This window comes from Rhyacophila brunnea, unplaced genomic scaffold, assembly GCF_057557595.1.
Source record: "Rhyacophila brunnea isolate RB1 unplaced genomic scaffold, BYU_Rbru_1.0 scaffold_7, whole genome shotgun sequence".
Classification (NCBI taxonomy): domain Eukaryota; kingdom Metazoa; phylum Arthropoda; class Insecta; order Trichoptera; family Rhyacophilidae; genus Rhyacophila; species Rhyacophila brunnea.
The window spans coordinates 34,792,337-34,935,113 of record NW_028233339.1 but is presented as its reverse complement, the minus strand read 5'-3'; the positions used below and the strand labels follow the sequence as shown (position 1 = coordinate 34,935,113).

The 142,777-nt window shown below is 32.5% G+C and overlaps 1 protein-coding gene across 1 annotated transcript; it reads left to right on the top strand.

Annotated features, from left to right (window-relative positions):
- Positions 1-54,584: 54,584 nt before the first annotated feature.
- On the top strand, positions 54,585-120,032 carry LOC147064780 (uncharacterized). The gene is made up of 8 exons (XM_085958068.1): positions 54,585-54,714; positions 64,679-64,810; positions 100,562-101,296; positions 109,012-109,199; positions 110,006-110,262; positions 111,029-111,154; positions 112,693-112,817; positions 119,912-120,032. The coding sequence occupies exons 1-8, from the start codon at positions 54,621-54,623 to the stop codon at positions 119,932-119,934; spliced, it is 1,680 nt and encodes a 559-aa protein (XP_085814194.1). The 5' UTR covers positions 54,585-54,620; the 3' UTR covers positions 119,935-120,032.
- Positions 120,033-142,777: the final 22,745 nt, after the last annotated feature.

Here is a 142,777-nt window from a genome sequence, read left to right as displayed (position 1 = left end):
CGACGAAAAAATTCATCCGGATTGCGTTGCATGAGCGACAACAGGGCTTTAGAGGCCACCACCCTATTGCGTTTATTGTCGACTGTGAGCAAACGCGGCACCCATCTTGCAGAAATATTTTTCATGCCCAATTTGTCATGTAAAATAGAAATGACGCTACCTTTTGAGATCCCTGTAACCTCAATTATCTCACTCAACTTTAATCTTCGGTCACTTAACACCATATCGTGGATTTTATTGATCATTTCTGGTGTAGTCACCTCTACAGGACGTCCTGAGCGTGGTTCATCCTTTGTTGATGTACGACCACGTTTAAATTCATTTAACCAGTTATAAATAGTTGCAAGTGAAGGAGCAGATATGCCGTGAACTAAATCCAACTCATTTTTTATTTCCTTTGCTGTTAACCCTTTTATATTAAAATGTTTAATAACAGCTCTAAACTCAATTTTCTCTATTTTCCATTTTTCCATTTTCCACAAGCAAATTTTTTTTTAAATGTACGAGAAACACACAACAACCCGACCAATCTGATTGAAACTTCGCAGCATACTGAATCGGTAGTGCCGCTGCATGAAAACAAACCGCTTACAGTACTAGTCGCGCCACCTGTCGGCTTTTCTAAGGACTTATTGACCCACCCTCGTATTTTACACTTTTCGCTAAATCAAAATTTTTATAGTATTGTACTATAACAATTATAGTACGGTAGGCAACACTGATCCCACATGACCATTATAATACATTTTGCATTATATCATTATTATTATTTTTCAAGAAAGTATTGCATTAATTTTGTAATATTAAAATGTTTCGATACTTGCAAGTACCATCAATACTTTCATTCGATACGATTTTGATACTTTTTCTTTCGATATGACGGCTCTAGATAGAATATACGTCTACGATGCTTTCGGAGAGATTTTGATTATGTTTTTATAATTAATTAGGTATTTCCTATTCAGTTGGGTTAAATGCTGATAATTTTATAATTATGATAATGTTTTTTACGGATTGTCGTGTTAGAACCCGGTTACTAGCTCCGTGTTGCATGTTTTCATTCGTTGGATTAGGATTAGATGTATTATTGTAGTTAGACATACAAAAATGTGACTATTTTCTTGGTCGTTCTCTCATGGCTGAGGACAGTGACCACCTTGAAATTCACTGATCTTTCTCAAGCGACAAAGACTTTCCATTCCTCTTGGTCCTCTGATTCTCTCAGAGCAGAATGAAGGTGCCCCAGAAAGCTCCTTCACTTAGTCGTTCCAGCACGCTGTGCTTTTCTTCTGCTGCATCGCCTTCCCTGGAAGCTAAAGAAATATTTCCAAAAAACTACAGAATGCGTCTCTGACATATTGCCGAGAGCTGTTCTTTTATCTGTAGTCTCTGGATAATTGATTGGTTCGTCCTGTGCTCTGGTCAATAAATACGAAGTATTCGGCGCCAATACCATATTTCGAAGTTATCAATTGCCTTCCACTCTCTTGCACTCGGGGCCCATGACTAGACACCGTACAAAAATATGGAGAACACAGCACCAATGTTCGCACAAACATCATTTTCGTGGTAATTGAAATTACCCGATCCTTCCATGTGTATAAATAGTGGTAAGACTTGTCATCGCATTTTCTCAAACTCTGTGGGTCTTCTTATTTCTGCTTCATATCCGCCTTTTCCACTCATTTCCATAAACTCGTCCACCGATTCTAGGTTTTGGAGTATTTATTATGTACTTGCTGCTAGTGAAAGGTTAGCACGATCGATAACCATTAACTTGATCTTATTCCTATTGATAAGGAGGCCGTCTTTAAGACTTTCTTCCTCTACCCGGTGAAGTACTTTGTGAGTTCTCTTTCATCGGTAGCGGTTAGCGTAGGTAGTATTATCTGCGAATATCAACTTTTTTATTTTCTGGTCACCAATTATTCTTATTCCGCCTTGCCAGTGATCTAGTAGAGCTCTCCGCATTACATTATGCTCTCCATCTTTATATTATATATATTCAATAACTAAGGAGATGATAATAGGTAAACTACTTACAAAACGGAAACCTTACAAGCTAAAACCTAAAAAGTTAATCTAATTAAAATTATTTGTCCCAGCACGAAAATAATGATAGGAAATTATGATTAGTTTTAGATATAAGTACACCAAGAGTTTGATGCTAACCCACGGTCACGCAATTGTGGATTGTGCACAACTTAAGGTGACGCATCAGTGAAACGCCAAATAATTTTTAACTGTAGGCGCGACGAAATTTTGGACTCGATCGCATTCACTGAGAGAATGTCGAGTCAGGAACACGTCACTTTGCTGCGTGATGGCGACGGGCCAATTAATTCTAAAATCGTGTAAAGATGACTAAAAACGTTACCCATTTACTTTAAAAAGAAAACATGTCAATGAATATATTGTTATTGTTACTAATAGAACAATAAACAGAACATAAAATGGACGTATGTTGGATTTATATGACAAATAATATTTCGTTTGACAGGCGTCATTTGCACCCGCGACCCGCAATCCGCGCATCGCCTAGCAACGATCTTTTTAGACCGTGCCTCAACTAATGCACGGCCTTTACAGGCACCCACACAAGGGAGGAGGGGAGTTTTTGTGTCCGGACTAAAACTATTACTAAATATTTCAAAATTATGAGTCTATTTTTGTTATTTAGCAATCGAAATCAGTTGTTTCAACATCATAATATTATATACAATTGCTTACAAAGACATCTCGGGTAGGCAGGCCATGTGTTGCAAAGGGGCGGCATATGAAGGAATGCATGCAAATATTTCACCTTTCTAGAGCAGTGGGGGTTTTCAGTGAAACATAATAATATGCGGTCAATTTATTAGAAAGTATCGACATCTTACTTAGTTTAAAAAAATAATCGAACCATAAAAAATTCTGACATCATAACTATTGTTGTATTGCAAGACCCACTATAATACGTATTGGATTTGTGTCTCCAAACCAAGTCACTGACCTCCACGTACCTAAAACCACCACTGTTTTAGAGTAGGTTTCATTGAAATGCCCTAATTACCGGTACCTAGATCACTAGATGCTGTGTGTTTCATGTTTTTAAAAAGTAGTAATTCATTGTCTGTTTCAGATAGTCATCACTTAATAAAATAGTTTAGTAGGTAAGTAGGTAGGTACCTTACGAATTTTCAGACAACTTGAAACTAAAATGAAAGGGCAGTCTAAGTCCGATTAAGGGCGGTGATTGACTGTTTAAAATTGACACTTGTAAACCATACATAATGCAATTTTTTTTCATATTACCTACTTTTCCGATTTCAGATAAAACAATTTGAATTACTTATAGTAAGTAAGTAAGATGCAGAGCAAAAATTATTGTACTTATATTATATAAATCGTCCACACGATATACCTAGTGGGCGGTCCAAAATTTATAATATAAAATAATTACAAGATAAAAAGAACTTTTTATATTTAACGTTTTTAAATTTTCTGTTGAATCATATAAACTTGACAATTCTATGTATTAATAATTTAGGGCAAATAAGGCAATTGTCAACAAATCATTTTTTTGCTATTTCGCAACAAACAAACAGAACACTGAAATGTCATTTTGATTTCCATAGTAACGCACGTATATATTAATAATTTAATTGCTATGACTACCCCCATAGCAACCAATAAAAGTGGATTGGATTACGGATTTCTTCCGAAATAACTTTTCATACAAAACACAATTAACTGAAAATTAATTCAATTCTACTTAAAGATAGCTAAAAGTATTAAAAAAATGCATTGGCATCGTGTTTTGATATGTTCTAAAAGTTTCAAATGTCTAGCTAGTCGGGAAGTTAGCTAAAAATCAATTGCAAGATTTGTACCGGACAAAATAACCACCGGACAAATAAGAATACGACCTTAGAAAAACGTTGTAATAATAATAATAAAATAATAACCAAATGTCGTCAATAGTTCCATCTGTCGATATTTGTGATTTGAAAGATTTTTTAAACAGTAGATATACGAGTAGGTATGATTAAAAGAAATTAAACCTAGTAGTCATGACTTTAATTTCTAGACATAAATTATTTAGGTACGTATATAGGTATGTCTATTATAATTCTATATTATTATAATAATTATTTATATTAGATTGAATTTATCTACATAAAAAAATATATTTACACAGGGAAAAATAATGATATCGAAATAGAAGCTAAAATAATATGTCATATATCAATTGTATTGCAAACCATTCTATTTATAATACCTAGTGAACCGAGTAACATTAGTTTTGTCAGAAATATTTATTTATTTTATAGCCCCAACGAACCATGCATCGATAATAAATTAATATAACATGCATTACATACAGAGAATGCAGTTGAGTTTGTAAAATAATAGTAAAAATTAAGCCCTGGTTCAACTGTCAAAGCAAGGCCCGCCCCGAGGGAGTCAGCCACCCCTACGCGAAATCACAAAAAGCCGCCTTCAAGACAGTTTCATTTTAGTATATCTAATCTTCTAATCTTATGATACTGGATGTTGGGTAGAAAAAATGGTGTACGTCCACCAACGGCAGGCACATATATATGTTTTTTTTCCAAATATCAAATGGCGAATGGAGTTGGTGGTTTCGTTAGCAAACTCTATGAGCTTGGTCTCGTTACCCGGCGAACATGTCCATGTGGTGGAGAAATACAGGATGCAAGCCGCATCATCTGGGAATGCCCTAAAATGCATACTACCAACGCGATGATCTATTCACTTAAATTGTTCAGCAGTTTTGTATTAGCTTTTGTTACTTACTACAATTTTTAATTTTGTCTGTATATTGTGTTCCTCTCCATGGGTAGGTACTCTTAACTTAGAGTAATGTAAATTTAATCAAAGCACATTTCAGTAGATGGCATCAGTCTAAGACATTCACAGTAAAAAAAAATGATGCTTCACATTGAACATAGGGTCCCGTGATACGCAGTGTTTATTTTTAGTGTGTGTTCTTTTGTCGATTGTTGAATCTGGTTATTGCATTTATCTCTATTTTACACATTTCATACATTTCGGACATTTTTATCTTGAATGATAAAGAAAAATATATAATGTAGATAAGATAATAACAAAGACAAATTAATATTTAAAACCAAATGTTGCTTATTCATTCACGATGACACGGAAAGTATTGTTACGTAACAATAGGTACCTACTACCTTCGTATTTAGATCCAACAAACATAAAATTCACCACTGGGGTGGAAGAACATGTGAGTAATTCTGGTCGGCGGACGACTCATTAAAGGCCGATTGATTGGATAATTTCCGGGGGTTCCGCAGGCCATCAATGCGCCCCTGTTAACTACAATTCTTTAAATTCAATACGTATTATTGGATCATTACTGTACCAAACTTACAAGCAGTTTAGTTCCGTGATAAAATAATAATATAATATGATCGAGGAAGTATTAATTTATTAATACACCTAGGTCCTAGCTAGACAATAAATCGTCAACAGGCTACCCGCGAACCTAGCGTGGTTCGAATGTGCATTTTTTGCGGTCAATAAATGGTTGAACATAGGTATGGTATATTGTTTCAATAATAGTTAGGTACATTTTATAAAATCAAACGAATGAAGAAAATCTAAATAATTAAATTATGTGTTGCAAATTTAAATTTATTTTTCAATTTAAAGTAAAACCTAATAAATACGTTTTTGTTGGTATTCAGGGAAAGTTTCAATCGGAATTTTCAATAAAATTTAAAGATTTTCATTAGAGAACAGCAAACTATGAATATTTTGAACATGTATAGGTACATCAATGGAGGACTGATTTTTGATTTTTTTAAGAAAATTTGAAAAATAGCCAACACGTTTATCGATGCTTACCAAAATAAAAATAAGTGTGGGATTAATCAGTATTATAGCTATAGCAGATAAGATGGTACATAGTTGCATTTAGAGGCGAACAAATTTAATAGAATAGAATAAAATAGAACGATTAAATTAAGAATATTAGAATGCATACATTCGAATTTGCATATCCGGTTTTAAAGTAAAGGACTCTGGTACAAAATCGTCACTGTTCTGGCAGAAGACACTAATTCGAAAAAATGACATATTGAGTTAGTTATACCAAAATGTTCCTTATTTCAAACTTTACCGTCTGGAAATCTTCTTAATAAATAAACAGTCTTTATTTTAAAGTTATCCTTTTTACGATTACTTAATAAACTCACATGATAGACCATTTCAAACATTTTTCAAATGACTCAAAACTAGTATTCTCCAGTTAGTGTATTCTGCCAGAACAGAGACGAAATATAAATAATTTAGCTAGGGTAACAGTAAAACTTCCTCAGAGGTTACATTTTAGTTGGAAGACAGATAGCGATGCATTGCATGTTATTTTAAGTACCTATACTAATATGAGTAATACGTATTTCTGTTTTTACTCAACATATAATTATTGTTATACTTAACTGAAATTTAATGTGGCGCACAACTCTGAAAATACTGCCGACCACTGTCCTAGACTACTACTTCAGCGTACAAACTCCAACAATTAGTATAGTAATCGTTCTATGTATGTATATTACGGCGCCTAGTTTGCCAATTTATAATTTATTCTTAAATGACTTTCGCTGTTGGATTTTTTAATAATTATTATTATTGATAATAGCAACAAGGTCAAGTTTGCAAGACAATAAAATAACCAACACCAACCAATAACCTTAATATGAATAGTAAGTACAGTTCAAAGATTATCACTACCATGTCCAATGCCAATGACAAAGACTTCTCGCTGTCAATATTATTTTATTGTGACGTACGTTTTTTTTAACAAATAGATAAACTTCGCGTAAATAATGTTTTTTGTTTAAATTGAGCGAACCTATACCGTATAGGTATCTACTTTGACAATTATTAAAAAAAATACAATTAATATGCCTCATGACGAAGGCGAAGACCTCAGGCTTGATCAATGGAGGGCCCCCTACCTATAGCTAAGGTTAATGACAGTGTGATCTTCTACAGTAGTGTTCCCTAAGTGGTTTCCATGGAACCCCAGGGTTAAGGGTATTCCGTGTATTTTTAGCGATTTTTAAGTAAATCCAGTTGATTTATTGAGTTGTCGGCACTTAGCATAATATTATGAAGCACTGGTCGTGACTTCCTTTTGTGGTAGCCAAGTAACATACAACCCTTTACCATATTGGATAAAAAGCAATTTTGTAAGTTAGGAAACACAGTTAAAATAATTATAATATGTCAGACAACCACATTTTTTATGTTAATAATCATTAAGGAAAATAGTCCGCAGGCGACTTTTTTTTATTATAAGAGCAAATTTGTGGTTTTTCTCACTTAACTGGTTGATCCGCCACGCCGGGCCCTCTCTAAGCCCAGGCTAGAGCCCTGTCAGCCCCCCCATTGTGGGACCATGATATGCCTAGTCCAGACTACCCCCAAGATAGCTTGTCACTTCGCGAACATAAATATAAGAATATAATATGCACGTAAAAATGGAATATGTACTTACTATATTAATAATTGAAATCGCCAGTATTTTATAAATGCTCTTATCGCGAACGAGAGATAAAGCAATCGTTTCGGCAAGTGACATGCTATAAAAATTTGTTGCGTTTAAAAAAAATGTGACGTCATACTGCGAATTTAAAGATCTCTTCACTTATATTGTTTGGCAGGTTTATTTTAGCTTTTGTAACTTCTTGCAATTTTTAAATTTTGCTTCTTCATGTATCTCTCTCCAATGGGATTAATTAATTATTAGTGATGCTTCACACGAAACGTAGGATCCCGTGAGCGACCGAATGAGATCGAGTATCGTGCGCGGCGTGTGGTTTGGTGGGGCCATTAACTTCAATGACAGTAAACCAGCAACCATTGGATAAAAACCGTTAACAATCATTTTGTATAAATTCGTTTAAAATGTTTTAGTACATTTACCACAATATTTTTCTGCATTAGGTACACCGCGGATGAAAAACATGACGTGGAAATATATTGACAAACAAGCAAATGTGGCGACGTTATGGAGACAGTGACGTCCCGTGGGGGTAGGCAGATTGAGCGTCGCTTGGGGGCGGCAGTTACCCGAAGGGCGGCAAATCGAGGAGAATCATTATTTATGTATAGAAATAGCTACCTTAACTTAGTAATAACGGAAATATCTTTCCATTAAAAAGTTCTCGGTGAACAGTAATAACACGTGCAGATTTGCAAATAATATTTGAATTATGTATAGGTAGGTACATACTTACATAATTTAAAATTTAACCAAATATGTTTGCTAGTTACTTGCGAGTTTTGGAAGTGTTGTCAGGCGTATTTTTAAATGTATCTATCTGAAATCGTAGACTCGCAATATTGTCTATCGAAGCAGATATGGCATTTAAATTAGATTTAGTGGTATATCATGTTAGTAATGTATCCATTCAACACATTTCTTAGATATTGGAGTCATGAAAGGATGATAAAAGTGCAGTAAGTATAAAAAATGTGGCGGCATTTTGGCACTGCCTAGGGGCGGCATTTTGTCTAAGGATGTCACTGTATGAAGAAAATTGTTACTGTTTCATCGAAGAAGTGACTCGTGGTCTTGTAGAATATTGATTTGATTAACTGCCCAAACTAAATTTTATTTTTGTATGTGTGGATATGCATTCTTCAAACAAATAATGATTGTTTATATTGTGTATCTGTATAACGGCAACAGCTTAGAAACCATTGTATACATTATAAATGGTATGGAGACATATTATTATTGTGTATATTCGTTTGCACAATACTGGTTGAAAAAATACTCTATCTTGATTGAAAATTGCAATTATGCTCGTTATTTCAAACATGCGTTCATGTTATTGTTATTATATACATTATATTACAGCCGTCCCATTCTGCTAACTATTGGCAAACTATGTTATAAAATAGATAAGTGCCTACCTACTTTATCATATGCGCATACTGGAGGAGGGAAAGGGAGTGTTTCGGGTCCGGACGTCCGGAAGTTCCTATTTCTACTAACGATAATGAGCATAAAACCCGCTGAATATACTAACTTAGGCAGTCTGGTGGGCTTAAGGCGAAGTCGTCACTGAGCCTTTTTTAAAGAGGCACCTAGCGGAAAAATACGAAGCTTGCAATTTAAGACATTTTTTTGATAATTTACAATTTCAACTATATTAATGAATAAATAGATATGTATCTGAAAAACATTAAAAAATATATTTTTTATTTTAAGTCAAAGATAAACTTATAATTGTAAAAAATGTAATAAAATGTGAATTTGTTAAATCGGACCGCACCCCATTATTACATATATTTTATGGTCATATTTATTATTAAAAATTAGTTTATTAAGTTTTCTAAGCATCACCTTAGCGATTTTTGACTAATTCATAGTTTTAATATTTTTTATATCTATTTTAAAAAACATTTTTATAAAAAATATAAATGTGTATAACTTGAAATCCTTTTTATTTATATCAATTCAATTATTTTTATAAATATAAATAAAATATTTATATAAATATAAATAAAAAGAATTTCAAGTTATACACATTTATATTTTTTATGAAAATCGATGTTTTTTAAAATAGATATAAAAAATATTAAAATTATGAATTAGTCAAAAATCTCTTAGGTGATGCTTAGAAAACTTAATAAACTAAATTTTAATAATAAATATGACCATAAAATATATGTAACAACAGGGTGCGGTCCGATACAACAAATTCACATTTTATTACATTTTTTACAATTGTAAGCTTGTCTTTGACTTAAAATAAAAAATATTTTTCTTTTTAATGTTTTCAGATACATATTTATTCAATAATATAGTTGAAATTGTAAATTATCAAAAAAATGTCTCAAATTGCAAGCTTCGTATTTTTCCGCTAGGTGCCTCTTTAAAAAAGGCTCAGTGAAGACTTCGCCTTAAGTGGCAGCGACGAACTCGGGATTGAGAAGAGTGGAAGAATAAAAAGGATTTCAAGTTATACACATTTATATATTTTATAAAAATCGATGTTTTTTTAAATAAATATAAAAAATATTAAAACTATGAATTAGTCAAAAATCTAAACGTTAAAAAATTGAAAACTTAATAAACTGAATTTTTATAATAAATATGACCATAAAATATAATGTAATAATAAGATGTGACCCTGCAACGAATTCACATTTTATTACATTTTTTACAATTGTAAGTTTATCTTTGAACTAAAAACAAACATCTTTTTAATGTTTTCAGATATGTACATATTTATTAATTACAGTTGAAATTGTAAATTATAAAAAAAATTCTCAAATTGCAAGCTTCGTATTTTCCGCTAGGTTCTCTGTTGGCATATAGGATCCCACTTAATAAAAAAAATATTTTAAATACATCAGAGAAACATTTTAAGAATAAATATGACCATTCGAATTCATATTTTATAACGTTTTTGTAAGCAGTTTGATTAGTATCTTTGAAATTCGCATTATCCGCTAGGTGCCTCTGGTGGGCGGTCAATAATTTTATTATTTTCGAATAGTGCCATCTGTGATGTATTTTTTTTAAATGATGTTAAGATGTCGCCGTTAGGATCTATAAAAATATAATTTTATTTTTCATACGGCTGATAACGAAAGAAAGCAGGCAGGAAAGTTCTCTAGCCTTTTTGCTACGTGATTTTGCATATCTTTCATCCACAAATGTTTTGGCTGTTTTTCCCTCTTAACTTGTGTCTTCTGATAAGCAAATTCGTTCATAATAAACATTTTTTTTCAGTGGCATATTTTTTGCAATTTATTGATGTACTTATTTTATAGTTGCCATCTTTTATAGAGCTTTTGGTCCTTACACATTTATTCGTGCGGGGTAGCTGTTTCTTCAAAAAACAGTAATTTATCATAAATATTTTCCATGCAAAATATTCAATTTGTACCTGTATTAATTATTATAAGATATGATTACGAGATCAACGTGAAAGGCAGCATTTATCGACAAAATAAGGAAGATGCAATGCATAAGTTTGACTGATAATTTACAATTTAAAGCGTTTTAATTAATAACCAATACGTGCTCATTTAAAAACAACACATTCAAAGGTAAACTTACAATAAAAATTAGAAGATAAAAAGAACTTTTTATATACCACGTTTTTAAATTTTCTGTTGAATCATACGAGTATAAACTTGAAAATACTATGTATTAATAAAAACTTTTTATCGTAGGTACTTGGTAGAAATACTGAATAAATATTATAGAATAAAGAAATGTCATTTTGACATTTCATATTGACTCCCATAGCAACGCACGTATATATTAATAATTTAGTTGCTAGGACCCACTTAGCAACCAATAATAGTGAGTAGTAAATATTACTTTTAACGATTTTTTTCCGAAACATACAAAACAGAATTAACTGAAAATGAATTCAATTCTGCTTAAAGATGGCCAAAAGTATGAATTGTCGTCGTGTTCTGATATATACTAAAAGTTTCAAATGTCTAGATAGTCGGGAAGTTTGTTAAAAATCTTCAATCGTCCAATACAAATCTTGGACAAACAAGAAAAAATCTGTACCGGACAAACGAGAATACGAGCTAATAAAAACGTGGTAAAATAGACGAAGTAATTTTTAGTTATTTTTTATCATTATAATGTAGTAAGTTACCGGATTCCAGAAGATTTAAAAATAATTATTGTTGCCATACCAAGACTCAATTCGATATAAATAAAAAGGATTTCAATACGAATGAACGTATACAAATATATAAATAGACAATTAATTTATGAATATAGCAGTCCACCGACAGCGGTCATCTTTTTCTGGTCGGCATGACGGTGTCGACCTCACTTTGGACTACCAACAAAGGGAAGAGAGAGGATACGTAGGTTGTTAAGTAAGTGTCTTCACCGGTATCTTGTTTAAATGAATTTAAACTTTAAACCAATACCGTTAAATTAAAGTAAACCATATTAATTATCTATATAGGCGGGTAAAAAGTCTGACGTTGAGACGAAGCCTAACTATTAGAAAGTGAAGCTGAAAATATTATTACGGTGTATTGATTAAATTACCTGTAAGCCGTGGTGCTTTTCCATGAAGTAGAAAAGCAGGCAGTTGCTTTGTCAAAAATTCAATTTGCATATTTTAAATTAATCTGCATTTCCAAATTAACATCACAATCAGCCATTTATATGTTTTTATATTTTCGCATGCGTTTTATTCAGTTATATAAAAATAATAAATTGTTTTTGAAGAATTCCACGTGAGACAGACGCTTTGTATGCTGAGTAAGTGCTGGAAATATATAGCCATATAGCACTGAGATCGCGGAGCATTTAACCGTAAAGTACGTATGTTACAACACCCGAAACAAAATATGTTGTGGAAGTAATTGATGATTTTTATAAGTAACTAGCTGAAGTACCCGGCTTCGCACAGGGTCGCTTCGTGGTTATATTTATCTTAGATATTTAAAAAATAATAAGAGGTAATTATTTTTTTAATAATAAAATATCTGTGTTATACAATATGGCAATATGAAAATAATTTTAATAGGAGTAAAGGTCAAACAAAAGACCACTAAATTAAAATCGAATCTAATATCCAAAATAATATGCAAACGTTATTAATATGTAGTAAAAAAATCAAAATTGCATGGATCAAACAAACAATAAACGTTGTATTTTATATAATACTAATTTAGAAACCTTCGCAGGTGTGCGCACAACAACTGACAAAAGTTTCATCGCAATCGGATGAATGTTATAGGAACGCATACGAATAGAAGAAGAAGATGGTTATTCTAATTCAGAAACCTTTGCGGGTTTTGGCACAATTATTGACGAAAGTTTTATTGCAATCGGGTGAATGGAATAGAAACGCATACGAATATAAGAATATAAAATAAAAGAAGAAGATGGTTGTACTAATTCAGAAACCTTTGCGGGTGTTACCACAACAACTGACGAAGGTTTCATCGCAATCGGATGATTAGTGTAGGAACCATACGAATAAAAGAAGATATACTGAAGAAGAAGATGGTTCCATCGCAATCGGATGAATGGTATAGGGACCATACAAATAAAAGAAGATAGAATGATAAAGAAGAAGAAGAAGAAGATGGTTGTACTTATTCAGAAACCTTTGCGGGTGTTACCACAACAACTGACGAAGGTTTCATCGCAATCGGATGAATGGTATAGGAACCATACGAATAATGTATAAAGTATAAAGAATAATGTATAAAGTATATGAACCATAAGATATAATGAAGAATAGGAAGAAGATGGTTGCACTAACTCAGAAATCTTCGCAGGTGTTGGCAAAACCACTAACGAAAGTTTCATCGCAATCGGATGAATGGTATAGGAACCATATGAATAAAAGAAAATAGAATGATGAAGAAGAAGAATAAGATGATGATTTTTCTAATTCAGAAACCTTTGCGGGTGTGCATACAACTACTTACCAAAATTTCATCGCAATCGGATGAATGGTATAGGAACGCATATGGGACAGACAGAAAGACAGAGAGACAAACAGGCATACAGACAGACAGACATTCATTTTTATATATAAGATATAGCCTATACTCTTCACGGAAGTGCAAACAATAAGTTAACAAAGTTTTATTGCAATCGAATGAACGGTATGGCAGTGCATTCAATACGAACAAACAAACAAATATTAATTTTGATATATTAGATAACCGTGCATTTTAACTGTCAAGTACTGGAAAAACATTGTATTAATGTAGAAGAAGGTAGGTACAATAAGACGTTTTATTATATAAAGCTTCTGGCATAATAATCCTCAATCCGCAATAAAAAAAACATTATGTTAAGAGAAAAATGAATTAAAACTAACAAGTAGTACCTAGATAGAAACTCATTAAACTTCCTCGTCAACTTTTTGTATCAAATCGTAAGGTAGGTCTATTTATTTCATTAATAAACGTTATTTCATACGACGGTGCGGCGCCCACTTGTCCCGGCGTCCAGTTGTCCCAGTGGCCCTAAACGTGTACTGTATCTACATTTCAATAAGGGGGTGATTCGTACAAATTTTGTCAGACGTCTATTATAACCCTTCTAGGAAAAGCACCAATTTCATAATTCAGATATTGTATGGATTATGGAATGGTGTAGGTACCTGTAGATATTATCGATAATTATTGGCTCATCGGCCAATTAGGATTTCTCCCAAATGCCACGACCCAGGTGCCGGTGTTTTGTTTCCTCTGCAAAATCTAAATTATTATAAATCATAAAATTAGGTATTTTAATATTATTAATACATTTGGCGCTCAGATCTGGCGCGTTACATGGGAAAACGGACTTAATTATGCAAACCAAATATGTTTCCTGTCTAAAAAAAGAGAAGAAAATTGAGATAACAACATGTTGCAATGTTATTATTTCGGTTAATGACTTTAATTACAATGCAACTTGCACTCACACAGTAATTATTGTGAGATAGTTCTACCGGCAAAATTTTATATTGAAAGGTATTCTAACCAATGAAATGCCTACCACTGACAAAGTAAGTTCATTTCGTCAATGTCAATACCAAAACAATTAAAGCAGTTTAACCCTTTGATAATTTCACTACAATACAATGCATTAATATGGTATTTGTTATATTAAGTTGATATTATGAACAGTTAAAGAAACTTTTTAACATGTATATTATGTTTTACCGCTCGCCGTGATATTAAAATTGTGTGCACAAATTCGAGTGTAACGCAAAATGTTACCATTACTATTTTATTACAATTTTTCACGTCATCGCGACAAGCACGGTGGTCGAGCGGTCTAAGGCTGAGGTTATTTTGAATTGAAGTTCTGTTGGCGAGGGTTCGAATCCAACTTCCGACAAATATTTTAATATTTTATTACTAATAAATTATTAATTTACATTTTTAACAAAATATACGTCAATAAGTGAATACTAGACTAAACAAATTTACGATAAAAAATATTCTTCTATTTATAAAATATCTAAAATTGTGTATGGTTTAATGGCATAATTTTAGATATTTAATTAATAAATGAATATTTTTTTACTATTATATAATATGACTTGAATTTAGGGTTTAATTGAATTTTAAAAAGTAACAAACACTATCTACATCAGTGGTCGGTAACCTTTTGAAAGACCGGGTAAAACATATACATGTTCCAATGTACTTCCGTGTAGCGGAGGTACTCAGCATTAGGCTACTGATGTTTGTGAATAAATTTCACAAATATTATCATCATTATGTTTAATTTAAAATTTGTGGCAGAAGTTGAGAAATACTCCTGCCTGTATAATTACAGGCTGCCAGAATTTTTGATTGTATTACTTACTTTATTTATTGTTGATTTTGGCCAATAAATTTATAAATTTTTCTCATGTCATCTACCCCCGACGTTGACGATTACTTAGCGAAGGCGTCTTTGTCATGCACTTTGTTGAAGAATTCGTCGCATCTTTTAATTCCAGTCCAGCCTCAGATGTTCTTCAGCAATCAGCCAGGATGTTCGCCTTCTACAAAATTATACGCGACCCTTTATTTTCTCTTTCAGGATGCCTTGTGGTAGATGGTTGTTTTACATAATATAGAGTTTGCCTCTGTTGTGTGGAATCCAAAGTATGTTACATACATAAATCGTCTCGAAGAGATACAAAAGCGATTTCGTAAGCACGTCAATTTTAAAGCTTACTGTTATGATTTATCTAATTCTATTTCGACCACTGCAACTTTTATGGTACCATCTTTGGAAAGTCGACGTTCTATATCTGATCAATTGTTTCTTTTTAAAATTGTCAATGGTTTTGTTGACTCGCCAAACCTACTCGAAAGGGTGGGTTTCCATTGTCCATCAAGATTTATGCGAAACCAAACTTTGTACCATATTAGTCGTAGCGGTTCTAATTATGCACAAAACTCTTTTATTCGGCGCTCTTGTTTAAATTATAATATGTATTTCTCCACCGTTGATCCTTTTAATAATTCACCTGTTTCATTTAAACGCGCTATCTCCAAAATTTTGTATAAATAGATATATATATTTTTTTTATGTTACTTTTTTGTACTTATATAATTTAATTATTCATTATTCTTCCTCATTTTTCTCATGTAATTTCTTTATATTTATGTTATTCTTACTCTCTATCTTGTTAGGCTTAACTATATTATAATGTATACATGGAAACTTTGCTGGTTGCAATAACTTTTCATTATTGTATTTTAAATTTTTGTAATCGATATGTAACTGTTTGTTTCCTTAATAAATAAAATTAAAAAAAAATAATATAAGCGATAAACGCACAAAATTGAATCGTGCGATGGATAGCATTATTATTTGTTATACTCTTATATTATAAATAGCTAATACATGAATAACAAGTTTTATTTTGATATACAAATGAGAAAATGTATGGTAGGTATTTAGTATATAGTAGTATATTATGTACTATAATGTCAGTTTTTTTACAACAGTATACCTACCAATAGTTTACACATAATATATCAGTCCAGTGAATAGTGCAGGGAGCATATTATATAAATTTAGTTACCTCAAATGGGAAAAGCGTGAACATTTTGAAAGTAATGAAAGCATAAAAAAACGAACTTAAAATTATTGTGGACGTAAAAACAATGAAGATGCTGCTGCCTTTTGCAATAGCCTATCTTTGTGATCACGGATTTTTAATGATTATGAACTTAAAGCAATGTCAGGATCATGAAGACAACATTCAAGTTGCTCTGACAGAAAAAAAATCCCTCAATATTAATGTTTATCACAGTGGAAATATTTTAGTTCTTCACAGGGCTCGAAATGGACCGGAACGCACCGGAGCGCCGTTCCGGTTCGTAAAATCCCCAAAATTATTGCTCTGTCTCGTGGACATGTTAATTTGACCGTCTGAGCTAGATTAATGTAATGTCCTATAACATATAATATAAAAATCTAACAGACTTATTTTTATAAAATACACATGCAATTAGATAACTATGTTAATATTTTCGTAAAATATCAAGCGCTCCGGTTCGGAAAATATTCCATTTCGAGCGCTGGTTCTTCAGTCCTTAATAATTTTGTAAGTACGTATATATATATATATGTTATTCTTATTACAGCATGTGCGCTTTTTAATAATTTTTACATTAAATCTTAATCTTGTGAGAAATTTATTAGCAAATTTGTCGTTTCAATCGTCGAGTAGTAAAATCGTATGGTAATCAGGTATGACAATTTAATTTTTTTGACGTAGATGCTTACATTTTTTCATTAATGTAAAGAAAGACAAACGTCTACACACTAAACTGATGGTAATTAAAAATATCTCATGTCGGAAACTAAAAACAGGTGAAGATTTGTGTGATATCATATTTCCCAATACAAGAAAATTTTCGCCCAATCTATGCATGGAAATGAAACCACCGTAGTGAAATTCTTGAGAAAGCCACCCTTCATTGAGTTGTCGGTCAGTAGGTACATTTAACTTTCCAGCAACGCTAAAGCTAATCCATCGCATCGATTGGGTTAACTCCATAAACGGCGTAAAGTTCGTTGAGAAGCGTTCGGCCAAACGCAGCCGTGTCACTCGATGCGCCTCCTCTCCTCCACGCGAAATGTATGGAAACTGGCTGCAATTTAACGGAGGTTCACATTACTCCCAAAGCTACTGACTGCTGGCAAGTGGCAGTCGATCTGGTACGAGCGAGCCGCGATCTTCGGCAGTCGACAGTCATACGTGAAACATTCAGCGGAACGCGCGCTTTTTTCGAAAAGTTCCCGCTCAAATTTATCCGCGATCTGCAGTTGTTCGATATTCAACTGCATCACAATATACGCACGAATTATTTTTAAATTATTATTTGGCTATTGATTAGACAAATATTACTGTGAAGTTGTTCATTAATAGAAGAATTATATTATTTTACACAAATGTACTATGGCGATTATTTCATGGAAGGTTTACTGCTTATGTATTATCATCGGAGTTAATGCAATTACCGTAAGTATTTTCATAATTAAATGAGTACATTTCCCAAATGGATCAGTTATACTATAATTATCCACTTAAAATACTATAAACGGTGTATCCAGATATTTTGTATAATCGTTTATTATTTATTTATTTACTGACAATATAAAAATATATGTTGGAAAATTTGTATTTATATAATCAACATTATATTTAGCAATATTATTAAAAATTCTATAACTTAAATTTAGTTAAATTAACCGAACATTAGGTACCTACCTATAGGTTACATCCTACAATATTACTTTCAGAGGTACCATACAATTAATTTTATTTCTGCAGTATTTGATTAATTAATTTATTAGAATTTTTTAACCTTTAATTTCTCCCTATAAACCAAAATAAGTAGCTGCAATGCTAAATTGTATAAAACTAACCATCGAATACTGACAATATTTCAATAATTTGGATTGAGCATACAAGATAATTCAAAAAACTCAGTATAAATATAAGCATACATATCTCAAATATACAGCATATTTATTAATTTTTCCTGTAGGTATATAGTCTCCCTGACATCAAAATTAAAATTATATTTTGCCTACTGAGCTTTTCACCGCCACATTTTTGAGCTTTCAGTTTTTACTAAACATATTTCATGTATAAAGCTTTTATTTTTTATTTTACACGTACATAATATTAATAACATATTTATTTATTCTACCCAATAGGGTTTCAAGAGAATATCATTCACTAACATAATTTTAACACAGGTAATAATGTATTCTATCTATCGTGCAAAAAGTCACGTATTTTCACAACTCGAAATCGATAATTTGAATTTAAATACCAGCTTCCTGCATCTGTTTATATTATTCCTCGTTTTGATTCAATTTGTTTCAATTATAAAATGAATAACATTTAACGAATAAAATTACATCGCACTTAGAGATAATATTACATTAAGAGGAAGTGTTATAGCAATTTATTGTCAAATTAAAACTTTAGAAGCATTTTAATTGATTAATTCGTATCCAAAAATAATGGAAAATATTAAAAAAAAAAATCGATGATAAACTTACAATTCTATAAAAAAAACTTGCTAACATGAGCGATCTTTGGTCAAAACATGCTTGTTATTGAATTATTTTTTCACTGAAATTTATTAATAAAAATACAATATAGGATAAATACAATAATATTATAATTAAATTCTAATATTAACTTAATTAATTATATATATGCATATAACACATTTAGGATATCCACTAATTATCTTCAATATGTTAATATAGCATTAGAAGATTTAAATTTAAATTTTTGAAAAATTTGTAGTGTTCTCTAAGACGGATTTCACCTTTCGGCACATTTAGGCTTCATGTATAATCTACATATGGTATATAAGTATATTAAAGACAACCGTTTTGTTACTGTATATAAATGCTAATTTAACTAAATAAACAATCCTAAAAACGCATTAAGATTGTTCAGGTAGGTATTCATCAATTAAATTTCCGTCTAGTATTTCAGAAATTTCAGTAGATGCTGTTAATTATAACATTTAATATTCGTTTGTTAAAAATGTTGCAAGACTACATAATGTAGTATAACAATACTATTTGGCAACCTACTTTCATCCTTATTCATTTATTAAGTATGGATTCCGTTATAATATCAGTATTAAGGTAGATATTATATACTTATTAATTTTAACAATGTGTAACTTACTTTATAAATAAAACACACGCACACCTACGCCCACTTGGAGTGTTGTACAATAAGTCCATAACCAAAATGCTGTACCAAAAAGTTTCGGTAGTTTCGGTATGAAGAGATGTGCTGCAGTAATATGACATAATAAAGATAGATTTTTATTACTTTATAAAATACGTACTCATCGAACAAGTAGGAATCTACTTACCCCCAAATTTACGTATTGAAATAAACAATTGAAATAATATTAATTCTACGACGCCCTAATTCGATTGCTTCCCAAATTATGATACCATCGTCTAGTATTTTATTATCCACGGTTTCTTACGAGATTAGTATTCAATAAAAAAACATTATATTACTTATATTAAACTAAATCTTACGTCGAAAAAGAATAACTGAAACTATCTTAGTTGATTTTGTTTAGTTCAATAACTCTGCTGAAAAAAATTTTTTTTTTCAAATACTTTTTAATATTTTGTCGATTATTTCACTTTTGATTCAATATTGTGACTTAATAATCTGAACTACTCTGATAATATAGTATATAACTAGTTTTGCTAGAAGTTAAAATTAAAAAAAAATATATGTAACGAGAAAACTGATTTTTTTATGGAATTAATAATCATTACTATCATCTCAGCCACTATTGGACGATAACCGTACCATTTTTTCTCCAAGCTTTTGGGTGCTAACTCCTGTCTTTTTTGCCAATTCCACTAAACTTGGTTATCTCATCCAATCAGCAATATCTTGGTCGCCATTTACTTTAATACCCCTTAGGTACCACTGGGCGATGTGATCTGTTTTTATAACGTCTTTACGTTTTTATTACATCTTCACTTCGAAGATTTGACCCATTATTTTAATTATGTTTGTCACTTTTGCGTGTTTCCTTTCCTGTAAGTATTATTTTTTTTAAATCTTGCGCGTTATGGCCATCGTGCATTTCTCCATACCTCACTGTGTCACTGTAAGTTTTTGAACGTCTTTTGAATTTAAAGTGAAATTTTCCGACAAATCTGGAGGACCACATATATTGGTTAAACATTTTATGCTTCGGGGATAGTGGGAAGTCACTCTTGAATATTTTATTCGGGCGTCCAAATGCACTTAATCCCAGCTCTGGTCTCCGAACAATTTCATCGGAAATTCCTCTATATTTAAATATTATAGTGTGAAGTATCCAAGGTACGTAATTTGTGACTTGTTCGAATTGGGTTTCTTGTACCTACAAATATTGTTTTACAATTGCTGTGCAAAACAATTGAATAACATTATTTAATAATTACAAGATAAAAAGAACTTTTTATATACCACGTTTTTAAATTTTCTGTTGAATCATATAAACTTGACAATTCTATGTATTAATAAAAACTTTTTATTGTACTTGATAGAAATACTGAATAAATATAAAATACTGAAATGTCATTTTGACATTTCATACTGATTTCCATAGTAACGCACGTATATATTAAGAATTTAGTTGCTAGGACCCCCTTAGCAACCAACAATAAAAACTTTCCATACAAAACAGAATTGACTGAAAATGAATTGAATTGCTTAAAAATGGCTAAAAGTATTAAAAGAATGCATTATCGTCGTGTTCTGATATATTCTAAAAGTTTCAAATGTCTAGCTAGTCGGGAAGTTAGTCAAAAATCTTCAATCGTCCAATACAAATCTTGGACAAACATGAAAAAAATTATACTGGACACACACGAAAAAATCTGTACCGGACAAACAAGAATACGAGCTAATAAAAACGTGGTAAAAATTCACTAAGCCAAGTACCTAAATGTAAAGAGTTCACCATAATAAAATTATAATTATTATCTTAATTTATTTATTATCGAATATTAATATTTACAAATTTAATGATAATAGATACTTATCAACATCTAAAAATATATTAGATTATACACACTTACATATTTTTATATTTAATATAAAAATAAGTGTAAGTACTTACTATTTTCTTTTTGTTATAATATATTGATTGTTTGAACTTGTCATATGGTAGAACTCAATAAATTATTGTATTTAAAAACGGACGTCTTTTTGATAATTCTACAGTTTATATTTAGCTATCTAAGAAGTTCGTTCATCATAAACACGAGGTAGTTTTATTTTATGTTCCAACGATTGATATGTGAATATTTAATCATACAAATTTATAAAGGGAAGATAATTTAAAATGTTAATTACAACGATAAAATGCTGTAATGACATGGCTTAGAATTAAAAAAAACATTTATATGCCTTTTAATAAAGCAATAAAACAACTTTGGGTATACTCGCGTAGGACGTTTTTTACGGCGATCCATTAATACTTATAATACGTAATTGAAAGGTTAATTTATTAGTTTAATTATGCTGTAAAGAACACACTGCAAGTAATTACATTTAAATATGTAAGTATGTAATTTTCTTGTATGAACAATATTGTAAGCAGGTAAACGAACTGTAAATATTTTTATGAGTTTTATTGCCGGCAATACGAAATTTTCACACAAGTTTCAAATTCACGCAAAAGACATCATGCAAATAATAAATACATGTGATAACATCTTATTGCATAGCATTTTAAAATCTACCATCTACTCATACAATAGGTATATAACAACTTGGAGAATATAACATGTGATTTTGAGTCTTAATATTACAGAAAACATAAAATTTTAAGAAAAAATATGTTCCTAGATACGTATATTTTATTACTGGCTATAAAATGTTATTGAAGATTTATCATTTTATTGTAGTAGGTAATGTGTATATTTAATTTTACTTTATAGTATTTAGATACATTCAATAATAAATGCCTACAATGTTTATTTGATGTGAGGTCTGCTATATTTTTCATAAAGAAAAATGACATCAACTGCTGGTCTAATAGCTTCACCTTTTGAACTGTCTTTGCGATCGGTTTAAACCAAATATGTAGAAGAAATCATTCTTATATTGGGATGGAGCATAAATGTACGAAAGTAATGACAAATGTATCGATAGATCCACTAAATTTCATACAAAATCTCAGGATTACTCTGTCTATTGTTTGTTTTTTTTAATTTAAAAATTATTGTTAGAACTTGTTTTAGCGATTTTTATATGGAGACCACATAAACTTAATGATCCATCTTCAAGAAGATTAAACGTCTTTGGTTTAAATCGGATGTCAATAAAAAAATAATTTATTACTTACCTATTAAAATATAAAGCAAAACAAGGGTCAGCATCTGAACTGACTCGTTTACTAATAAACTAATTAATTACACCGAGGATCTGAAATTATTTTATTTATCAAGGAGTTAAATCCAGTCTTAAAATAAAATAATATTAAATGGCAAGATTAATGCCAGGAACCTACTGACTGCGATTTAAGAATTTATTAGTCGTGTATACTTTCATTTTGATTCGGGCAAGCAAATTTATATCTGTCACTTAGTATGGGGGGAATATTAGTTTATTTTGTCAGTATCTTAAATCTCTATGGTATAATAAGCTTTAAAAATAAAATGATTAATAATTTTGCAAATTATTTAGCGGTAAATTATTATCGGCCGATGTTGGGATATCAAATTATAAGTATGACACGAAAGCTTATTAAATTTATCATTTTGTATTTTTTTTATTATTATGGCTATCGTGTTTATATTGACAGTATGCATAATATACTTAACTTTTTAAAACATTATGCATAGCAAAGAAAATTTATTTAGTAAATTCTTGTGATTAGATAGGTATGTAGTTTAATAGACACAAAAAATACAAAAGATATTCCGATAGCCTTGAATGTTTATGTTAGATGTTTATCATATATATTATTTTCTATTCATTTTCTTAGTTATATTTAAAAAAATAAACCCACAAAATTAGCATTTAAACTTTAAGCTCAGCATCTATATATTATATTGTATAGAATTGTATGTATTCAGGAAAATTCTAATATAATTAATTACCTATAAGTCAAAGTAATAATTATTATCATGTTTTAATCTTTACTTAACATAAATGTACTTCTATTCACACTGATCATGTATAACTTTCACTAATGTAATTGCATATAAAATATTGCTCAGTTGGTCATACTTGATATTTATCAGTAAAATGGGCAATTTGAATTCATCGCAACATTTAAATTTCGAATCAAGATAACTCCAAATCAGAGTAAAGGGCACGCTGCGTTATTGTTCAGAAACCCTTGTCCCAGCAGAATAACCAATTTGCGGTCAGCGAAATTCATTTGAGACCGCATTCGGACTGTTTCGCCCTAATATGGCGTTCCCCAGATTACTATCAAACGGTTCGCCGAATCTAACACAAAATCTTTTTTTTTTTAATTCATTTAGCTATGTTATAGTGTTCGCCCTTTTCATTAGTAATTTAATTCTATCAATTTAGATTATGACACCTTCTACAATTAAAATACATTTTAGATTTGACGCTATTTTAACAATACTATTTATTATGTTAACCCCAAATGACTTAATATCTACGGTAAAATGATTAGGAGTGGAAAATTGATATTTTTCGTTAGAATATTTTGAAACGTGCAGCTGAAAAAAGAAACTGAAATTGGAAAGTATATAAAACTAACCGTCAAATAAACCGTTTCAACAGTTTAAATTGACCAAATGGAAATGCTCAGGAAATTTCGTAAACGTGTATACCTACCAAGATTTAACCCAAGACCGCAAATATGTATGTACTACCTACCCAATAAAATGATTTATGAAGAATTTCGACATCAATAAAATAAGAGTAAAAGAAGATATATTTCGGTTCGTAGATATATTATGTTTTCGAGGATTTTTTGTTAGTGATTCGGTTATAACAATGGACCTATTCCCCAAATCAAAATCACCATGTTTGCTCCTAAGCTCACCTAAGCGGATAATGTGAGCTTTCATAGAGTGAAAATGATTATTTTTATAAGGAATGATTGTTTGCGATTCGTCTAACCATACTTGCACTGGATCAGAGAAAACAACAAATATTTTTTGACAGACGCGGGATTGGGTTATTGATTTATTCAGTGGGATGAATTCGATCATCCGCCAAACATATCACATTATACGAAGTGAAAATCTCATTAACACATCAACAATAAATTTAATATACTTAATATGAAATTAGGGTAAAAAAAATTAATCGGATCGGCATGAGACAATCGGTTTTAACAATCGGCTCACTTGATATGTAGCGAACCGGTGGGACGCCACTGGTTTGGGGTGCGTTTGGAGTAATTATTTATTTCTAATATCTACTCCCAATCTTTGGCCTGCCATTGGAGGGAAAATCAATCGATAAAGTTATTGAGATGGGGACGTTCTAAGTACCGCAAATAAAAGAAAGAGGGGGCTGCAGGGGACCAAACTAGGGAGGGTGTATTCCCTACTTCAAGTGAACGTCGGCAAAGTGCCCCAAGAAAGTCATTCAAAGCGTTTCTGCATAACTACCCTCAGCTTAATTATTTCGTGAAATGTCATTTCACTTTTCTTAACACTTTCAATTTTTTTATATATATAAATTATATAGATAATTGTTTTTAACCATTCCTGGATATATTAGGCATACCTACAAGAGTTTAGTTTTTTTTTTATTTTTTGAAAATAGATCATCTTAAAAAACCTCAGAAATAAAAATCATAAAAATCCTAGAAACAATCTTGAACTGAGTGGACTTACAAGATACATATTTAACTTACTGAGCACGTAGCTTATCTTTAAAACCATCGTCCAAGTGTCATTCATGTGAATAATTTGTAACATTGCTCTGAGATGTAGGTACCTATTTAAAATGGGTCTAGGACGATTTGGCACCGGGACAACTGGACGCCACGGAATTCGAAAATAAATCGTCACTGTTCTGGCAGAAAACACTAATTCGAAAAAATGACATATTGAGTTAGTACCAAAACGTTCCTTATTTCAAACTTTACCGTCTGGAAACCTTCTTAATAAATAAACAGTCTATATTTTAAAGTCACCTTTTTACGATTAGTTAATAAACTCACGTGATAGGCTATTATTTCAAACATTTTAACAACTTCAAAGTCAAAATACTCAAAACTAGTATTCTCCAGTTAGTGTGTTCTGCCAGAACAGAGACGAAATATACGTTAGGTACTTATAGGTACTTTATAAAAAAAAATTATATTATTATTTTTATTTAAATGATTATATTATGATTTAATAGTACAGTTGATGAGAATATAAATATGCAGACGTAAATAATGATTTAATCGTGCATATGTTTAAATTCCAACGAAAAAAGAGTTTTTTTTATTTTATATAAAGCCTTAGGCATGGTAATTCTCAATCCGCAATAAAGAATACATTATGTTAAGGGGGGACATGCTCGTCGAAGGTCAAAATTGAGTTTTTATTGTATTTTCAAACCATGATCATGGACACTCCTTAAACGTTGTAGATGATCTATTTATATAATTTTGAAGCCTTATTATCCTTTATAGTTATTTAAAACATTTGATGACTGCATGAAGTATTTTTGGTACATAAAATAGTATTCTTTTAAACCTCTCGCTCTAATGTTTTAGAATATAGTCATATTTCGGTACATAACTGTGCAGTGGTGTTAAGATTTTTTACATTTATTAATTTTTAAACGCATTTATAAAACCATTAGCATAATTTATTACGAGATAATTTTTGTAAAATATTCACGATAAACAATTATATTGATAATCTCTGTGATCCCAAATTTGACAAGAATTAGGCATTTTATTATTCAAAAAATCGGCAAGATTAACACATTTGAAGATAATTCTAAAGATATTTATTATAAGCTATGTCTTTGACCATTCAAATGTGATAAACATCTTATGAATAATGATTGCTTTATAATAATTATTGACCTAAGAATAAGGTAGTGTTTTTTTGAAATACGCCATTTCTTTTGTCATTCCCCAGTGGTTAAGCTACAACATGCGGCCGTAGCCATAAATTGACAAACTATAATTGAAGTAGGGAGTAAAATGATATTGACGCTCGTGTTTGAACATGTACCGTTTAAAAAAAAATAAAAAAAAATTCCGTTAGGTACATGTTCAAACACGCGCGTTAACATAATTTTACTCCCTACTTTAATTATAGTTTGTCATTTTATGGCTACGGCCGTATGTTGTAGCTTAACCACTAGGGAATGACAAAAGAAATGGCGTATTTCAAAAAAACACTACCTTATTCTTAGGTCAATAATTATTATAAAGCAATCATTATTCATAAGATTTTTATCACACTTGAATGGTCAAAGACATAGCTTATAATAAATATCTTTAGAATCATCTTCAAATGTGTTAATCTTGCCGATTTTTTGAATAATAAAATGCCTAATTCTTGTCAAATTTGGGATCACAGAGATTATCAAAATAATTTTGTATCGTGAATATTTTACAAAAATTGTCTCGTAATAAATTATACTAATGGTTTTATAAATGCGTTTAAAAATTAATAAATGTAAAAAATCTTAACACCACTGCACAGTTATGTACCGAAATATGACTATATTCTAAAACATTAGAGCGAGAGGTTTAAAAGAATACTATTTTATGTAACAAAAATACTTCATGCAGTCATCAAATGTTTAAAATAACTATAAAGGATAATAAGGCTTCAAAATTATATAAATAGATTATCTACAACGTTTAAGGAGTGTCCAGGATCATGGTTTGAAAATACAATAAAAACTCAATTTTGACCTTCGACGAGCATGTCCCCCCTTAAGAGTAAAACGAATTAAAACTACTAGGTAGTAGATAGAAACCTCGTCTACGTTCTGTATACGTGTCTACGACAGTGCGGCGTCCAATTGTCCGGAGTCCAGTCGTCCCATTCCCTTTAAAATTGTGCCACAAAATGGCTACGCTTTTTGTTATTTAAAATGAGGTACCTAATAATATTACTAACCCTATTTACCTGATGTCGTCAAGAGTAATGCTCATAATTATTATTCAAGACCGAAGGATTATTTTCTATTATCAATACAATTAAATCGTTGATATACTAACTAATCCTCTGTGGAAATTATTTGTATAAACCGGAAGATAGTAACAGTGATGGTTCACGGTAAATTGACCGCTACGGACAATAAATCTAGTACAGACTAAAAATATACTTTATATCCAGGATTTTTTTGCTGATTCTCTATTTCATTTGTAGTTACCACATTATTCTTGCATAGTAAAAAAGAAAAATATTCTGGAGTAATCCATTCAATTCGGTCAAATAAACTCAAATTAAACGAAATTTAATCCAATTTTTATTATTAAATGTTACATTTATGATGAAGTAGTGGCCAATAATTAATTTTATACTGTAGTTGTTTATTCATTTGATGTGTTACTATTTATAGTTGTTCAACTATTAAGTTATTTTGATATGTGGATACATAATTAATTGATCGATAGACAGAACTATTTTAATTGTTACTTTATTGTATACACTTATTATTGTACAGTATTACATTTTGAGGATGTACAATATATTTTAGATATTATTAATTTAGTTATCTGTGTTAATTATTTAGTATTTAATAGTTTATGTGATACTAGGATAACTAGAATATGCAAGGAACGACTAGTTAATTGAGAGGTTAATTTTGAACTGCATGCTTGAAACGTTTGATATCGACTGAATGTTATAATTTATTAATATATTATTATGATATTCGAGTGACGAGTATTTAATTATTGTCTGAGCTCGTTAGTTATAATTTATGTCACTATATTCTATATGTTACGAACTTTGGTCTTGTACAATGATTAGCTAAAGGCGTGCAATTAAATATAATAACACTATGTTTGGTTTTCCACAGCTTTTTATTTACGACCCATGTCCGGTTTCGTCTTATAAATCATTTTTAACTGAAAATAAAATGTTCATATTAACGTTACGACAATTATCTCATAATGATATAAGTAGTGTGTTAGCACGGTATTAGCCTAGGATCTAAAAGCATTTGGTCGTGTCTGCAAGTTGTTAAATAATGGAAAATGAACTAAAAATACATTTGAAACAATAACAATGAAGTTGATAATAAATCTAATTAAAAATAAATATCAGTTCTTTTGCTATCCTGAATATGTTATTTTTTAGATAATACGAGATATTGTCATAATGTCCGCGATAAATAATTCTCTTTTTAAAAACTTTAGGTACCTATAACAAATAATACTAAATCGTCACTCCAGTTCTAATTTAGCGTAACGTATTATTTATTAGTTTTCAATTGACCGAGATTCAAGATTGAATCAAAATTTAATGCCATATTGGTTTATATGGTGAAGTGAAATTTCGGATGATGAGTTAATCGATTCAGTGGGTTTTAGGCCGACCTTGTAGTCGCTCAGTGCCACTTGGGTACCGATGTCTGACCGCATTAGTCCAGCGGTTTTCCACTAGCGAGACGTCCGGCTCATAACCATTTAATATTTATAGGCTTAGCATATATCACATAACTTGTCTCATTGTGCATTGGTTTCTTTTTTGGTCTTTCCGCGTCATGTCCAACATGCACAATTCCATGCCACGTTGCGCTGCACATCTACTTTTTGGATGTCTCTTAACTTAAGGATTATCGTTTTACATATATACGTGAGTATCTACTGGTAGGTACTTAAATACTTGCACAATGCACAATAAAAGGTCACATTTTTGAAGATATTATTTATGTGAAAATGAATTAAATTAAATTCATTCAAATTAGTTTTTCTAAATCTCCTTTGTACATGTCCGTTCCTCGGTTGGAACATACGGACACCACGTGGTGCTTCCAAGATTCCATGTCATTCGAGAGGTCCGGAGTAGGGAATCCAATCCCGAGCCAAAATTCTGATCCCGGGATTTCGGGATTACAATTTGATAATCCCGGGATCCCGGGACTGGTCCCAGGATTGGCATTCTTCCATAGTTAATACATTTTTTTTATATTTACAAATAACATTAATAAAATCGGTCAAAAATAAATCTAGTATAATTTGTACTATTTAAGACATTTTTATACAACGTTTTCATTAGCTCGTATTCTTATTTGTCCGGTGGTTGTTTGTCCGGTACAAATCTTGCAATCGATTTTTAACTAACTTCCCGGCTAGCTAGACATTTGAAAGTTTTAGAATATATCAGAACACGATGCCAATGCATTCTTTTAATACTTTTAGCCATCTTTAAGCAGAATTGAATTCATTTTCAATTAATTCTGTTTTGTATAGAAAGTTATTTCAGAAAAATCCGTAAAAAGTTGAAGACTATTATTGGTTACTAAGGCGGTGGTCCTAGCAACTAAATTATTAATGTATACTTGCGTTACTATGGAAATTAAAATGAAATGTCAAAATGACATTTCAGTATTTTATATTTATTTGTTTATTTGTTTTTTTATTTAATTCATATCAAGTACAAGTTTGAGCATATTTAGTATAATAATTCAACAGAAAATTTAAAATCGTTGTATATGCAAAGTTCTTTTTATCTTGTAATTATTATTGTTAATTATGTTAATTGTTCAACCTTGATTTAATCTTGATGAAGTTTAATGGAGTAAATAATATTGTAAAATAAATAATAATGTGAATTTAATATGACATTGCTGTTTCTGGTAGTAAAGACTTAATTAATGGGTTAGCTAGATTTAAAATAGTAAAGCAAATCGTGGTGTATGGCCTTTCCGCTTCATAAATATAATTAATCAGCTAAATATGAAACTGCCGTAAAACTTATGAGATCATGGTGGAATTACTTTGTTAAAAGAAAAAGTTAAAAGTGCGAAGAATTGTTTTTTTCCAATCTTTCTCATTTTTATTGATTTATGTGAAAAAATAAAATGAATCGGCAACTTACATATGGGTATAAATCAAACTTCATTCAAACACAGTTTATTTCTAATTTAGTTATTTGTTATTAAAAGTATTTTTTCTGTTATATTTTAGTTTTTATTTTATTTTCCATAAAAATTGATAAAAAATCAATCCCGAAATCCCGGGATTATATTTACCAATCCCGGGATTGGAATCCCTAGTCCGGAGTACCTATATACCTTGTGGATAGTATTTAACAGTAGAAAGTTTAGAATTCCGGAATTCGGATATCTTGAAGAATAGGCTGGCCAAGTTAAAAATTTTTCGAGGCATCCGTAGTAGGTACAATATCGCTTCTTCATTCTTAATGTGATGAGAGGCTGCATGGTCTGTTCTATTACTCTTCAAGTCATACCATCACCGCAGACCCAGTATGTATTTGCAGCAAGCACCTGTTCTAGAATCTCGGTATACGGTTTCTCTGAGCCTTCATAGGGTGCCATGGGTTGCTACCGTAAAGCAACACCATCAGACTTCAAGTGTCGAATAGGCAGAATTTGATTTTAACCAAGTAGAATCGTGAGTCTCAGATATTCCGCGTGAAGTTGAATGTTCCTGCAGTCATTCCCATTCAGATAGCGAACTCTTTTTGTGAAGTATGTACTATTTTCCATTATGTGCAATTTAAAGCTGTCTACCGTCAGAGGGAAATCTGGACAGGTGCTATTGCACAAAACATAAAACAATTTTTTAGTCAATTGTTATTTCTACTATAAAATAAAAAAAGAAAATAATTTATAATTCACCTAAAGTCTATTTTAATCTTCATTCATATACACAATTTTATTTAGTAAATGAATGTTTTTATTAATTATTTGGGTAAGTAGTTTACATGTCTACCTATATTTCACGTTATAAATGAAAGTATACATCGGTAAAAAGTAAAGATTAATAATTAGTTTCTATTAATTGTGTGAAAAAGTGTCTATGATTGCATTTTTTCCCGCCAACTTTTCCTCCAGTCGATTTGAGAACGTAAACAAACTAGGTATTTTATTTTGTTTACCTCAGTGAATTTTGAAAGTGACATATTGTCGATCAAAAAAGAAGTATGCCAGTCGGAAAGAGACAATTATTTGTGACAAAAGTTACCGGTCACAGCGACCCGAATATCGTGGCACCGCGACAATCGCGGTCTTAAAGCATTTTAACATAAGAAAACTCAAAAAAATCACTCGAACCGTTTGTGCGTAACGCTGCATAATATCAATCGTCTTTTCAGTGAAGTGCATATCGGCCAAAGACAATAAGATAAAATAAACGACAATAAAAAGTTGCGACTCAAAGATCGAACATATTATATTATATCATTACTGAATGCGTCTGTTACAAAATAATTAGGTAGGTAAATTTAAAGAATATCGTACATTTTAAAATCTTAATATTATGTTTTCTATATTACAGTTACAGTATACAGTTTTAAATTTTTTTTTTTTAATTAAAACTTGGTTTTATTGCATTAAATTATTTTTCATTAGCAGATCATCTACGCATCTGTTTCTTGTCTTATTTGTATGTGTTTTACGATAGTTTTGGATGTCATGTTGCGAAATTCAGCCCATGCGTCAAATCGCTAAGAGTACCTAGTAGAATTAATTATTATTGTGTTTAATTTTGTTTGAACTTTAAGCACATAATATTGTGAAATCATGAAGAAATCTGTTTAAGGAAAAGAGCACTGCTTTGTTTATTATACTACAGGTATCTAGCTACATGAAATTAAAATATACTTTTATAATAAGTTACATTCTAAAATTTATATGTAGGTACCATATAAAAAGGTAATTATATTTTTATATTCAAAGATAGACTTACGATTAAAAAAAGCCGATTCTTATTAGTACGTTAATCTTTATAATGTAGTTTAATATATTTATTCACAATAGTCAATTGTTTTAATCGTTGCTTTTCTAAAACAATCTAAAGTGTACTTGTAGCTTGAAATCTGTTTTAGTTCTATCGAACCACTGATACAGTTTTAGCATTTGTATGGAAACTACTCACCTAAGTAATATATCAATGTATCGAATCGATCTTCGGTAATGTGACCGTATTCATCTCGTGGCTTTCCACCCGGGAGCTCTGGGTTCGACCCGGTGAGGACACAATCTATTTATGTGATTTTATCAAATTCTGGGTGTTTGTGATTGTTGAAAATTACTAACAACCAAATTGTACGAAAAGCAAAGACATGGTTATTGATAATAAAATAATTTTTAAAAATGTGACCGTATTCAAGGGAATTTTGTTTATCTGAAAGATTATGTTACTCGTTTCTGCCTATTTTCAGATTTACACATGTATAATAATATGTACCTACCGGTTCATAATTAAATTACAAAGTAACAGGTGAAAAATGGCTCCTGGTCAATTTGCGATGAATGTAAAACTGATTTTCATTAGATAAGTTACAACCTTCAGTGTCTCCTGGTATAATCGCGAAAGCTGCTATGGCAAATTTTATACAACTATCAAATATTAGCATTATTTATATATCTTTACCATATACGACTTGATTTATATTTTATAGGCTTTTAATTGGAAACTATTAAGTTTAACTCACAATAATTATTATTCAACACCATAAAATACAAGTGAAAACTGAAAATCATTCAAATCAGATGGTACAGTTTTTTTCTACGCCATCATTTGAAGGTGGCTCAATATCTTAAAAAATAATTAACTTTATAATATGCCTATTCATCATGCCAAAGTTTATGCTTTTATACAAAAGTTAAAAATTCGTTGGATTTTCCTAGCTATGGCGCCGAAATTTTTCACGTATTGTAAATTGAATAAGAGAGATATTGTCATTATACTCGTATCATGGAATGTAATAAAGCACTACATACTAGGAAATGGCCATGACCGCGATTACTGAAAACAGGGAATTTTATGTTCCCCATTTGCAAACCATTGAACTGAATGGTATTGGCAATATTGATTCGAGGTGTAGAACTGTTTGTTTGCCGCAGTGGAATCTCACCACACGACGCACGCCATTTGTTGAATTAACCCATAGTAAAACTGGACATTGGATAATTTTAACGGTTTCCATCAGTCTACCTGTACCAGGTAGGCACACTTGTGCGCGCATTCCTCAAAGCCGATAATTATTGCCATAGCTGCATATTTCAGATCTGGTTCAATGTTATATTGGTTTATTAATAGGCGGTCATAACTGATCAGATTCATCACCGTAATATTCAAGTCTTATGAAGACACGTAATATCAATAATTATATTAAAATCAGATCAAACACATTACATTCTACAGCTATACTTAATATCTTCATGTAATACAGTCATGTCCAACACGTGAATGTGGGTAGATTGCGGGCTGGATTTCGATCATACCATGTTTAGGCCATGGTAATGTAAAAAGCGTATATGTTCAGCTGTAATATAAAATTATTTCATTGGGGGTTTGAAGATAAAGGATTACTTCTTAACCATTCCTATTTTTATTTCCTTCACCAGGTTGTGAAACAATTGTTTTCAAATTAACCACGAGAACGCACGCGTGACCTCATCGTTTAATTTGATAATTATTGAATCATTGAAAGTCTGCCGCAGGAGTGAGAGAAAGAAAATAAGTGAATCCCCAGGGACTGGGCGCCAGGACAATTGGGCATCGCACTGTGGAATAAAATAAATAGACGTTCGTGACGATTTTATACAGACTGTAAATGAGGAATTTTAATCAGTTTCTATCTACTACTTTAGTAGTTTTAATAAAATTTATTATACTCTTAAGATACTGTTTTTATTGCGGATTGAGAATTATCATGCCTCAGGCGTTATATAAAAGATAAAAGAACTATCTTCTCGTTGGAACTAATGCACAATTAAATCATTATTTACGCGTGCATATTTAAATTCTCACTGAGTGTTAAATATTGATACAATAATTTAAATATAAATAGTAATGTTAAATAACAATAAGTAGGTACCTACAATTCACGAAAGTCTATTTATTGTCGAATTTCATTCGATTGCTTTGCGCCCAGTTGTCCCGGCGCCGAGTCGTCCTAGACCCAACCCCCACGCTTTAAGCCGAGGCAACGTGTAACCTCACCGTCGTGCGGTAGGTTCATTATGGCACAATAGGAAAATTGATGAACGATGAGTGGCCAAAATAAAACCAAAATTTCTTATTTTCACAAGAAGTGAGAAAATGACTATCTTTGTGACATTGGAAGACAAGTATTATTGTTTAATTGCCCCCAGCCAAATAGAATACGTTTATTGATAGGAGTTAAAGAATGATACTAGGTTAGTGTGGTAAATTACTGCCCGTTTTGATACCCGATAGTAGATCACAGCGTACATGAAATTGGACATGACGTCCCGTGGGGGTAGGCAGATTGTGCGTCGCTTGGGGGCGGCGGCTATTCGAAGGGTGGCAAATCGAGGAGAATCGTTAGGTATATGTAGAAATAGCTAGGTACGATACGTACGTTAGAAATAACGGACATATCTTTCCATTAAAAAAATCAGCTCACTGGTTGGAAACAAAATCTATTAATTAACATGAAGAGTTTCACAGGATTGTAAATTTTTTGTCGGGTTCGCGATGTCTAGTTTATTTTCGTTGTCCTTGGATGTCATGTCCTTGATGACCAGCAATGACATGTGCAGATTTGCGAATTATATTTGCATTATAGATAGGTACATACTTACCTAATTTAAAGTTTATCCAAAGAAAGTCTTGCCAGTCACTCGCGAGTTTTGGAAGTTGTCAGGTGTAATTTTATATGCATCTGAAACCGTGGACTCGCAATGTTGTCTATTGAAGCAAAGATGGCATTTAAATAAAATAAAATTTAGTGGTACTTAATTATATATTGTTAGTACCTAATGTATCCATACGACACATTTCTTAGATGTTGGAGTCATGAAAGGATGATAAAAGATACTGTATAAAAAAATGGGTCAGCATTTTGGCCCTACCTAGGGGCGGCATTTTGTCTAGGAACGTCACTGTGGACATGTCTGATGTAGTGTGATAATTATCTAAAGACGTTAAAAGACAATGGCGGTTTTTAAATACCACAATATGCTACGAAGCCCAATAATTACGGTGTAATAGTAGTTAAAGATGGAAATATTGAGGATTTCGTTACTCAGCGGCTAGCGACAGCTTTAATGAAACTAAAAGTAAATATCGAATGAATCTAAACAATTTATGAGTTTGTTTAACTCAGATCACAGGATATGCACATGAATACATATTTATGTACTAATTATAAGTGAATATTAAATAATGTAGGATCATTTAACTGGCTTCGAAATTAATCACAATATGTATGTAACTAAAAACGTTCCATAAATACGACCAACTATATTTTTAATATAAAAAAATATATAAGGCTCCTTTTTGTTATAGTCAAACCTAGTATCATTATTACAAGATTCCATTATAAGAATTAAAAGTTTATATTTCGTTTTTGTTTTACTAATAAAATAAATTATATTTTTTTGCGTTTCCATAATCTTCGCACTTCCATGGTTCTGAGTAACTGCAATAATGTATCCACCATCGTATCAATTATTCCTACCTTATCTCTTCTTACAAGGGCTTATTCTGTATTTTCATTATATTGCCGGGAATATATTATCATTATTCAACCAATAGACAATTTGTTCGAAGTATGACTTATCTCATAAGGCAATATAAGGGATGGAAATTTAATATAAATTGTGTGTATTTATGGCTCCGTGGCCTTATGGAGGGTGGATCATATGTAAATATTATTATTTTATGTTGTATTATTATAAGAAATATTATAATATGAAACTACCAAATAATGGAAAAACGTCTATGAGTTTTAACTTACTTAGGTACACAAATTACATTGTGTTTAAACCTGTCAAGGTTTCCTATGTATTTATATAGGTACCATGTATGTCACGTGACGCGTTGTTTATTTTTGGGAAACCAACTAACTTTGGCGAGCTTAGACACTTCGTATGGAGTCTTCGAATAAGCGGGGTAGCACCGTTATATTGATTTACCAAAAACTATGTGCTAGAAGAAGGGTTTCTTCTGAATAGCTTTGATCATACTATTATTTCAAAATTGGATAGTATTTCAATTATTTTATAGCGTATCTACAGCGTACTACATCGGATTGAATATTTTTTTGATTTTTTAAATCTCAATTTGCAGTCGAAAGATTCGTTGTGGTTCTACAAAATTTCTATAGTTATTTGAGTACCTACTTATAGTATTTTGTGAAATTATTGTTAACCATTCATTTAAATTGATACGAAGAAACTCATTTAATTGGTAAAAATATCCTATTGAACAATCGATAATATAGGTCGCATGAAAATATGATTCAAACCTGGAGCTTTTTGTAATTATTAATAATCTGACTCTATCCAAAACCAAGTTGTGGCAGTATAAAGCCAATGTAGGTTAAAATTTTAATATAAAGGAAGTAGGTAAACGTTGTAAACAGGAAAAAATGATCTATTTAGATCTATTCTTAGTAATAATAGATTTTTCTTCACAAATTTTGTTGATATAAAGTAAATGCCATAGAATATAAAAAAAATGTTTGCTTCGTGACTCTAGTTTTTGGTTCTACAATTTGTTTATTTCGTAGTAGGTATACCACAAAACTATGTGATAAATAGTATTATAAAATAATAAATTGTCGTCAGTAATAAGTCAATTTTTTTAACTTTCCATCATAATCAATGTGCGGATTATTCTATACCAACCAACAGATGGAGCACATATAGAGGGCACAGACTCACTTCAGAGGTACACATGGTCTTAAATAATTATTGCATATTTATTTACAAATCGAGGCCTTTGTAATTATAACGTATGCTAGCGGCAATTTTCTTTGACGCACATAATGCAACCGATTCGTTTGAAAATTTTAAAGGCGCCTCCAAACGGTTCAAACCAGTCATAACATAATTTTATTTGGTACACAAAAATTTAAAAAAGATAAGTAATAAAAAATAAACAATTCATAGATTTATTTGTAAAATTAAAATTCGATTGTTATTTTTTCATCGTAGTCGGTGCTTCAGGCTTTCACATCACTAACGTATATATTGTAATGTCATATTTGTATGAAGACAATATTGGAACACAAGCCGAAAGGCATTGTCCAAACGCACCTATGTAAATAACATTATCTATAATGTTAATACAGATACTTTATTAACAATAGAGAACTCACGTACTTTTTGCAATTCTTATTTTTTTTTAAATATATAATATGCGTCGTTGGATATATTAGGTATAAATAGATAATCATGTCGCTCGGCGAGTGGACAAGCACTGGACAAATGCCGTCATTTATAATGGTACCCAAGGGGCACTAAACGTCCACATGGACGCCCTAAAACCCGCTGGATAGACGAACTCGTGTACATGCCAGCGAAGAACTAGGGGGCGAAGAGAGTGGAGATAGCTGAGGAGGCTTTCATCCAGCAGTGATGATAATAGATGATTAGAAGTACGCTTATTTTTTTCTTATTTTAATGTGAATTTCATCTGATTAATTAGGCAGTCAGTAACTAGATCAATCAGCATGTCACGGTAGTAATTGATTTCAGTGGAAAACAATGGATTAATTGTCCATTACCGAAAGTTTTCTCCGTAACGGAAAACCGATTCGAAACTTTATACGGTAATAATCAAGCATTCAAACTGAATCAGCGATTTCGTCTCGGCATGATTTATCGCCATTTAAAACCGTGCGAAATGATCGAGAAATCGAAATAGAGATGGCACTGTTCTGGCACTTAGTACAACAATGTACTCAGTGAACTTTATTATATTTTTTTAGCTCACGTTTATTCTCAGCGTCTTTTTAATTCTTAAGGCAGCCTGCGGGTCAACAAATGCAATTAAAGTAATTTTACATCTGATAAGATTCGCTCTATTAATCTGTATCGCATGCATCATATTCCGTTATATGCTTTCTGCTAGATTATCACCTTTTCAAACTTCATCTGCATCGGAGTAGTGGATTAGATTTACATCCTTTGTATGTTTTTCTCTAACTCTAAGCAGTTTGGATATCCTCTAATAATATGGCCGAAAAATATTGAAGCACACGTCTTGCGCGTGACGAAAGACGTCGTTCTGTAGTATCAAGATCTTCTTATATAGAGACATTTGCGTGCATAGTCGTCCATGGAAATAGATAATCCATATGACAGCCGAGGTGGTCGGCATTCACCAAATGGCGACAAACGTATCTGTTTTTTTCCAAATGTATCCTGCGGAGTTCAAATTAAGAGTAAGACCAACAGACTAGGTGAGTCAGTTCCTGACTGGCTATGGTGACGCAGCTAAGCTACACGGTCTTAGAACATGGGGTGGAATGCACATGACCATCAAGACGCTGAACATATCCTATGGGATTGCCCGCTGATGGGATCTGACCGAGCAGAGCTGTTTGGCAGGGTCCATCCACACATGAGCTCAATTGGCCACGCCGACTTGATATTGACCATAACCAACTTAGATGCATCTGAAAATTTTGCTGTATGGAGGACGGAATAATTCCGAGGACGCTTAATGTCACTAAAGATAGGTATAATTACTTTCATGTCGTGAAGATTGTTTTTATTTTAATTTTATAAACTCCTTTTTTACGCATCTTAGCTCTCTTACATGGTTACTACATCAGTCACATGCAGCGTCGTTTCGGTACAAGGGATTATGCCATTAAAACCGTTAATTCTGACACGTTTATAGCGTCATGGAAGGCGACCATGCACAAATCGCGGCTGCATATACATGGCGGCTGGGGGGTGAACTCAAATCATTCCTCTGCCAACATCACATCTTGAACCCATCGATCCTTTTTCCGACTCATTCGCTGGTGTTTAAGGTTCAACGTCGTATAGGACAATCGCAAAAATATCCGTGATTTGACGAAACTTTTTTGGTAGTCAGATCTGTTGTTATTGCTGAGTGTATGAAATGACAACCCATCATGATGGGTGGATAAGCAACCATTAACACATTGTTTATAATTATTACAGTAAATAGCGTAAAAACTGAATATCAAAAATTGGATGTAATTTCTTGAGTAAGAAAATCGGAAATACCAACATAGTGATCTTAATATCTATGCAGTTTACCATCTTAACAATGCTTCGTTTGGTACATACGTTAAAACGTCGAAACATAATCGAGCATTAAGACTTCTACTATAATATAGTCTAAATTTATTGCCATGACTAGACATTGCGAGTATTATAATAATTTATAATAGCCATAGCTAATACGCGTGAAATAATTAGCATATCTGTAGTATAAAAAAAGTTTTCATTTACCTAGAAAGTGCGGTAATGACGATTGAATTTAGATTCCATTTCTACTGAAGCTAATTTGATTATTCAAATAAGACACTGTCGTTCAAATTTTAAACACCTTGTTACTCGAAATCAATGACGCCATTGAACGATACATGAATACCGAAACATGGTTTTTTTGCACTTAAATTGTTGAAAGTGAAAATAAAATCGTGCGTTGGATATTTAGAGTAGGCTAGTATTAAAAAATCAATCTACGAGCAATTTTACTACAACTTTGTGAAAATTCACAATAAACTGTATCAAACTGTAATGCACGAAGATACGTCAATATTCAATACGTTATTTTGTCCAACTAAATGGGCTAACCTTAGTTACATCATAATACTATTAATTAATAAAATTTGATAATACATTGGAGTAAATCTGTAAAAAGTCTGTAAAAGAAGTAAATCTGTAAAACTATGAACATACTTTAATAAAATCAATTTACTATAATATATTATGATGGTTAGCCGATCGGCTTTCGCGTTGAATTTAGATTTTTTTAAAACAAAATTTAGAATGCCAGTATAAACAAAAGAATGAAAAAATATAAGCTTTGTAAATAAATTTTATAGTAAGAACTAAATGATGAATTTACTTTATTATCATGCCGATGGTGACATATTTTATGATGATTTTGAAGCAATTTCTTTTTTAATTCAACGATATTTAAGTTATATATATTGACAGCTGTTTCGAGCTATAAATCCATACTCAGAATGATCCACATATAACTTAAATTAAAATTAAAAAAGAAAACCTCCACCATCCGAACAAACATGTCGAAGGGAATGAGTTTACTTAATTTCGATTAATAAATCTTTTATACTGATTTCCATTAGGTAGGTATTAGATATTTTTTAAATTATTGCATCAATAAATCGCTGTATTTTCTTTCGAACTGAAAACGGAATACCTGCCATATAATTTCAGGCTATATAAAGCTGTTTTAGGGTACGAAAACAAGAGAAAATATAAAATACGCATTTCAAATGACGTGGTATCTACCACAGCAGTTATTCTCAACCTGTTTTGTTTGGCGAAACTTTACAAGCGTTTTATAAAATATCGGCGAACCGCAACCTGGCTGACACAATATCCAAATCAGTCATTTATAAAATAGCTGTTTAAACCGAATGCGGTAGTATATAACGCCCATTACTATATTAAAAAATACACTATTTCTGCACGATTATTTACATATTATACATACAAAGAAAATCTTTTTTTCTTTTTCTTATTTTTATATTACCAAATTGTTACACCTTATGTATAATATTATCTCCCAAATAGTTGTATTATTCGCATTTTTTCCTTGATTCTCTGCCCTAGATAATAATATTATATCCATGTAGAATTAATAATAAGACAGTTTAGAAAAAATATCAAAATTTGATTGTACATAAATTTTCGAATACACGAAATATCTCTACGTTGTTCAGAACTAATGGACATTTATCAAGAATTTACAATAGGTATAATGTATAACAATACTTTGCTGTAACTGTAACATTAGTGTGTAAATTATAAAAAAAATACAATAAAAACAGTTCATTGAAGTTGGTGAAGCTCATTACTGACAACTAAATTTCTCAACTCCATATCTTACTGCTACAAAGTAAATATCTTCTACTAGAGAACTAGAGACTTAGAAATGAAGCTAAATAATATTCAAAATATTACCAAAACTTTTGACGAATTCTCGCGGAACCCCTGATACGGCTCTCAGAATCCCAAGGTTTCGTAGAACCTAGTTTGTAATTATTGTGCTGTATTGTGGAAGGTCAAGCAAACTCATCAAATTTCCATGACAGACTGTGCTATAATCATGAGACAGCTACCTTTAGTTTAGAATGTTATAGAAAATACGGAAGTGGTCCCGTTAAATGGAAGAACCAAAATTTTGAGAACGTATTAACACATTATGCACTTTCATCGGAGTGTCACCAAATTGTGGGGTTGTATAGCCATTGACGATTTTCTTTAACGCAGATAACGCAATCGATTCATCAAAAGATTAAAAGGAGGCCTCAAACCATCCAATACTAAAACATTACCCATACCATAACAAAATCCCTATAAATGGGATAAAAGCTAACTAGGTACTCAAACAAATACGTATGATAATAAATCACTAATTATTATCATTATTTTTAGTTACACGATTTGTTTCTAGGAACGAGATAAATTTACATTTTTACTAGATACGTTAGTAGCTGTAAATTTATGGTTTTTATTTATTTTTTTATCGTGTGAGGCCTGGGGCCTCCACGCTTCTAAGCCAGCCACTGTGTATCGCCAAGACCTAGAATCGTGTTGTGTTTATGTCGAGAGATATCACCCATCAAAATACAGTTGAAATACAGTTTTCAGCGTAGTTTGTGTGGTGTAATATATTTTATTTATTGCAGCTAACTCGTCCAGTTGAACTATATGCAAGTTCAATGTGATTTGCATCGTGACTCAAGATGATTTTATTTGGTACCTATTCAATCCGCCAATAACAAAACTTACGCAGATTTTACAAAAGGAATTCATTCTTATTACGATTCGACGATGTTGTATGATTGCCCCAACGATAGCCTACTATACGATCTTTTGAACTTTTTGATAGAAAGATCGTGATTTTTATAGGGCAACTAATATCTTCAATATTACGATTCGTGTTTCATAACTTTTTTCCTTTTTCACATAGCGGTAATGGTTGACAATACGGTATATTATAATATTGAATCGTTTACTTTTTGTCAATTTCATCACCATTCCTATTATGAAATAGGTACACACCTGTCACTAGGTGAAGGCCTTCCCAATCAATGGACACAATGTTATTCATTTTTCAACTCGTCATCTGAACTCGCGGCCTACATTAAAAATGCTTCATCTTATTATACTGTTATTCAATATTTGCAGTTTTTATTTAGATGTTTACAAAGGTCAGTCTCAGCGTTTCTTCTTAAGTTTGGAAAGGTTTATCGTATATCTCATCTAATATCAACCTCACCCTTGCAAAGTTCTCAGATAGGTAATTATATTTATTAGTTTCTTGCATGGTTCCGTACCGGTATCATAGACATGGTTCGTAATAAAATTAATTAAAATAATTACAAGATAAAATGAACTTTTTATATACAACGTTTTTAAATTTTCTGTTGAATTATTATGCTCAATATGCTCAAACTTGTACTTGATATGAAATAAATAAAAAACAAACAGATAAACACATATAGAATACTGAAATGTCATTTTGACATTTCATTTTTATTTCCATAGTAACGCACGTATATATTAATAATTTAGTTTCTAGGACCACCCCCTTAGCAACCAATAATAGTCTTTTACTTTTTACGGATTTTTCTGAAATAACTTTCCATACAAAACAGAAGTAACTGAAAATGAATTCAATTCTGCTTAAAGATGGCTAAAAGTATTAAAAGAATGCATTGGCATTGTGTTCTGATATATTCTAAAAGTTTCAAATGTCTAGCTAGTCGGGAAGTTAGTTAAAAATCGATTGCAAGATTTTTACTGGACAAACAACCACCGGACAAACAACAATACGAGCTAATAAAAACGTTGTAATAATAAAATGCTTCGTCTTATTATAATGTTATTCATTATTGGTAGTTTTTATTTAGATGTTTAGAAAGGTCAGTCTCAGCGTTCCTGCTAATGTTTGGAAAGGTTTATCGTATTTCTCATCTCATCTAATATCAACCTCACCCTTGCAAAGTTCTCAGATAGATAATTATATTTGTTAGTTTCTTATATGATTCCGTACCGGTATCATAGACAATATGGTTCGTAATAGAATTAATTAAAAAAAACAGAATTAATTGAACTGTTCATATCATGAATCTCTGAATTGTGTCTTCTGTAATCGTCCGTATTCTGTAATATACGTTATACGTTACGTGTTATCATCACTTTATGTATATACCTGAAAGATTCAAAAATTATAACAAAATCGACAGGCTCGTCAGCGGCATTATTTAAACATATGTACGCATGTAATCACGAAGAAAACAAGACAGCGATAATGGTACAAGATGTTTGCAGCGCATTAAAAAGCGATTTATTATCTGAGAACATTCAAAAATTTGATAATCAAGAATCTAAACAAGTCTTTTAACTGTATTTTATGTATTAATGAATTAATGAATGGATATTAACTTAAAAATGTTAGAAGCAGGTGTGGTATACGATTCAAACGGTATTAAAGCAGACATACTCACCATGTTCAAATAATTTGTTAATTAAATTATGGATTGGATATGTATTGGAAAAGTTGCAAAGAAAAAATATTGAAACCAGTATAAAATTAGACATTTATATACTTTAAAAGTTTTATATTTGAGTAAGTATGTACCCCATGCCTCCCACATCCTGAAGCAGGCCCCCAGGCTAGAATGTTTGGAGGGCCCCCCTACCTGTCGCAAAGGTTAATTAAAAACAGTGTGACGATCTACATTATTGCGTGTTCCAAATGGTGTTCGGGATGAAATTAACGGTATTCTGTGTATTTTTAGCGATTTTTTTTGTATCTTTGAACTCACTTCAATTATGGAGTTGTCAAATTGACATACAATAATCAAAAATTGCTTTGCACAATCACATATTTTTAAATGTTATTACGCTTGAAGTGAAATAGCAGGCGACATTTTTTTTACTTTTACAGCAATTTTGTGATGTGTGTTTATCTCATTTGGCTGATCGATCCGCAAAGCCGGGCCCCTCTTTAGCCCGGGCCCCCAGGCTAGAGCCCTGTCAGTCCCCCCATTGTGGGGGCCATGATGTACCCTATATAAAATCGTCACTCGAAATCAATATTTCTATTTTTTCTGCAGGAAAGTATTTCTCGACGGCTCTAGTAAAAACTAATGTACCTAATACATTTTTTTTTATTCACAGGATTTGAGAATGTAAAATTCTTTATTGAATCTAAATAATTTGAAAATACTTAAGATTTATTTATAAATAGGTACCTACTGGAGAAAGTAAAAAAAGGCGGGACTCGGACCCACATTCACTGTCGTCGGTAAGCAATTAAAGTAAACACCTATTATCGGTACCTTGATTTAAACCAGTGTTTCTAAACCTTTTTACACATGTGGACCACTGAAAATAGGAGAAACGTTAACGCAGAAATAAATAAAAATATATTATTTATAAATATATTTTTAAAATATTATTTATAGTATAATAACGTCTGATCGTGGTTGATTTCGTCACGTAAAACCGTTAATACATATTAAGAACAAAAACACAATGCACAAACACTTGTAGGTGCACAGGTTTTGAAGATTTTATTTGAGTTTTTAGAATAGGCATTTGGACGCCAAGAATTCGCGGACCACCAGAAAATTTTGCGGTTGAGAAACACTGATTTATACTACAATAGTCGATTGCCAAAAATAATGCAATTTGTTAAGCGCCATATAATATAGACAACTAGTTAATTTCGTCATAATTAGTTAGGATACACGTGGTTCAATTGGTAAAGCATATAGGCGCAAATCCAGTGGATGCGAGTTTAAAGTTTTTTTGTGGTCGATATAGGTATATCTGGAGTGTTTTAAAATTATGTGTGTTCGAAATTAATGCGTTGAGTTAAATCTGATGTCATTATTGTGCCTACATAGTTAAATGAAATCGAAAACACTCTTCAAATTGTATTTTAATCGACAATACTTATACCTACACAGTTATATAATTAAAAGATTCAAATGCTTGGTAACATTTTAACAAGGCAAGCACATTTTTTGCATGCACACCAGTGGCGCACCCAGGGGGGGGGGGGCAAGGGGCCCTGGCACCCCCCAAAAATGAAAATTATCAGAATGATTTTAAGCACTGAAATTGAAAGCCAATAAACTATACCTATGGGCTTAGACAAATAAAAACACGGCAAAAAAATGATTTGTAATAATTCTCCAGCACTATTTTTAGAAAAATTTCTTACATTTTAATTTCTAACACAAAAATTTCGAAACACTAATGTCAGGTTTTTTTAGAAACACAATCCCTAATGGAATTGTCAAAAAATTCTCGGTGTCCACCCGTATTCCGGAGTGGTGTAGGTCATGCCTGGGGAGGGTTGACCAGATAAGTGAGATAAACACACATCACAAATTAGCTTTATTAGTAAAAAATGATTATGATCATGAACATTTTCAATTACTTATATAATTAAGCAATATATTTTTTGATTATTATGTGTCGATACTCGACAGCTCCATTATTAAAGTAGATGTATTAAAAATCGCCAATAATTCACTGTATAAGTACCCTTAATTTTAACTGAAACACAATCTGAAGAACGTTTATGTAGTGTTTTACACTGCCTTTAATCTTAGCGGTAGGTAGGGGGTTCGCCAAATATCCTAGCCTGAGGGCCCGTTTCAGGATGTGGGGACCATGGTGTAGGTACACCGAGTGCAATAGACAAAAGACCGATAAACGAGAAATTAGGCTGTGAAGAAGAAAAAGATCCTATGGGACTAATTTACATTCTCCTCCTTGGCCCCCCCAACATTAAATCCTGGGTGCGCCACTGATGCACACATTTGGAAAACATGACAATTATGAAAGCGTTAGAAAAATATCTCCAACATTGATGAAGAAAACAGCATTAACTAAACAATTTGTTGTATATTTTGGCAGTCTTCTGAAGTATTTTAAAAGATGTTTTCATTATGGGTAGTTGTTGGCCACATGATCAACTTCTGGTCCTGATTATTATATTGACAAAACACTAACTTTTACTTTCATAATATTATGTAAGTATAAGTGAAAATACGGTTGTTTTCCTGCAAGCCATAATAATTACAATGAAAATATAACCTGCATCGGGTATTTGAACACTTCTGGGTCTTATATTATTATAATATCACTGCGTTCACGTAGACTGTATACAAAACGAATTTTGTTACGTAATACATTGAGTAATACTGCCTTATTATATGTCTGTACTTACTGTAAATCAAGGCCGTTTGTCAAGCCACGGTGGTAAACGGTGAGCTCCGATGGTAGTGATAGTTATCGCTTAGCTTCGAATGCAATTCGGTAACCTGTATGAAGTAAATGGATTGCATAATTCGTTATTAACATATTACCATTTTTTCTAACACTTTACTTCTAATTAATCTAAGAAATCTAAAAATTACGCGTAGCGGAAAAGTGCACGTTGATCATACCGCAGAATGACTACATAAAACCAACGAATAAGAAAGCAGACAATAGTATGCGATGTGATAGAGGCCTCTAACCAGATGAAATGGCAGAAGGCTGGACACGTAACTCGGCGTGTGGACAAATGCTGTCACTCAAGGGGCACTAAAATTACAGAGACGTCCTAACACCCACTGGATAGACGAACTCATAAAGTTCGGTGGGTGACCGCGAAGAACTAGTGACCGAGAAAATTGGAGGGAGCTGGGGAAACCTTAATACCTTAAAATACATGAAACCTTAAAATACAAAGATACGTCTTATTTAAAATAAACTGAACATAAAGCATTTAAAAATTCGCGGCATCTTATTGAGGACGTAAAGATTTCTTCACATAGTCGTTATAATATGTCTGTATTAGGCGGCTCTCGTGGTGCAGTGGATAAGGCGCTGGCCTTCCACCCGAGAGTTCTGGGTTCGATTCCCGGTCATGACAAAAACATTTATGTGTTTTTCTCAAAGCCTGGGTGTTTGTGATTGTTCAAAATTACTAACAAACCACCTTGTACGAAAAAGCAAGGACATGGTTATTAATAATTCAAAAAAAAAAAAAATATGTCTGTATTGTTTTAGCTTTGTTTTTTGTAATAAATACCACTAAATTAATTTGTTTTACGTTAATTATTCGTGCTTTTCTCTCCCATGGCACTTTTTATTCAATTATGTCAATCAGTAAATTCAGTAAAAGCTCAGCTCAGCATGGCGACCTCAGTTTGGGATAAATTTCCAGGCGTAAAAAAAACTGCTGCTGTTTCACACCAAACGTAAGGCCTCGTGATACGCTCGATTAAGATCGAGGGTGGTGTCGGCCGGGTTGGTTTGGAGGGGGTCTTTGTTTGTGTTGTAAATAATATTATCCCTTTTATTCTGAAATTTTCGACATAAATGATAAAATGGTTACATGTAATTTTATTACTGTAGTTATTAATTATTATTATTTTTATTTATTTATATATTTATTTAGCGCCCACGGTGGCCGCGCGGCTTAAGCGTTGGACTATGACGCTGTGGGTCCCAGGTTTGAATCCTGGGTCTGGCAAGTACACATATTGTTTTTCAATTTGTGCGTGAGTCAGGGTATGGACCTAATAGGTTGAGCAAGTGGCTGACATCCATTTCTCGTAAAAAACAAAATCTGTTAATACAAACCTCTACTCTGTGGAGGCCCATATAATCCTACTAAGATCGGACATGGTCGGAAAAAAAAATTATAACATAACACATTGATCGCTGCCTTAGTGTGTATCTATTTATATGTTTTAGTTTGTTATAAGTTATAAATCGTTCACCTTAATCCAATATGCATTCTTCGCTACTATAAAATAAGCATGTTGGGTATTTTATTAATGAGATCCCAGTTAACATTCAATAAAATAATATAAACTGGTTTCACATTTCTTCACAGTTATTTTTTTCTTGATAGTTTTATAATACCATCAATAAAAATGTCACCAAAATAAGAAGAATTTTAAATGTTATGTAAATAAACAGTGAGCTTTGTCGGCACAATAAGAAAATGTAAATCATTTAACAGAATCACCTAATATATTTTTTCTAAGAGAGATTAATTTTATAGCACTTTTATGGCTAATTAGATTGTGATTTCCCGAAATTTATGTGGATTTTTTGCCACTCAAAGCTGGCTTCGCCGCAATCTAAAATGGTGATCAAGCAAACACAGTAATAAAGTTATATGTCTAACCGCCGAACACATCGTGCTGGACGGGATTTAGAGGCATGTTAATTGACCAGGTCATATAATTAATCAGGTGAGTTTCGGTTAACTGCCTCCGTCCTGGATCACTAAATACACTGTTAAATTTTATAACGTCAAGATTATTTTTGATGATCGGCGAATAACATCACCAGGATGTATCGTAAATCAACAGTATCGCAAAGCAAGCGCTTAGGCGAGATCCAAAAAGCATTTTTCTTGCCAGATTTAACAGCTTCCAAATTGGCGGATTGGATAGGTACCAAATAAAATCATCTCGAGTCACGATGCAAATTCACATTGAACTTGCATATCGTTCAACTGGACGAGTTAGCTGATGTTGAATATAGCGTTTTTCGACACCGCAGTTTCTCACAGAAAAGATAGAATATTAAACCAATGTGGTTGAAAATCTAGGGAATGGGACAACTGGACGCCAGGACAATTGGACGCCGCACTGTCGTAGACACGTAAATAGAACGTAGACGATGAATTTTAATCAGCTTCTATCTACTACTTAGTAGTTTTAATTCATTGTACTCTTAACATATTGTTTTTTTTATTGTGGATTTTTTTTAAGTACGTATAAGTACCTAACGTCTATTTATTTTCGAATTGCGCGACGTCCAGTTGTCCGGCGCCAAATCGTCCTAGACCCAAAATCTACATGCTGGTTTCTTGAACCTTATATACGATATTTAACTGATGATAAAGTTTCGCAGCTGATTATTTTTTGGTTGTAGGAATTCATTAGTTGCGATTGTTGCGATTGTTGCGAAACAATTAATCTTCATTCAATATATTTTTTTTTCGCACAACAATGTTCAGAATTATTACTTAATTGTATTTTTTTTAATCTAGCATTTTTTCTGCCACCAAGTTTATTTTTTACCCTATCTGGAATATTTTTGTAAATGACAGTTTGCAACACTGGATCCAAATAATCGTCTCACGGCGAGACGCTCACCCTCTACTTTCTACTGAGGATTTAAATATAATCCGAGTAACAAGCCTACCCAACCGGCATAATTCCATATACATCGTTATTCATGCATCAGGTCTCGCCATTCGACATCTTCATTGACACACATTCAGATTCACAAACAGAACAATGGTTGGGGGTGGGTATATTTCGAAAAATTTGTATAAAAATGTGTTTTTCGATTGTTTATTGATTTTCAGGCGGCAGGTTAACAAAATTTTGCAGGTGTCACTTTTCCGGGTACATACCCCTTACCCAGAACGTATACCAATGGGTTATTGCGAGCTATCACATACACAACTGGTTATCATATGCACGTGGCCTAACAGTTCGTGCCGGGTTGTGTCATCCGCGTTATTTCGTCTTTTTGATAACACAAACATAGACCCCTCCAAACCAATCACCCCGCACTACACTCGATGTTAACCTAGCATATCACGAGGCCCAACGTTCGGATGTAAAGCATAAGCAGTTTTTTAGGCCTGATAATGTCTCAAGAGCAGATACCCAAGACTACAGTTGCCATGCACTTAAAAGTACTTTGACTGAGTTTACAGAGACATTCTAATAAAAAAATCCCATGGGAGAGAGGAGCATCGTAAACAAATTCTCATAATTATTCTGCCCTACTAAGTAAAAATACAGTATTTTAGGTTTTACTGAAATGATAACCCAAGTTTTAAACTATATTTTATTTTAGCGATGGTGCCCATAGAACGCGTCGAGCGGGCGAAGTCGGCGTATGAAGTGTTTATTCATAACCATAATCACACGTCCCTCGCCGCGCATTACCCTTCACCTATGTAATAAGCGGCCCAAGCAGCACAAAATAATTATTATTACAGCGCCTCTCATAACAAAGCAATCAAAATATTATATTATTTCGGGGCTTTTAATTAATATTTACGACGACATTATTCAACCAGCGAAATATAGGACACGGAACAAAGAGTTCCCTGTTATTAAATAATTGCTTTTCGCCCGTCGATCGACGACGCCTCGAGCAGCGTAATTTTGGTAGCCGTGTTCAATGAATGGACTTCTTTGTATTTACATTAAATCGTATCGCCGAGAAGCGAAAAACGGTGACTCATGCGGCAGGCGGGGCGCAAGGCATCGTCAAGTCCAGTGGGCGCTGGCGTATTTGATTACGTTGTATTTTTGATGATTTACGCGCCACTTGTAGAAATTTTGCGCGAGCGCCGCACTCGCTGCGTCAATGGGCTTTATGCCTTACATTCTGTAAAATCATTGGATTATTTTGACATAATCTCTAAATATACACCGTCTATTTAAAGATCATATCAAAACAATCAAATAATTTTACATAATATAATAGAAAAAGTACTCTAAAACTTGGGTTCTCATTTCACTAAAAAACAATGTCTTTTTACTCAGCAGGCCTGAATGAATATGGTACAAAAAACAATGTTAAAACTATACGGTCTTTTAGACATACCACATCAAAGAATGAAAGCAAACATTGGATGCCCCAGATGATTGCACAAATTATTTATAAGTGCCTTAAGGGTCCTCCTGTGGCCACAGGTCTTGAGAGTATCGTATAATACCGAGAGGAGAGTCACCAACCCGTGGAGAAGACTGTTTGACAGCCAAATCATCCGGTCCGAACGGAGAAGAATAAGAAGCAATATTCGATTCACATATAGGTATAATTAATATTTTTATCCGTTCCTAGGGAGGGGACCGGACCCAAACCACCCTTGTGTACTCGCTTCCACGCATTAACACACTACGTGTAATATATATATGTACATAAGTACTCATATAAGATTGAAATAGGAACCCGGATACGGAAAGTAGTACTAGGTACTATTTGAATTCTCTCGCTATATGTCGAATTATATTTTATTACTTATGTACTGTGTATGTTTTATTACCAATAATGTTCTTTTAATGTCAATATAATTCCTGTGAAAAAATGAATTGATAACACAAAGTGATATTTTATTATCGATTCACGGATATTAGAGAATATAGAACGTTGTTATTTCTCATAGGCATTTTTATCTGCACGGTAGCTTAATGAATCCCTCGTCCAAAGAATCGCTAACTACCCGTGAAATAATCTATTTACTTCTATAAACCTGTTTTAAATTGAATATAATAGTTTCATCGTGTATTTTTATTACAATTTTAAACAGTTCTCAAATCAGTTAAACCTTTTATAGAATTTCTTATAGGTGGTTTTAACGGTTATCAAAAAGATTCGTTTGCTTTGTCTGAATGCTAGTCCACATTGATGAGATAATTAATGGCTTTTTAACATTTCCTCAAGCATTTGCGAAATTTTTATGGCAGCAAAAATAACTTGTTTATTTTATTTTTTTATAATGGCCACATTTACTATTTTATGTGTTATCATTCGTGCGATGAAAAGTATTTTGTACATAATTTGAAGCTAGCTTTCCTACCGAAGCGATTTTACAACTCGATACGCTAAGTGAATTTAGAACTCTTTTAGTCGGTGTACTTCTTTGCACGTATGTATCATTGTGAATTATAAAAATGTTTTATATACTCATACATATATATTATGTTTTCCACGATGGCCTAACGGTAACGTGCCGGCTTACAATGTCGTGAGTTCCGGGTTCGAGACCCGGATCTGGCAAATTCACAATGTTCTTTTTTTTCAATGTGTGTTTAGCCATAGATTATGGACATATTATGCCGAGCGAGAGGCTAACAGCCATATCTCATAAAAAACAAAACTCTGTTAATACAGCATCCACTCTGTGGGGACCTATTTATGATTATCTTTACGTGATGCAATATAAATTATATTTAAATTTAGTAACTCATTGTCTTTTAATAATGCTGCCTTATTCTTTTTTGCACCGTTTCCTGGCTGATTGTGAACGTCTGAAATTTATAATTTGTAATGGTCGCTCATCAAAATATATAAATTTGGTTTAACATTGCAAACTATTATTATTTTTTCTCAAAAATAACCATTTTTGTATTGCCGGCATAATAGGTATTTGCTATCTTCTTTTTAATATGCACTATTTATACTGTCGGGCATAATATTGACCATGCATAAAAAGGGACAATAATACACTAGAATGTCTTACACAGCTATATAAACTAGGGTTGCCAATCGTCCCAAGTTGGAAATATAATATAATATCAACGATCCCGGTTGGATCAAATCCGGGAAGAAACATGTCCCGGAATTTTAAAGAAAGCCCATCACTCCAGTCGTTGAAAGAATTACTTCTATCACACACAACTTGTTCATGGTATATGAACAAAGGCCAGTAACAAAACGATTTTAAATTTGGTAAGGGCGAAATAATTCCAAGTCAGTTGAAATTGAAACCCATTTGGGAAGAGACTGTAAAGAGTAAGAAAGAATATTGTAAGGGCTATCAATCAAATCGTTTCGGATATTTTTATATTCCACTTACGTGATATGAGTTTATGTGAACGTTATTTTAGACAATATTTGTTTTTAAAAGGATTTACTTAGTTTACTCGATGTACTTTAATATACTTTTTATTCATCTTTTTACCCTGTCTTTTATTTAAATATTTACTCACAAATAACACTTTTTTCTTTGGTTTTTTTATGTCATGGTGTGAAAGCTTTGAACTTGTTTGTCATGTTTACTATAGGTATTATGTAAAATAAATAAATTTAAATTATTGGGAAAACCCTAAGAATAAAAAAAAGACAGGAAGGAACATACTGATTCATCGCAGTATAAAAACTGGCAACCAAATTCGCCATTTTGGAAAGCGACGATTTTGCGTAAACAAATATCATTTGGTCTGTACGTGTGCGGTAAACTTCGTATGTTTTTGTAATTTTGTGTATTTTATGTTTGTGTATCACGCATTGTCGGCTATATTTGCCGGCCTTTCTGATTGCCGTGATTTGTACACATGTTCCTTCCTGTCTTTTTTTATTCGTAGGGAAAACCCGACACATGAGTCTGTCAAAATGTGTTGTCAGGTTGATTATATGTTTTTTTTTTTTTTTGTTCAAGTATCAATTATTATTTTATTAATATGTAGGTATACTGCGTAAATAGTACATTTTCCGTTATATTTGTACATCAAAATGTTTTACCAAATATACAGTTAAGTACATATATAATTTAGAAAAACACTTTCTGAGAGAGTATATTATAACCAATAGAAAAAATCTTTTTTTGAAAAAAAGTAAGCCACTCCGGCCGGGAATCGAACCCTGAATCTCCACAGGTTTACGTTTAACCAATATATTACAGCGTGACATACTAATTGCGACAAATTCTAACTATTGGTCAATTTTAATACCTACTCTTCAGCGCTCTTCCAATGTTCAATAATCAGAATGATATATTCTTAAATCTTGTGAATTATTCGTTGAATAAAAGAAATAGTTAATTATACAGTTAAGTATTTGACGATCAGTTCTTTTGAGTTATGTCTATATTATGTTGAATATTGTGATATTATGTGTATTTTTTTCGGGTCACATGTCCCGGAATTATCAAAAAAAAAATAGTTGGTAACCCTACTATGAATATAATATCTCTTGTCGACCTTGTATGTTTACTAAAAACACGGCAAGAGTTGGAGCTGCCTTCGGGTAAGTTTTGAATATTTGAGGGATTTTCTTATCAGCCTCGCGGCACATGTATCCCCATTGAATTCTCCGGTCGGGTGCTCCCCCGCGATATTATGACAAGGGCTTTATGATGGAATGCTTTCAATTCGGCAGGCGGAGACGGCAGGGCGGCTGGGCGGGTCCTGCGCGGGCGGAATGTGCCCAGGGGTCGAGGGCGGCCGCTGTCACCAAGGGAAATGCGCCTGTCAGCCGTACTACGCGGCGTACAACGCCACCACATGCCTGCTATGTAAGTAGAAGCCTCTCAAATACCATTATTATTATTAAGCCATAAAAAACAACGAAGTCTTCGTCTACTATCCATCATGCTGTAATCTATTAGACGTCAAAGGAAAGGGGGTAATATTTTTTATTTAAAATATTATGTGACTTAAAAATGATTGAAGTGTAATATTAGATTCTTTTGAAGGAAAACACTGCCACCAACAAACACTGCTCCTATAAAGGCAGGAAACTCACAGACACTATATTAAGATATTTTACTACTTATATACATTTAGTATGTAAGTAATATGCAGGGAACTCTGAAATATTGGGAACTGAAATACATAACGGGTAAGGCGATAGCAGGTAACCGACTTGAGTAAGGAAGAGCCCGGGTTAAACTTACACACGTGTCAACAATACGTTTTTCGTCGAATACTGAAAACTGCTCTCGCTTTTATTCTCATATTAAAAATGTCTTGATTTATAATACACTCTCTCTGTCTGTCTCAAAAAGGTATGCACAGCACAGCATAGTACAAACACACAAAAATAGACATACTCTCTCTCTCTCTCTCTCTCTCTCTCTCTCTCTCTGTCTGAGCATTGAACACATAGATCTTTTCCTAAAGAATGTTGACAGGTGACACTGCCACTTGATAATTTTGGCTAGTATATTATAAATATATTAACGAAATCCTTGTGCCTCCGGAGCCTAAAAATATAATAAGTATTAACCCGTTTCATATTGACATTCACTTGTCGGTTAAAACAAGTGGATTTTATACAATAAACTATCATTGTTTCAAATATTTAAATGAATAATCGTGAAAAAAATACAAATAACAGTAAGTAATACTTCTTTATGTCCACAGTCTTTCAATACGCCAACGTATATATTTTATTTCTATTCTATTATTTTAAATGTTATGCAATCGTCTTCGTGATCATGATGGCTTAATTCTTAAAGTATGTTGGCTGGAATCTAATGGATGCAGGTTCGAGTCCCGCTCTGTACCAATATTTTAACGGCATGTTTATAAGGTGTTTGAATATCAATACAAATTAATTTCTGTATTGATGTAATAAATAGAATCAAAATAAACGGTGACATGTAACAGTGATTCATGTCTTTCAGACCCAGTGATTGCAGTCATATAAGTTAGGATAAATATTATATGAGCAGTAACGTCCCGTGGGGGTAGGCAGATTGAGCGTCGCTTGGGGGCGGCAGTTACTCGAAGGACGGCAAATCGAGGAGAATCATTAGGTATGGGTATATAAAAATAGCTACCTAAACTTAGTAATAACGAAAATATCTTTCCATTAGAAGAAAAGTGACACGAATCGCCCTTAATTCCTCATGACATAGCAAATTAATGTACAGCAAAAAAGAAATGTAAGAAACTACTGTATTAACAAAGTCAAAAAATCCCCACTTTTGGGGAAAATATTTATAAATTTAGTTTTGTTAGTTTTAGTGGTAGGTATATATTTTGTTAATAATGTACCCATACAATATATTTTTTAGATATCTGAGACATGAAAGGATGATAAAAATACTGTAAGTATAAAAATTGGGATTTAAATTTTGGTGCTGCCTAGGGGCGGCATTTTGTCTAGGGACGTCACTGTATATGAGTCCTATGCGGCATTTCTTTTTACACAGGACAAATGTTGCTATTGATATCTGAAAAATATTGCTAATCGCAGTTCTCAGTTTCCAATGAATACGACGAAATATTCATCAGAATCACCACCGCCTTACGCTACAAAGAATTTTCCAGGGTTTTTGCAAGGAGGTTTTCAATAAGGCATTTTTCTAAGCCGGTACAAATTTCCTTTGACTTAGCAGTAGAGTAGGGCGTGCCAAAGTCCTTAAAGAAACTAGTATATGCGAGGTATCCATATGGCATAAAGGCACCTAGAAAAAAATACAAATGTGTTGTCGTCTATGTAGGATAAAAACTCATAACATAACAATTCATTATAGCAGGGAAATATAAAAAAAAAAACTATTGAATGCTTATGCTTTTATTCATTGAAAAAATCTTACGCAAAGACTTGCATTCACGTGACCCGATATTATGTCACCTTCTGCAGGAAGTACAATAAATAAATACCTACTTTCTATGCCATATTGAATAATAATATGCAACAAAAAGATCGCGCTATGGAACCGTAAATACCTTCAAGTACGATAAACCGTTACATTTTGCGTATAGGTTACTACGTGTAATGCGTGCCGCATTGTACCCATATGGGAATTTTAAACCAGACAATGGTCATACTAATATAATAATAATAATATACTGGAACAACATAATATAGCAGCGCACGAGTGTCCAACCTTTTCTGGCATGGATTTTTTAAATTTTGATTTAATTGAATAGCACAAGTTCAAGTTTTGTGAATTACAATTACTATGAATAAGAGTTTCCACATAGCTCTCAGTCAAATCAAATTGTTGACACTCGTTTTATATACCTACTTACCCTGTTTATCATCATCATCATCACCCTTGGTCAATCCACTGCTGGATGAAGGCATCCCCAAGCTTTTTCCAACTCTCTCTATCCTGTGTCGTTTGCTGCCACGTATTTCCGCCGAACTTTACCAGTTCGTCAATCCAGCGGCTTTTAGGGCGACCCTGTGGCCGTTTTGTGCCCCTTGGGTACCACTGGATGACGGCATTTGTCCAGCGGCCGTCCTTTCGGCGAGCAATGTGCCCTGCCCATCTCCATTTCAGCTGTTTGGCAACGTCTATTACATCGCGTACTCTTGTCTGCTTCCTAACCCATTCGTTTCTCTTACGGTCCTTTCGCGTGATGCCCAACATACACCTTTCCATGCCTCGCTGTGCGACTCTTAGCCTTTGGACATCTCTCGTGTTGAGGGTCCACGTCTCGCAGCCATACTTGAGCACGGGTAGCACACATTGGTCGAACACCCTACGCTTAAGACACAATGGTAGGTCACTTTTGAAGATACTATTCAGACGTCCGAAAGCACTCCATCCCAGCTTTGTTCTTCGAGCAATTTCATCGTGCATGCTTCCGTCTATGGATACCTGCTGTCCGAAATAGACGTAGCTGCTGACTTGCTCGAGTTGGGTGCCATTAATACAGAGAATCGCAGGGTCCGAAAAACAGTTCCACATCACTTTTCTCTTTGAGACGTTTATCTTTAGGCCGACCGTTTGACTGACATCCGCGAGTTCTTGCATTCTACTTTGGAGATCTTTCGGGTCTTGTGAAAGTATAACTATATCATCTGCAAGGGCAGGTGACTGAGGTGCTCCCCATTAATTGGAACACCTTTTTCCTCCAATCACGTTTCCTAAATATTTCCTCAAAAGTAGCGGTGAAAATTTTAGGTGAAATTGTATCACCTTGCCGGACACCTTTGTTAATGGGGAATTTACACGACCGTTTGTGGAATTTCATGCATGCTGTGGCATCACTGTATATACTGTTCAATCAGGGCTCGAAATGGACCGGAACGCACCGGAGCGCCGTTCCGGTTCATAAAATCCACGAAATTATCGCTCCGTGTCGTGGAAATATTAATTTGACCGTCTGAGCTGGATATTTAACACACTTATTTTTATAAATCACATTTACAATTAATGTAGTATAGTATAATATACCTAGTTGATATTTTCGTAAAATTATCGAGCGCTCCGGTTCGTAAAATTTTCCATTTCGACCGCTGTGTTCAATATGATAGGGAGAAGGCAAATCACAGCACTAAAGGCGGAGAACGGCACTACTGTTTTGCGAAACTGGGATAGTTTATTGAATTGTGGTGGAATTCTACAGTTCGCTCTATAATTGACGATAATAGTGGAAAAACGCGACTAGTTCAAACCATCTGAGGAACGATGATGAGGAAAACTGTCTTCTTGAAGTCACTACCTACGAGGTAGAGCATGCAATAAGAGGCATGAAAAACGGAAAAGCTCCAGGAGAAGATGGGCTTACGATCGACATTCTCAATAGAGCCGGACAGACCGTGAACGAAGTGCTAGCACGGCTGTTCACAACCTGCCTGCGCGAAGAAAATGTCCCAGAGGCGTGGAAAAGTGCCTCGATCATCGTCCTCCATAAAAAGGGAGATCAGGAAGACCTGGAAAATTATCGGCCAATCAGCTTATTGCCAATTCTGTACAAAGTCTTTACAAAAATACTCTCCAACCCTGTTTATATTTAATATAATATTAGTAAATTTCATTGAAATATTTTAGAAAAGAAAATACTCGAGTATAATATGACAATACTATTATATATCACAGGAATCTTTCCATGGCAGTAGTTTGTTTATCTTTCACGGAAGAAGAAGCTGCGAATATGGTCATTGATGATGTGTATGGTTTTAAAATAATTTTTTTAATCTAAATAGTAATGCTCAATTGAAATTCTTCATTGTTTTGTAGCGCTTATTTAAAAAAAATACCGCCATCTCGTTTACTACACTCCCTCGTAAGAAACCATCTCGTACTTAAAAAAATATAAAAATGTGGATGTTCGCAATTGCATCTTTTTCGTAAAATTCGTCAACCGAAAAAGAATAAAAACACTAGGTATACTTAATGTTATAATTTTTACATGGTGACTATTTTTATCGCCATGTAGCATATGGACTTCCAACATTACATTAAAGCCATTTTTAATTCAAAAGTCTCAAAAACATATAATTTTATACCCACCTTACTTGCATACTATATTAAAATAATTGTAATTGTATGGGTGGCAATGTGGCCATTTTGCTGGCTGAATACATTTCAGGTGGTTCTCCTTCCTAAACATTGACAATGGGTATGGATTATGGACATGATGTATGACAAGTTTGGTACCTCCTCAAAAAGTGCCGTTTTACGTTAAAAATTTTGCCTGCACAGTCAACTACAGTGGGGAAAAAATTGAATTACATGAGCAATCGGAATTCCGGATTGGAGAAGTATATTGTAGAGGATACACCAGATTGGAGAAAACGATTTGAGGTCCATGAATCATTTGCAAAAACACTAACTCCTTCTTTTATTTTCTAAACCTGTTAAAAAAGAAACCGTTGTATCAATGTTTTAATAATTAATTATAATCAGTTTCGTCAAAAATGCAATTATCTCATAACAATTGCCTCTGGACCTAACCATTTGCTCCTCAATTATAACGCTAGCAATCCTTTTACATTCTTACGAGTCTATGTGATAGAATTGTCCCGTAGGCGATTTTTTTACAAGTAGATTTAGGTACACGCGTACACACCAAATGGCAGAAAAAAATGATAATTATTATTTTCTCGATGATTCACGTATCAAAGCGAATTGTTTTATTGAGCATTCCCATGTGTGGTTTTTTTGTGTTAAAGTTGGTTTAGGATGGCTCCGCTTTCGAATGGTTGGACACCGATGCTGTATCACGACAGCTTGTATAAAATATATCATAACATCTCGCGCTTGCCAATACGACATGCAAACAAGAATTTAATGTTATGGCAATTAGACGGTCATTAAATTTATGGCATGGTCGAATTAAGCAAAAAATCTACTTCACTCCAGTTTTCAACTCCATTAAATAATGTACCAACATGTTTCCTTTGTCATTATAAATCTGAGTTTATTCTATCGAAGCTTTATAGCTTAGAAGGCAAAAAAAAAATTAAACGTTATGTAAATTAATTACAGTTTAAGGGTTGAATTATTTTATATAATATTAACTGTGCCGATTGTGAGCCGTTCGTTCAACCTACAGGGTTAATGGTCTGAATTCAAATAAGCATCATAATTGATAAAACAGCATGCGAATCAGAAGACGAACTTCAAATCCTGCGTCTTAATAAACCTTAAACAAAATAAATATCAAGCCCATAATATTATAAGAAACAAATAATTTTCAGGATTGTTTTAATGTTCGTAAATAAAATATTGTTAACATTATGTCAACAAAATTATTCTAAAACACCACAATCTGATAACAAAACATTAACAATATTGCATTTTTTGCAAAGAGTTCAATACGACTAAATATTTTCTGGGAGATCATAATTAGAGTAAATCGGTTTTGGTGGTAATTTAGCCTTACTGTATTCTGTACCTTAGAGCTGAAAGTGCGGAAGTCACGTTTTTATCATTTTTATGTATTTGTATGCAGATTTAAATGTGTATTCACGTTCTCTCAATGCTGAGAATTTGAGAGTCCGATGTCACATGGTCTTCAAAACACTTACTTCTTAAACGACGGTAGTCCAATTATTGTACTTAGAGCTGAAAGAGTGGATGTCCAATTGAAGTCATTATTTCTTTAAGCTATAGTGCTATAATATAAAAGTGCGGAAGTCCAACATACAAAGTTTTAGTCCGAACGCCAGAGAGTATTTTAACTAGATTAGATTAACTATGTTAAAACTGCTATTCTGCGAAATATTTAATATGTGACTTCCAGACTTTCAACTCAAAGGTACAGTTTTATTGCATTGACCGCATTAACCTAACATTAATCGCAAAACTGCAGATAGATTCTCCCAATGAGATCATTAAATCGTTTACCCAACGTGTTGTATGACCTTAGTCTCAATGTTAGCTTGAGTTCAATGGTAGAATGAGGCTTACTCCATTACTCAAATTAAGAAAAGCTCTATGTTGTGATTCTGTGAATCTATAAGCTTATTCACTCCAAGCATTCTGCAACGCGTTGATATGTCATACCTACCTGATTAACTGCCGTATACCTACGTACTTACTACATTGGTTTTTAATTAAAGTTAGTAAATTAACTGCGTTATAATAAAAGCTATAATTAATATTAGTGTGATCATAAAAAGTTTATTCCAACCCTGTATAAAATAATAATTCGTCACATTGACCTCCGACCGCTGCCGGCTGACTGACAAACTTGTTCCGTTCCTTTCGGACATGTCTGTCGGTCCGTCCACGCCGCGCCGTTTACTGACTTAATTATTATACTTTAATTTCCAAGATGTATATGCTATAATTTAAGTCTTATTATACCATAAAAATAAATAATATATATCCTATTATAGACTCACATTGTAGTCTCCTGGCCAAGGCAGAAATATAATCATAGACATAATATGCATGTCTACATTCACCGCCAACGCTTAAATTAAACCACGAATGAATACTTTCATCAAATTTAATGAAGACATCAGGGTTTCGCCGGCAGTACAATATTAGTTTTAGCTTGTTTAAATATGTGGCAAAATTTATTAACGTATTTCAATGCAGTAACGTGTATTCAACATTGGGACATATACATACGGCACGCTTTATCGCTCCATCATATTGCTCCACTTTTGTTCCCCCATAACCTTCATATGTATAATATTGAAGAGACTGAATTTCTTTTTCAAGATGGCCAGACATTTCTTACCCCGCGGTTCGGTTCTGACATATTATAGTCTGCCTGCGGGGATAAATAATTTGTCATAATTTTTGTGTAGCTCAATAATTTTATATTATTTGTTAAGTGACTTAATAAACCAGGACGACGCTGCCAAATATCGTATTTTCATTATATAACAACCCATATTCTCAAAATGTTTGTTAATCACTTTAGCAGTGAGATACCGACACTACACCCTCTCCCGCTCTCTTTAGAAGTGCCAGGATAGAGAAGTATCGATATAAAAACCATTATCAAGGTTTTATGATATCATTAGCATCATCATTAATCTTTTATTGACTAAAATCCTTTCAGAATCTTGGCTACGTGCATGACTAATATTATTAAAAAATATCCACACCTTTTTGTCTAAGAAAGAGCTATAATAACGAAGAGAGAGAAATATATATATTATATATTAAGGTAGATTATACAATATATTGGAAATGGCGCGTTTAAATGAAGCAGATTAGTTACTAAATATGTAGAGAAATATCATTAATTGGTGTAGGAGTGTTGAATGAAAGAGTTTCGGATAAAATTAAAATTATTTCGGGTAATATTTCTAATGTTCGATGTCGTGAAAATCTCGATGGACATGGGAAGGTGTATCTTTGAAGTAGGTTTAGAGAGTCAGCAATCACATTTAAAAAAAAAATCAACGTGGAGTGTTCGGTGTTATTTTTATTTCTATTATTATATGAAGCCATAACAATATAGGCTCTATAATTGAATTGGATAATAATAAATTAATAATATTAATTAAAGATTTGTAATAACTTTACTTATTTATTACAAACTAATCAACGTGTTTGCGTCTCATTCGTTGGTAAAGCTTTATAAGCATATTTTATTTATTATCAATATCCGATCAACTTTTATGGATTTTCCTTTTATTAAATGCATTTATCATTATGTCCCGTAAACACAAGCCAAGCCAGTATTACATACAGCTACGATGTGTGTCCAACAAGTGCATCGCTGACCGCATGCACTTTTCAACGAATGCAGGCCAAAATAATATAGATACGAAGAATAAAACTACACTGCATTATCATTAAAATATATTTTCTAATGCTATATTAAGTTAGTTATTTCAAAGCTCTTTCAGGCTCTAGAAAATCGCTAACAGCGAAAAACGCAAGAATTTAAGGTCGTTTTTCGTCAAGAATTTATACATATTGTACTAAGTACTTGATACGACTACTATTTTAATACATTTTAAAGGTTTCCATATAAGTATATAGCCGATGGTGTACTAATACAATATAATATAATACAACATAGAATTTTATTTTTCTTCGATAGCAATTGACAGACCTTTCACCAAGGCATCATTAAAAAAAAAGAATCGCTTTGATCTTGCGTTTTTTTTTGTCAAAATTTGTAATTAATTACATTTTACTGATAATTTTCATTTTAAATAGGTAATCAATACGTATATAAACACATTAAACAGTTTATTTTAATTAAAAAATAAACTTAAAAATATAGTATGTAAAATAAGCTGAAAAATATAGTATATAGAATGTTGGAAGTCCGATAAAAAAAAACAAGAATCGAGATAGCAAGAAATGTCTTTCTCAAAACCTGACGTCTCTTTAACAATCGAGACTTAAACCTAAATCCGAGACTGCGTATGTTTCGCTGTTATGTTCTCCCAATCCCTTCCTATATCATGTATGTATGGACGCTAAACCAGCAGATATCACGGGGAGTTGAAGCTTTTGGGTTGTGGCTGTATAGACGTATCCCTAAAATTCCGTCTATTAACATGGTGATAATGTATTAATGTTGACATCTTCACACGAATGGAAAGGACCTGTAGTATCAAAACTAGAGACAGTACCTCGGCCACACTATGAGAGGACAAAAGTACGGTTACATTTAAATTGTTCGTAAAACATTTTAACGTGGCATAGTTCGCCGTGAGTTTTCTTATCGGAAAGTATACTATACGATCTTTAATTCAATTATCATAATTATCTGATTTTGGCAAAATTCTTGAATTCAAGAAAGAAAACCTAACTTAACCTAACAAATAACCCAGTATATCGGCTATTTTCAAAATTTGTTTGCTGCTGGCTTCCTGTAAAGTGTAAACGGACAAAAACAGTGTTTTATTTATACATGAATTTTATGGCAGTACTATACGACCCAAAGAGGTTGGACGGTCTTTAATATACGGCCATATATTTCCGATACAAGATTTCACGGTGGAGTATGTTACGGCGAACTGCATACGTACAAGTTTCTGGACACGCAAAAGTACAGCATTCCCCGACTCGTTATCCCAAGGAAAGATCAATGGTAAATGAGGATGACACCGAGTTTCGTGCCTTAAGAACCTTCATAATTGGTAGCTTCACCGAACTGCTGCAGGTAGTAGATGATAGAGCAAAAAGAAGACGAAACGTTTTTTATGCAAAAATGTTTCTCAAGTTTCTTTTTCCAACAACATTGAAAAGTTATAGGCATCTAATCAATATATTTCAGCAATTACCTACATCAAATAGAATGTGGTTTCCTATCGAAGTTGAGTTGAGAAACCATAATTGAGTATTAATATTGTATTTGTTGTTGCAGCTTCGCTACTCGGCTATGACTGCCTGGTAGAGGAACAATGCTCGTTGAAGGTGGCTCACAGCGGATGCCTGGATGGAGTTTGCAGATGCCGTGAAGGATATCTCCAGTTTAGGAAGCACACATGTCTTGGACGTAAGTACAATAATTTGACTCTTTTAAAAAAAGCGACATACATAACGTAGTGCATAATCTAGTAGATATCTATATCAGTGATTCCCAAAACCTTTTTTTGTTTACGTATCTCTTGAAACAGTTTGTCTGATATATTACATTAATAGGTTCAACAGACGGAAATAATGACGAACAGTTTTACTTTATGTATGGCTTTTTTACTAGTTATTAAAAGTTGTATGTATGTATATTATTTAGCAATAGTGTTGTGTTCATATAGTTTTGTTATATATATATATATATATATATATAAATTTGTTGAATAATAACACGTCATAAAAAAAAATTATAGCAACTTAACTTGCAGACCAAACAAGCGAAACTTTCAAAATGTTTTATTGTTTTATTAATACATATTATTAAGTCACACTAAGACCATAAATATTTTTTACCCAACTACGAAAAGGGCGTGATAGGATGTACTTATTTTAAGCTTTTTCAAAATCTCACGGAACTGGTGGTGAATCACTTGTGATCTAGAATTAACTTCAAATTTAAATTACGATTTGATGTAAATTTGGTTCGAATCCACGATGCACGGATTTAAGGGTATGTATCTGTGCACTACTCAATTGTGGGAACTATCTAACAGTAACATATGTAGTTATATTACTAAACTTGCCATGTTATAATCTATAATGATGTATAACTGGTATTACTAAAACTCGCTGTTTGTTAAATTTACAGCTACTTTTAATGTTTATTTGAATATTGTATTTATATAATTCTTCGTTCTTATCAGTGGTCAAAACTGTAAAAGGCATTGATAAGCTTGCAATAAACAGATCGTTGCAAACCGGAATGTTGATAATCTAGCGTAGTCCCAATTTGCATAATAAGAACGTCAGAAATAAAATGGCGCTTGAATAAATTTATTTCAAAGTATTTTTTGCTAATCCTCCCCTGCCTTGACGAAATTACCTGGGTTACAGAAATTGTCTATGAAGTCATTCGCTTCAATTACCTACCAAAAGCGCCGGCGTGTAAAAAGACTCTATAAAAGTGTTCCTGGAGATGATTGAGTCATAAAATATTTTACGACTGCCGCGAAATCTGGGGACCGTAAAGTTAATTGCATCTGTTTATGCCATCTTTGTTCCTTACGCCGAGGTGCAATTATAACGAGTATTCTTCTGTATGACGACCCGCTGTTGGGTGCGCTCTATGCGTCCAATGGCACTTCTCGTCACGACTGTATTTTCTTAATCAGGCCCTGTAAAAGACGGTTTGCAATACAGGGATTTCACTGTAATATTTCTAAATTCCAGGATTTAAAATGCGCGAATCTCTATATTTAGGGAATAATTTTATATGATGTAGGTAATGGCATTTAATTCTAAATTCAAAAAACTATTATTACTCCACAATCCAATAGAATATTTTTCTGGGATTGCAGTCTCTAATGCCAACTGAGCATTATAACCACACATTACCACGTTGTACGAAAAAGCAAAAGGTATGGTAATTAAAATGAGCATTTCAACTGGATAGCATTATGCACAAAGAAACTTACTATCCCACATAATCAAAAAGTAGTTATTTTGTTTCTTTGTCATCTGAAACATGCATTAATATTTGGTATTGTTTTGGTAATTAACATAATACATATTATATTGATGATCAATATATTAATGATTTCTGTGTTGTAGTTTAAACAACATTTTTGCTAGGCTGATATAGTTGGCTTTAATGTTACGACCTTTTTTATACATAATATACTTCTGTAAATATTGCATGGTCTCCAAAGTAGTATGGATCTATATATTAAAAAAATAATATTAAAGTTGTCATTTTTTATGTTTCTTAGTGCTGTCCATTTGGTCATAAGTCTTCATTTTAAAAGGTCAGTAATTAGTGACCTCTTAAAATAAAGACTTAAATCACAAGCCACTGGTCAGTATTATATACAACATTTAATAATATTATTAATTGTGTGGGTCTTGTCTACGACCTCAACTCCTTAGTCAGAGACACCTGCCGTGAGTAATTATGAGAATGCGCTGTTCTATGAAAACCGTAGTAAGATCACAAAGTACCTTAGAATCGTGAGAATAAATTCTCTTCTGGTTAGTGTTTGCTTGCATGTCACGAGAATAAAGATCAATCTTTCGGATATGTAATTTATTGCCTTATTACTTATTAAGTTTTTGCTCCCATGTGAGAATCTTCATACCTTTCGTTTATAATAAAATAGCTTTTAAATTACCGATACAATCACAATGACATGCTGATGGAATGTCACCGGATCGATGTAATTGTAAGCGAGTAACTGGACTACATAATATTATACTGATGCTTATGTACCTACTGTCGGCCATATATACCTAATAATATAATATTATTATTGACCAAGCTGCAGTAGTGATTGCCAACCCTTTCACAGATGACAAATGACGGAAGCCTTGAGATATCTCAGGGAGACTAGGACGATTCGGGGCCGGGACAACTGGGCGCTACGCAATCGAATGAAATTATAAAATAAATAGACGGTCGTGAATGATAGGTAACTTTTAAAATATATATTTAGTACTTAGTTATAATTTAAATATGCGCACGTAAATAGTGATTTAATTGTGCTTGATGCGTTTAAGTTCCAACGAGAAGAGAGTTCTTTTATTTTTACATGAAGCGTCAGATATAATAATTCTCAATCCGCAATAAAAAAAAAAGTTAAGAGCAAAGTCAATTAAAACTACTGAGTAATAGATACTTATTAAACTTCCTCGTCTACTTTCTGTATCAAATAGTAACGAACGTTTATTAATGTCATTAATCAACGTTATTTCATTCGACAGGGCGGCGCTCACTTGTCCTGGCGTCCAGTTATCCCAGTACCATATAAGGGAACCCTGGCCTAGTTGACACGTCATAAGAAATAACATTTTAAAAATCGTATAAGAATTCGTTATTGAATAAAAACAATCATTATTCATTAGAATCATAAGTACAAAAATCCCACTACCCAACTATTTTTCAAAATATTTTATTGTTTAAAAATAAATAATGTTAAAATTTTTCTCTATTACCAAAATGGTTTCAAATTTTCCTTTTTTTGCAAACTTTTGCAAAATCTCGTTTGAAAACTCAGGTTGGGTATCACTGAAGTACAATATTATTGATTTAGAAACATAGGTTACGAGTTTGTAAATGTATTTTTTTTTTAAATTTATACTAAGCATTGTATTACAATATATCAGCGAACCTTTTTACGTACGCGTGCCAGAATTTCCCAAATAATATATTTTTCGACTGTCTGACGTGCCAAGCAGTTTTTTTTATTTCGAAAAATTTTTTTAGTTTTCTATAAAAATAGTTTTTAAGAGTTCTATCAAAAAGGTTTCAAAATTATTACAATTGAGTTATTAATATTTTATCTTTCACCGTATTTCTACCCGAAGGCATATCTTTTGTTTTCAAATTACTCAGAGATCGATGGAAGCATTTAAACCACTCTTCTTTCATATTATATTCTCCATCACTGAGTGGTTTTCCATTTTTAGAGATTATGTTTGAGGTAAAATAACAATCAGTTATTATATTTGAGTGACTGCCGATAATTAACTTCATAAGGTTTGTTTATTGAATATTTTTATTTTTAATTCCCCAATCCTAAGGACCAACCTATGCAATCGTATATTTACAATAAACGTAATGTATATTTTTTAAAATGATTTGCCTACAATTTTTTATAAAATGCGATTTGTCATGATTTTATGCATGAATTTCGTCGTTTCCGTTTCCGCATCGATTGGTACCTAAACATAAAATGAAAATCGCATGGCTATGTCGTCATTATTTTTTAATTTTTAAATATCTATATATAAAATAGTAATATTTCTTTGCTCTTCAAAATGAAACATTCGCGTGGCATGCAAAATCATCTTGCGTGCCACTGGTGGCACGCGTGCCATAGGTTTGCCATCCCTGCAACATATGAATATTAGATTAAACATATTTCATACATATTCTTCCAGTATATAGCATATGGATGGCATCGTAATCGTTACGACTAATGTGACAAAACTATTCTAGCTTTCGCCTTTTTAATGTAATGATTTTGTTCGACTCATTTCGTCGACGGCATTCAAACTTGCTGATTCATTTTTATTTCGTATAAAAATGTGAATAAAATAATCACGATATTGACAACAATTACATTTTTATTTATTCTATAGTAATAAATTTTATCTCTAAAAAAATACATCTTTTTTTTCATTCGTAACAAAGGACTTCACGGTCCGAAAATTATGTTTTATGTTTATTTTTAATATCGGTATATTAATAATAGATATACTGAACGCCTTCGCCCAACTTGGACATTTCGGGTCAGAATTTAAACTGGCTTTCTCCTTCAAAAATGTGTAAATATCATATTGCACCCACTTTAAAACACGAATACGTATTTAAAAAATTATCAGATTATCATAAATAATTTTCATTGTATTTATATTATAATATATTGAACACAGATATTTTTTTTGTGTACCCGATTAGTAACACAAAAATGTGATGGGTAAGTCGTTTCTTCTTAGATATACTTCCGTATTATTGCATCGTCTGGAGATGGCTCAAGAACCGGAGCTGTCTTTTAAATATCATTAAATCAGTGTTGATTTACCGCACGCCCTATCATTACAAATAATTTTATTATTCCATCGCCATTTTCCTACACGCGACACATCACGCCTCAGGAATAACATTATATCCGGCTTCTGGGTTCCTTGTAGCATTATTATTATTTATTTAATTCCCGCCATTATTCGCCCCGGTTTGCCGCGTCGACTTGCAGAAACGGAGAGATGTTTTGCGACTACCACGCATTCTTCCTCCTACGTTCAATTATTCTCTCAGTATGGAGCTGCTTTCCGCAGTGGCATCTTGGGATTTCGTGCCAAGAATTCAATAAAAAAACCAGAACATACCAAAAGAGTAAAAAACTAAAAACCAAAAGTACGGATGTGTAGTTGCTTTTCATTTAGAACGACTATTCGTGAAAAAATAAACTAAAAGACTCTAAAAGAAAGTTTCATATTTTCAATTTTCCACTATATATTATATGACAAAATGACAATTATTTACAATAATTAACAGTCCCATGATGGCCGCGCGGCTTAAGCGTCTGCCTATAGAGTAGTGGGTTCCAGGTTCGAATCATGGGACTGGCAAGTACACATATTGTTTTTAAATTTATGTAGAGTCAGAGTATGGACCTTATAGGTTGGGCAAGTGGCTGACATCCATTTCTCGTAAAAACAAAATCTGGTTATACAAACCTCCACTCTGTGGAGGCCCATAATATGATCCTATTAGGATTAGGAAAAAAATTATCTTATACCTACGTAGTTATTTTTGCTAGCAAACGATAATTTATTATTACATTATTTTTGTCAGACCAAACACGATTAGGTCTATATATTATTACAGATAGATACACAAATCTTTCTTCTTGGTTATAAGTTTATTAAAAAAATATGTAATTTGACATTTTGAAATGTTTGTTATTTCTAATAAAAGTACTTAATGTCATGTTTTGATTATATTTAAATTTTAATTAATGCTAAGTTTGATCCCCCGCACGGCTGTCGACCCTTCCGTCATTGGAAATATATGTGCCAGCTCGGGGGAAAACGCAACGGCTAGTGATTATGTCGGCGAATAGTTTAACTGGAGATGACAATTTACGTTGAATACCATATTTAATTTTAAGTAAAGGTACTAAAGTATTTACTAATATTTTTTTAATGAATGATTCGCAAAAAAATCTTGAAAAGCTCTTATGCAATTTTCAAAATCTTTTGAAGTTCCTTGATATCTTATAGTATTTCTTTTACATTAATTATGTTATATTAGGTATTTGTGCACTATTACTGTAGTTTTAAACTTTTAAATAATAAAGCATTTAAATTTACTAATCAAAATTTCCACGACAAAGATGTTGTATTATTACCTGTTAATAAAATTAAGATAATTAGGTTTTACAAAATTTTAAAAATGTTTATTTTAGTATCAGTAAGCATTATCATTACAGAACCACTAATTAACGTAGTTAAATATGAATATTATTTGGAATAATAACACTATTCGGTTTATTCACTTACGTCGGAGATGTAACAACCTTTTGTTTTCGAATAATATATACAATAAAAAAAATGGCTTTGCCGATGTTGGAATAATTCACAAGATTTCAGAATACATATTATATAATACATCCGAGGTGTTTTCAAATTATGTACAATAAAGATTGTCACATTCTCAAATCTTGTGAATTATTTGTGTTTATTTTGCTAAAAAAAACTATTATACTAGGTACCTAATTATCACGTCTACAATTATTTAAAATATGAACGCCACTGGTATAAAGATGACCACATTGACATCATTAAGAATATTTGAAAATATTATGTTTATTATTGCAATAATTCAAAATGAGTTCATTCTTGCTTTATAAATAATATTTTTATCAACATTTTTTTAAGATTTTTTCTCATAAGTATTTAAAAAAAATTTGTGTATGCATAATAAAATTTACGTGTTAAAAGCACAACGGAAGTAATTGACCAGTTTTAAAATCATTTCAGACATTAATAATCGTTGGTTTCCTTTATATAGTTGCATTGTTTCTTGTGAGACCACACACTTCGAATTCGAATTACAAAATGACGTACTCGTACCTTAAAAATATTCGCATGTAATTTATATTAAAAAAGAGTTGAAATGAATTAACACAAAATCAGAAAAAATACTTTTCTATTGTACTTTCACCACCTCAATTATAGCCAAAATTCGTAAAATCGCTGTTTTTTTTTAACAATATAACGTCATTATTGCAGATAAAAAAACAAAAATGTTTAAATCAACCATGAACGAGTAAGCAATGTCTTGAATTAAAAAGTAGGTAACTGCAAAAATAATACATAACAGAGAAAAGGTCAGGGTTAACTTTACGGTTGCACAGCATGCCGAATTGAAATCTTGAAAAGTAGGGCAGTGGCGTGCCGAAAGGTACTTACATGTAGGTACACGTATAATAAAACTCTTTATCCGGCCAAAGTAAGTACATAATAAAATGGTTTAAGATTACAATATGTATACTATCCAACAAGCTCAGTTGTCGATAGTAGATTTAAAAATGACATTCTGCACATAGTACCTACGCCCAACATTGTTAATACTATTTTAATATTTATTTTATAATTGATAATTCTAACATTACATCCATATTATTAAATCATACCCACGTATTTAATGCTTACGACTAACTAACTAAAACTATCACTTCACCCGTCAGGTTCGATTCACACTGAAGCTTTTAATATTATTATGAAGTAAAATGAATTGTTTTTCATGGCATTATCTAACTAGAAATTCCCCATGGTAGAATTATACCTAAATCCTTTGGCACATTTTATTTCCAGTTTTCTGGGTTCCACTGATATGGCGTCTCTTATTGGCCAGCTTATTTTTGCCAGATAATTCGCTTTTTATGGTACTGCCCTCGTCATTTGTGGTGGAATTTATTAAAAGCAAAATAATTTGTTTTATTACCAATCATTTTAATTTCATTACATTGGGCGCCACTTGATACCATAGTAGTTTCGTCTACTAAACTTTTCACGTACATTTGACAAAAGTTGGTATGAAGGGCTCAGTTCGAAGGAAAAAATACAACTCGAGTGATAGAATAAACGGATATATTGTCAAGTAAAATAAGCTGTACACAGTTCACACGATTTAGTTAATAATTACGCATACTTATATATGAAAAATATTTTTACTTTTATCAAAATAATGTTATTTGCGCCCTTTTATCGATAATAAAAGCTTCGCACGGCTCTCGTAGTAATGGGAGTACGGAGACGTCAATTTCTATTATAGAATTTTCACGAGCACGATCAATTTCGTGTCGAATTGAAAGCAAGCGCCGAATGCGCGGCCGCGGTGCGCGGTGTCGTGTCGACGCTGTCGCTGAGAGCTCGGTAGCCCAGCGCCAACGGTGTTACAGGACCGCTAGTACTTTATTTGATAAGTGGATACTGGATGCTTTATAATATATTACTACAGTTACTATTACAGTCATGATTGACTAGGAAATACCATTATATTATATAAAATATCAATATTAAAAGGCACACGTTAGAAGAATATGTCAAAGACGATAACGTGAATTATAATGTAGATTGTATGTGAAATTAATTAAACGTGTATATGCGAACACTTTATAGAAACATCACATGAGGGGGAGAAACAAAGATGAAGGGAGAAGACAGTAGAAACTGTAACAATAATCACATTAGCCCTGTCTAGTTTCCGCGTACTAGAATAAATCGCATTTTTAGTGTATTTTTTCAATGTACATTTTTAAACCATATTGATATTGTGTATTCATAATAATAAATGTATGAGCAGACCCGAAAGCCCACGAAGAAAGTCGTTTACTGGGACCAATATATTACGCCAATGTTGCGTCCATTTTTTTTCGAACATGTCCGATCCTAATAGGATCATTATGGGCCTCCACAGAGTAGAGGTTTGTATTAACAGATTTTTTGTTTTTTAAGAGAAATAGATGTCAGCCACTTGCCCAATCTATTAGGTCCACACCCTGACTCACACACAAATTGAAAAACAATATGTGTACTTGTCAGACCCAGGATTCGAACTTGGGACCGACGGCGTTATAACTGCACATATAATATTAGATACCAATAATATAACGATATATTATGAATAAAAGGGTTGGCAACGAAACTATTTCCATGTTACGATACGCATTTTAAATACATATAAGGCTGCGCGCACACGGCAAAGCGAAGTTTCGGATTCATCCGCCAAACGACGTTTGCGTTTTATTTGCGTTTTATTTGCGAGCCGATTGCGTTTTAAATGCGTGTCAAATGCGTCAATATTTCGACAATGCTGTCCAAGAGAAAACACGGTTTTCAAGGGGATTCATAAACGCCTTTTTTTGAAACTGCACCCTGCTGCGAGAGTATTTATCTTTCATTACAGTGGCGTACAAGGGTAAATAAATCAATATAAAATCAGTACGTAATATTGCATTATACCTACATTTATTTTCCCACTATTGCTTCTTTTGGAGCTGGACTGTTTTATATCGAAAGCGTTTTGAAAATTACCTATTGTTGAGCCTATTATATACCATCATCATCAATACTATTGACCGAGGGTACTTGATGGAGTTTGAATTTAAATTCTAATTGATTTAAGTTTTGTACTATTATTATTTATTAATACAAAAAAAAAAGATTATAAGTTAATACACGAAGAAAGGGTAAAATCCTTATTACCTAGATACCTACTAAGTAAAGGATTAAGTACAAAAACATAATATTTTGAATAATTTGAATATTTGCAGTATTCTAAAAACCTGTTGTAAATACTATTAATACATTCGGTAGGTAAGCAGTTTTACAAAATACTCGTATAATAAAAAGTTGTGACACAGCACAGCTATGAGAAGAAGTATTTCACGAGAAGAAAGGCTCGCCATATCTATACGGTAAACTAAACTAATATTATTTATTTTGTAGTATGTACTTATTTAATTAATTTTTTTATTAGTTGACACTGTCATCTTCTATAGATACACTAAAATGGAAACGGGTACTAATAATAATATATTGAAGTGAGAATAATGAATACCCACCTACTACTATTGATAGGTATGTGCTTGTGTACTTGTATCGGTACAAGTATATTTATATTAACTAGCTGAGCCAGCTGGCTCTCGCCAGTCTGTCTCGCTAGGTCTTGCAGACAGCTTGGCATCCTAATGACATGGTGTTGGATTTGAATACAATTATTGTGAAGAATGCATAGACGACGCCATAGTTTTCCATTGTCACTGCCAATACAAATTTGAGGTCATCCGCGTTGTTTAGTCCGGAGTCTGTCCTTCAGAATGTTGCCTGATACCACCTCAGGCTGCTAGGTCTAGCAAAACAGCTGGCAATCACCGATTGCTACCACTGACATTTTGATATAATATGTGTATAGGTAATATGAATGTTTCGTTAAATCACGTGCATTTAAATATGATAAATTATACATCTGAACCGCTCGAATACAAAGCAATATGTGATTATCATGAAAATAGCGATCCAATATAACGTGAATATTAATCTCCTGCGGGGCCCATTTAGAATAGAAGAAGGTACATAAGCAATGTAAAAAAATAATTTTAACATTATTTTGTTTCAATGTTGGTGCGGGACATTCATATCGAAAGAAATGTTGATAAATAATGAAGCAATGTATACACCTGAAAGGAATAAATCAATTCTGATTAGAATAGTAATTTATAAGACCCAAAGGTATGGAATAAGCTTAGAGGCCTTCATCCAGCAGTGGATTAATCCAGATGATGATGATAATGACGATATTATGAATGGGTAAATATAATATCAGCAATTTTGATAAATATAGCAATTCATATGACCGACAAAAATACAAATAACTTAGAGAGGCCTTCATCCACCAGTGGATTGATTCAGGCTCATGATGATAATGGCATTATAAATATATATAATATAAAATCACCGATTTTGATAAATACAGCCATTCAAATGACAGAAAGGAGTAGAATCAGGCTAAAGATGCCTTTATCCAGCAGTGGATGGGTTCAGGTCGATGATGATAAGGACGATAGAAATAGGTATAATATCAGAAATTCGTTAAACCGATAGTAGTAGAATCAGGTTGCGGAACCCTTCATCCAGCAGTGGATTGATCCTGGTTGATGATGATGATGATGACGATATGAATATGTAGATAAATATAATATAACCGATTTTGATAAATATAGCAATTCAAATGACAGAAAGGAGTAGAATTAGGCTAGGGAGGCCTTTACCCAGCAGTGGATTGGTTCAGGTCGATGATGATAAAGACGGTAGACATAGGTATAATATCACAAATTCGTTAAACCGATAGTAGTAGAATAGAGGTTGCGGAACCCTTCATCCAACAGTGGATTGATCCTGGTTGTTGTTGATGATGATGATGATGATATGAATATGTATATAAATATAATATCAGCGATTTTGATTAATACAGCAATTCATATGACGGAAAGGAGTAGAATTATAGGCCATCCATGGACTGAAGCCGAATGCGGTTTCAAACCGTCTGCCATACTAAGCTTATCTTTTCTGGTCTTGGAAATTTATTTCCACAAATTATATTATAAGCATCTGATCATATCCGTTTATACCATACACTTACACTTACAAATTTAGTGAAAATATATTTTCATGAACAAAAATCATAAGTTTAGTATGGCACACGGATCTAAACCGCATTCGGTTTCAGTCCATGGATGGCCTCTTAGGCTAGGGAGCCCTTTATCCAGCAGTGGATTGGTTCAGGTCGATGATGATAAAGACGATAGAAATAGGTATAATATCACAAATTCGTTAAACCGATAGTAGTAGAATAGAGGTTGCGGAACCCTTCATCCAGCAGTGGATTGATCCTGATTGATGATGATGATGATGATGACGATATGAATATGTATATTGGTTCAAAAAAAATAGTATTTATAGCCATACTTTAAAAAAAAGAACACTATGTGTGTATACATTTTTATGATGACGTTACATTTATTTTGAGGTTATGGGTAGCTATTTAATTTTTGAGACGATGTTATGAATTAATTCGCATTTAATATCTCTCGGGAACATGATTAAATCAAATAAAGTATGTGTATCAGTCGATCTGATGTTTGTCAAAAATGAATTTTAATTTTAAATTATATTTATATCCAGGCTTTAAATAATTTTCATTGGTTCAAAAAAATATTATTTATAGCCATACTCTAAAAAACAAAAAAAGAACACTATATTATTGTGTGTATACATTATGATGACGTTACATTTATTTTGAGGTTATGGGTACCTATTTAATTTTTGAGACGATGTTATGAATTAATTCGCATTGAATATCTCTCGGGAACATGATTAAATCAAATAAAGTATGTGTATCAGTCGATCCGATGTTTGTCAAAAATGAATTTTAATTTTAAATTATATTTATATCCAGGTTTTAAATAATTTTCATTGGTTCAAAAAAATATTATTTATAGCCATACTCTAAAAAACAAAAAAAGAACACTATATTGTGTGTATACATTATGATGACGTTACATTTATTTTGAGGTTATGGGTACTTATTTAATTGTTGAGTCGATATTGTGAAATAATTCGCATTTAATATCTCTCGGAAACATGATTAAATTAAATAAAGTATGTGTATCACTCGACCGATTAGGAATTGTCTGTCAAAATGCATTTTAATATAAATATCGCACTCAAAAGTATATTAGTACTACATTGTTGCAAGCCTGTAAACGTGACAGCCGTAAAATATTATTTAAAAAGAATCAAATTTGGAACACCAGTGGCGGACGTGCCTGTTAGATTTTTATTTACGTAGTAAATTGTACCAAAATTATGGTTTTTTCACCGGAAAAAAGTGCGCCAATGCCTACATTACGATATTTGAATAAAAATAATCGAATCTGTTTGTCAAATAAAGGATTAGAAGGTCTTAAGCGACGAAGACGTCATTCTGCTGTATGTTAAAAGAAGTATGGCGAATTGTATACGCTGTATGAGAAAATATCAGTTATAAACATCACGTACCTGTAAAATCATTGAAAATTTCTGAAATGTGGTCAATTCAAACGGTAGATGAATCGGTAGCGCACATTTTGAAGTGAAGATGTAAAAATAACAATAAAATGTCGCTTAAATGAGCTGTTGGTGAATTTTCCAAAATCTCTTAGGATAATAATATATAGGAGATTATTATTGTTTTTTTGTTATAATATATTAGTTGCGATTAATTGACAATAAAATTTTGATAATTTATCTATTTAGCCGCTACAGTACCATATTATTCAATTACATATTCAAAAAAAGTTGGTAGTTATGAATTCAAAACACCTTTCATAAAAAATAGATTGAAATATTAGTAGGTACACTAACACGAAATTACCTGATATAGTCTCATTACAATAGCTATCTTTTTAATATGTAGCTATTGAATTCTAAGCAATAATATTCTATTGGAAATATGAACAGATTTTAAGGGGAGATATTTCAAATGTTTATGAATAATATGTTTTAAATGTTTATTTAATAAAAGATACAATAGGTATAATAATATATTACATTGTTCTAACAAATTATATACAAAAAACCTATAAAATATTTTAATTAAATTATATCTGTTTTCCCCATTGCATTAACGCCACTGTGAAATTCTTGATGACACTAATTAAGAAAGAAGGAAGATTTTTTTAATTTTTTCGGACTAAAGTAATAAATTATGTCATACAATATGTGCCTTATTGTGTTCGCCAACTTATAGCTATTATGGATATTAGTACTTTTTGTTTTCACCGTTAGTGTTATTATGTAAGAATTTATTTATTGCACTATCCAAAGAATTAAAAAAAACCTTTTTTTTGTCGCCAGTGGCGAACTAAGATAAATAAAATATAAAAATATAATATGTAAACATTACCTACATAATTATTAAGTATTTCTTTTTTACCATTTTACCTATATTTATTTTTTCCACTATTGCTTGATTTGGAATAGAATTCTGTTATATTATATCGAAAGTGTTTTTTAATTTGATGATATTTTCATAGTGTAGAAATTATTTTTAATGACTTTCATGCGGATTTTTGTTAGCTATACGCAAATGCAGACATAGTCCAAATAAGCATTAATCATTCAAGTGAATCTTTCTGGTTGCAAACAGTTCATCATGACTTCGACAACAATAACAATACAGAACATGATAAAACAGAACAGCCAGGTTTTCTCCAGGTGTTCTGTTTTGTCATGTTCTGTTTTGTCACTGTCCTGTTTTGTCATGGAACCGACTGAGATTTAACATTCTTCATATTATTATATATGACAATGTGCTAGGTGCAGATTGCGTAGGCTTAAACCTTTACATTATACCCAAGTTTTTAATGAAAAATACCCACTCATCCGGTCATGAGTTTGTCATTGGTAAATAAAATTTATTAGGCCTTTCTGAACATAATTATGTGGTTAATCAGTAATATTTCTTAATACGCGCCCCCATAAATTTCAGCTTTCAAAAGTTCGGTCCTGGCCTAAATGGGAAGATTTAAAAGAACATGTGGTAGGTAGTATATTCATGGCACGTATTGTATGACATAATTAATTACTCCATTGCTTCAGTGGCGTTCATGCAATGTAGAGCAACAGATATAATTTAATTAAAATATTTTATAGATTTTACTGTAGCGGGTGAATAGATAAATTATCTAAATTTTGTTATCAATTAATCGCAAATAATATATTATAACACGAAAACAATAATTAATATAAATATACATGTACCTACACAAGTACACAGGAACATAACTATCGATAGTAGTAGGAAGGTATTCATTATTCTCACTTCAATATGTTATTATTGGCACCCGTTTCCATTTTAGTGTATCTATAGAAGATAAAAGTGTCAACTAATAAAAAAAATAATTAAAGAAGTACATATTTACTACAAAATAAATAATAATGGTTTAGTTTACCTTATAGTTATGGCGAGCCTTCACGCTTAAAAACAGATTAAATTTAATAAAAATATTTTATAGATTCGATACCTACATAAAGATTCTACTACTAAAAAGGAGGCATGATTCTATTTAAGATACATACTTATTTAATATCGAATATAACCAAATGCATACCTACTTGTATTCTTCCCAAAAGAATGGTGTTATTTTAAATATGTATTTCATATAATATGAATAGGTAGGTGGGTAATTCAATACGTATCTATAGGTACTTATATAAATATTTTCGGTATAGGTATATATATAGGTATTCATCAAAAATTATTTAAATTTGCATATTACGAACTATACCTTAACATTGTTTATTCGTTTTTTTTTTATTTAGTGAGTAGTTACAGTTGGTGACATCTCTCATTAGTTAATATTATTAAACTCCCAACATATTGCACAACGAGAAAACTATTGTTTACGAGAAATGACATTTTAATACGCTTACCTACCGAATGTATTAATCGTATTTACAACGGGTTTTTTTAGAAACACTGCAAATATTCAAATTATTCAAAATATTATGTTTTTATACTTCATCATTTACTTAGTAGGTATCTAGGTAATAAGGTTTTTACCCTTTCTTCGTGTATTAACTTATAATCTTTTTTTATTGTATTAATAAATAATAATAGTACAAAACTTAAATCAATTAGAATTTAAATTCAAACTCCATCAAGTACCCTCGGTCGATAGTATTGATGATGATGGTATATAATAGGCTCAACAATAGGTAATTTTCAAAACGCTTTCGATATAAAACAGTCCAGCTCCAAAAGAAGCAATAGTGGGAAAATAAATGTAGGTATAATGCAATATTACGTACTGATTTTATATTGATTTATTTACCCTTGTACGCCACTGTAATGAAAGATAAATACTCTCGCAGCAGGGTGCAGTTTCAAAAAAAGGCGTTTATGAATCCCCTTGAAAACCGTGTTTTCTCTTGGACAGCATTGTCGAAATATTGACGCATTTGACACGCATTTAAAACGCAATCGGCTCGCAAATAAAACGCAAATAAAACGCAAACGTCGTTTGGCGGATGAATCCGAAACTTCGCTTTGCCGTGTGCGCGCAGCCTTAGCGCACGCAATTCATCTGACATACCATGGTTCTTTGTCTCTAGGTACTCAAAATGTCGCGCTTCGTAATTAACATAGCCATCATACCTATGTGGTCCAGACTTATCTTCAATTCGAATTAGTACCTAAATTTGGAATTTTATTTGTATTTTATAAGAAACGACCAAGATATTCAAATTCGTTAATAATATTGGTGCACGTCAAAAAATTACATGTCCTTTTAACAAATTCACATAAGAAAAAAATACCCAACTATACAAATCAGACCAGAAATATTCCATTTTGATAAAAGAGTTTAGTATGAGGATAAAGTATGAAGACATGCCTGCATACAACGATTTTTGAGATGATCATCAATTTTCATGGTTGTATGAATAAAATATCAACACCTGACTTTTGTTTTACTATTCAGATGGGTTAAAAATATCTATGCCTTTTTTAAAGTATATTAATCTACAATCTACATCATCATATTTCATATGATGTAGGTACTACGTTAGGTACTTATAAAGTTTTAAATAATCGGTATGTATATAAAACAAATTACTTTTAAACAGATGCCTCAATAATTTGGCGATCATATGCTTCGTCTGTGATGTTATAGCATATAAAAAATGATACATTAAATTAATTATAGTGCATATAATATTTTTTGAAAGGAACGATTTTAATACAACGCTTCCTTATCTCTAGACGAAACCGCACGGGAATGATGTAACAACTATGCTCCACGGAAGTTTAGAAATTAAACAAGAATCTTGACTTGCTCTGTTGTCATTTATTTTTAATTAGGTGTCTTCCGCAGCCTGTGTACTGTAACTCTGCCGAACGAGAGTCAGAAGTTGAAGGTAATGCATCTACGGATGGATTGGGATCATTCCATCGTCCATACGATGCAGTAAACTTTTAAAATGCTTTAGGTTGGCATTGATTGATAAAAATTCGGCGTGACTAATTGGACCCATGTATGGACGGACCCTGGGAAATAGCTCCGCTCTGTTGGATCCCATCAGCGGGTAGTTCCAGAATATGATTTCAGCGTCTTGATTCTTGACAGTCTAGCCCGCATATATTCGGGACGGATCATTAAGGAAACCCCATGGTGGCCCTTTTGATATTCACGATACACCTATTTTCCTAATATTCGGTTAGTATTGTAAAAAAAGGATTAAATACCAAGTTCGCCCCTAAGCGGAATATAAGCGTCCACAAGGTGGAAATTATCTTTTAACATACTTTTTACGGTGATGTTAATAGGCATCCTGAAACACCTATTAGGTCATTACTTTATCGAGATAAGTGGAGATGGGGTAACTCAAATCGGTTCCATGACAAAACAGAACATGACAAAATAGAACAACGATAAATATAACTATGACCTTTCAGGAAAAATATAAATTTAATATTGAAATTGTCCTATCTCTATTATGTTGATAGATTTTTAATAGCAAAGATTTTCAATACGCCATAATAAAACAAATTATATACCTAATTTCTGCATTCATAATCGCTAGAAAGCCTCAAATAAATTGGACTTTGCCGGCAAGCTTAGGATATCTCATCTTAATCAATAATATAATATGTTCAAAATGATTGGGTGACTAGGTACAACGAAATAATGACCTAACCTAAATAGATTCCACAAAAAATAATGTTTCATTTTTCCCCTGGCTGTTCTGTTTTGCCATGTTCTGTTTTGTCCGGTTACTCAAATCAGGCCTTTACTGTGAATCAAACACATATGAAAATGAATCATATCTATTTCCCGCGGCCAATTACTTTAGAGGCGAACGTTCTGCCGTTATTTCGTGGATTTGCAAAACTAAATCTTTCTATTACAACCTGTTAAGGATAACAATGACCTACGATCTCTGTATGTCTACAATAAATGTAAAAAAATATTATATTACTATACATTTTATTTGAATAGCTTGGACTTTAGGCAAACTTACAACAATACCTGAATATAGGTAACTGTAAAAATATTACGTGACTATACTACAATATAAGTAACATTGTACTCTTATTAATTGTCAAATCTGCATTTGGCTTCCTTGAAAATTTTTGCCATTTTGAGAAAATATAATAATAATAATAATATGGTAGTCAGCCTTACCCGCCAAGTCCCAGCCGGTCCTTGTGTTGCTAGATTTTAAAACGGGAAAATTTAGCACGCACCCCAATCAACTCTTCGAGAATAGAAACACAGTATTTGAATACCGGAACTAGATCGAGTTATTGAATGTAATATTTTCTATTCACTTCCGTAAAGGGTATTTTCAATTCTGAACATTGTTTGTCCAATATTAAATTTTGTCCCGGCTTAAGCTTAATTGTTATATTATAGGTACCTACCTACTGATCATATTAATTATTTATTTAATATACGTGATATTACCAAAGATAGTGTTTAGCTAATAACTATAAAAAGTCTTATACAGATTTTATATTAGACAAAACTTGGTGACAATTCCGTATTTTTTAGTTTGATTGAATTCGTACATTATATAAAAAAAAATATTCTGTTCCGATGGTGCATTGAAGCCGGCCGTCTTTAACTGCTGTTTTGACATTTTACGTATGACTATTCTAGTGATTGTTTATATATATTCAATATTTAAATTATTATCTGTATTGTATGAAAAGATAATATGTCCATTCATATACAGTTACAGTTATATCTAAAGTATTTTGGTTGCAAATAACCAATGTAATAGGTTTATAGTAGTTTATAAAATAATTTCGTCTATTCATGGAAAATAAAGTTTTATGATAAATTTTGATATGCACAATTCGCACACTGAGATCTATATGGTCATAACTGCAAAAAAACCAAAAATTACTTATGAATGCAGTTCGATAGAAAAAAATCTATTTTTAATGCTATATGGCATTAACTGCTACTTGAAAGCAGTGACCTCATACAAAATTGTGTCCAATGTTATTTTATATTTAAAATTTTAATTTAGAGCTATATAGAGGCATTATCTTACATGAGGCCGTTTTGCCTAAAAAATATTTCATCTTTGGTAAGTACAATATTTATTGTACTAGACCGCCGTATTTTTCAGCAGTCTACCGCAATTAATTACATTGTAGTTAATTATTTAACATTCAAACTCAAATTACTCAAGATTATGTTATTTGCAGTTATGACCCTATAGTGTGCGAATTGATACTTAATGGAATTGACTATTTGGGAGAATCTAAAAGTATGTTAAAATGCTTGCGGTTGCGCATTTTAACAGATGCGGGTGATAATAGCGTGAAGTTTGCTACAAAATAATGTAGAATCCGAAACCCGAAACAACTAAGCTAATTTCAGCATTAGTTTATAGTAATCTTTTTTTCACACAGTTTTCATAGATGAAATTTTCTGTAGCGTCTTTTTATATTACTAATTAAAAGATGAGCTCGTTCTATAAAATATACCTACCTACCTATCTATCGGTTAACATGAAAGCCCTTTATGTTATTATTGGGTATTAGTTAGTATACTTGGAATAACTCATGAACAGTCTATACAGATCTCTATAGGTTAATTATTTATTTTAAGTTTTATTGCTATCGCCACCAATAGTATTATTACTTTACAAAAACAATCAAAAAATAATCATAAAAAATATATGTACAGATTTTTTTTTTTAATATTTTCATCAAATGGAACTTAGCCTCACAATCATCGCTTTAGTTACCGACACACTCACTAATCATGTCAAAATTTTCTCACAATATGCAACTGTGATATTATGTCAAATTCCACTAATATTGGTGACCATTTGTCAGTTTTCTGCCATCTTGTGTATTCATTTGATTAAAAATAGTTAAACATTAAAATAATAGTGTAATGTTTGATTTCAGCGATGATGGCTGAAAGTGAACAATGTTAAAAAGAAAACGGCAATAGTGACACGCTTTGCTTATACTTTGGAATTATTATCGATGTTTTATTCCGCAAGGTAGAATTTTAAAGTTCTATAAAAGGTATTACACTACGTACATAATACGTATTGCTAAAAAAACTAAAAGTATTCATTACACTGTTGCACAACACTGGTAATTTTTATTAACTGTTATTAAAGTACCTACACGACCAGTCTTTTGTGTCCAATTTAATGTGCAAATTCTGCAATCTATCTAAATCTACTCACATAGTTATCGGTGATGCACTGTCTTTAAGAGTTAGTTTAAGTTTAAACCTTATGAAAAATATCTCTTTGACAGTTTGTAAACCAATATACGGTAAAGTCGTGCGCAGTCTCGAACTAAATTATTAGTTTCCGCTCACGTGACGCCCCTCGTGAACTTTGAATTGCTCCAAGGTCAACAATGAGCCAAGTACCCACCGCTCGAAGAGATCTGGAGATAGCCCTTCTGCACAATCCTCGGCTTATTGAATATAGACCTACATCTAAAACGGAGCAGGGGTTGCGGTACCGGTTTTCCAGCATGCCTTGTAAATTATCAACAGAAAAAATTACCATCTGTATTTAACAAAATACCGTCTTTATTCGTTATAAATAGCTATTGTCAAATCATTGGTCCACAAATTATGCGATATACAATATAAGTATGTAAGTACTTACCATTATATTATTTGTAAAGTAAATTCACAATAATTGATGTAGTTTGAAGTTCACTCCATCGTTCCAGAACCATCGTTAATTACTTCCTTATGCTGTTGATATGTCAGCCAAACTTCATATTTAGAAATACAATTATGTAGTTAATCAAAAATTAGGAGAAACACAGCGTTACATAGAAATATGAATAATAGGCATAGTTTGGACCACATATAGGTATGTTTACCTATATTTAAGAAATAAATCAATAATACCCACCTGCGTGATGTGATCATAAAATTGCTGCAATGACAATGGACTATCTACACTCTACTTGCTCGAAATGGAAAATTTTACGAACCGGGGTACAAATTAATTTTCCGAAAATATTAACACAGTTATCTAATTTTATGTATAAAATATTATACATAAAATTAGATATAAAAATAGGTGTGTTAGATTTTTTTGCTACATGGCCTATTTAGCTCAGATGGTCCAATTAATTTGTCCACTAGACGGAGCGATGAGGATTTCATGAACCGGAACGGCGCTCCGGTGCGCTTCGGTCCATTTCGAGCCCTGCACTCTACAGGTAGTTGGCAGACCAACTAGGTTCTGCGGCAATAACCCCGTCCATCCAATCGTTTGCATACATTCTATATGACCATACCCTCATCACTAAACTGCACTAAACATACAGCTCATGATAGTTTATTAAATTTCGGTAGAAATATATACCAGAAAACTGAGCTAAGATGAAGGGAGAAACTAGGTAAGACGTTCATCCGGAAATCGATCTATTCCGGCTAATAGTTATATCAATATAACTGATAAAATTAAACAACCAATGTCTTTATGTCTTATAAAAAAATATAATAACTATACCGAAATACCGACTTTGTAATTTTTCTACTAGTATTACAGTCCCTAACACAAAAAAAAATATTGCCACGATCAATAAGTTCAAATCAAATGTTTTCAATCTTAGAATTCTATCAGAAAATTATTTGTATTAAGTGCATATTCTCAGATAATAAAATATAATCATAATCTATTAACGATTCCCATAATTTTGGTTATGGTATTATTAAATATTACAATTCTCCACAGCATTATCATTAGATAAGTGGTGTGTTTATGTTACAAAAAATGAGTTTTCATAAAAATAAAAACAAAGTCATAAGTAAGATATCGACTGTGTGTCTAATTCTAAAATCGGTACCGTTCAATTTGATATAACAACTCTACAGTTAAAAGTGACCACTCACGCAATATTACGCTAGATTTACTCGATACATGTATATACTAATACACGATTATGTGTATGTATACATTCTGAAGTATTAACAAAATAAGTTAGGTCTTGTATGTATTTTGTAGGACATAAAATTGAGTGGGAAAACCTGTGTATTATCGAAGCGAAAACGCAAATTCATCTACCGATTTGTAATATAAGATAAAAATTATATTTAATTAACGCTAACAACTCTAAATTGATTCACGGAAAATTGATTTCACGGGCAATATAATATGTCGCAGACGAAACAGAAAAATCTACTGTACTAATTATTCAAAACTCTAAACGAGGCTCTGTAACCCGTAATTTACTAAGTTTAGGAAGAATCGGGTGCAGCACAATATTGCAATTTTAGTAAAATATTGGTACATATGACGTGAAAGCACACTTTCGTAATAAGTATTTACAGCAAGCATAAACCTCGCTTTATTATAGATGTTATGATTTATATTAGACTTCTTTGTCTACTTTCTGGTCCAAGTCGTAACGTTCACGCATTTCATTCATATATAGCGGCGCCCAGTTGTCCGATGACCAATCGTCGTCGCTAACTCCCCTAAATCTCGTATTATTAAGCATCGTGGAACATTTCAACACAGCATGAATACGCGCGTCGAAAATTTGTATTGTTGTTTACAGTGTCCTGTTGGTTGAAACCTGAGTGATTTTCAATCCCATATTCATTTGAATTTCATATAATATGGCATTTAAGTATCATTGTAGTATCATTGTTATATTGCTTTAGCTTTATAATATAAAATCACATTATACTCAACATGCATCTCTCTACATACCGTTTTTAAAACACGTTATCTCTGAGAACATGCGTCATTTGAAGGCTTTTTGATACAATGAATAAGTAATTATATTCAGAGCGTTGGAGCAGACCCTTTTTTGAGTTGCTCCGGTCCAGCTCCGCTTCGGGACCTAATAATTGCTCCAGCTCCGCTCCAGGGTCTGCTCCGCTCCGGGTTAAAAGTTTTAATAGGTGTTATATGTATACAAATGTATACAAAAGTAGTTTTGAAATAAGGTTTACTATTCGTACTTTTCATTATTAATTCTATTAAACAAAATTCGGCAGCAAATCGTCTTTCATTGCCTCTTCTGTAAAAAAAGTGAGGTTATTTATCACTCGGTAGTGTTGCAAAGTAGTGTCAAATATAATATTTTCATCGGATTATAGGACGAAAATCTAATAATAAAAAAAAACATCCGGAGCATTGGAGCACTACAAATTTTCGGTGCTACGGGTAAAACCCCATTGCTCCACTGCTCCGTGCTTCTGCTCCGAGCTCCGCTCCAACGCTCTAGTTATATTGCAAAATTTAATGCCAAAAAATAATGCATTCCAATTTTAAAAATATAAATTGATTCACGTTTTCAATTTAAATTCTTCGTAATATCAATGATGAAAGGCTGCATCACACATGGTTCCCTTAAATATTTGTGTACCTATCCTTTTCTATTGTACATTCTATCTATCTATACTATCAATGGAAGGTAAGTACTCATAATTGCTTTTATCTCGTTTAAATTAATTATGAATGTTCTCACGTGAGAGTCTTCCTTCTGTGTCAATTCGTCATGGGAGTCGTACGAATCGTCATAGACATCATCATCATAAGACTCGCAACTGACTGAGCAGCGAGTAGTAAAATAACGTAACACATGTCGGATGTAGCCGATACAACTCTTCAACGATGGCCATTCACCTTCTCACGTTTTACAGTGGTATGCACGTGCGGCCCGCAAACAGTTTATTATAAATTTTATGAGTTTTATGTAATTGATTGATTTTTATTGTTTTATTGGATTACTGTTCTTTTATTTCAGAAATTACACAATAATTCGTTATTATTCATGGTTTTATACGTTTATCCTGGATACAGCGGCAAACACATTTTGAAAATAGCTGATAATCCAGGTTAGGTTAGGTTATCCTAACAATTAATCTAGTATATCGGTTATTTTCAAAATGTGTTTGCCGCTGTATCCAGGATAACCGACTATTACCTTATTCATTGACTCGTAAGATTTATTTAAGTAGGTACGTAGCAGTAGTAGCAGTAGCGTGCGTTGACTTTATTTTGTAGGGATGCTCTTGCAAAAAAAATATTACAACTATTTTTTTGCTACATAATAGTAACTAATTCAATATATGTGTATACAGGCTATGAATTAGTACCTATAGTATGTGACGTTGCATCATTTATAACTCTGACATATTCTAAATATAATCTTTAAAAGTAAAATTTGCCATACAATCGCATTAGAAATACTTACCTACTTACGTAATACTAATCCATAGAACTTTATCATTTTTTTTGGGATTACTCCCATCTACAGCATCTGTAATTACCTATACGGCTATTCACATTTTTTGATGATGATAACTACTTGTGCGTGCTACATATCGCAGCGTAGTGCTAGCGTAGGCGAGCATCCACAAGTGGTTAAAACTACTGGTCCTGTATTAACTCATTTAGTGCTGATAACGCAACGGGCGCGTTTGCATTAGCTGGCCATTAGACATAATAAATTAACATGATATTTAAATATGGTAATTAAATATTAATTAACAGGTCATCAGTGATAGTGTTATTAACATACACAATTAATGTTGGAGTGTCTGAGTATAGGGAATATATACGGGAAATCACGGGCGTCTGCAGTGAAAAATCAATCGTTTGACCCCTTATCAAATATTCGAAGTCGAACATATAAAGAAGTATTAGGTGTGACAAATTCCCACTCGCCACAGCAGCTGTTTAGGTGGATATACTATCTGAAATGTTATGAATTTCTATACACCTTTTAACCACTATTATCAGCCGATTAACGGTAATAATTAATGTACTTACGCAAGAAACGCCACTGCGACTAGTGACGTAGAGATAACCATAAAATCCGCCATATATAATTTTTAACCAGAAATTAAATACATAGTTTTGAATGTGATTTAATCGTTTCAGAGAAAGCAACATTATTGTGATTATCATTAAATTATCTACGCAAATACGAAAGACTAATAGTATTAAATACGTCTTATTATATACATTTATAATTGACGTCATGTCTTATCGTAATGAGATCTTAGACTTAGAGCGATGTATGTATGTACTAATTTCTTGCCATTCCAATAAAATATATATATGACACTGTAGGTAGGTACCTATCAATTATCAGCGTGTCTTTAAAACACAGTAATAAAGTTACCATTAGATTATTTAAAGTTTATGTTGACAATTAATTTATAATGTGTCGTTTGCATACTTTACCATTTAAAATATTTCAATAATTATCGGGAAATCTTAATTTAAAAAATCTTGCCATTTTTTAAATTTAGATTTCCCGATAATTCTGACTTGGAATGCGATGTTGCCTTTGATCTATGCATAATATAACTTTGACGTTATTTCGATCGTAATTTGACATTCTTTACATCTCGGGCCCAAACATTAAAACCAGTGGGTCTATTCTATACTTATCGAACACTAAATTGATAAATAGTATCAAACTTAGGGTAGGTTTGTATCAAAATATTAGCACTTATTGTAACAATTACACGAAGCCGGTTTTTATTGTTGCAATAAGTGCGATATTTTAACAGCAGCAAGATAAGTGCTGTTAAAATATAGCACTTATTGCAACAATAAAAACCGGCTTCGTGTAATTGTTACAATAAGTGCTAATATTTTGATACAAACCTACCCTAAGTTTGATAATATTTTTCACTTTATCACTTTAGCGGTCGATAAGCATAGAATAGACCCACAGATAGAATAAACTGTCGATCAATGAATGTGACGCATGTGATTAGAGGACGTTGATTTAAAATCTCTGAGACAATGCAGGGAATGCTGTTCACTTGCACTGACGTTGAACTCACACTTACGACGATTTGCTTGGTGCGGTTAGGCATTTATTGCATGACAAAGCGTGTGAAAAGAAAGAGCTCGTTTTGCATAAATATTCCATAAACGTTAATGATAAATTCGTTACGCGGAAAAGTTGAACCTGCCAAGCGAACAGACGAACGTCACAGTCCAAAGATAACTCCATGTCACATTGTCACAGTTGGTAGGCATTTCCATGAATTTTACTGAAACCCATTTTTATTATCAATCATCATCAGCCGGGGTCGATTCACTGCTGGATGAAGGCCTGCTCCCTTCACTCTTCGCGGTCCCTAGTTCCTAGCTGCCACGTACGTCTATCGATCTTTATGAGTTTGTCTATCCCGCGGTTTTATGGTGTCTCTGTGGCACGGCTCGAAATGGACCGTAGCGCACCGGAGCGCCATTCCTGTTCATGAAATCGGTAAAATTATCGCTCCGTCTCGTGGAAAAAATAATTTGATCGTCTAAATCTAACAGAGTTATTTTTATGAAATACACATAAAATTTGATAACTATGTATTATTTTTCAGAAAACTGTCGAGCGCTCCGGTTCGTAAACTTTTCCATTTCGAGCGCTGCTCTGTTGTCGTTTAGTTTAGTTAACCCCTTGGGTACCACTGTATGACGGTATTTGTCGAGCGGTTGTCCACTCACCGAGCGACATGTTCAGCCCATGTCCACTTTATCTGCTTAGCGACCTCTATCACATACTCTTGTCTTCGTCCTAATCCATTGGTTTCTTTTGTGATCTTTCCGCGTTATGTCCAACATTCACATATACATGCTACTCGTAATTTTTGGATTTCAATACAATAAGACTGCATGATTCACATGCATAGGTAACCCACATTGGTTGAACTTTTGAAGATACTCTTCAGGCGCCCAATTACATTCCATGCTTGTTTTGTTCTACCAGCAATCTTGTCATACATACATACCATCAATTGACATGTCCGAGATAGACGTAGTTGTTGACCCACCCAATTCGAGTGCTTACGCTTAAGACGTACGCTTAAGACATAATGGTAGATCACTCCTGAATATACTATTCAGACGTCCGAAAGCACTCCATCCCAGCCTTGTTCTTCGAGCAATTTCATCGTGCATGCTTCCGTCTATGGGCACCTGCTATCCAAGATAGACGTAGCTGCTGACTTGCTCGAGTTGAATGCCATTAATACAGATAATCACAGGGTCCGAAAAACACACATAATGGTACAATTCCCTAAAATTTAACGACATAATATAGCAGAGCTGCAACCTGCAATCAGGAAGTTTGGTAAAATTGTAAAGTTTTCTAAGATAATTGGGGAGAGAGTTTGAATAAAGGATCCTCAAAGGAGAAGAAGCGATATGACAGCGAGTCTCAGGCATAGCTTTGGTAAAATACATAATTTTAAAAAACCCCAGAAATATATATTAGAAAAAATACTCATATAATAAATGCATACCAATTTCATCATTTTTACTTACCTCCCATTTTCTTGAGACCACAAAATTAATATAACGTACCTACATAATGCAGTGACGGAATTGAAAAAGGTGTCATTCGGAATTAATTTATTCTGTTTATTTATATGTTTTTTTAAGGTGGTCAAAATATTAGATGACACCATTCGCCAATATTTTCATACAATGTGACTCTCGCTTGAGCTATGAGTTCATTCACATGATGTGTTTATTGTCTTTTCTTATGGAAGTTGATTCTATTAACCTGGATTTCAGAAAATCACGGTCGCGAAATAATTCGTCTGACATTGTTTCACGAAATATATTCGCGGGAATGATATTACCGCATGCACGAACACAATATTGTTTATACATATTATTAAAAATTGAGACACCACGAAGCGGCTATGTACATTGTAAATTTAAATAGTAATAAAAAATGGGGAAATACAATGAGAAATGATGAATGACTTTTAAGAAATCTTCGACTATAGATACACCTAGACGCCACTCATTACATTGTTAAATGAAGCTGCGTGCCGTGCGTTTGGTTTGTGGGCGAACGAACGCATTCGTATACAAACGTTTGAGACCATAGACATTACGTTAGTGCTCGCACTAGACACTCAGAATTAAAATATAATTATTTTTTTTACGTTATACAGTGTTTTTGAGCGGTCAAAATGCAACCATTAGGTAAAAATAACCATAATTTAAGTTATTTTAAAGAAACACAGTCACTTAATATTAAAATATATAATACTATACAAATAAATTATCACGAACGTGTATTAACTTACCTATGAAACGTAATACCATATTCTTGCTTATCGGTACGGCTACCACATTGTAATACAACACACAGAACCATCTTTTCTACATAATTAACTAAAAATATTTACCACTGACTTTATGTTTAACACAAAAAAATATCAATTTTAGCAACACGCGCTCACAGGTTATCGACGCTAAGCAACAAACTAAGATTTGGCGGCGACACCATAGCAAACTATCTCGCACGTCTGTAAACCTTTTATCTTACTCTAGCGCGTGTCGCAGAGATTATAAGGGTGCCGAATACTTTCTCACTCGCACTTATGCAAAGTTTTTGTTCAGGCCTTGTAAGAAATCCTTTTATAGACCAAAGGTTCATGACTTGAGTGCCCAAAGTTAGGAGCAAGGTGGCATCTCAGGGGGTGCGATAAATTTTCACACCCAGCTGCAGGAGTAATATGGTTAAAAAAAACCGGTGAGTGTACTTATGTACGCGCGTTAGAAGTTATTCTTCTTTGGTGTAACAAAACAAAAACAAAACTTGTGATAAGCTAGATTCTTCGACTAGCTCTTAATTATCGTGTTATTTCTCGTCTTTTTTATGTTTAAAGTAACAGCTGTCACTCAGTCGTTTGTTTACGTAAGGAATTGCAAATGGCCGACAATAATAAATTCGTTGCCTAGACAACGGAACAATTCTACTATCAAACTTGCGTTTGTATACAGCTGATTGATTTGCAGCTATTTTCATACTGTCGTAACGGTGTGCGCGCGCAGCTCTTAATTTCACTCTCGCACCAAAAGAAGTATAACTTTAAAAATTCCACATTTTTATAATTTGGCGAAAAATTTGGATGATAAGGTAGTAGGGAAGTTCTTATTGATTTATAAACAAATCGATCATTTGAAATACAATTTTAAATCAAGATTTTGCAAGAATCTAGTCAGTCATGATAATGGTGTTACAACCGAAATAGCTATCCTCATAATTGTGTAAAATTAAATTATACCAAGTAAATGTTGACTAATTCTGGGCCGGGAATATATTAAATGTCGTCATTAAACGTTAATTTCTAAGATGAGAAAAGACAAGGTATCATAATGACATATTATACGTTTTTACTACAAAGTCTACATTTTATCTAGGCTAATTACCCTTCATTCTTAACTTTCGACCTTCACACAGCTCTCCTCCTCTTTTCTGAACTCGTAGGTAATGTACATTTTATAGATTGCGATCTTTACCATGTTTGACAATTCGCATAAAAAAGTTAACGCTATCATAAAAAAAGTTTAACAAGCCATTTACAGAAAAAGACGCTCTTCACATTCATCTTTGGCAAGCCTTTTTACATAACTATTAACTACAAAATGAAAAAATAATTTTTCACTTGACATTTCGACCACGATTTTTTTATGGCTGGGACGTGTCAACAAAACGGACATTTCTAACTGTACCCTTTTGAAATAAGTGAGTGCCATTCACATTTCCAGACCTGGAAAATTATAACCTGTGAATATTCAGTAGCAGGTCCGCCCCGGTGCGCAATCACAAAACGCCCATCGATTAAAAATACATTTTTTTTAAATATGCCTTATAATTATATAAGTATGTAAACATTTGCATTGAAAGCATTATGACGTATGGTACCTTAAAGATATAACGTCCACGGTGGCCGCGGGGCTTAAGCGTTGCACTATAAAGCCGTGGGTCTCAGGTTAGAATCCTGGGTCTGGCAAGTACACATATTCTTTTTCAATTTGTGTGTGAGTCAGGGTATGGACCTAATAGGTTGAGCAAGTGGCTGACATCCATTTCTCGTAAAAAAACCAAAAATCTGTCAAAATGCCTCCACTCTGTGGAGGCCCATAATATGATCCTATCAGGATCGGACAAGGTCGAAAAAAAATACATAATCACATGGGTTCATGTGGGGGGACGGCAGTGCAAATTAACTTAATCGATTCTATGTATACCTACTTCTAACCTTTTAATTTTAAACTAGCGATAGCCCGAGACTTCGTCCGCGTGATAATAGAAATAAAAACAGACAGATATACTGAATGAAAAATAGACTGCAACGACTCGATTTTTTTTCAAATAAATTAAATATAGAACGGTGTTATCTTTACTCTTTGCCCGCACCTCACCTCAACACTCCACCGTTGCTATTTGACCAATTTTATTTGTGATGAATTGTTACAACTGCGCTGTTTTCCTTTAACTTCCAAATCTTTTGTGCTAATGTATCATAGAAATAGTCAAAACGCTGATAAAAGGCTAATATTTCGAAATCACAACGGGCGCATTAATTTTATTATTTATTAGTGTAAATAACATACATAGACTAAAGCAGTCGTTTTACGTTTGATAGATAGATACCTTTACATTGGATACAGTTTCACGGTAGTTTTTGATGATTTTTGGTTGGCTGGGATGATATATTTGACGGATTTTTTGCCGCTCCCCGTGTTCCGCCGCCCTCACACAATGCACATGTCGCACATTTGAATAGTGCGGGCATGTGAAGAGAACGGTTAAAAATACTAATATGACAACTTCTGTCTTATTATTACTTATTACTTTTACGTAAATCTTAATATCGTTAAATTTCTATACTTAATAAGACACTCATATTAAATTTAATCTACCTTTACTACGAAGAACAGTCTTCATTCATAATACAATATGTCATTCTGATGAGAATTGCTTCATGAATTAGTATGAAATACCATTGCTATTTGTGGTAACGTACTGAATACACTATCTCTTTAAACAACATTGTATTATTTATTTCCGTTTTGTTGTGATTATGCTTTCAAAATGAATGACAGAAAACATTTTGAAAAAATGTTTTAAATCATAAATTCTATATTTTTTAATTATAATAATTACAAGATAAAAAGAACTTTTTATATACAACGTTTTTAAATTCTGTTGAACCATATAAATTTGACTTGACTAGCTTAAACGATCAAAAAAAAATTGTATTTGACATGAAATATCGATTTCCATAGTAACGCACGTATATATTAATAATTTAGTTGCTAGGACCCCAGAAGCAACCTATAATGCTCTCGAAATAACTTTTCATACAAAACAGAATTAACTGAAAATGAATTCAATTCTACTTAAAGATGGCTAAAAGTATTAAAAAAATGCATTGGCATCGTGTTCTGATATATTCTAAAAGTTTCAAATGTCTAGCTTGTAGGGAAGTTAGTTAAAAATTGATTGCAAGATTTGTACCGGACAAAGAACCACCGGACAAATAAGAATACGAGCTAAGAAAAACGTTGTAAAAAGCGATATAATTTATGAAACTTTATAGGTGCCACTGTGTGATTTTTTTAAAATTCAGTGGTTTAATTCGATTCATCCCTTTACCAAATTATATTAAAAACATTGTACAATTTTCAGACTTATCTCTATCCCCTTTCCGTTTGCATACAATGCTTCATCTTCATCATCGTCCAATAGGGTGGATCCATTGCTAGATAAAAAGCCTTCCACATCTCCTTCCATTCTTCTCAGTCTTTGGTTCTTCCAGCGGGTTTTTGAGCGTCCTGTTTAGTGCTCCTTGGGTATCACTGTATGACTGCATTTGTCTACAGTATTTTGATAAATAATAATAATATATTAGACTATGTTTTTAATGAATAATACACACTTAAGAATATAGATAGCATTCGTTATTTAACTCGAGCGTGGCGTCATTTGGGCTAAGATAAAATATCTTGATTCAAATTTATAAAAAATGTTTTCAAATTTTAACCTGATATATAACACCTTGGGGGCAGAAAGTGAAATAACGTATGCGATCATTGCAACTTTTAAAAGCAGTGGCGGTTTTACATAAAGCGGACGATGCGGTCACTTCCTTAGAAATTACCGACATCGTAAAACTTTAAAATAATCAGAAAGGGGGCCTTAAACTTGTCAGTGCCTCAGAACTCCACGTACCTAAACAACCAATATTTGAGAATAGATTTTGTAAAAATGCTAGATCATTTAGTTAATATTATTGTTACTTACGATAGCCTAAAATAAATAGGCACTTACATAGGTAAATATGTATCTAACAAATCTCCATACAATCTGAGTCTAACAATGAAAGGGAACGGCATTCTAAGTCTGCCTGAGGGCGGCACTTTGCCTAGGGACGTTACTGAATATCAGCATGATGAATACGGTACAGATCGCTAAATCCGTAAAGCTCGTTTGTCAGAATTTGATTGATCAAAAATTTCATTTATGATAGGTATGCTTCTGGGGGTTCCAAATGTGTATATTAAACAATATGTTTGTTAATGAGATTTTATGTTATCTAGGACTTCGTATTGGAGGGAGGTAAACTATATAAAACCGAAAAGAACACTGGGTACATTTTAATTGAATATTAAAGTCAGTAAGGTTATTTATACCATAGGTCTCTTATACGTTTTATAACTTTGCACTTTTTTGCACTTTTTACTACAGTGATTCGCCTCTTTGCCTAATTACCTCGCATAAAATTAGATCAAATGATATTCACTTGTATTAATAAATGTAGTAATAAGAAATTAAATAGATAATATTATGTAAAAAATATTTTTAGAATATATTAAATACATCATCTTCATCCCAGAGCCGGGAGTGCAAAGTTATGAAGAAGCAAAAAAAAATCGATCGATTTCTCGGAGAGTCTCGAGATTCTCGAAAAATCGACATTATTACGAAATTTTCTCTTCTTGCTGTTTTTTCAGTTTTTTGATATCCTGGCCAAAAATCTTTAACCGGAATATTTAAGACATTTCGTTCAATTTAACGTGGAGATCTTTTATTTTGTTTTTTAGTTTTTCGGCCATTTTTTTTACCGACGAATTTAAGAATTTCCGTTCATGGGTGCCTTTCATTCCGATTGCGGTTGGCGACTTAGCCTTGCGATAATTTTTCCATTTCTCGAGAATCTCATTGATGAATTTTTGAGAAATAATCTCTCGAGATTGGCCCATTTTCTGAATTTGTTTCGAAAATTCTCCATCACTACGTCTAATCCCTATTTACAAGCAATTAATTATTAACGCGTTTGATATTTTCTAAGGAATTACGGACATATTTTCATTTTACCACCAGACATCGCCATATCGTTTCTTGTATTATTTATAAGCTTAATAATTAAGAGTCGAAATAATCTACAGAATTTAACAAAACTATAGACACGTCATATTTACTCATGCTCGGTCTAATTTAAACACAAAAAATCAATTTGTAATGTAATGTCTTTACACGTCAAGGCAATGGTTGAATAATAACTGTTTAACTATCGAGTCTTAGCCACTGATTGGCACTTCCATACAGCTTGAAGAGCAAAGTGTATTTTTATACACTTTGAACGTATAGGTAGGTGTGCGACCAGTGCTCTTCAAGTGGTAGCTCGCGGGCATCGAAACCACTTTAAAGCGATCCTGGAGATTATAAGAAATAGAATAATAGTTCAATCAATATAATCCTTGTAAGACTGGTGATAAGTTATTGGACAATGTTTTCCCGCGGCGCTGTTTTGCTTTCCATTAGAAAAAATGGTTTGCGTAGGTATTATTTAATTACATTTAAATGAATTTTTCGTGACTGTGACTGTATATTTAATTTACTTTTATTATATTTATAAAATAGAGGGGTGTTTACGAGACTTAATATGATGAATGTCTATAGCTTTTCGATTTAAAAAAAGCTTGTTCATCACTGGCGTATGCCGCCAACGTTTATAGTACATAATATATAGTATTGATCAGTGATGCGATATATTAATTTTTGATGGCACCTTTCAATAATTAAAAAAAAGGTTTTTTCTCTATTTTTCAACCCATTGCTGCTAAGAAAGAATTCTACTAAAATTTCGAGAAGAGTTGTGTGTTACCACTCATAAATTTAATTATGTGCGTATCTGGATCTAAGTTTCAAATCGTTTGCGTCCTAACTTACCGTGCTATCCAGAGGACGTACCGAGTGTTTTTTTCCGTGGTATCATAATTATATAAGAAATATCTAGTTGTTGGAAAACCATACGCACTACTGACATAAGTAAGTGATAGTTATTAGACACAAATTATATAGGTATATATTTTAAAAAAAAACCTTTTGAAGTGACGATAATAATTCAAAATCAATAAAAAATTCTATGTTTACAGGTTTACATAATTGTCAGTTTACTTTGAAAGAAAAATAAGATTTACAATGCATACATAATATGTATGTAGTTTTTAAATAATTCCACTTCACTAGTTACAATATGTGCAATATATTGTGCACTAACAGTAAAACAATGATGAATTATCTTTTCATGTTAATTTTAGAATTTTAACGGAACTTTGTCTTCGGAATTTGAATATTTTAACGTACGGTTTAAAAATAATTTACCACTGGTGATTGTAACCTGCGTGAAATAAGGTACTTTTGCGTTTATCGATATCATTATTACCATATGATCTAACTATCATATGATTCCAGGACATATGCGATTGAATGTAAAAACTTCAGTTACTAGTTAAATAACGTTAGCTTTAAAAAACTGTGAATTAACAACTAGATTAGTGACTATGTTTGAAGAAGCCTCGCGGTGACAATACAGTATGCTCCACTTGGTTGAAAAAAAGAGCGTTTTAAAAACTATATATCTAATTATTTGTTTAATTAAATCAATTCAAGGGGACATTATCAATACATATCATTAAGTTGATAATGTCCCCTTGAAGAGGACGAAACCAGTACAAAATGTAATTAATAAAGTGGAATAAGTACTATAAAATTGTGTTTTATTTAATTAAACAAATAATTAATCAAATAATACAATGCAGTTATACCATGAATTGACAGTTAACACTATAAAAGAACCTATATATCTACCTACTATCTACCTACTAGCAACACATTCATATCTTCATTACTAAGAGTTACAACCTCAGCTCAACAACAGCTCTATTATCCTCGATCATTCTCCGCCATCCAGCTATCCACAGACAATTCTGGGGGGCTTTGGTAGAGAAAACCCCATGGCGTCATTCATCCAGTTATTCAAGTTCCTTCTACGTAGTCTTCATCCTCCTATTATTCGTGTGACTACTAGCTTTTCTATAATGTTGATGGTCCTGCGGGAAATATGGCCAAAGCAACCGAGTATGCATTTTGCGCGTGACACCGAGAGCCTGTTCTAGATTCACAGCTTCTGCAAAATAAAGGCGTTCGCGTATTTGGCAGTCCATAAAAATTGGAGCGACTTCCTCCAGCTCCACACCTTAAATATTATGTTATGTTGTTACTATGAACAATGGCAACATGAATCACCCACCTTTTAATAGTATACAAGTCATACGTATGACTCCATAATTATATAGGTACCAGTGGCGAAGGGTGGAGGTTGGCTGTTAATATCCGACATAATAAATCACACCAAACTTGACAGTCAAACGTATTTGTTTTCATTGAAATGAGACTACAATGTGTAGATGTAATTTAAAATTCAATTAAACCCTGTCTTATATAAGCTATAGTAGTAATAGTCAAAAAATGTTCATTTATCTATAAAATATCTAAAAATATGCCAATAAACCATACGTAATTTTAAATATTTTATAGTAGAAGAATATTGTTGATCGATTATGTTTCGAAGTAGGCAGGACTTAATGAATTTTAAAAAAACTAACCAACACCACCTGTAATAATATAATATGTGTGCACTATTTGGTCTGATCGCCCAGAGCATACCTAAACTATTATGGTTTAGTTGAGGCAGGGTTTAATTGAATTTTAAAAACTAACCACCACCATCTGCATACTGTATGCTTAGTTCAATGAAAATAAATAATTAGTATGACTAACAAAGTTTAGTGTGCACTATTTATGTCGAATATTAACAGCCTACCTCCACCCCTCGCTACTGATAGATACATAGTAACCGTACGTGCACTTAAAATAAATTTACAAAAAAAATATTTCCAACAATAATTCATTTTGTCTGTTTGTTATGTGTTACAGCGGCCCATCCGGGCCAAGTATGCTACAGCAACGCCCACTGCCGCCTCTGGGATAACGAGAGCCACTGCGAGTTTCTGATTCCCAACCTTTTCGGACGCTGCGCCTGCAACGCGCCGCTTCGGCATATCGGCGACAAGTGCATCGGTAGCGCATCAATCGTTATCCAAAGTCCTCCAGCAATCCTCGCTCCTGCTCCAGCAACAGAAGACACCGATGATTCTGTTGTAATAGACGCACCTGGATACTCGCTAGCGAGCGTGGACTATGCATCGAAGAATTCAATACCGCAAGCCAACACTGTCGCAGTCGCCACTGCTTCGAATATTTACCCAGACGTTGAAAACCGCATCAACCCGATTCCGCATTCAGAAAACGACATCAAAAAAGAAAATATTCATGAATCGTTCTTGATTGAAAGCGCTCTACCAACAACAACTGAAAAATATAATAAACAAAAAGTGATAATTTCACCTGGAAAACATGGATCCGATAGTATGTTAAAGCTAATCTCGGATGATATTTCTGATTTCGATGATCTGGCTGTCAATTTAAGGCCATATAATGGAGTTACGTATGGACCGACTACAGTAAATACTGTGAAGAAAACGACCGTCGTGCCAGTCACAATGAGTAAGCCAGCCACCACGAGTAAGCCGACCACGACGAGTAAGCCGATTCATCCTAATTCTTCAGCGGTTAGGCCTCTAAAGAAAAAGCCACTGTATAAAAAACAAGGTAATTTATAACATATCATTATTTTTTGTTTAAGGCTGACTCTAGAGCAGGGGTAGTCAACCTTTTTATACCTACTGCCCACTTTTGTATCTCTGTTAGTAGTAAAAAAATTAACCGCCCACCGGTTCCACAGTAATGGTGATTTATGAAATAGGTAAGTAACGTTACTTCATAAAATTTATAAAGCAGAGGGATATGTGCGAGCTATTCTGGGTATTTAAATTGTCACGGGAATGTTATGAAAACATAATGAAAATATTTTTGAAACCCCTACCGCCCACCATGAAAGCTGGAACGCCTACTAGTGGGCGTTAGGGACCAGGTTGACTACCCCTGAGACTGTTGACTACCCCTCTACCTCTAGACTGAGTCTAGAGTGTAGACAGTTTCTATACATTTTTTTTTAATTTTGAGATAACCTAGGTATTTTCAGCTACCTACCTAGTTTGTTTTCTTACCCTATCTTGCATAATATGTTGTGAATAATTCGTTTCTCGAATAATATTCTAACAAAAAAATAAATAAAGATGTTCTAGCAAAAACCTTGTGAATTTGTCATTAGCGGGGTCGACAGAGTACATTGTTATTAATGATAATGTAAAAGTTCAGAGAACTCTATGGGACACCAATAAGAGATTCTTAGTGAGGTCACAATATATTTTTTATGTTATTTTCTGAAAGCTTGGGTGTTTGTGATGGTCTCTATTATATTACTGATTAAACTACTGTTTCATTACATCATTGTCATTAGCATGTTAGGCATAAAGCCCATTGACGCAGCGAGTGCGGCGCTCGCGCAAAATTTCTATAAGTGGCGCGTAAATCAACGAAAATACAACGTAATCAAATACGCCAGCGCCCACTGGATTTCACGACGCATTATACGCGCCCGCCGCATGAATCATCGTTTTTTCGCGAATCACCGCTTCTCGGCGATACGAATGAAAGAAAATACAATGGAGTCCATTCATTGAACACGGCTACCAAAATTACGCTGCTCGAGGCGTCGTCGATCGACGGGCGAAAAGCAATTATTTAATAACAGAGAATCATTGTTTAATTTTATTGCGTGTCAAGTTTATCGCTGGTTGAATAATGTCGTCGTAAATATTAATTACAAGCCCCGAAATAATATAATATTGTTATTGCTTTGTTATGAGAGGCACTGTAATGATAATTATTTTGTGCTGCTTGGGCCGCTTATTACATAGGTGAAGGGTAATGCGCGGCACGAGACGTGTGATTATGGTTATGAATAAACGCTGCATACGCGGACTTCGCCCGCTCGACGCGTTCTATGGGCACCATCGCTTATAGTGCTAAAACGAATATATTATGTATATCTATATTATATATTTTTTAAAGTGAACCTGTGACCTGTTGCGATTACCCAAGTTAGGTTCTAAGCCCTGTGAACTCACTTTAAGAATAATAGATAGGTACAGATGATTACAAAATAATTTAATTAAAGAGAACAATAAGAAAAAAATGTCGAACTCCCACTGTTGAAACATCTTCATTTTATTATGATTTAATTGCTTCCGCGTCTCTGATTCTTTCTCCATCTACAATTACATATAATAATTACATACTACAATTGTTATTATATTGTTACTACCCAACTAGTTAGTTAACATCTAAATTCTAAATGAACTTTATGACGGAGTTATATTGAACTCTCACACAATAAGTATACCTACTCTACAATATTATATAACAGGTACCTATGAATATTGATTATTATTATTACAACGTTTTTTAATATTACAACTATTTTTAGGTCGTATTCTTATTTGTCCGGTGGTTCTTTGTCCGGTACAAATCTTGCAATCGATTTTTAACTAACTTCCCGACTAGCTAGACATTTGAAACTTTTAGAATATATCACGATGCCAATGCATTTTTTAAATACTTTTAGCCATCTTTAAGTAGAATTGAATTCATTTTCAGTTAATTCTGTTTTGTATGAAAAGTTACTTCGACATCATTATTGGTTGCTAGGGGTCTGGGGTCCTAGGAACCAAATTATTAATATATACGTGCGTTACTATGGAAATCAATATGACATGTCAAAATGACATTTCAGTATTATTTCTATCAAGTACAAAGTTTTTAAGGGGGGACATGCTCGGCGTAGGTCAAAATGGAGCTTTTATTGCATTTTCAAACCATGATCCTAGACATTCCTTAAACGTTGTAGATAATATATTTATATAATTTTGAAGCCTTATTATCCTTTATATTTATTTTAAACATTTGATGACTGCATAAAGTAGTTTTATTACATAAAATAGTATTCTTTTAAACCTCTTGCTCTAATGTTTTAGAATATAGTCATATTTCGGAACATAACTGTGCAGTGGTGTTAAGTTAACGCATTTATAAAACCATTAGTATAATTTAAGATTTTATACAATTTAAAATTTATTAAAGTAGGGAGTAAAATTATATTAACGCTCGTGTTTGAACATGTACCTAACCGATTTATTTTTTATTTTTTTTAAACGGTACATGTTCAAACACGCGCGTCAATATCATTTTACTCCCTTCTTCAGTTATAGTTTGTCAATTTATGGCTACGGCCTTATGTTGTAGCTTAACCAATGGTTAATGACAAAAGAAATGGCGTATTTCAAAAAAATACTACCTTATTCTTAGGTCAATAATTATTATAAAGCAATCATTATTCATAAAATGCTTATCACACTTCAATGGTCAAAGACATAGCTTATAATAAGTATCTTTAGAATCATCTACAAATGTGTTAATCTTGCCGATTTTTTGAATAATAAAATGCCTAATTCTTGTCAAATTTGGGATCACAGAGATTATCAATATATTTTTTTATCGTGAATATTTCACTATAATAATGTCGACATAAATTATACTGATGGTTTTATAAATGCGTTTAAAAATTAATAAACGTAAAAAATCTTAACACCACTGCACATTTATGTACTTACTGAAATATGACTATATTCTAAAACATTAGAGCGAGAGGTTTAAAAGAATACTATTTTATGTAACAAAAATACTTTATGCAGTCATCAAATGTTTAAAATAAATATAAAAGATAATGAGGCTTCAAAATTATATAAATAGATTATCTGCAACGTTTAAGGAATGTCCAGGATCATGGTTTGAAAATACAATAAAAACTCAATTTTGACCTACGCTGAGCATGTGGGCCGTTAAGCTAGTCAAGTCAAGTTTATATGATTCAACAGAAAATTTAAAAACGTTGTATATAAAAAGTTATTTTTATCTTGTAATTATTTTTGATTAGCTTAACGGCATATCATGAGGGGTATGTCAAATACTTACTACCTACATGGTGAAATCCAAATTAAATTCATTAGATTATTTTATTTGGTTTCATCTTCTAATCCAGTACACCCAGTAATCACAATCTCTGACATTCAGTTGAATGCTGCTCCTAGCGATCCCTATTCGTATAGCAAGTTTTGTGTATGCCATCTCCAAACATACCTTATTGCATTTGCATACTGAGCGTCAGGACTCAGGAACATATTATTATTATATGCTCGCGGCGATTACAGGATGTGACTTTATCAGAAATGACGTGACCATGCAGCCTCATGTCAAACCTCCGGTTGCGGCACTATATTGCGAGTTCCGATGGTAGTGCTGCTTATTGCTTACTTTCGGTGTGACGTTTAACCCGGTTTGGATACGTACTTTTTTAATGCCAGCTAGATTCTGGTAGCCGAGAGGCTGATAAATGTCGTCTGCAGGATATATCCAATGGAGCCATGGAGGCTAAAATGGCATAGATATTAAAAAAAACTGTATTCTACTCTTAAATTGCATGATTATGAATATTTTGCCACAATTTTTTGTATGAAAATAATCAATAAACTAATTTAACTACCGAAACGAAGTAGGCAACTGAAATCGATATTTTTACCAAATTATTTCGCATAATCCATGTTTGCTCCCTTGTTTAATTATATGATAATTTGTCCGAATGTACGTGTTATCTTACAAATATTGAAACTATTTTCCAGCTCACTATGACCGAGCGATAACATATCGGCTTACAAAGTCATGAATCTCAGGTTCGAATTCCGAGTCTAACTTATTCTCATTATGATGTTTTTTCAATGTATGTTTGGACCCAGATCGTGGACCTAATGTGTTAAGGCTATACCTCAGCTAAGGCATGATCTAAAAAGATCGTGACTAGGCGATGCGCGGATTGTGCAAATGACACGAGCCGAACGAAATATAATTTGTCATAAAAATTCAACATGCGTCCTTTTAATGTTACGTTTATTATTATATTCGTAATAATAATAGTATATTCATTGACATGTTTTCTTTTTCAAGTACATGCGGAACGGTTTTTAGTCATCTTTACACGATTTAAGAATATATTCACCCGACGCCATCACAAAACAAATTGACGTCCAAACACGTCGACTATCGCTCTCACATACAGTTGAAAATTATTTGCCGTTTCACTTATGTACGAACATAATGGAGTGTTCGTAAAACAAATATCTGTACTCTGTAGAGGTGTCCATAATATGCTTGACTTTAGATCGAAATCGTTAAGTACATACTTTTACTTTTACCCTACCGATTACGTGTAATCCAGACTTATTGGACACTATAAGAGGTCATCGCTCCGTTTAAGGATAGAATATTAATTTCTTCTTCTTCTTCGATGGCGCTACAGCTCAAGTCGAGCCCTGGCCTCCTCCACCGCCGTCCTCCAGCCGGAACGGTCCTCCGCACGTTTTTTCCAGTTCATGATTTTTAGCAGCTGGTTGGCATCTTTTGTAATGTTGTCACTCCATCGTGTGCGTGGCTTTCCCATCGGCCTTTTCCCCCTTGGGTTTCCTTCGAGGGTCTTCTTCGGTATCCGTGACTCAGGCATGCGCTGAACATGGCTTGCCCAGTTCAGCCTCTGGAGTTTTATGAAGGTGGAGAGTTTTGAATCTTGGTATAAGCGGTATAGTTCCATGTTGTACCTAATTCTCCGCTCCCCACCATCATTCATGGGTCCGTATTAGGGATTCCAATCCCGGGATCCCGGGATCTCGAGCTATTCTCAATACATATGAATCCCGGGATTGATAAACATAATCCCGGGATTTCGGGATTGATTTTTTTATCATTTTTTATGGAAAATAAAATAAAAGCGAAAATATAACAGAAAAAATACTTTTAATAAAAAATAACTACATTAGAAATAAACTGAGTTTGAATGAAGTTTGATTTATACCCATGTGTAGGTTGCCGATTCATTTTATTTTTTCACATAAATTATTAAAAATGAGAAAGATTGGAAAAAAACAATGCTTCGCACTTTTAACAAAGTAATTCCACCATGATATCATACGTTTTACGGCAGTTTCATATTTGGCTGACTAATTAGATTTATGAAGCGGAAAGGCCATAAGTACGCCATGATTATTTGCTTTACTTTTTTAAATCTCGCTAATCCATTCATTATGTCTTTACTATCAGAAACAGCAATCTCATATTAAATTCACATTATTATTTATATTACAATAATATTTACTCCATTAAACTTGTGTATTTCCAAGATTGAACGTAGATATACAATATTAACAATAAATGTCTTAAATAGTATAAATTATACTAGATTTATTTTTGACCGATTTTATCAATGTTATTTGTAAATATAAAAATTTTATATTAACAATGGAAAAAAATGCCAATCCCGGGACCAGTCCCGGGATCCCGGGATTGTCGAATTGTAATCCCGAAATCCCGGGATCAGAATTTTGGCTCGGGATTGGATTCCCTAGTCCGTATATCCGCCTCAGGATCTTTCTTTCAAAGCACCCGTATGTAAACTGTGCGTATGACGGTTTTATAGAGCAGAGTCTTAGTTTTTCAGTGGAAATTTCTGGATTTGAATATAGGCAGCAATGAGGGGTACGATTTATTTGCAGCGGTTATACGGGCTTTTATTTCTTCCAGTTCCTCGTTCTCTTTTGTAATATTGGAACCCAGGTATGTGCACCGGTTGACAACCTCAAATTAATGGTTTCCAAAACTGTTACTTTGGCCCAGCCTACTTTGATTTTGTCGGCTTTGTACCATGACTTTAGTTTTGTTTTCATTTACTCTTAAGCCAATCTTTAGTGCGGCCCTTTAATTTACAGTTGGTTTAATAAAACTATAATATTCACCAATTCTTGTAAACGTAAACTAATAAACAGTTTAAAAATACATCGATATTCTATTTCCGTTAAAATCATTTTATTAATGTTATAATATAAAACTGGTTAAAGTATCGAGTGTCGGTTAACATTATCCAAGCATTAAACGAAATTACCTATCAAATCAACGCTTTACTAGAAATAGAAGTGGGAATCAAAGCACGATATATTGTGTAACAATTGGAATGATTGAATTTCAGATACGCGAGATCAATAAAATACCACTAATATCATAGTATATGTTTCTTACCAATATAAAGCATATGCATCTTACTAACCGCATGGAGTATTGATTGATTTCAATACTTCTTACACAATACTTTGAATTGAATAACAATTTTTGTACTTACCTTATTTGAGAAATGGTACGGGATACGACTCGTATGCTTAGGTTTTTGACGTACAATGTTGGAAAAATACAGTGTTGTATGCGATGTAATATAGTTTAGGGAAATACTTAAATGAAAATGAAAGGCACTTATGCCAAAGAAGAAACAATCATTAAACAACAATAATTATTCTAGTCATCAAGTGTTCCGAAAAGTAAATCTAGAAGCAAAATAAAATAAATTATACACTAACATGACTAACGGCTTGACTTATACACACGGAATATAATAACTGAAGAAAATAATTAATACTAGGTACTCAGTGACGTCCCGAAGGGGTAGGAAGATTGAGCGTCGCTTGGGTTCGGCAGTTACTGGAAGGGCGGCAAGTCGAGGACAATCATTAGATATATATAGACGTAGGTACCACAACTTAGTAATAATGGAAATATCTTTCCATTAAAAAATTCAGCTCACTCATTCAGAATCAAAATGTATTTAACAGGACTGTAATTTTTTGTCGGGTTCGCGATGTCTAGTTTACTTTCGTTGTCTTTGGACGTCACGTCCTTGATGACCAGCAATGACACGTGCAGATTTGCCAATTATATTTTAATTATAGTATTTATCCAACTATTCTTGCCTGTCATTCGCGAGTTTTGAACGTTGTCAGGTGTATTTTTAAATGTATCTGAAACCGTGGACTCGCAATATTGTTTATTAAAGTAGGATGGCATTACAATTAGATTTAGTGGTAAATATATGTTTTGTTAGTAATATATTCATACAACACATTTCTTAGATATTGGAGTGATGAAAAGATAATAAAAAAAATACTGTATATGGGCGGTATTTTGGCGCTGGCTAGGGGTGGTATTTTGTCTACGGACGTCACTGAAGGTACCTTCGCATTTACTTCCGTTAAAAAGTGATCGAACTTTTTAATTTGATCGCATAGCTATATCCGCTTTAATGCTTTTAACAATATAGCTTTTGATTTAATAAGAACATTTACCCTAAAATCGATTTTAATAATTATCAAATTATTACTAGTAGTGGTATATTACAGCAATTATTATCATAGATTGTCGCTCAGGATAAAAAAAAATATATATTGTCTCGGATTTCGGATGTATCACTTCATATATTTTCGGTGACTATTTTTCAGGTGGCCACAGAGTTAGGTTAGAAGCTGGAACTGTCTCCCTGGGTCTTCAGTGCACAAGCGACCAACAATGCCGAGGGGCTGATCCGGCGTCTCGCTGCATGAGAGGAATTTGCGACTGTCAGTACCGCTCCAACGCGACCAATGCCTGCTCGTCAGCGTACACTAGTTGTATGCCGGGAACATTCCAGGTATTTTCATAATAAAATCACAATTTTAGTGAATATATTTTGAATAAGGATATTGTATAATGAAATAACTGTCAATATTCACAAAAGCTATCAACTACATGAAAATATCCGAAATCCCTAACCACGTAGACGTACGAATTTTTAAAATCATGATATGGTGTGGCAGTTTTTTGGTGTATGTATTCTATCCAAACTAAGCGTAGTTTCATACTGTTATTTTGATAGAGGTACATTGACGTAAAGACGAGCTTCCCCCTGATTTTACTTGTAAGGTCACGCACATACGATACCACGTATAGTTGTGACCGGTCGCAAGCATCTGAAAGTCTTGAACTAAAATAATTAGCTTAGTCGATATACGAACATGAAAGCTATTATTTGAAATTTTTGAGGAATATAATATAAACCACGAAATAAGGTTGCTAAATCATATGTTTTGCTGTTTGCTGGACCATTTCTTTCTATAGTAGTTTTTTTGGCAGTTTTTTGTTCAGCTGGGAAAATATTTTGTGAAGAGCAGTGGTCACTAAACTGTAATAAATACTAAATAATTAATATACAATGAACACAAAACGAATTTTCCAGCTCGGCCGTCCTCGTGCATTGCACATTTTGCACTTATAGACGGAGCGGACTTGGTTTCATACGAATAGTATGGGAAATTAATATTGTATATTATATTCTGCGTTATGTAATACGTCAAAGAATCTCATTTTTTGCGTGAAAGTATGTTTAATGTGCGAAGAAGGTTGAACGAAAATATGTCATGAAACAATTTCCAAATAACAAAATTCTTCTGATTTTAGTGTCGTTCGACTGGTACCTGCATCAGCTGGTTCTTCGTGTGTGACGGCCGTGTAGACTGCACGGACGGCAGCGACGAAGAGTGTGGTGGCGGGGCTTCCAGGTGCCCGACCGGATCCCTGAGATGCGGTGGGCCCAGGGCGAGGCGTCGTGGCAGCAGGGCGTCGAAGTGTGTGCCCAAGTCTTCGAGATGCGACGGCCGGCGGGACTGCCCCTCTGGAGAAGACGAAAGAAACTGCCACGCCACGGATAAAAGAAGGTGAGTTTTATGAAAAATGAACAATTCAGTCGTTTAAACGTGTGGTGTATTCCATCGCGCATTAAGATGAAACCCCATATTACCTACAACTGACATGTTCAATTTCAGGTAGGACGTGATCTACTACCCAGTATCAAAACTGGCAGTGATCTACCACACTCTTCAATTATCTCTTCAACGTGTTATTTTTGACTGAGGACACTGAGGCGTTCCGCGTTACAAATTGAACGATACATGCCTTTAACCATCTCAATGAAATACTTAATCATTTTCCCATTCGATCGTGAAAATGCTATATTAGCACTCATGGCAGTCAACGCTCAAACTATTCTCATACTGTGCAAAGAGCCTACTGCAAGACGGCACGGGGAAACACCTTATTTTAAAGTGAAGGGATCCGTGACCGATCTTTCTTTCACTGCGACAGGCTGTGAGTGACTCAATACGAATCAATTAATACGACGAGGTGAACGATGCTGAAGTTATATTGTATTGCAAGTGAATATACACGCATTTTACATTTTCACTATGGTTCATAAAAAATAATAGACTCAATAATTTAATAGTATTTTTAAAGGTGGCGCTAGTTTCTCAAGTGGTAATATTTCATTATTTTTATGGATTATTAAAAAATAAATACAGGATTATTCTAATAAAAATATAATATTTAAATATTTATTTATTATATTTATTGTTTACTTGGTTCATTAAAAAATAATTGCGGACGCCAAATATGTACAATAATTTATTGCTTTCTATTTTTCAGATGTCCGAAACATACGTTCCAGTGTACGAACGGAAAATGTATACCGGAGCACGAGTTTTGTAACTCCATAGTTTCGTGTGAAGATGGCTCTGACGAACCAGTTCATCTCTGCACCCAACAAACAAGGTTCTTATCCACATAGCAGATCCCTATAAATTTTATTTGTCTAGTTGAAATTATTACTATTTTTATTATAGTAATAAACTCAAAAGCTAAGCAATAGATGTCGCAATGCCGTCTACTGAGGAAATGGAAAATTTAATAATAAATGAAATTTTGAAGTCTTACAATAATATTATAATAATATTCAATCACCTTTTCTTATATAATATTATTTACTAATTTCATAATAAAAATAAACGTCATTATAACATGACATAATATAGAAAAATTAAAAATCGTGTAGATTTGCGCCAAGTATGTAGATAGAAAATACAAGAATTGTATTTCAAAATAAAATTGTCTAAATAAAATTTTCATACGTATGCTAACAGAGAACCTAGCGGAAAAATACGAAGCTTACAATTTGAGATTTTTTTTTGGTAACACAAAAAAAATATAATATATGTAGGTATTTATACGAGAAAAAGAATTCAAAATTGTAGCTGCTTTCAATGAAATGTTACAAGCATACTATTCCTAGCAATAGATTGCACTCTGTAAACTCGTGTATAAAAAGTTAACATTATTTTCATTGCCAAGGATCTCAGGAATGTACCCACACCATCAGACAGTTAAACAATAATTAACAACATAAAGAAATATAAATATTTTTCGTGGAATGGTAATAATGGAACATATTAGAATATGTCCTAATTTACATAATGTTAAAAATACAGCGCTCAAAATGAAAAAATTTACGAACCCGAGCGTTCGATAATTTTACGAAAATATTAAAATGTGTTCGATTTTTTGTTATATTCCTTCCTACCATGCGTTTCGTATTGAAATTTAAGAAAAATATGTAATAAGTATAAATGAATTTAACATTTTCTTATCAATTCAATTCTCGATTTATAAATTTTACACGAAACTGAGTTTTGAGGATTTTATGAAACGGACCTGCGTTCCGCTCCGCAGCGATTCATTTCGAGCCCTGGTTGCTTAGAATTTATAATCATATATATTACTTCAAAATCGTTTTGCTCGACTTTGTCAGCTATACACACAGTGATGTAGAGGCCCGACGCACTGACTGATTTAGAGCCCCATACGATAAAAAATGACAATCCATTTTAAATTTTACAAATAATTAAAGGAATTTTGTCATGCTTCGAGTAATATTTTGCACTCATCTTGTGAAAATTACGCATCATTTTCGATTAGCAACCAGGGCTCGAAATGGACCAGAGCGCACCGGAGCGCCGCTCCGGTTCGTGAAATCGGTAAAATTATCGCTCCGCCTCGTGAAAAAATAATTTGACCATCTGAACTAGATAGGTCATAATATACCAAAAAATCGAACACTATTTTTTATATAATACTCTAATTAATTTATATATAATTTGATAATTACGAGTATGTTAATATCTTCAAAAAATTGTCGAGCGTTCCGGTTCGTTAATTTTTCCATTTCGAGCGCTGGCTAGGTACTGTATTTTATTCTGTCAATTATTTTACACCATTCATGTGTTTAATTTGAACTCCTTTATTTGTTTTAACAGTGAAGAAGAAGCGGGCCAGTGTCCACTGCGTTGTGCAAACGGACGTTGCAGGTCAACCGCCGTGGCATGTTCGGGACGAGATGGTTGCGGGGATAACAGCGATGAACTGTCATGTGCTGTGTGTCGTAAGTAATTCATGATTTCATATTAGATGTGGACGTACTAGCGGCTATCTGCCGAACTAAAAATCTCCCCACTCTTTCATGTTCATATTTAACCCGATCCTTGCTTTCGTCCTTTACATTACATATAACTATGAAATAGCAGCCATTTTATCAATGCTTTAATCACCCGGCAGCCAAGATTCATTGGGCGGCAAAATATCCTGAAAAAGTTTTTTTGAGTAGTACCTAGTATAATATATTATATAAAAATATATTACGTAGCTATATAAAATTTAATTAAAATACTGAATCTAATGTTAAAATACTTACATAAAGTTCGTATGTGTATAATAATATGTACTAAAGAGCAACAAATCGAAAAACTATAGCAAATATACTTACTTATATAAAAAAAAAAATTGTGGCACTAAATTTTCAGATTTATGACTAATGCATTCATTGATAATGAATGCATTACATTTTTATACAAAAAGTCGCAAAGTTGTTGATTCAAAAATGTTGGTTGAAAATTGTTAATTCTTTGTACGGTAAAAATCACCTGAAGTGGATTGAAAAATTTTCTGTATTGTTAATAAAATTATTGTTAAGTGTATTGTTAAAAATTGTGCTTACGTTGTTGTCCAATTCTAACAACCCATCGATCCATATTGTTAGTATAACAATAAAAATATATCTGTAATATTCTGAATTATAACTTTATAATTAAGAATGTTTATTTAAGTATATTATAACAAGAATAATGTTCATTTTTGTTATAATAATATTTGTATGAAAATAAATTAGGTAATCTATTTAACTAGGTACATTTTTTTGTATTCCTATTAACTAATTTTGTGGGAGATGGTCATTATCTGTTTGCACTCGGGCGACAAACACCCTTGCAACGGCCCTGCATTCCACAATGGCTGTACTCTTCAACGTTTTGTTCCTAATGTGGGAGTTCCAAAACGTCTTTTGACACTCATTGTTTCGCGTAAAAAAGGTATATTGTATATTGTATATGGAAGTAGGTAGTACCTACTTTAGAGAGGAAGATTCTACGGTAGATATAATATGTAGGGTATATGAAGGGTGCGGTGTCGAAAATCAGAGATAATGATGTACTGCATGTACCAGGATTCGAAACTCTTCACTTTCTTAAAAGTCCTGAGGCTGAAATAGGCAGGTCATATTCAGCGCATGCCAGAAACGAGGGTATTTAAGATGGTCCTCGTCCGAAACTCACAGGGAAGGAAAGCACGTAAGAGCTAGGAGGTGGAAGGGGTGTGTATTGATACAAAATTCCTTATCAGACCGATACATCACAAAGAATTTTACCGGTGGAATAAGGTAGCGGAGAAGCCCAACGCGAGATTAGATACTATTATAAAAGAAATATTTTTTCCGAATATTTAGTTATCAAAATGTTCAAAGGTTTTTTAAAAGTCAAAAGTAAAACAGAAGATCAAACATTTGTGTTGATACATTGAATAAATAAATGGGCAATGCTTTTTATACCCACTACACTGTAAAAAATATTAAATTATTTAGACTTTCATTTGTGTACTTCCAGGACTACTTACATGAAAAGTATTCCTCCCCCTCAATTTTGTCATAACTCGTTACTACCCATTTTTTCATAATTCTTATTGTACCTAATTATTATAAAGTAAAATTACTAAAATATGACCATAATCTCTATGTTTGCACACGAAAAAGAAAGAATTCCAATGAATTCCTGTACCAGCACGAGAATAACGACAAAAACTGTACATAGTTTCGATTCAGTAGACAAAACATCATGATTTAAGAAACCATAATGACATTATAGGGGTTACATGTAAGTTGTACGTATGCAGTTCATCGTGGGACACTTATTCGTGCGCCGCAGTACGTGAAACATGAGTTCGTATAACACAGCGCTCGGAATGGACAGGAACGCACCGGAGCGCCGTTGTGGTTCGTGGAATTCCAAAATATACCGTTCCGGCTCGTGGATTCATTTAAAATTGCGTTGCGGTTCGTTAGATTGAGATAATTATATATGAATGTATCTTTTAAAGTTTTTCTCAAAATTAAAAATTAACGAAGTTATGTTATGCCGGGCGTGCAAGGGTTAAAAATAAAAATTATGACATCCCTAAATTTCTTTCAACCTTCTTATTTTGTGTCGATATGTCCATGCCTAAATGCATTGTCTAAATAACAAGAATCAACCAGCTGCAAGCGTAAATTACTTTATTACCCAAAAAAATGTGCCTTGCTGACACTATTTGAAAACTCTTAAAAAATAAAGTATACATTGTTTAATAATTTCTAAAGGATGAAACATTTCAAATCTCAATACAATCTTGCCTTTGACTTACGCATTGTTAATTTACTTACCTACTAATTTATTATATTATTTTATTCGGAGTGACAAAAATTATTACTTCGCCATTTATTTTCGGGTGAATGAATTGTGTTTTCGATGGTTAAATTAGTACAAAAAAGTTTGATAATTTGACTCGTGCAATCCGCTATAATATTCCTATTAGTTGCCTTTTAAAATATTTTGTATTATTTAAGATATAAATACGTTTCTAAACAAAATTGTTTATATTATTAGTTTGGTGTTTTTTTGCTACATTCTAGTAAGTTTTGTGTTTTAATTTTAACTGTGTGTTTAACTTGATTTTTTAATAAAAAATTGTTCTAAAAGTTGGTCAAAAATGTCATCAGGCGAAACGTGTTAACCGAAACTATTGAAAAATATTTTGTCGCAGGTAACGTAACGCTGGCCACATACCTACACAATTTGATCATTTAAAAAATGATATTGAGTGGTTATTTATAAAAATAATGAAGGTATAATAAAGTAGTAGGTAATTCGTGTAAATCTGCTAAAACCACATTACATTACATTAGGAATTCACTCCAATAACCATTGAAGTGGCAACAGATTGTATTCATCTCAACAATTAACTTTTGTTAAAAAAAGCTTATGACGTGTCGTAAACCCCTCTTTTTACGATGTTTACATTTGTTTTGTAATTTACATTATTGTTGAATTGCGACTATAGTACAATAAATCTTGTGATATAACTACTACATTCATTCATTTATTTGCCATAGGTCATGATGAGTATACTTTTTTGTAAGTGAATTTTGTTGCTTCTGGTAAGTTTTGTGTTTTAATTTTAACTTTGTGTTGAACATATTTTTTAATAACAATTTTTTCTCTTAAAAGTTAGTTAAAATTCTCAGCAGGCGATACGAATACCTTTATATCGTCGGTGTATTGTAAAAATGGCGAATTAACCAAAATACTATTACAGGAGGAGAATTTTTAACCTTTGACATTTATTTATTAATTACCTGTGGATGAATACTTTCCTTATAATAGGCTTTAAAATATAATATTTTAAAAAGTCTATTATGTTAAATTCGCTTTTTCTTCGTAACACTAAGTGGATAATCACCCTTACAATTATCGTTTTTAATAAGTACTTTCCTGTGGGATACAAATTCGCCATTTTTACATAATTATATTATTACATATATTATACCTATATACTATTGTCGCTGGTATCCAAACTGATTTAAGATAATTCTGGCCACACGCACAATTTGATAATTTTGTGGATATTTATAAAAATAATGAAGGCTTAATTACGTAGTAGGTACTTCATGTAAATCTGCTAAAACATTAGGAATTCTTTCCGGTGGACAATACAGTGGCAACATCTGTTCTGTGATTCAATAATTATTATCATCTCAACAACTTGACTTGTGTTAAAAAAATATTTATGATAAGTCGTAAACCCCAATTTTCACAATGAATAATGAATGATTTTTTCTACAAAAATGTGTTTGGGCCATTGATGGTTTGGGCAGAAAATATTGAATAGCCTTCTGCAGAGTTTATTTATTTGGGACGTTCCTATTGTATTACAATTATTATTACATGCATTGTAGCTTGTGACTTTAAAAATAATAGAAATAATACATAGGTAGTGTGGAGAGAACTTTTACTTAATTTTTGTTTGTAAATTTGTTTAAAAAAAATATAGGAATATCCTTTAATAAAAATGTACGACTATCATAATATCTGTATTGTATGTAGGTACCTATTATCATTTCCATGGCAATAATAATGTGAGTAGGGAAGGACAAACAACATAGATTGAATCGTTTAGAATAAGTAGGTACTAACAAATTAGGTACCTATGTGTCCAGTGCGGACATCTAATTATCTTAGGTGGTGTTAGTCATAGATTATTAAATAAATACGGTGGTAGATGTATATTACAATAATGGTAACCAAAGCATCACCATTGTAACATAACATGCATACAATACAATATTAGTCCTTATAATGTTGAATATAGTAGGTACTAATTAATGACAATTTTATATTATTCTATAAGAATCGCGCTTAGCAACCTGAGTTTCACCTTCAGTCATGTTTTATCTTATATAAATGAAAATGACACACCATTGGTAATTTAATTACAAATAATGCTATGTTTACGTTGTTTGGATGACTTGAAACTTTTATTAGATGTAGGTACGGCCTTATGCCCCTTATAGTGGAGAAGGTTCAAAATAAATCTTTGAGAATCCTTTAAAGCTGTGTGGATAGTGGATACTATCCATGGTTTTATCCGATTGATTTCTCAAGACGTATGCTTACATACTGTATTCTGAAAGTTAAAAAGAGAGCTAGGTATTTAGGCTACGTACTTTTTCCAACTTATATCTACCCAGTACAAATGAGAACTCTGCCATTATTGGTACTTAGTATTGATTTTATTATATATTATTTTATAACTTTCTTGATAATCTAAGTTGTTTGTTCTGCCAAGGTGCAATAATTGCTAATGATAATTGGGCAGGAAATAACTATGTTCAACCAAATCGCTTCGGATAATCGTATATTCCACCTGCGTGAGAACGAGTTTATGTGAACGCTATTTTATAAATTCTTGGTATAGGTAGGCACTTACTGTTTTTTCTAATACTATTTCTTTATTTTTTAAACACTATTTTAATACTATTTCTTGATGTTTGATATTCTGTGCTCATATTTAAATGGAATTTGTAAAATTTTCTATAAGTACGTAAATATTTTTTTAATTTGAATCTATAAGGTACTTATGTGGATATGTTGTTTGTTATGACTAATTAATTACAAACTTATCTATCCCAAATGAGACAGTAAGTTATAATCAATGACGAGTGGTGGTAGAGGTATCATGCACTGGTTATAGTGGTAGATAAAGTAAAAATAAAGAATAATACAATTTTTGACGGTATACTTTGTTAAAACAAGATTATTTCGCCTGCGGCGCTGACAATCCTTACCAGCCTGCCCAATATAGATCCACGTAAGAAGTTTAAAGTTTATTGTTGCATTTTTATATCAAAAGTACGTACGTACGTAAAGAACGGATTAGCATAAGTACTTAGTTTCGGAAAATTATACAGCGTTCCTGTTCGTGAAATTTTCCATTTCGAGCACTGGTATAACATTTTATCAAATGACGAGTTCTTCGTTAAACATTTCACCGTGGAATACATTTTGTATGTATCTTACAAAATGCGGCGATAGTTTGCAAATAATACTGTTCCAATTAGATTAACCTTAACCTAACCTTATTTAATAAAAACGCAATTTTTTTTTTGTAGTACTTATTCCACTTTTAATCAATAGATTAGGACCGGTTTCGTCCGCATCAGAGGGACATTTTCAACTCCATTATACAATGCAGTTCCACCATGAATTGACAGTTAACAAACTACTAACAAAGTTAAATAACAGTCATTATTTTGTGTCATTATGGACCATTTCGCTACTGGTGGCTTTGGGTATAATTACTAAAATAATTAATATTATTAGTAAAGTACGGCGAAGCGTATAGTTAATTGGTATCATTAATGATTGTAAAAAACTCTTTTTCATCTGAAATGAGAATTTAATTAACTTCTCGTGATATATCTAGTATGTCACGTACATTACAGCAGTCGTCACAAACTGTGGGCCGCGAACAACTCCACCGACACCGCGGCGCTATTCGAAAACACTTTTTTTAAAAAAAGCTCTGGAATTTTCAACGATTCTGAGCAGACACTCACACTTCTGGACTTTCTGGGTTCTGGACAGAAAGATTTTTTTTTTTGCGAAAAAGCTAAAAAAAATCCTCGATTCTGGACGAAAAGCTGACAACACAGATTCTTTCAGATGGTAGAGAGTTAACCATTGACAAAAATGAGTCCTTCTTGATTTTTGACGGTAGATAGTTTCATTTTGGGCGGGAAAGTCTACAGTACCCACTGAGAGATATTTTTCTGAAGGATGGTTGAAAAAAACATATTATGTATTGAAACAAATTATATTAATATCTTAATCCGTTGTTTCGGTAAGCCGTGCACTTCAATGGCATAATAATCTGCAATATAATAGGAATAGCAAATCACTTTTAGATTGTCTGTAAAATGCTAGCTTTATTAATTTTGTCACAAATTATTTATAAAATACACAATAAAAAAACAGTGTAGGTATTTATTGTGGGTAGGTATTTGTGTGTATTAGTCAACCGAATTTCGGTTATCTGAAGTGTTTCATTTCAAATAGATAAAAACGAAAATCAATAGTTTGGAGTGGTTAGTTAAACCCTTGGTACTATATCTGAGAGGTTCAGGTGTCTGGTATTTGCATAATAATTATATATACACATACTTAATATATTTTCATAAAATGGTAATACTTAAATAATTTTTTTGATACTGTATTTATTTCTCCGTCATAATTTCTTAATGTAAATTATGTAAACACACACCTAAAATTTTCAGGGTAGATAGATAGATTATAGATAGAATATAATCGTTTACTATTCGACATCGTTGTTTTTATGAATGTCCTAGGAGACGTTCGTAAGTATGAATTGGAAAGGGGTGTTATATAATAATATGTTTTTTTGTATTATGAATTAATTCATAATCACGATATAATAAAGGTTTATATTGTTTTAAATAAAATTATACGAATATTTAGCTAAGTATATTCTCAAACGTGTTTTTATTTTTCAAGGCGAATTTTCATTTTCTAATATTTATTTTTTCTTTTTTTTCAGGGTGTCCAACTACGCCGCAATAAAAACAAGTTAAAATTAAAGTGAGAGTGAGGTGATAAAAACTGTAATGAGCGGGAAAAACATTTTTTTTAACTTTAAAACTGTCAAATTACTGTGCGTGGTTATTTATGGTATTCTTAGTATTTGACAAATACGATCTAATGTCACCAATTTTTCTATTATTCTTCGTACTATTATAATTTATTATAATATAAACATACTTTCAGAGTATCAGTACCTACCTATTAATTTAATTTAAATAAAACCTATACGTAGAATTTCTATTTGAATAGTCATCATCTTAATCATTTAATCTACAATCTGTGGTGTGTTATGGTTTTCTCAAATACCACTAGGGACTCTAAGTTTGGTGGTCACCTGCTGTCAAACGATAAGCCAAGATTCTCTCCATCATTACTATGACGCCTTGGACGTAAGGGAATTTGAAGAAAGTATTCAGCAATTAAATATAACTACGAAGGCTTCGATACTTTTTAAATGTTTAAAAGATTTAAATATTCGTCAAATTAGTAACAACTTTCTTCAGCAAACATTAATAAAACTTTGCACATATTTTTCAAAACCTACAACAGTATAATATTAAATATGAAAATAATTGCACTTTTTATATTACGTCATCGAAATACTTAGTTTTAAGAAAAATAGCATAGTTAGATTACATAGCATTATAAAAACTTGACATTTTAATTACGCTTATAGTGTACGTACTAATAAATTTAAAATACTTTTATTTGACGGATTATTTAATATTTATCAAAGAAACAACAAATCAACAAGAAAAAAATTCACGATATTTCTGTATTGGATGCTATAATATTATTTTCGAAACAATTATAAGATTCAGAGAGATAAAACTTTTCTTTTAAATTAAAAAAAAGCAATATTGCGTTTTTATAAACATAGAATAATTATGTATTTAATTAATTAGTGATAGAAATACTAGTATGTAGGTACGTTCATCTTGGATGTATTCAAAACGTAAATAATTTGTTATTGTTGATAGTATATCATTTTTAAAGCAATAAGTAAATTAGGCGCATTTTATTACAATAACATGTGGACGGAAACCTAGTTTTTAGATGATAAGTGGTGATTTTTTATCATTTCCGGTAGGTATTAAAAATATTTAAAAATAGTCACATCTTTTTTAGGAATAATAATTATTATTATTGTGTAAGAATATTTCGGTTGTTTTATTTATCAATGATAAGAAATTATAATTAAATTTAATATGTAATTATAAGAAACGATATTATTTTGTGTTTATTAGTTAATTCAAATAAACTTTGATTCATTTTCTGTATACACCTTTTAATAATATTATATGAAAATATTGGTTATTTTATTGAAAATAAATGTACAGTTATATTGTAACCTGCAATACAATGACTGATAAATAATATATTTCCAGTTTTATTGTATATGATAAGAAAAATAAAATTGTAAATACGTATCGATATTAAATTTTTTTTCTAACATTGAATGTGTTAGAAATTAGATTGGATTATTATATTTAAATGGTTAGAAATAAGGTCTTTAATCAGTTTTAATAAAAGTACAATTAATATTTAATCTCATTCGACTTTTATTTTATAATATATACTTAAGTAATGTAATCATTACTATCATTGTTATCACTTTGTGAAGTAAATTTAGCAGTAGCTAATTGTGTGCTAAATTATTTCTACAAATAAACAATGTTTCTAAAAAAATAGTTCCATCGTTCAGCTATAACAAAATTATACCAATCAATAAATAATATAACCCTCAAATTTAATAAAATTAATTGTTGCATGTACCTTTATAAGTAATTAACAAGAAGGATAACAATGGCTCAATGTCGCCCGGTAAGTAATAATTATGTATAAACAAACATCTGAGAAATTCTGTATACGTATTTCCGTCATTATACATCATATTGCCCTTGAATCATTACACATCGAGTATTAAGAAAATAATCACAAATCGATAATTTCATACCTACGCATGTGTAGAAAAAATGCAAAAAAATATTAACAAATTTAACATATTAACCGTGTAATAAATAACATTATTTATTATTATAGTGATTAAATAATAGCACGCGAGATGTATTATTATTAAACATTTACCATGAACTTTGCAATCGATGCTGACAGCTGCCGATTAACGCTGAACCCTATTATTAGGTATTCATAGCAATTTACTAAATATAAGATTTTTTAATTATTTTTTCAATAATATTAATTAAAATCACAGATGACCGGTCATTATTTCATTAAAAGGACACACGCGTGAAACAAGTTTCATGACACTATTATTCATAATAAAATTATTAAATGATTCTTTTGAAAGATACATTTATATTCCTGTAAAAGGTATTTCAGTATCTTCATCCAGTCATCAGAGGTCTTTTTATAAGCCATAGCAAACGAATTAAAAAAAGTTTGATCAGAATATCGAAAAAATAAAATTTTAAGTTAAAATTTCTAATTGACCGCTTGAATCTAGTGAAAGACTTGGAAATACTTTATCGTAGAGGAGAAAATCCAACCATATATCTACCCATTATTTTCCAATATAACATTATTATTATATCCGTAAATACAAATATTTTTATTTATTTTTATTCAATGCTGAATATACTGAAGATACTAAAAGATTTTTAGATATTATTCTAATTATCGAAAATATATAAGTTTCAAAAACCTCGTAGGCACATATAAGAAAAAGTCTTGAAAAACATGGTGACTTCCTAAATAATGGTGACGGTAACTATAAATCAGTCATAGGATTACATTGAGTTACACCAAATCTGGTAACTTTTTTTGGCGAAATTTGATTATAATACGAAGAGCCACCCTGATAGTTAATGTTATGGGTACGAATCCCTACATCCGGTTAAAATATTTTTCTACAATTTCGTGTACTTATAGATATTTTTAAACCCTCAGAAACATACATTTTTAGAAAAAAATCCAAGAAGAACGTTGTACTGAGTGGGACTCGCACTCACATCTGTGACTCTCCGGGTAAGTTCTCTATCATTTAAGCTTTAAACTATAGATATAATATTATGCTTAACGGATAGCTACGCACCGTAAACTATAAATTAGAGTACCATTCGGTCCAACTTTTATTTCTCGATTTTTTTCTAGCTATGATTCTGAGATTTTTCTTTAACAAACAATCTAACATTTTTAGATCTTGTGTACATTATTTTGTATAAAAAAAAGTTATTGGTAATTTCTATAAATATCTATATTTCAGTTGTTTTTCAAAATAATGTTTTTACAGAATGTTATTAATATTATGCTTCTAGCTTGAAGGGAACAAAAACAAACAAGAATAATTATTGTAGTGAACATTACAATTGTACTAAAAATAAAAAGGCCGTTATGTATACACTTATCAGTGACATCCCGTAGGGGCACATTGAGCGTCGCTTGGGGGCGGCATTTACTAGAAGGGCGGCAAATCGAGGAAAATCATTTGAAATATATAGAAATAGCTGACTAATCTTAGTAATAACGAAAATATCTTTCCATTAAAAAAATCAACTTACTGGTTTTGTCGGGTTTGCGATATCTAGTTTACTTCCGTTGCCCTTCAACGTCCTTGGTGACCAGAAACGACACGTGCGATTTTAGAATAATTAATCTGAGACTTTGTTAGTAATGTATCTATAAATCACATTTCTTAGATATTTGACTCATGAAAGGATGATAAAAATAATCTGTAAAAAATGAGGTGGCATTTTGGTGCTGCCTAGGGGCGACATTTTATATAGGGACATCACTGATCACTTATAATGGGTATAATATTGGTACCTAAATTATACTATTTAATAATAGTAAAGTTTATGAATCAGAGATTTTGGCCTTTCAGTGGAGAGGAAACGGAAACTCCAACGCAAAATGATAACGTTAGAATAAACAGTAACCAGAGCGAACATACAAATATACACACGCTTTATTTTTTAATCTTAAAACTACCTACGTCGAGAATTTAATGAGCAAACAACTGAATTTAGAAATTAATATCATCTAAATAAAATAAACAATGAATGAATGATACGTGGATATCTACCTACGCATACATTATTAAAAATTACTAGGTGGCAGTACCACCTGTCAACATTATTGTCAATGCGCTCAAATAATAGGTATTATTTAGCCAACAATAATTTCATGACACCCACGATGGCCGCGTGGCTTAAGTGCCGGCCTATAGCGTCGTGGGTCCCAGTTTCGAATCCTGGGTCTGGCAAATACACATTGTTTTTCAATATATGTATGAGTCAGAATATGGACCTAATAGGTTGTTGAGCAAATGACTGACATCAATTTCTCGTAAAAACAAAAATCTGTTGATACAAATATCCACTCTGTGGAGGCCCATATGACTTTATTAAGATCGGACATGGTCGAAAAAAAAATATATCATAAGAAAATATAGGATTACAATATTCATACCCAAAGAACGAGTAAATTAAATATATTGCGAAAAATATCTTTATTATAAATAGCAGGGCTCGGTGAACTATGGGCCATGGATCAAATTCTGGCTCCTATCACTTTGTGTACGGCCCGGAACCTAAGGATTATCAGATTATGTACCTACTCCACATAATACTGGACAATTGAGATGCTTCCATTTAACCTTCAATTGGAAGTGATTAATCTGTAGTGTGATAAGATTCTAAAGCAAATTTGAAGAGATGAATTTAACTGAATTCTTTAAATGCCTTCCAAGCGATGACCGTGGTCTTGATACCATAATATGCTGGTGAAAAGACATTTTCAAAGATGAAATAGGTATGTAAAATCTCAGCACAGCAGATGAAAATTTTGACGATAAGGAGTACCAACTATGAAACCCAATTTCGTAAATTTTTAATTTAAAAAAATAGCTTATAGCTGTATGCCACACTATAATTATTATTATAGTATATTGTTATTATGTTACATTTTATTCAATAAATTAGTGAAAATTTGCTTTACGTAAATATCTTCGAGTTTGTCCTTGCAGAGCCCAAAACATTTGTATTTTGGCATTTTATAAAATAAAAGTTTACCGACCCCTGAGTCTTAGAATAGTGAGATATGATAAAATGTTTTCAATCGCTAATTATATATTATTATGCTTATTGTGATGAAACAGATAGATATTATATAAACCGCAATACTTACTGTGTGCGGAAGGAAAAGGTAGATAAGTCTAAAATCACTACTATTCAGGGGTACCAAAACAAGATTAACTTTAGCCAACACTTTCTATGAGAACTTCCATAAGTATGTTTCTGTGTAATATTTCATGAATCAATGGCGTCGATTCAACGTGTCCTCTTTCACAAGTATTATTATTAACTTGGCATAATTAACTCATTTTTAAATTTGAAATTAAAACTTTTTCTTTTGACACACATAATGATAAACTACATATTCCATATATTATACTAAGAATAGCAACCTCAGAACATGGAATATAGTTTTACTAATCTCACTAACGATGACACTAGGTTCCTTCTTATAAATATGTGCGTAACGCAGATAGGAGAATTACTGGAATACCAAGATATTTAATTAAATATAATATGTCTAGACTCGGGAGAGAATATATTATTATCATTACGCGCAAATATTTATAAAATAGATAAAACGGTTGCGAATCACTGATCTACTAAAATCAGTGGCTTCCTGTTATTCAGAAATAAACAAGTTCGCGGAAAATACCGCAAGAAGGGCCGTTTTAAGACCTTCTTAGGCCCTAGGTATTTTTATTTTTAGAGGCCTCGATCTGGATTTTTACGTTTTTTTTTAAATATAAACTGTATCTTTTAATCTATTCTCTCCCTGGCCTTATGGATAAGTTGGACCTGTCAGAGAGAATATATTTCTATTAAAGTCTCGTTACAATTTTACTGCTTACTTGACAATTATTGCTGCATTATTAAATGGGTAAAAAGAAAGACTGTGAACGCGAGTTCAGTTCTTTCAATTGAGCCGTCCAGATGGCTGGGCTATGTACACAGAGTGGACAAATCATGAACGCTAAAAAAAAGCTTAAAATAGCTAAAAAGTGGAAGGATAGTGTCGAGTTGAATTTAAAGAAATTGGTTGTCAAACACTAGAGATATGCGGCTTTGGACAGACCTGGTGGAAATAAATGCTTTTGAAGAAAAAATCCATATAGATATCCAGATATCGCCAGGAAGAATAAGTAAACTCGATGTATTAAAAAAATATACGCCTACGATGGCTGAACTATAAAGTGTCGGTTAATAATGTCATGGGCCCCGGATACGAATCCCGGATCTGGAAAATTCACATGTTGTATTTTAATGTATGTATAAACTCAAAGTATGGACCTAATAGGTTAAGCAAGTGACTAACATCCATTTCTCGTAATAACAAAAAACATGTTAATACAATTTCCACTCTGTAGTATATGATCATGTTAGAATTGTAATTAAAAATATATTTGAAACATAAACAAAATGCATCGCTTTGAGTTTCAATTCCCGCAGTGAGTAAGTAATATTTAGTAAGAAAAGCGAAATCGGTGCTGACCGTTATTCAATTATATGATAGGTACTGCCTATATATTTTGTTTAATTAATTTTAATCTTCATTGATATCAATTTTGATTCAACAGAGAAAACGGTACTGTTCGGTTATACCGGAGGCAGCGGAAAACGCATTTTGAAAATAGCCGATAAACTGGATTATTTGTTAGTTTGGGTTAGTTTAGGTTCGGTTAGGTTGGGTTAGGTTAGGTTAGGTTAGGTTAGGTTAGGTTTGGTTAGGTTAACCTAACAAATAATCCAGTTTATCGGCTATTTTCAAAATGCGTTTTCCGCTGCCTCCGGTATAACCGAACAGTACCGAGAAAACTCCTAATGATTAACGTAAGTAACTAATTGACAAACGATACGAGACATCGATCCTAATAAATTATTGAATTAAATCGGCAGTGTTGCCAAATTTTAAGTCTGTGTAATTTTTCTGTTATTATTTTGTAAAATTAAAAGATTATTTCCAAAGGTTTGCTTATACAGCATAATATTGCTAAATCTTCGTTGTACAATCTTTCAGAGTTTAGATCTACTCATTAATAGATTAGTAAAAGTTATAATGAAGAATTTAACATAAAAACTTCTTCACAATTCCATGGGCAAGTGCATTAATTTTTGCAGACCAGTTACATATTATGTATATCAGCAATGTAGTCAGTAGAACAATCACATCGACAAAGAGATCCTACCACGTTTTACAGAGATACTGAGGATCTAGAGAAAACTCAAATAAAACAAAAATTAAGCTCTACAGAACCATTATCAGTTCCATATTGACCTATGTATTGGAGACTGGGGTGCTGGACATTATCAAAAAATATGGAAGGAAACTGAAAACTTTTTAAAATCCCACATAGAATCAAAATCACATGATTAAGTTTGTTGTTTAGAAGAGTTTTCAGGTGATTTTACAACGTTTCTCTTAGCTCGTATTCTTATTTGTCCGGTGGTTCTTTGTCCGGTAGAAATCTTGCAATCGATTTTTAATTAACTTCCAGACTAGCTAGACATTTGAAACTTTTAGAATATATCACAACACGATGTCAATGCATGTTTTTAATACTTTTAGCCCTCTTTAAGTAGAATTGAATTCATTTTCAGTAAATTCTGTTTTGAATGAAAAGTTATTTCGACACCATTATTGGTTGCTAGGGGTCTGGGGTTCTAGCAACTAAATTATTAATATATACGTGCGTTACTATGGAAATCAATATGACGTGTCAAAATGACATTTCAGTATTATTTCTATCAAGTACAATTTTTTTTTATCGTTGAAGCTAGTCAAGTCAAGTTTATATGATTCAACAGAAAATTTAAAAACGTTGTATATAAAAAGTTCATTTTATCTTGTAATTATTTTATATTACTTATTTGATATTTTTTACGTTTCACATTCGAGCATATTTTTCACACGTTGCTACTAATTTTCCTACATTTTTTTTTGCCAAAAATATAGTACGGAAAAAGAAATTATTAGTATTTTTATAAAATATTTCTGTCATATAAAAGTTATCCTATAAATAAGCAGCTGCTAAAGGTCGGGAACTGGAAAGGACGTGCGGAGGACCGTTCCGGCTGGAGGACAGCGGTGGAGGAGGCCAGGGCTCGACTCGAGCTGTAGCGCCATCGAAGAAGAAGAATAAATAAGTATAGTACTGTTGGCAATACTGTATTATTAATCCAGTGGTTGTCAAACTTTTTCTACTCATCGCACCCTTTGTGTCTAAATATATTGTCACGACAGCCTAAAAATAACAATTAGTGGGACGGGTGGGTTTATTGTTCTTCTCGCAGTTTCTCAAATATTTTAATGAATCTATACATAGCTTCCCAAGTGCCGCAATTATGTAGACTGAAAATGTCAGCCGTTACTATTTTTTGTATCTATTATTTCCCTATTTTTAATGGGATCGCCCAAAGATTTTTCTAATTCTGACATACAGATCGCTAGCGCCGTAGTCGAAAAAATATCAGCTCCACGGAATCTACTGTAAAATGTGGTATTATTCGCATTTATTCCTTAATTTGACACCCACAAGCAACGCATAGCTTCATTAGTAAATGGAATGTCACTGCAGCTACCCCCAATTCTCTCAAATCTCGAATCCATGTGAAGTTCTTCATAATATTATATTCCTGAAAATATTTTTGAAATCAGTTACTAATGTGAGATAGTGTTTAAAAACAATTCTATATTGTGTATGGAAGCTTTGGACAAATGGACATCACAAACTGGTGAATCGAATAGTGCATCAAAGTGTTGTATTGGTTATTCTTTTAAACACCTTTCGGCACATTTGGGTATCATTCGCGACCCCACTGGGCGTCGCGGCGCACAGCTTGAATACCACTGACCCAAACAGTAATCCACGCCGACGTAATATAGACATGTAAACGATATTAATATTATTAACATAATACCTCAAGGTTGGAATATGAGTACCTAGTTATATAATCTGATTCCGGCATACTTAATTATTGTAATTGCAGAATACGACACAATAAAATATTGCATTGATACGGATACTGGTAGGGGTTCCAAGTGACTGTTCCGGTTTGGCCGGGATCGTCCCGTAATTGAAGTGCCGGTCAAGGGTCCCGGTTGAAGCTTACCCGGGATACACAATATCCAGGAATTTTAGAAAAGGCAACCTAGTAATATCACACTACTATGTAAAAGAGTTCTATCCCACAATATAAATGACCACGTCCTTGTTTTTATTTCGAGTTTCTAAAAAAATATATACCTATATAATTCAATAATTATTATTTTAGTGACCATTTTAATTATATAAAATATATACCTAAAGTTATTTTTTCACATAATCTTGTATGTATTTAAAAAGAATCAAATGATGCATAACGTAAATGAACATGACTGATTTTTTATTCTAAAAACTCCATAATAATTTGAAATCACATATACACATTTTATTAATTTTGTTTCTAGAAAATATCGAGGAATTTTCGAAAAAAAAATTGGTGACCATATACAGGCTTCTATACTCTGTTATGCACAGAATGCAATTTTTATACCCGTGGTCAAGTTGCAAAAATACCGACTGAAATGGATCACAAGGTTTTATCAATAATTTGATTCGCTCACAAACTTGTATTCAGTTTTAGCTATGTGATATTGGTATTATGGGTGATATTTGATATTATATTTGTGCATTGCATTTTTTTCCGGTGGCGTATATTTTGTTGCAATTCATTATATTTGTAGTAGTCTAATTATCACTGTCTACCTACTTTTGTCCATGTCCGAAAATTAGTATTTATGCACTTGGCCGTACCACAGTTGACCGTGAGATGATATATCGAAAATAGAAGCCATATCGAGATCAACGAGAAACGCGCAACTTTTTGATATTAACGCGACAGCTCACGGTGAACTGTGCTAAGGCGAAATTTAATACGTAAAATTTACAAGTAACCACTTTTGCCTAAATGTTTTCTTATATATTTAAAAAACATATTTTTCGGGCTCCAGGGCTCCTACCATTTCGGGCGGGGGGGGCATTTAGCTCTATGCCATGCTAATGATATGCAATGAAGATGGCACTTGTCATGTAAGGTAACTATGAACCATTGGGACTGCCATGACTGGATGAAAGACACTCAACCGCCCAAGATACTCCTCTTCCATATACCATAAAGGTTAAGTAGTGTCGAAAGGCCTAGACCGAAGTGATTGAACTGTGTAGAAAGAAACAGCGTTCATATGGTTACTACAGTGGATACAGACGGAGGGGAATTCAGACATTTCCTAAAGACGACCAAGACCTACATTTGGTTGTAGTACCGATGGCGATAATATGTATATTTGCCATATACGAAATATACAATATAATGGCTATTAATTTATTTCACAACATTAGAAAGTTATGAATGAATATTTTTGGTATTTACAAACGAAGTGAAACGTTGAATTCTAAATTTATTTTAATTGGGTGATGGACGTTTTAATATTCGTAAATAAGACTAATCATTTAATTTTAATTCTCTTAAAACATACAACGATTTTAATCTCAAGAAAACTAACAATTAATATTATTATGAGATCAACAGCCAAGTTACGTGTTGATGATAATTATTCAATTATATAAATTTATCATTCTCATATTATTACATAAAATTTGTCATTATATTATGAAATATAACTCATGACTCTTGAGTTCTTAGTATGTACATAATTTCATTTTCACGCGAAATGATAATAAAAAAAACAACTTCAATCACAGGACCGTGAGAAATTTTTGAATCACTGTAATGTTGTATTTTTTGTGCAGTGAGTAAGTCGACATGAACCTACAAAGTAAATTGCATGATTGAATATTATTATTTTCTATTACATCGCATATATTAATTTTACAGATAACCCAGTGACACAAAAATGCGCACAACACACAGTACCAATTTTGAAATACAATATTATATTGAATATTCGATGACCGATGTACAAAACTCCTTTAAGACATGCTCGCCTTTCATTCTCTTGAAGCTCGTAGGTCACTTCTGCTCTAAAACCATTTTTTCCTGCTCTCACGTGGTATAGTTTCCAATCCTGATATTTTGGAAATCCCAATTACAAATCGTCAATTACATGCGTGGTCGCAGCCATTACCTATTTTAGGTGAAGGCTGTTTCCTCATGTCAGGCTCACCAGGCACCAATAGCGAGGGCTGTGCGGCTGTTCAATGCACTCCTTAGAAATGTAGACATTTTTAGCGATGCTTTATGTACCTATTTAGTTTTTAAAATTCTATTTTATTGCTTAATTTGTATTTTTCTTGAATTGTTATTTTTTTTTAATTTTATTTCTTTCGCTATGAAATTATTTTTGCTTTGTTTTTTCTTTACTAAGTTAATTTACCTATCCTTTTTATTCTAAATGTCATGTTGTGAACGTCTTGAATAAACAATTTGTTATGTGCTCAATGTGTCTTTTTGAAATAAATAAATAAATAAAACGAAAGCAATGTCGCTATCATTATAATTCATAATTATTCAGTACGTACGCATTGAAAAATTAGCTTCCAACACCATGTAAATTAAAAGTTGTAAAGGTCATCTATTGGTGTATTGTAGAGTTCTTAAACGTCTTTTACGCTTAACAATGAAACTATGGCCATGTGTTCTTAATCTGCAATGGCGAGAAATAAATTTTTGTTAACATTAATCAGTGGCGGGCTTGTGGAGGCCTGTTGAACTGACTAACTGATTTTGAGGTTCCCCCACAATTATAAAAGTAAATAAGGTCCAGCTACCAACGTACCTAGTAAAAATGTTAATGTATCTCTCTCCTACTATCACATCCTCTAACTAAAATCGATTAATAATTATTAATAATATGTACATGTACCTACCTACATATTTATTCAAGTGGTTATGTTATTGGCCCCCTTGTTGCTGCAGGAATTTATTTATGCTTAGAATAATTATTTTATAGATAGACACTCAATTTGTTAGAAATACGCATCTTCTTAAGAATTTGGCTTAAATTAACAATAATGGTATGACCGGTTTGGACTGTTTCGAGACCCCTTTTTCAATCTTCTGATGAATCGATTGCGTCATTCCGATATTCCAATTTTACTATGCTTATATTTATCGTAATTAGGCGTCCATGATCAAAAAATTGAACTTATCATTATTATTTACACAATAATATGATGGAAAAAAGAAACTAATAATATTACAAACGAAAAATAAATTTACGCTTGAAATAGAAAAAATAAATGTTGTTTACGTTGTGGATGTTGAATTATGTACTTAAAGTTTTTTTTATAAATAAATGCATGAAAGAACACTTACATACCATGAATTAATTATTAATTAAATGTACCTAATAATAATTTACATGGATTTTTTTTTATTATAGAGGGAGCTTTAAATCAGTCGGCACCCAGTGCGTTCACTTACCTACTTTAATCATTACCTTTCGACAGAATGTCACCTGATATAGATCAATTGATAAGTATAATATCGTTGTTTTTATTTAATAAAACGCAATTTTTTTGTAGTACTTATTCCACTTTTAATCAATAGATTAGGACCGGTTTCGTCCGCCTCAGAGGGACATTTTAAACTCAGTTGAGTTGAAAATGTCCCTCTGAGGCGGACAAAACCGGTCCTAATCTATTGATTAAAAGTGGAATAAGTACTACAAAAAAATGCGTTTTATTAATTAAAAACAACAATACAATGCAGTTCCACCATGAATTGACAGTTAACAAAATAAAAAAAAATAAGTATAATATCGACGTAGACTCATAAGGGCTTCGTTTCAATTACTCTGCTGCTAGGTTATAACAACACTCATAACAAATTAAACATTACGTAATTTCCAGGGCGTGGGTAATTAATTGCATTGTTTGCCATTTCCCTGGAGAGACATTGAAGGGCGAGTAATAACCAACTATGTGAAAAGTGAAAACAGCGATGTCGCATTTCGCAATTAGTAATAGCGAGGGATATAAAATGAAGAGGAAGGTTATTCATAACATGTATTTAATGTGTCGATGAAAACGTGTACTTTCCAAACAATAAAACTTGAACCTTAAAAACCATACAATTTACAATTTTTTCAGAAATAAGACAAACAGTTTTCGGATTTGTTCATAAATAATTTTTATTTTTTATTTTTTTAACAGTTACATTGCTTATAAATTTGTATAAAATAGATTATAGAAAATATATTGCAACCCGTAAAGTTTCTACATATAAATAAAAGTATGATAATATAGTAAAACCTAAGATAACGATTAGATAGTATAAGAAAAATAAAAAAGAATATTGAATAATAAATTATAGACGAAAAAGTATCATTTTTATGTGTTAAGAATTATTGAAATTTATACATACGAATAATCTATGAGTAAGATAAAACAAAAAAATAGATTAATAATGAAAGTGAAACTACATAGAAATTTGAAATTCGATTAGTGTCAATAAAATTTTGAAGATAACTCGTATAAATAAAGCAGGTGAATTATTAATGGATCAGCGGTGGAAAAATAGGTACTTAAATGTCAAAATTTAAACAAGAGCGCCGAATAAAGAAGTTTCATGTAAAATTAGAAACCACCGCTTCGACTGACATTGTACAAAGCTTGTTTTCGCGTACATCTTGATGGACAATGGAAACCGCCCTTTGGTACTCTGGCTAGTCGCTAAAATCATTGATAATTTTGAAAAGAAAATATTGGTCTAATAGAGTATGTCGACTTTCCAAAGATGGTACCACGAAAGTGGTCAAAATAGAATTTTCCATGTCATTTCTAATATTATATAAATATTATAAATCGAAACAGTAAGCTATAAAATTGAGGTGCTTTTGAAATCTATTTTGTATTCCTTCCAGGCGGTTAATGTATGTAATGTACTGTGGATTCCAGACGACAGAAGCGAACTCAACCATTGATCGAATATAAAATGAAAAATAAAGTACATTCAGTATTTCGATTGATCTAATTTGTTTAGACATCCGGAGAATAAAACCTAGTGATTTTAATGCTTTATTGATAGTTTCGTTGATATGTGCGTTAATTCATTGTATTATTCTTTATGACACCCAGGTTATGTATTTTTGAACTGCATTTCAAGGATTCGATTCCTAGTTTGTATTCTGTATGGATATGGTTGATACTTCTAGAGAACGATATTGATGAACACTTATTGAATTGAAGATAATTCAATTGACAGTACTTATACCTACAATCTATCTAAATAATATTGTAACCCACTACAATCATCGACTGACGAGACCTTTATAATAAATAGTATAGTACCTAGCGTTATCTGCGTAAATGAAAAAAATGTGAGGTAAGAAAACAGGTGCTGATATCATTAATATATAAGCAGAATAGTACAGAACCAGGGCTCGAAATGGACCGGAACGCATCGGAGCACCGTTCCGGGTCGTAAAATCTTTCCGTCTCATGGAAAAAATAATTTTACTATTTGAGCTAGAATGGCCATAATATAACAAAAAATCACACACTTATTTTTTTATAAAACACATAAAATTAGATAACTATGTTAATATTTTCGTAAAATAACCGAGCGCTCCGGTTCGTAAAATTCTCCATTTCGAGTGCTGTACAGAACCGAGGTGGGACCCTTGCGGTACACCATATGGCATTGTATAAAACTTTTTATAAATTATGAATATATTTATGGTATATATGAAATATTTTGAGGAATACTACGTTAAATCCAGATCGTATTTAGCATAAAGGGGTTATAGGGGTTATAGCCCAAGGTCCCAAATTAATAGGACACCGGAACCTGAAAAATAAATTGAAAACTCCATAAAAAAATCTTGAGGTGCCAAAAGTGGGGAGGTATCTTCATAGAAATGCATTCAATCACAATAAAAAATACACGACCTGTTTAAATATATACAATGTGTAAATAATAAGTCCTGCGATCACAGGTTACATTTCAGTTGTTCTCTTTACAACTTTAACATCCATCATAAAAATTACGATTAGAGAAATACATTACAGTTTTCAGAACTTCGGCTATACTTCAGCTGAGGCATGGTCTAAAAAGATCGTGACTAGGCGATGCACGGATTGTGCAAAGACGCGAGCCGAACGAAACATAGTTTGTCATAAAAAATCAACATGCGTCCATTTAATGTTATGTGTTATAAGTAATAATAATAGTAATATATTCATTGACATGTTTTCTTTTTCAAGTACATGCGTAACGTTTTTTAGTCATCTTTACACGATTTAATAATACATCCCCCCGATGCCATCACATCAAATTGACGTGCTCACACCTCAAATGTCGGTCTCCGATTGGCACGAGTGCAAAATTTCGTCCCAGCTACTGTTGAAAATTATTTGCTGTTTCACTTATGTATGCTCTTAAGAAAATTTATAATATTTAAAAAAAAATACATTTGATGTTTTTTGGCTCCCAATAAATTAATATTAGCCAATGTAAATCAATGGAATATATGGAGTGATTATCTTAAAAGCTCTGTGATGAGCCTAATGAATCCCCATTGTTCGCTGATACAGCCACATCTCGAAAGCCTCCAATATTAAAATGCAGACAGGCTGCATCCCCTGCCATATTCTTCGCAGTAAGAATTAGTTACTCCGGATTATAATACAGAGAAAGATAGACGGCTGCAGAGACATCGGTAGAAAGAGATTCTCTTGGCTTAATATCCAAATCGGTGATGATCTAATCCGGCCTAGAACAGCGATATCTACTACAATTTAATTACCAACCTTCGGTATGGCACTTTTTTGTTGTACCTAGTGGTTTCATTAAAACTCGATCAAAAATTAAACGTCAAGCAATGACGTATGCGTGATTTTGGAGGTTAGTAATCGGCCATTTTGTTTTTGGTTAATATAAACCTTTTTTTAACAAAACGTTCATACTGGCTATGATATATGATAGCAAAATACGTATTCACCTAATGTTAGAGACTCAGTTCAACTAAATATAATTTACTTATTTTTAAGTTTGACGACTTATAGATTACACCTTTGCACATTACACGTATTATGATATTATTCTAATTTTGAAAAAAGAACTAAGTTTCAATGCGGTAGATACCTAGCCAAGAATCAAATACTTACTTAAAAATATTTTTCTGTTTTATTCTCACAGTAACTACCGACCTCGCATGTTTCCACATTTCACATTCAATTACTGAAAAACGATTGCACCTGCTTCGATCACATTGTGAAGTCAATTTTCTATTTCATTATTTATGAGTGGAAAAGAAATTTATTGGCCGCTGTATATTGCTATATTTTGTAAGTTTCTTGACGTGTATCGAATCCCTAAAGCAATATTCTTACTGCTGCCAGATAGAGGGAAACCTGTGAAGATGAATATTTCAAATGGTGGATACTTACTTCATCATCCAGGAAGCACAACAATCCGGACTGGGTTTTGACTTCCTCCAACAACTATCTCCATCTGTTCCTATCAGTGTTGCAAACTGTCGTTGACAAAAAAAATGCCAGACGGGGTCAAAAACAAGCCATTTGGCAAGAAAAAATGCTAGATTTTGTAAAAATAAAAATGCAAGTATATTTACTTATTCAACCAAGAACGAAGTCAGTAACTTTCAAAGAGATTGGACTCCTCCCATCTCTTTGGTAACTATCTTTCCCTTCGCGTATCGCATAAAAAAGGGCAAAAATCAAAAAAAAATGTACATACATGTAAAAACCACACATTTTAACAGAAATATATTTTAAATTGACAACGAATGCCTAGGTATATTGTGTCAACGGTGTTCAAGTTTCATTTCATGTTATTCCGATGTGGATTAAGCACATATTAAATAATTATAATATGATACCATTTCACTATAAGGCCATGAATGCTCATATTGTTTCAACGTGTTAAATTATGTTGTTTTATTTCTCACGCTACTAAAATAGGTACCGACCTACCTGCAGTAAATTTGTTGTGCATGAAAATAAATAAACTAAATATCTAGCATATTTTCAGCACATTTAAAACTGCTGGAAGCATCAAAAAATGTTGGAAAAAATGCCACAAGTCAGATGCGTTTTTTGCAAGCTAAACGCTAAATTGGCAACGCTGGTTGCTACCAATGTTTCCAACTTTACTGCCGTTGATGAATATTTGCTAGATAGGGTAAAAATATTTTAGTCGGTAGAAAAATGTTAGATTTTATTAAAATTACAAATATGTCTAAAAACTAGCATTATCAAAAAATAAGCCATAACAATTATAAATATCCATTTCATAAGAATATTGTTTCGCAACTATTAATTAATTTACTATTTAAAGCTTTCCTCCACAATCAGTACAAAAGGCTAGCATGTTGATGTTCAAGCAAATCTGGAAATCTGTAATATTATACCCTTTTTATTATAAATTTTAAGCCAAGCACGGAGCATAGATCGATTGAAAATGTAGCTAGTTTTTGGCATGCCGTTTATAACATTGACTGACATTAAATTTCATGGCCAACTATTTCGTAGCACTTCTGGATATAAACACTGTTTGTTTACTATATCTATGTTTGTAAACCGCTTGATTCGCAAAAGCTGGCAACACCGGTCATTATGCAAGATGGCCACTTTCCAATTCGATGATATCTTATATGACAATCATTCGTTTCATCGCGTTCTGCGCAATATTGGTGGTTTGATCGACATTACATTACCTTTGTCGGTTGATTGTCGATAGATCTGCAATATGTGTACAAACCAAGATGTCAGCAACGGCTTACTTAAATTTAGATTAAATCCGTCTCACCTGTTTTGGTTAATGCGGAGAAATCATTACCACTAAGTATAATTATCGTTGATACCCACCCGTACCATGAAGGTATGCCTTTCCTCAGGACCTTTCTGCCACCTAACATTTGCACCGATAACCCTCCGGTTATACATCAGTGGCAAAGGGTGGAGGTAGGATGTTAAGATCCGCCATAAATAGTGCACAATAAGCTTTGTCAGTCATACGTTTTTTTCATTCGAATAAAACTACAATAATTTTATAGATGGTTTTGGTTAGTTTTTAAAATTCAATTAAACCCTGCTAAAACCAAGTCATAATAGATAATAGTCAAAAAAATACTATAAAATACCTAAAATTGTGCAATTAAATCATACATAACTTTGGATATTTTATAGATAAAATAATATTTTTTATCTATTATAGTTTGGTTTAGAGAGGGCTTGATGAATTAAAATAATCCAACTTAACCAACAATAATATGTAATATTATGTATTCCTAATAAAACGAAAACAAATAGTATGAATGAAAAAGTGTGCACAATTTTGACGTATCGCCCAAAGTATACCAAAACTATTATGGTTTGGTTTATGTAGGGTTTAATTGATTTTTAAAAACTAACCAACACCATCTGAAAATTATAGTCTTAGTTCAATGAAAACAAATACGTATGACTGACAAAGTTTAATGTGCACTATTTATGGCGAATCTTAACGGGCTACCTCCACCCCCTGTCACTGGTTTATGGCCTAGCCAGCATAATCGCCCAATCTTAATTGATCACAGTAGATACTCTATAATATGCAGCGCTCGGAATGGAGCGGAATGCCCCGGAGCGCCGTTCCGGTTTGTGAATTCCTTGACAATTCCGTTCCGTCTCGTGGAATCCTCGAATCTACCGTTCCTTTTCGTGGAATCCTGATAGCGAGATGTCTCGTAAAATTCTTGAGCCTCATCTGAATATTCAATATGGCGTTCCGGTTCAGATTGTGTTGAAATTGAAGAATATGAATCGGTTTATAAATATATTTAAAAAAAAAATCTTTTTATTAAACAATGATTTTACTTGTTGACTACCCCTGATTTTTAATAATTCGTACATGTCGATACAAATGGGTGCCACAGTCAGCCAAATTTCTTCTTAGAAATGCATCTAGGTATATTTTTTCCTAACAATGCATTTCTAGACAACCCATGCCTGATAATAAAAAATACAGTTTTTATTGAAGAAAGCACCCTTACATGACTGTATTGCTCTCTTCCGTTTTCTTTAATACAATATGAGATAATAGTATATTATTCTATTCTTCAGTGCTATTCAACAAGTTTTTTTTGCTTACAGACAAAATCACAAAATACATCATTTATTTAGGGTAGGTACCTACTACCAATATCGATAATAACGTTAAATTATTACGTACCTTTTTTTGATTTTCAATTAAAACACATGAAATATCTACATAGGTATTGTGAAAAATAATTCATTTGTTAATTAATGTTTTATGAATAAATAAACTACCTCTGTGTAGGTATCTACCAAGGCTTGGATTTTCGACACTTTGGTATGAACCACAGGGCTTAGCTGACTCGGGTAAGAGTGTAAATCGCGGGTTCCCAAACAGTTATGATTTTGAGTACATTAAATTTGTGATCAATACGGGAGTGGAAGTCACAATATTTTATGGAATGAAACGGGAGAGAAATGAATGGGAGAAACAAAACCATAACTGTCCGATTGACGATTGCGTAAAATATAGGATATAGGATAGCTAACTTTAGGTACTAGGTAGGCTTAACGCATTCATAGTTTTGACAATACATCATAAGACAACCGAGGCCGTTCATTAGTCGACCTGTTGATATTAGATGGTATGCAACCAACGAGGTGTCTTCCCATCGGTATGGAGCGATATACATTCGAGGAGGTTTAATATCGCTATTGTGCAAGTAAATCAGTGGTCTCTGTACAATTTTTGCGTGTATGGGCATCTTCATCAGGGGCAACGAACAAATTTAAACGTTCATAGTATTACCCATAACATGCTGGGCTAGGTACCTATTCTTATTTTTTTATTTCGGTTTTAGTTCGGCAGAAATAATTTGCAGTGAAAAAATACTCGTAGGTAGGTTCCTACCTAAACTCTTTACCTATCCTTCATGTTATACAGAAAATAAAGCTGATGGAAAAAATATATTGTTGAGGACATTAAAATAACCATAGTAATACGGTCCTTTGAAATAAATCAATATAGGTAGGTACCTACTTAGTTCGTATTTTTTGTTTCACAAAACTTCTACGTAGCAAAGCTGTTTACTATTCAATAATAATACAATGAATCCTACCTAAATTGTGCATTGAAAAAAATATTGTCGGTGAAGATTTATTGCTTTCAAATCCACAGAAATGTTACGTAACGAAGAGATTTTTTTCTCTCAAAAAAGGTTTTATAAACAATAACTAATAGCACATGTAATTTTTGATTTGAGGGCTTTGAAAGAATAAATTTTCTTACAAAATATTAGTTTAAACAGCAATCCTCGACCAGCAAGAGGTCGTGGTCGTTTATTACGTTTATCGTCGTAGTATTTATTTATAAAACCATAATAATTATAAAAAAGTACATACCCACCTAAATCAAGTAGGTACTATAATAATTATTGTGTCTTGATTGTGAGGTTTTGTTGGTGTTTTGAATTATTGTTTGTCTTGTGATTGGAGAAACTTGTCGCATACTATGCAAACCACAAACATAGTGGTACTATGATAGTACTAAAGATTTGTATATAGGTACCTACTGTACAATAATAGCAGAGTACAAATGAGTAAAAATAACAAAACTGTGTAGGATTTTTCTATAATCTAAGTGTGTAGGTATTGCCAAGTGGTAACGACGAAATCTTAGAACAATGTATTTTGAGTTGTTTCCCTATAGAAGTTGGGTACCGAATAGGACCTTACACTCCGGTGACTTGGGTAAGTGTCTAAACTCTATCTTATACCTAGTAACATAAAAAGCGAATAAATATTATATATTAGTTATTAATTTCATATACCTATTATCGCAAAGGTCTTTTTTGTTATATATTCATAGAACAGATTCCTTATTACAGAGGTATTTGAGTCATCGTAGGGAGATTTAAAATACTGTAGAAAAATTGACGCGGCATTTTGTTTAGGAACATCACTGTGTGACGTGTTTCTTCTCACCTTCATATGCACACATATATTATATAATACATAACATATAGATTGCATTGAGCAAATAATAAATTGCGAAAACTCATGCGATAGATGTTGACGAAATAAAAGAGGTAGCATACATTTAAATAAAATCATAGAGGAATCCAATGGGAATTTACTTACATAATAATTAATAGTTTCAACAACATCAGAAACCCATTAGAATAAAATTATCCCACATGCCCACATAGTGTAAATATTTGAATATTTTTTTCTAATATCTACAAGTCTGGGGTTGTTTAAAATTATGCATATTAAATGATGAATGCTACATTCGTAAAACTTGTGTATTCATTAAGTACTTAATTTTATTAAATTAATTTATTATGAACCATGCTCCTGCTTTTTCGTACATGATGGATTTTGATGTGATTAAAAAATAGTTTAATCAAAATATTTCCAATTTAGGTACTAGCTTACCCGAGAGTTCCTGGGTTCGATTCCCGGTCATGACCAAAACATTTATGTGTTTTTCTCAAAGCCTGGGTGTTTGTGATTGTTCAAAATTACTAACAACCACCTTGTACGAAAAAGCAAGGACATGGTTATTAATAATTCTAAAAAAAAAAAAAAAAAAAATAAAGTAGCATGTAACTTGGTTTAACCAATGTACTTATCTTCTGTTTGAGACTTTCACGGTTGTTTGTCATCGTAATTGATTTTTGGGTTTTCACCGTGTGTAATTCTTCATTCTTTGCTCGACGTTTCGGGCTTCTTGCAGAGGCCATTATCAAGAGATATTATATGATATCGAGGAAAGAAGAAAGAAGTACACGTGGTGAAAACCCAAAAATCAATCACGATAAGGTATCTTCACTCATGTTTCCATTTACACTTAGTTACATGTTTTTATTCAAACTACTGACGAAACAAATGGACAATTGTATTGGTTTGTCCATTATTTCATATATTTTTATGTTTCATACTCCAATAAGATTCATATACTTACATTTAGGTGTACATATTTGTATAATTATTATTATTATTATGAATGATGTATTTTTTAGTAAACTTATATTATGATATATTTTTTATGTTACAAACAACTGATTCGGGCGAAGGTAATGATGAAAATGTTTTATAAAGTACATTATGTAAAACTAAGATATTTTTTATATTACAGATATTATATCTAATACTGCACATTTTTGAAAAATTATTGAGCGTTCCTGTTCGTAAAATTTTCCATTTCGAGCACTGATAATATGTGTGCAAACACTGCAAACCAAAATATCAGCAACGGCTTACTTAAATATGATTAAATAAGTTTCATCTGTTTCGGTAAGTGCGGAGAAATCATTACCACTAAGAATAATTTTATTATCGTTGATACCCGTACCATGAAGGTACTCTTTTCCTCAGGAACTTTCTGCCACCTAACATTTACACCGATAACCTCCGGTTGTACATAATAAGAGTGCTCAAGGGCTTTCCACTACCACAAACAATCAGAAGCTCTACTGATACGTGGAAAAAAACTAATCGAATTATCCTGACCACGTTTCACAGTAATCAATTTCCGGCAAATTATGCGTTATCTGATTATATTAGTAATTTTTAATTTTGTATCTTTATAATATTATTGTGTAGGTACGTACTGTTATTGATTTGCCACCATATTCAACGAGGAAAATGATGTCAAAAATCAATCAAATATATAGACATGTGTATTTTGGCGGCCCTCATATTTCAATGCGTTAAACACTGGGATCTGAGAAGGGGGTTCCGGGTTGGATTCTCGGTAAGGTCACAACATATCTATACGCTTTTCTCAAGTCTGAGTTTTTCTCC

What these genes read in the sequence shown, in the direction of transcription:
- LOC147064780 (XM_085958068.1), top strand. Translation starts at nt 54,621, where the DNA reads ATGTGCCCAGGGGTCGAGGGCGGCCGCTGTCACCAAGGGAAATGCGCC. An exon ending in GAAGCACACATGTCTTGGAC is followed by an intron (nt 64,811 to 100,561) that starts GTAAGTACAATA and finishes TATGTGTTACAG; the next exon opens with CGGCCCATCCGGGCCAAGTA. An exon ending in GTATGCCGGGAACATTCCAG is followed by an intron (nt 109,200 to 110,005) that starts GTATTTTCATAA and finishes TTCTGATTTTAG; the next exon opens with TGTCGTTCGACTGGTACCTG.